Source organism: Doryrhamphus excisus, linkage group LG8 (assembly GCF_037039965.1).
Source record: "Doryrhamphus excisus strain RoL-2023G ecotype Guam linkage group LG8, RoL_Dexc_Guam_v1.1, whole genome shotgun sequence".
In the NCBI taxonomy this organism is placed as follows: Eukaryota; Metazoa; Chordata; class Actinopteri; order Syngnathiformes; family Syngnathidae; genus Doryrhamphus; species Doryrhamphus excisus.
This window is the reverse complement of record NC_136364.1, coordinates 11317441-11419024: the sequence shown is the minus strand read 5'-3', so window position 1 is coordinate 11419024 and position 101584 is coordinate 11317441. Positions and strand designations below refer to the sequence as shown.

Here is a 101584-nt window from a genome sequence, read left to right as displayed (position 1 = left end):
AGGATGCAAATAGTATTTTCTGATAAGCAGGGTTAAAAAAAATTGGCAGGTGCTTGTTTACCTTTGCTAGAGTGCAGTATTGCTGCTTTCCCGCAGTGACAAGTGGTGCTGGATAACAACAACATCAATGTTTTCCTCCCCCATAGGATGGCAGAAACTTGTTTTAATTTGAAGTCATTACCACAGGCTTTGCCACTTCAATCATCAAATCTTTGGCAGTGTTTACATAAACAGGAATACAGTACAACTATACAGCTGGATTACGGAGGGTTCACTTGGAGCTGAACACAATAGTGGTGTAATTCGGATAAATATATGCCTCTACATTACATTCTAAACTACACTCTAAACTATATATCATACAATTATAAATGACGTTATTTCTCCTCATCAAAATCAGAATCAGAATCAGAATTAATATTAATTAAAATATTTAATATTTAATTTAATAATATTTTGACTTAATTTTTGTAAAACCAATGCTGATGTTTTTGCATTTTTCAGTTTTTTTTGTTAAAGTATATTTTTAGAAATTGCCACTAAAAAAGTAACTTCTGTTTGACAATTAATGATGGTACTTAAACAATGCTTGTACAGTTAATAAAGCAACAAATTAATCTTCCTGATATTATTTATCATGAGAACATTGAAATGAAATGATGATAGGACTTTTTTTGTGTGACTTTTTTCTTTTATTTACAGTATATCCTGCTTGCGTAGACCAATGAAACTACATTAGCAATACAGTAGTGTCATTTTTACACTTCTCTATTGTACTGGGGAAAGTATCCACTAAGTGACACTGTTGCACTGTAACTGGCCTTTTGGCGACGACAAACTTAATTAGCACTGAATTCCTATTTAATGATAAATAATAATAATAATATTTTTTTAAACATAATACTATGTTATAATAGTGACAATATTTTCATAATATATTTAAAAATATGCATGATTAAAAGCTTGTCTATCTTACCATATGGTTGATGTGAAGTAGATGAATTGGTTTTAATGTAAAATGCTAAGCACCACCAAGCAACAAATGTATGCTAGTATATTAGCATGACTTAAATTCATTTTGACATATTTTACCAAGACGACACGAGATCTGCATGGAGGGGCATTACACATCATACTAATGAACCTTCACTGACAGTCACATGATTTATCAGATACGTAGTTCACCAGCTATTACCAAGAATGATAATTATATCTGACAGCCATATCTCTCCGAAACCAAGCATTCATCAGATTTTATCATCAAGAAAGATTCAAAGTGATCATGAATAAATGTTGGAGGTATGCATTTTTGGAAACGCTTACCTTGAGGGAGGCAAAGTGAGTTTCAGGTCAGGTTGGTTTGATAATCATCAAAAGAGGTATTTTTGTGATAGTTATGCTTAGATAGGAAGATTTATTGCTCTTACTCTTTGATAACGTCTCTTTTCTAAGATGGAGTGGAAGGGCCACAGGAAAAAGCTTGGAATATTACAAGAATAAAGTTTTAAATTGACTAGAAAAAAGGCCAAACTGTATGTTACAGGCACTGCCTGAGACAGCTATGAAAAGGGGGCGGCTAATCTCTCTGCTAATCTCTTTTTGTGCTCAACTGCTCTGTTTTGCTGCCACTTTATAAATAAAAGTTTGCCTGGCGCAAGAGGAAAGTTTCCTTCCCTCCTGAAGAGCTATGCTCTATTTTGTGTCTGACACATACTGCATGCCAGGTAATATCACAACTTTATACATTCTCAATTTTTTTTCGATTTTATTTTAGGACTTTTTTCTTGTGAATTTGTACAATGTGTTTTGTCATAAAGATACAATTTTATTCTTGTGACATTACAACTTTTTTCCCGCAAATTTATTACTTTATTCTCATAGTATGATAATTTTTTCCCGTAAATTTACAACGTAATGTCGTAAATTAATGACTTTTTATTATGAATTTATAACTTGTGACTTCTTGTGACTTTACGACTTCTTCTCGTAAATGTACTATTTTATTCTCATAATATTATGACTTTTTTAATGTAAATTTATTTCATCTAGTAAATGTGCGTATGACTTTATAACTTTTTTGTCACAAATATACAACTTTATTCCTAAAAGTATTATTATTTTTGGCCATAATATTCTGTCATTTCCAACTGTTTATACAGGAATACTTTGTATAGACAAATATAACAGAAATTGCAAAAAAATGTCATCATAATATTAAAAAATAATAGCTGCCTATTAGGTCATATTAATGAAAACATGGTTTAAAAATATAATAATATATATAATTATATATAATAATATATAAGTATATAATAATATTATAATATTATTTACTAATAAATAATATCCTAAAAAATAAATGTAAACAAATTATAATAATAATAGTAATTATATAATAATAATAACAATAATAATAGGATATAATAATAATAAATAATAATAGTCATAATATAAAAAATGTTCAATTGTTCAAATAAATGAAAATGACAAATACATGTGTCAACAATCCTGAATTGTATATGGCTTTGCATCCATACAGTATGTACTGCTCTCCTCGTACATATCCAGCACATTTGTACAGGATGAGCAATCAAAGCACTGAGAACAAACTAGAATTGGTCAATTTGCATCCTCCCGGCTACATTCTCCTTCCATCAGCGCCATGCACCATTGAACAAACTCTGATTTCCATTTCAAAGCGTTTTTTTTTTTAAGCGTCTGTATTGAGACCAACCACGTCCAAGAACAAATGGCAAGGCTTAATATGTGCACTCTGTTCAATGGCTTATACGGCCGCCGCACTCCAAGGGTGACCCAATTACCGCTAGTTCAAGTGCTCCATGAATATAGCTTCTCATTTGAACACACGTAGGGGTTAAAAACACAACAGTGTTTGTTTAGCTGACACACTTGTAAGCGGGAAGGATGATGGGGAAGGAGGTCAGAGGAGACGACAAGGACATTTTGAGTCAGAATGCCTGACGTTATCCTTTCAGGCGTTGCTGTTTTAGGGGCATGGCATCAGACAAGACAGGAGGGAGGATGGTGGATCTCGGAGGAGTGAAAGGACGCATTGTCTCATAAACAAAGCAGCGGTGTGCACAAAGTATGAATTGTCTTTTCACGCTGGCTGACGAGGCCGAGTACAGGGCCCGAAGGACGACTGTCGCTGATGGGTCCGTACAACTGGCTTCAAATACAAACACCTTCTGAATCAACTTCTTCCTTCATGTGATGGACAGGGAAGAATGCACATACTGAGTATTGCATTTATAATCTTTTTCACAAGGATTTGCATATTCTGTGCACACTTTAAGTAAGTCTGACGCCTCTTTAATGCCAATCCCCATGTGCGTGAAGGCGATTATGTTCTGCTCGACTGTGGCGGTTGCAGGTGCTAAGTGGAGTGGTTTATGAGGTGATATGCAGTATAGTTGATCTGAAAGTACATGGAAAAATGATGAAATACTGTACAGTAATCCTTTGCCACTTGGTGCTTGGAATTTTATTTCTTCAGTCTATCACGTTTTTTTCCAGAATATTTCAATTAAACCAACTAACAGATGATTCAGGATTAAATGAATACAAAAACATGTAGTTTTATGCTTGAAAAGGGGCCTATTAGTCACAAATATGCATTCATTCATTCATTCATTCATTTTCTACCGCTTTTCCTCACGAGGGCGTGCTGGAGCCTATCCCAGCTGTCTTCGGGCGAGAGGCTGGGTACACCCTGGACTGGTGGCCAGCCAATCACAGGGCACATACTATAGACAAACAACCATTCACACTCACATTCATACCTATGGACAATTTGGAGTTGCCAATTAACCTAGCATGTTTTTGGAATGTGGGAGGAAACCGGAGTACCCGGAGAAAAAATGCAAACTCCACACAGAGATGGCCAATGGTGGAATTGAACCCTGGTCTCCTTGCTGTGAGGTGCGCGCTAATGAATATGCATTTTTAAGCTATTTTTTGCAGAAATCAAACATTTTCAGGCATAAAAATGTCCAAATGCAAATATAGGACATTCACAAGATGCATTTAAAGATGATATGTAGTATTCTACACTTGTCACTAGGTGTCAGTAAGCTTCATATAAATGTTTTGGGGGTGGGGAGCATGACGGAAAACAGAACAGGTGTAAAAAAAACTCTCCCACTGCTAACAGGTGTCTATATTATGTCTTATTTTCTCTTATTATGTCTACCACATCAGGCAATACGAGTGTAGGGGTGACTGTAGGGGTGTTATTTAAAGTCTGGAGTTCTCTAATAATTCTGGTAAAACATTCATTCTTGTTTGGGATGTTTTGTTTTTTTCAGTTTGTATTTGTTTTTTTATGGCACAGCTTTTAGCCAAATGATAAAAGCTAAGTGAACAGCACCAAATGTGCGCTCAGTGCATCTTTTATATACTATTCAAGAAGTTATTACCCTAACTCCAACCATTACTCATTAGTTCCGCATTAGTTCTTCATTCGTTCCTCTGTAAGTACTCTAAATTGATATGCCTTACTTCATCAGTAACTACTCTCCTCATTAGTTCTTCATTAGTTCCTCAATATCTCATTCTGTACACTCTACATGCTTTCCAATGAGATTTCACAGTGGTGCCTTGGTTTTCGTCATTAATTTGTGACAAATGGTTTGACAGAAACCCATCCATCCATCCATCTTTCCATCCATATAAAATATAAAATAAATTTTATAGTGGAATAATTCTAATTTTAAATGCAGGGGAATAAGGAAAGGATGGATGTCATTGTTGATGCAGACTTCCTGTACATTCTAGCAAGATTGTGTTTCTCTGCTTCAGCAATTGCTGGCACTTTCCTTGGCTCCGTGGTGGGTTATTTAGCAGTTGCCTTTTTCGGGGTCTGCCTCTGATACAACACAGTTGTACCAGAAATTTTGTTGTTTTTTAAATTGTTTTTTAAGTTTTTTATTGCAATTGTTTTAGGTAAAATTGTAATTCATTGTAATTGTAATTACAGTATAAGCATTTATTGTATAAGTACAAAATGCAGATATTTTGTAATATTTTATCTTGCAAAATGTAATTTTTTTATTCAGCTTGCTTTGGCGATCTTTTGAGTCTCATAAAATTACAATTTCTTTCACTCAAAAGTTAGACTTTCTTTTGTAGACTTTCTTTTGCCTTTGTTGCTCAGCGACAATATTTTTTGATGAATGTATTTATCTCAATATTGCAACTTTTTCGGTGAAATTTCTCAATCATTTGTGGGCAGTTTTCTTCCGTAAGGGATTTAATCCACTCATAACAGTTTATTGTGTGGTGTAGACACACAGTGCATCACCCGGGGGTGTATGAAAGAACTGAGCTGAATGAAAGACGAAAAGGGAAAAGAAAGGTAATTTTCTTGTTTGGCGATTTCACTGGAAGCCATCTTGTTTAGACGAATCGTAAGAGGGGACGGTAAAGACCGTAAAAAAGCAACAAAACTGGTTGAGAGACCAAATCACGTGTCTGGATTTGGGTTAGGTTAGTATAAGAGGGGACAACCAGAGAAAACAGAGAAGCAAAAACAATAACATCACCCGCAAGTGTCTAAGAACAAAAAGAGAGAAAGAAGAATGCAGAACAACAACCTCATCTGTGGTGAATTCCTTGGTTTAAGAGGGGACCAACAAAGAGAAAGTAGTTAAAACATCACCAGTGCTTGCTTTAAAGAAGGGACTGACACAGAGAGGATGTTATTGTTGATGCAGACTTCCTGTACATCCTAGCAAGATTGTGTTTTTCCCCTTCAGCAAGTGCTGGCACTTTCATTGGCCCCGTGGTGGGTTATTTAGCAGTTGCACTCAAAAAAATGCAAAGACAATGAGTCAGCAACATGCTAAGCAAAATGCTTTGTTTGGGCACTCAACCATACAGCACGTAGCAAATTGACTAGTTTGTTACGTGCAGTGTTGGACAAAACCGAGGCAAGGTCAATGTAAATTTTATTATCTCAATAAAGAATTAGTTCTACAGCCAGCAGCATCAATAAATACAATAACAACAACATTACAAACTGATAATTTGCAGAACAGTGGAAGCTGAAACCAAAGAATTCCTATTGGTCCTACATTTACGAACACGATTGACGCATGAAGCGGAATGTTATCATCAACGACTGATTGAGCTGTTTTCGGAATCAGTCTCTGATACAACACAGTTGTACCAGCATGACCTGTTCCTGTTTTTGAGGTAGAGCAGCCTATACCAGCGAATAAACCAAAAAGTAAGCACTAATTCAATAAAACATTTTCATAAAACTACGAATGATGAGCTTTTTTATATACGTTATCCCACTGAGGCGATATGGTGACACCACAAAACAAAAATAAAGTTGACTGAACAGGGATTTTATAAGGTCCATAATCAACGAGACAGCGAGTCACTGAGAGGAAGTTCAGCATGAATTCCCTCGGGTGACAAAAATCAATTTCACAATTGTTTAAACAATCTCCAGCCGTAGTTCCAGTCTTCCGATTGCCCTCTGTTCTCTTCCAAATGAAACATGGATGAACCCCAGTGCCACATATCCCTTTTATGGGCTGCTATAATTCACTAGACCCGATGGGGCAATACACCCATAAAAAGCACCTACGTCTCTGCATAAATGAGCTACCTAGATTTTTTTTTCAGCACAAGGCAATTAAGGATTCAATTTAGACTTTAGTGGGCAAATTGGATTGAGTTTAATGGTTGGAATGAAGGGCATGGGACTTGATGAACACAGCACGTTGCAGAGTATTCCTTAAAACATGAAGAGCGGCTGTCATGTCATTGTGATTGGTGGCCAAATTCAATTCAGTCAATAAACAGAATTAATGGACATTTACGTGATATGAATTCCAACATCCTGTCAAGATTTTTCACTCTCTTGGCGACATGTCCGAATAGTCAGTTTCACATCAACGCCTCCACACTCTGTGATGATGGACATTTGAAGGGATTTAAAAGGTGTTAGCTGGATTTTTTTTTTTTTATCACCAAATTAACACCTATGACTCATACAGCTTGCTGCTTTTCTTTCGGGAACATTTTCACCAGCAACAACAAGAGAGGATTGACAGCTTTGTCACAAACACTGGCCAAATATGTACACTCAGTAACTTTACACTACCGCTCCAAAGTTTGGGATGACTTGGAAATGTTTTTGTCCAGTCTGAGATTTGGCTTTTTCTTGGCAGTCCTGCTATGAAGTCCAGCATCCTGAAGTCGCCGCTTCACTGTTGATACTGACACTGGTGTGTGATGGCTACTATTTAGTGCAGCTGTGAGGCATCTTTGTCTTAAACTACACACTCTCTTGCACAGTTGTGCAGCGTTTTTCTGTCCTTGTTAGACCCAGTTTGTGCTGTTCTCTGAAGGGAGTAGTTAACAGCATGGTAAGAGATTTTAGTTTTAGTTTAGATTTTTAGATGGCTTTTCTAATCATCTATTATCCTTATAAAATGATGAACTTGGATTAGCAGCCATACCAGGAGATTGATGCAGAGGACTGACAGTTGTTGATAGTGTTGATAGAAACCACTCCACTTATCACCTGCAACATTATTAGCAAGATTATTAGAGACCTCTAGACATGAAATAACACCCCTACAATCAACTTTACATTCATGTTACCCTATAAAGTGGACATAGTAAGACAAAATAAGACTCACACTCATGTGTGTTGCTGTAATTGTGTTTGGTGCTATGGAACCGAGTGGGAGGGGTAGACAGGAAGTGAGTTTTAGCTTGGCTTGTTTTGTTTGCACTAGTAGCTTGTGTTAAGGAGGATTGTGCCTGTGCTGAGATCAAAGCGACCAAGTCTGGTGCTTGTGTGTCTCACTGAACATTACAGTAATATTGCTGACACTTAGTGACGAGTGTAGAATACGACAAATCCTTTGAATGCATCTTCTGATTGCCTTATATTTATATATTGTCGTTCATTTAGTAATTTTTATGCTTGAAAATGCTCAGAGACAGTAGCATTAAAGCTACAGGCGCACAAAGCAGCGTATTCCCAGTAGGCCTTACGATCCTTATATTCTTTTTCTATGCCGCTTATCCTCATTAGGGTCGCAGGGGTATGCAGGGGTATGCTGGAGTCTATCCCAGCTGATTTTGGGAAAGAGGCGAGGTACACTCTGGACCGGTCGCCAGCCAATTGCAAGACTCTGGCTTATTAAAAGTGTAACAATTCCAGGTTTGGGACACTAATACACTATTGGGTGGCTGTTTGAAAAATAGTACTTTAAATGAATACCTATTATATTCCCAATATTGTTGCCAGTGTTGTTGTTGATGTTGTGGAAAATTGCACAATCGCCGGTGAAGATATCCTCTTGTGACCTTCAACAATTTTGAAATTTTTCCTTGTGTGACAAAAACGCTCCAGATAACACAAAATAGGCCCTCGGTTGCCTGTGCTGTCTCCAGACGTTTGATAGCGGGTACTAAGGGGTGGCACACAGCGACGCTGAGAGGTATCTCCCCGCCTCTCGCTGGCTGTTGTGATAGCGTTATTATCTTCCAGATTACAACGCTCCATTATCCGAGGACGGGGATTACAAGAGTGGCGAGCATCTTGTGAGGAATGCGCCGAGCCACTTCCTCACTGAGTGTTGTCGCTGAGTGGAGCCCTCTTCTCCACAACTCTCTTTTCATATCCCCTCTTAAAGTTAATTCTTCTTGTAGAACCTGCTCTCTGCAGGATAACTTTGCATGCGATTACAAGCACACGGGTCACCTATCCATACTTGAGCCACTCCAGTTGAAGTCATTGCAGAGAAACCTTCTAAGATGATTTGTGTGTGTTGGTAAAAAGTGTTTTGCGGACAGGCGGCCAATTGTAGCTTTCGGCAATCTGGGCCTGATTCAAGCACAACAAAGTCGTCATTTGGCCGGCATTGCGGCGATTGAAGACGCTTTGAACGGCTGCCTGCCTGCTTGTGCGTGATTCATCCTCGTGCTTTGTAGTGTGTTGCACAATGAGCAGTGGCCTGGATTGTGACGTGCGCCTCTCTCCAGCCCAGTATACAACATATGGCCTCATTCTTTAATCATATCAGCTTGATATTTTGTCACACTTTGCCTGTTAGGTCGCACACATGGTGTCGGTTAGTGTTGTTTTACGTGAATTGACAGGAATATACAGAATATAAAGACACCATAAGGAGAACATTAACATTAAGCGGCATAGACAACAGATGGATGGATATTATGACTTTTTGGGGTCTAATTTTACCTTATTTTTCTTGCAATATTATACAATTTTTTTGTACAATTTCTACTTTGTTATTGTTACTTTTTGTCTTTTAATATTATGATATTTTCCTGTAAAATCTCAATATGTTTTTTACAGTCAATATCACAACTTTTTCTTGTATAATTTTTTTTTTTACTGTCAATGTGATTTTTTTCCGACAAAATGTAAACACTTTTTCATTTGCTATTACCCCTTTTTTCACAGTTGTGTTTAGAATAATTGAAACTTTTTTTCTTGCAATATTGTGAAATTTTAAGTTTTTTATCGCAATTTTTTTTGGTAAAATGGTACTTAAATCTTTTTAGTACTTGCTGTATTACAGTATTAGCATTTATTGTATAAGTACAAAATGTAAAATGCAGATATTTTGTAATATTTTATCTTGCAAAATGTAATATTTTTTTCAGCTTGCTTTGGCAATCTTTTGAGTCTCATAAAATTACAATTTCTTTCACTCAATAGTTTGACTTTTTTTTGTAAAATGTCCAAGTTTGTTGCTCAGCAACAATAATTTCATATGAATGTAATTATCTCAATATTGCAACTTTTTCGGTGAAATTTCTCAAGCATTTATGGACAGTTTTCTTCTGTAAGGGATTTACTCCACTCATAACAGTTTATTGTCTGGTGTAGACACACAGTGCATCACCCGGGGGTGTATGAAAGAATTGAGCTGAATGAAAGACGAAAAGGGAAAAGAAAGTTAATTTTCTTGTTTGGCGATTTCACTGGAAACCAACTTGCTTAGACGGTAAAGCCTAAAAGCAACAAAACTGGTTGAGAGACCAAATCACGTGTTGGGATTTGGATTAGGTTAATATAAGAGGGGACAGCCAGAGAAGTCAGAGAAGCAGAAACAATAACATCACCCAAAAAGTCTATTCTAATATAAATGGCTGATATACAGCAGCAGGACACGAGCGAAGACGGTTGGGGTAGCGTGGGGACCTACAACAAACAATGCAACAACAAACTAGGGTGCACACCTGAACTAAGTGGGAGTGGAACACAAATAGCAACAGGTGCGAGTAAAAAGGAAAACGCAAAGCAGGCAGACAAAACAGGAAATGTTACCAAAATAAGAGCATAAAACAGGAACTAAGGCATAGAAGCGGAAACTAACTAAACTGTCACATAGGCTAACTTGCAGATTGTGACAGAAACTGGAAAACAAAAAGCAATATTGACAGATACCAAAACAATAACAATATCACCGACAGTAGGAGTGCTTGGTTTAAGAGGGAACGAACAGAGAGCGCAAAGAAAATGGAGAACATCACCTACAAAAGCTTGTTTTTTTAAGAGGGGACAAACAGAGAGAAATACAACACAAAAAACAACCGCACCTCCTCTATTGCTTGGTTTAAGAGGGGGCAGACAGACAAACATAATAACGACCAATGCAAAAACAGTAACACTTACAGTGCAAGGCCTTGGTTAAATAGGGGACGGACAGAGTGAAAACAGAGAACCAAAAACAATAACATCACCTGCAAGAGCTTGTTTTAAGAGGGGACAAAGAGTGGAAAAAATAACACAAAAACAAACATGTCTTCTGTTTTTGCTTGGTCTAAGAGGGGACAGATATGTATTAATATCACCCACAAGAGCTTGTTTCAAGAGGGGACAGAGAATGGAAAAATAACACAAAAACAACCACGTCTCTTGCTATTGCTTGGTTTAAGAGGGGACAGACATATAATAACATCACTTACAAGAGCTTGTTTCAAGAGGGGTCGAACAGAGAAGAAAAAAGTCATGAAGCAAAACCCAATTTCCTTGATTTAAGAGGGGACAGAAGGTAGACAACAAAAACAGTAACCATGTCTCCTGCACTGCAAGCTGTATTTTAAGAGGGAACAGCATCGTATCGTGCTAGTACTTGATTTAAGAGGGGACTGAAAGTACAAAAAAGGCAATACAAGTAGACACCACAGTAACCACATCTCCTACACTGCGAGCTGTGTTTTAGGAGGTAACAACATTGTATTGTGCCAGTACTTGATTTAAGAGAGGACAGAAAGTACAAAAAAGCCAATACAAGTAGACACTACAGTAACCACATCTCCTACACTGCGAGCTGTGTTTTAAGAGGGAACAACATTGTATCGTGCTTGTACCTGATTTAAGAGGGGACAGATACAAAGGAAAACAAAACAATGAATAATAACACAAAAAACAACAACGACAAAGCGCTTGGGTGTAAAAGGGGCTGGACAGAAAGAAAATATACAGCGCAGCAACAGCAGCGAGCGGTTTAAGAGGGGACAAAGGGATAGCAGGCAATCAGCAAAACAGCAGTTTAAATGAGAGAAGAAAACATCAGCGAGGTATGTAAAAAGCAGAGAGGGCAGACAGCGACATCATCACACACTGACACATCCTTGTGAACTTTTGCACGTGTCTCTGCAAGATAACACCAAGTCATCACGCTTGGGTAGAATCGCACCTCTGGCGTGCAGAGAACAATTACCAGTCTCAGCCTGCGCTCTCATCTTCTACACTCAACACGTCTGAAAATCATGTTTTTATTGTTATTCCTCAAAATATACTTTTCTGCTTCTGCCGCTCAGCTGGATTGTGTATTCTGTGAGACACACAGTTGGAACTGCGTGATGGGAGGGTGTCTTTGTGTAGAAACACTTCTTCATGCTCGCTGCTCTTATCTTTTATTCCACAGGAGATAAAACACTTTGTGTGAAGCAGCACAGAGGCAGATATGGTGGCAAGATCCATGTCTTGTGCTCCCAAATATTCAGCCAAGATCCATGACTTCAGTGAGATAAAAGCCTCAAAAGGAGTTCCTATCGACAATGAGCCCACCTTCATTGGAAAACTAAATCAACTTTGTGAAAAGCAGCTTTGACTTACGTATGCAGAAGATCTCCGGGAAAGTCCATCTCAGCTTTAAAGACCAGGTGTCCAAATACTTTGTCCATAAGGCTCATTTTTCATTTGCATTATTGCATCACTAGCTCAGCTTTACATGAAAACAGGTACACAATTCTGGGAATATAAAGTAAAAAAAACAAAATTATAAGTATTTTTTTCTCAAGAATAAAAGTATTACGCGATCAATGTCATAAATTTAATCAATTAATATTTTTCCCATAATATCACAACTTTCTACATGTAAAATTAAAATATTAATCTTATAATATTTTGACTGTTTCATAATACTAAAACACTATTCTGAGGAAAATTTTGTAAATGTCTGGAAAAGTTTATTCTCATTCAGTTGTCATTTTTTGCTAATAATATTCAACTTCATGCTTGTAAAACTGTGTTTTTATTGGACATAATATTATGACATTATTGTCATGAAGTTAAATGTTTTTCTTGGAATATTACCCATTTATAAAATAACATTTTATTTGTATTGTACGTCACAGTATTTTCTTTTAGTTACTATTGTAACTTATTATTCATTTATTCATTTTCTATGCCACTTAATCTTCACTAGGGTTGCAGGGAAATGCTGGAGCCTATCCCAGGTGACTCTGGGGTACACACTGGACTGGTCACCAGCCAATCACTGGGCACAAGATTATTAGTTTTGGAGTTTTTTCCCATTTTTTGCCATTACAACTTTTTTCATTACAGTATCACAACTTTTTCATGTTCCAACAATATTTTTTATAAAATCCATAGGTATGAATGTGAGTGTGAATGGTTGTTTGTCTATTTGTGCCCTGTGATTGGCTGGCGACCAGTCCAGGGTGTACCTCGCGTCTCGTCCGAAGACAGCTGGGATAGGTTCCAGCACCAACCATGACCCTCGTGAGGATAAGCGGTAGAAACTGAATGAATGAATGACTCTTTTTTTGTAATAAGACATATTAAATTTTTTTTTTTTTTTTTTTTAATATTTTGACTGTATTGTTTTTTTTTTTTTTTTTACATATTATGGCTTTTTAAATCAAACATTACTTTAGTGTATTGTATTCCCTATTAATATTACAACTATATTCTTATAAAATTTAAATTTTTTCAGACTTCATTTTTTAAAATATTTCAACTTTATTATTTCACTTTTTACATAGTATTATGACACTATTGTCATAAACTAGAACCCTTTCTTGGAATATTGGTAATTTAGATTTGCTACATTTTTCATTTTTAATATTTTGCTTGTAATATAATTTTTTTTTCATCACACTACTATAACTATCACATCTGTTATTTACAAAATAAAAAATTCTCTCAAACCAGTCCATGGTGTACCTCGCCTCTAGCTTGATGAACTATATGTGACATATTGAAACTTTTAATATCTGACTTTTTGCTTGTCTTATAACTGATGCAAATGTCTCCAGATGGAACTGCGAGCTACTTACGAAACAAGCTTTTGCTCCTGTTTGGAAGGCCATCACTCAAAAATGCATGGCTTAGCAACAAGCTGTGGAATGTTCAAAGTAATGCAGCGTAAATGATGCTCCCCTTAAGACGTATTCGCTGGGAAGAACTGTCTGAGGTGCAGAATGCTGCAAAGTAGTCCGCGTGTCTCTGCAGGGCAAACTCCCCCTCTTCAGAATGTGGACCTTTTCCAAGCAGAGTACATATTTATCATATATTTGCAATATATTTGATATATAGAGCCTGTCTTACTTGCACAGTCCTTCACCTGACCTTTACTGTACTGTTGGCATGCAGGTCTTTGCATAGAAAATAATGTTATCTGTGCTTTGTTGTTTGTTGCCCTGCCTTGAAGATTTTGCAGGCCAGACTGTACGTGAACAGCTTTGCTAAACACACATTCATCAAGTGCTTGGTACAAGAGTGCAAGAGGCAGGGTGCATAAATAGATCTCATTTCACTGACTGAACCCTGCTGTCTTTCTGATGTGGAAAATTTGCATTTTTATTTAGAGATATATTTTACAGCTGCCTACCTACTGCCGTTGTCTCGGGTTTCCATTGCAACCAAACACCTGCACAATGTTATGATGGTGTATCTGCGAGTGTGTACCTGTATCGCTAATTACAGCCAGTGATAAGTGGAGACAGGGGCGTCCCTAGATTGTGAGGACGGGGGGGCCTAGCCCCCTGGAGATGCACAGGATATGAATGAATGTAGTACACATTCAAAAGAATCCCCAAAATTCAAAAAACAAATAACGAACAAGAACCTGCTTTTGCCCTATTATATGAAATTAATATGATGTTTTTGGGGAAAAAATCAATTAAAAAACAATAAAAATATAAATATTATATAAATAATTTAATTTAATTTAATTTAATTTAATTTAATTTAATTTAATTTAATTTAATTTAATTTAATTTAATTTAATTTAATTTAATTTAATTTAATTTAATTTAATTTAATTTTAGGGGGCCAAAAGTGGAGAGATGTTTGAAATCTCATTTTAAATAATGTTAATGTTACAATGTTATAATGTAGAGTGCATGAAAAAGTGGCTATGAAAACACACGTCATGTGTATATGTATGTATATGTATAACATGCATGTCAGAGGTCAGCACTGACATTGTCAAACTTTCCAGCAGGCTGTGAAAGAAGAATCTGCATCCACTCTTCTAGATCTCTTACTCGCCGACTATTCTCCACTGTTGCAGTACCGTCCGTCCACTCTATCTGGCCCGTGGTGGCTTGTACTGGTCTCTCTTCACTTGACGGCCGATCGGGTCCGGTGTTTGAGGAGCGGGAAGGAAGCAGATGGGAAGACATGTAGTTCACTCAAGCTGCCCTCTCAGGGAAGGATGATGAAGGGAGAGCGGATGATGATGCAAGAGAAATCCTCTCAGTACACACACACCCTGTACCCATTATGCCATTGTAAGGTCATATCACCTCGTACTTTGGTACGTGCCAAAAAAAAAATTAATAAAAAATTTATAAAATAAAGTTTTTAAAAAAACCCTTAAACTATATTAGGAAAGCAGGAAGTGAACAAATGTAGCAGTTACTGACTGTGAAAGTACCAGATGGAGGGGTAGGATTTAATAAGCTTTGCTTCTTCCTACTCCTTTTGGACATGTGGAACCGTGAACTGATTATGTGATGCACTCAATTGTAATCTGATGCATGTTCAAATGAAATAAAACCATTACCATTACCATAAAATGATGTGACACATTTGTAGGTTAAATAAAAGGCAAATAAAGTAAAGAAGAAAAAGAAATGAAATTATATGTACTTTTACACTTTTTTGTTTCTTTACTTTATTTGCCTTTTATTTCACCTACAAATGTGTCACATACATATAGATACATATGTACATATAATGCCATTGTTTTTTGTTTCTTTTGAATTGAACAAGCTTTATTCTTGTCACTTATACAGAAGTACAAGCGAAATAGTGTAATCATCCGTCCATACATAAACAACATACTATGCAGTGAGACAAGGGGTGACAGGGCGAGATGATTCGGCGATGAACACTAGGAGAGGGGACGGGAGGGGGGAAAAAACAACAACAGTTGCTGCCATGAATTGGACTGGTGAGCATCGTGCTTTCATTGTGGAAACGTTTATCAAATCAAACGGATCTGCACTGAAACGAAAATCAACCGGCATAATGAAACAGAATAGCATTACATGTACTTTTCAAAAATAAAAACACTTTTTTGTTTCTTTACTTTATTTGCTTTTTATTTAACCTACAAATGTGTCAGATCATTTTAACTGACCGTGTATAATTGTGGTGAATATGATAACCAGTCAGTCAGTCAGGCTGATGTTCTTAGTTGTTTATTTCTCTTGAACCAACAACCATCTTTCTCTGAGACAAACTGGAATTCGAGGCGAATAATAATAAAGAAGCATTAAAGAGCCCCATGCATAAAAGTGTGACTGACATGAGGATGACAGTGAAAGGGGACCACTCGTGTGGAGTTTATTGTGCCTTGGAAGCCCTCAAGAGGGTCGTTAATGCTCATCAACAGATATTAAATATGGGGGGGTGGGGGGAAAAACCCCCCAAAAAGAAGCAGTACTGCTGGTATGCTCGCTTGTATTCCACACAATAACGAGCAATCAAGATCAGACTACAGTATTGCTAAATTCTTATGTATTACTGGTTGGTATGCTAGATAGTTTACAGTGAGTGTGTGCATGCACACTTATTGCACACTTGTACCTCAAATAAATACACAAATAAATAGAAAACCTTTTCTTTAATAAATAACAGTAGATCAAATTGCAGGATGTAAGCAGTCAATAAAACAAATATCATGTACTCCGATGCAGTATTTTCTCTGAACGAGTATTAGGGAAAAAAAGAATAACCTGAGATTTGAAGAATAAGGTCGCACATTTTTCGAGAATAAAGCCGTAAATTTACGAGACATACATAAGTCATAAATTTCATAGAAAAAAAAGTTGTACATTTATGACTTTGTAAAAATTTTATATAAATTTAAATTAAATAAATTTCATATAAATTTCCATGGAAAAAATGTTGCAATATCACAAGGATAAAGCCGTGCATTTACGCAAATAAAATCTTAATATTCTGTGTCATACATGTCCGACGGACAACAGAGCGTAGATCTTCAGGAAGGAAGTTCAAGTTTTTTACTTGATATATTTTTTTTTCTCGTAAATTATCCAATTTATTCTAAAAATCTCAGATTACATTAATTAAGACATGTCCAATAATTATCGGCACTTTATTGTCATAAATTAAAAAAAAAGAAGTCATAAACTTTTTTCTGATAAATTTACGATTTTATTCGTATCTTGCAATCTCAAGATTTTTATTTCGATTATGCCGCAGTACTCTATGGTAATTTTCAGCATTGAGACTAAGGTTTTGGAATCATCTCTGATTATGTTTGATTGATTCGGCAAATTCTTACTCTCACAGGACTGATGGTGCACAGCATCTGAATACTGATAAATCTATACCATTGTTATTATTATTGTGCTTTTTTTAGCCAGCTATTTAATATTACTAAGGAAATTACAGTTTTTGCATTGAAAATCCAAATAATTCAAATTGGAAATCAACAGTCTTGCATCAATTTTTTTGGGGGGGGGGGGTAATTTGTGTCTTCCTTCATTAAATAATTAATAATTGCAAGAGCTGTACCCCACATAACCAACCACTTCCCCATGAAAAACACATGTGCTAACCTAAAGCGAATACTTGTGAATGTTCTGAGCTCCTGTATTAAGCACAATCACGATGTAGCTCAAAAGTGTAATGTAGTTCTTTAGCAAGCAAACTAATTAAGATGGAATCAACAGTGCCTCTACTGGTTGCAGCTGAGTAGTGCACTCCATTTTGTCTGGATAACTGCAGTACAAGTACTACTAGTTTTACTGAGGTTCAATCAAGTGGTACTCGAGTTTGAGTGACCCAAACCGAGGTTGCACTGTACTACAGTAGCTAAATATTTGTCAGGTGGTATTTGTTGTACAGTGATTGAGACATGATCGATTCCCCTCAATGGGATGAATTCCTTTTCCCGGATAAATCAATCCGTGATGATTTTTTTGTCAAGTAGCGTGTGTGTTCGTACATGGCTGTGCATTGACGAGGGGAAACCTTTATGATGTCAGCTATTGATTTTTTCTTTTTTTTTTAGCTGAATGAAACGGACTGTGTGCTATTGTTATTTTCCTCATGGTCCAACATAAATACAGTATTCACAACAACATTTCCTGATTGCTCTATGGCTATATACACATGTCATCACAAAGAAATACTATCAATGTGTTTTTAAGTGCTAAGTAAGAGGTGCAAGGTTTTTTTTTTTGTTTGTTTGTTTTTATATACAGTTCCCCCAGCGGTATTTCACGTTGTGGTTTCAAAGTATGACTTATGGTAACCCAAGAGTAAATGTAATCAGTAGTATTGTCAACACCAAAAAAAAACAAAACAAAAGACATTGTTATCAAAAGGACATTCCTTCCCTTGTAGTGTTTATCAGAGTAAAATCACATTGCAGTCCGTGTAGTTGAATATTCTTCATTCATAACCTCCTTGTCGTTTTTGCTCTCTTTGCCCTCCCCCAAGTGAAGTTTTTTTTTTTTCCAGAACCTGACTGGTGTTCGAATTGTGCTGTCTCTCTGTCAGGTTGTCGCCCAAGTCGTCCTTGACGTCGTCTCGTTCGCCGAGCTCATAAATAAAATCCGCTTTTCGCCAAGCTGTGCTTTGATATGATACACTGGTCCATTTTTCCCAAAAGAAAAATGTCACATTTACGTGTCTGGCTGGGTTACATTGTTTTGCTACAAAGTCTGCAGCTGTTTTGTCCAAAGACGACCGTCTGCAAAAAGACAAACATAATGAGAAGGAATCTTAAACTTAAACTGGTTTAGTCTCACTTACCGTGATCTGAGGAAAAAAAAAACATTGTCAAATCTCCACATTGGGCTCTGTGAATCCCTTTTTCCCTTCGTTTACGAGGATGGGCTTTTCTGTTCTTGTGTGCCAAACGAGTATCTAGTGGTGGTAGTGGGGGATGAAAGAAGAAAACACCATTAGCAACTCCATGTATGCTTCAGATGCTCATTCATTTCTTTCTATCTTTGAACTCCCGCTCTGTTAAAAGCTACTTGAGGGAGAGTAAAGATGCCTCATCATCCCAGTGTGTTTCTTATTTTGGCTTTCAAAATGGAAATGCTGTTGTGTCCATCCATCTATCCATTTTCTACTCCTCACTGGAGTAGAGGTATGTGGTATGCTGGAGCCTATCCCACATATACACTAGCGCTCAAAAGTTTGGGATCACTTGCAAACTTCTTTGTTTTCCAAAGATAAACAAATTTTCATGTATTTCACAAACTATTTTTTCCATTACACAAACAGTTAAAATTAATTTTTCAAAGAAGGATCTCCATTTTTGCATAGAGGCCTACTATCAACAACTGTCAGTCCTCTGCATCAATCTCCTGGTATGGCTGCTAATCCAAGTTCATCATTGTATAAGGCTAATAGATGATTAGAAAAGCCATCTAAAAATCTAAACTAAAACTAAAATCTCTTACCATGCTGTTAACTACTCCCTTCAGAGAGCAGCACAAACTGGGTCTAACAAGGACAGAAAAACGCTGCACAACTGTGCAAGAGAGTGTGTAGTTTAAGACAAAGATGCCTCACAGCTGCACTAAATAGTAGCCATCAAACACCAGTGTCAGTATCAACAGTGAAGCGGTGACTTCAGGATGCTGGACTTCATAGCAGGATTGCCAAGAAAAAGCCATATCTCAGACTGGACAAAAACATTTCCAAGTCATTCCAAACTTTTGAGACAAACAACCATTCACACTCACATTCATACCTATGGACAATTTGGAGTCGCTAATTAACCTAGCATGTTTTTGGAATGTGGGAGGAAACCGGAGTACCCAGAGAAAACCCACGCCTACACGGGGAGAACATGCAAACTCCACACAACTTGGAATTGAACTTGAGTCTCCTAGCTGTGAGGCCTGCGCGCTAACCACTCTTCCGCAATGCAGTTTTAATGGCTTATTTTTTCTTATTATGTTGACTATATTGTGTAATGCAAGTGTAGAGGTAACTATAGGGGTGTTATCTCAGTCTAGAGGGCTCTAATAATGTTAAAAAGACTGTGTGGCCTGCTTGTTTACCATGCTGAGCAGTTTGCGCCAACATCGGTTGTGTTGCTGTTGTGTTGTTCAATATACTTGTTCATAAATAACCATGAACTTCTGGAATAACAGGCTCCGTCCAATTATTGCCTGCTTTCAAGAGATTTTTTTGCAAGAAGCACATTGAGTTGTTATTAAAATTTAGGCCAATCTTAAACTTTCTTATGGAAGTATGCTAAGGAAATTTAAAAAACATTGTGAAGATGCATTTTCACTTGTTCATATTTCCATCCTAATGATATATTTACAAGTTATAAAGATCCTTTTTGAAAAAGAAGTGGTGAAATGATTTATCATGGTGTCATTTTTTTTTCCTATTTGAAAAAAAGCCGGTGCTCAAACAGCAGTGACCTCCTTCCTGTCATCTCTCCCAATGAATTATGCATGGCGCCCACTCCCACTTTCCGCAGGAGTAAGCGAGGTTAATAGTCGTACTTGTAAAGGGAAGCCCGTGGACAACTTTGCCCAATTTTTGCCTCCCACCTCTACATCAAACCCACCCCCTTTCGTCTGTAATCAGCAGGTTGTCCTCGACCTCGCCATCCCACCAATCTCCAATTCTGCTCCCTCAGCTGTTCCCAGATTTGCCTGTCTTTCTTTTTTTACCCCTGTGGATGACCGGAGGGAGGTCGTGAACAAGCTGGACGACTTATCTGGTCTTTGTGCCAATGCGGAAGTCAAGGTTTACGGGAGTGCACATACAGTACGGTGTGCTCATGAGCCATAAGTAGGGATAGTGCATGATAGGCAACCTTCATGCATGCAATACATACCGTATTTTCTGGACTATAAGTCGCACTTTTTTCATAGGTTGGCTGTTCCTGCGACTTATACTCCAGAGCGACTTATAAATGGAAAAAATGTTTATGTTACATAAACACTGGACTCCTTTTCTGTTCATGTTTATTTTTTGTGTAGCTGAATAACTATTGTGTTAGCATATCTTACATCTATTCAGCCTGTTCTCTATTCTTTTATTGTTAGAACTTGCCTTCCAAGAGGACGTAATGTCTGTTTTGGTCAAGTAGTTTGGAAAATAAATTACCAGTGTGACTTATATATGTTTTTTTATGAAAAAAAAAACCTATGCATTTTTGGCATTGTGCGACTTATACTCCAGAGCGACTTATAGTCCAGAAAATATGGTAATGGACATGTTGCAGATAAAGGCAATCTGTACCAATATCAAAATTCTTTTGCAAAACATACTGATTTCAACCCAGAAATAGCGCCCCCCAAAGGTTATTGTACAAGGTTATTCAGAGAAATAAAATATGTTAGTTGAGTATTTAACGATAATTCAAAATAATTATGGTACGGCACGTATAAAACAAAAGAAGCATACCTTAGTGCAATTGGCCGCTTTGGGTTCCAGGTCATTGAGTGTGACAAGTTCCCGCAGCAGACTACTCTCCTGGTAGCCTCCCTTCACCCCGCGTAGCTTGAAGTACGCCTGAGGCTTGAAAAGGATAAGCCTCAGGTTGATGGCGAAGCCGGCCATGTCGATGGCAAAGGGCCGGTGGGGGTCGAACACCGTCTTCCAGCCGTACACCTTCCCGGCGGCATTGACCTTGGGCGACTCGTAGCGCAGGCCGCCCACAAAGGCCACGGGCCACACGGAAACTTTCTGCGTTGATCTCATCTGAGTGAGAGGAAGGGAATTAGTCATGTGGAAAAAAAAGCCGACATGACAGCAAGACACTTGCAGTGATGGAGGCTTTTTAGAGCTGCCGCTGTTATTGGTGGTGAAAGACAACGTCTATTGACCCGGCCGGCCGTCGTGCTGCAGATAGCTGACACATTGTTAGATGACGGCACGTCACACACACTCTTCAACCATAACACAATCAGCCTGCAGCTCTCGAGGGAAGACAATAAACATGAACGTTGTGGTTCGGGGGGGAGACACCCTGTTCCAGCACCGCTCTCTGATTGGCCGAGGGGATTCTTTGCGGTCCAGTACTGCCATCCTTTCAGTATTTTATCATTTCATCAATCACAGTGGCATATTATAGGAAAGCAATTGGTAGGCCACTAACCACAAACAGTCATTCATTCATTCATTTTCTGACGCTTATCCTCACGAGGGTCCCAGCTGTCTTCACCCTAGACTGGTGGCCAGCCAATCACAGGGCACATATAGACAAACAACCATTCACACTCACATTCATACCTATGGACAATTTGGAGTCGCCAATTAACCTAGCATGTTTTTGGAATGTGGGAGGAAACTGGAGTACCCAGCGAAAACCCGCGAGAACATGCAAATGCCTGCACGCTAAACACTCGTCTAAGTAATTTATTTTATTAATTACGTAAACATTTTTTGCGTAATTAACCTATGACAGCAGACAAAGGCACGATGCATCTCCAACTGACAAACACAACTCCGGTCTGCGCAACTTCAGAACGACACTTCCTCATTGTTGCGAGACAACCTCGAGGTGCATTCAGGTACATGCCGAACATCACAAGAACATCATAATCATGCATGCATATGTCATCTAAATATACAGCGAGCGAATATTCTTATCACTCACTAACTTCACTTTTACTGAGGGAGTACAATTTGTTGCATTCAAGTTTGCTTGGAAATCCCAGAAAATACAGCTAATCTAAAAACATCATTTAAATTCTGTGGTGTCATTGAACGCAACCACACATGAAAGTGCGATTTTGTGTGGTATCTATTAGCTTGATTTAAATGTTCCGTTCATTCGGAGCTGCTAATGCATACATTATTTAGTGCAACACATTATAATTCAAAGGCAGTAATATTACAATACCTAATTACATGCAAATGACAGTAACTAGAAGGCCTACCATAACATACTTATATTACATTTAACAAGTTCAGGTAAGTTTTTCCCTGAAGAAGTCATTAATTTTAGTATGTGCACTGAAATAACAACGCCGGCACCTCTCTTGTGTATAGTCTTTGTAAAATAAAGGTGCAAGGAGAGAAGACAGGAATAATCTGCATGCCTATGTACTAATTAAAGCAATATGTGCTTGTGAAATCCCCCCCTTGCCAAATAGGCTGTTTTTTTTTTCCATGTCAGCCTCAGCGTTAAGAGGGCTGTGTGATCTGCTGGGATGCTCTGTGGTCAAGCCCGCCAGATCAGAGAGCAGCGCAGTTGTTTTAGAAGAGCATGAAAGCACACTGGATGCTTGTGGGATTTCTTCGACTGGGAGCTTACACTGCCAGACACTTAGATACAAATTGTCAGGATGTTTTGTCTTAATGAGCTCTTAAATGGTCAGAGAGAGCGAGGGAATGGGTGTAACCATGTGATGGCGGGGAGCTACACTACCGCTCAAAAGTTTGGGATCACTTGCAAATTTCTTTGTTTTTCAAAGAAAAACATTTTTTTATCCATTTCACAAACAATTAAAATGAATCAGATGATTTTCAAATAATCTATTTTTCAATATCATATTATATATTAGATATTTCAATATCAATTTTTTAGGCCTACTATCCCCACAGTTCAGTGGAAGGAAATCTAGAAGGAAATGCAAAAAAAAGTGACATATTCGGTGACATATTGCAGTCAAGGGCTTTGTGGGACTTCAGGAGGTTTGCCACCAGCTGCTTATAATTATCTGCCTTGTGGTTTCCGAAAAACTCTGAAAACTCTGATGCTAAAGTAAATTTCTGCTATCGTTCATGAGATTTGTGTGCATATTTATGTGTGTATAAATATGTAAGTATATATATAGTAGATATTGTATGAGTGTATATGTGAGATACATTAATGTAACAGTATGCATGTCTGAAAAAAAATTAATAAGAGATTTCTGCAAATAAAAAAAAACATTTTGGGAAACTCTAAACATATTAAAATGAATGCATTGAAATGTGCAGACAGGCTTTCGGATACAACTGGTTGCTTGTAAACAAACTGTATGTTCTGATAAACTACATTTTTTGCCTATTTTGCATACATTTCCTAATTTGACCCAATACTGTATTTTGGAAACTATAACCAATCTGCACTTCGAGTTGACCTTTTCTTTATTAGTAACTTAAACCAAGAAAAAACTCCTGGAAGCATGTTGCTTGTAGACCAGTGCTATCACAATGTCTTTGACTGCGTCTTCTGAATGATTTAAATTTAGGTTTTAGTTTATTTAGCCGTTTTTATACTCCATAAAATGCTTAATTTAGACAAAAATATGTAACATTTGCTTAAGCATGCATTTTCTTTTACTAATAACAGACCACATTCAACCGTCATGATTTCTTAACTACACTACCGCTCAAAAGTTAGGGATCACTTGTAAATTTCTTTGTTTTCCAAAGAATTTTTTTTTTATCTATTTCACAAACAATGAAAATGAATCAGATGATTTTCAAAGAAGGATGTACATTTTTGCATAGAGGCCTACTATCAACAACTGTCAGTCCTCTGCATCAATCTCCTGGTATGGCTGCTAATCCAAGTTCATCATTTTATAAGGCTAATAGATGATTAGAAAAGCCATCTTAGCGGCGACTTCAGGATGCTGGACTTCATAGCAGGACTGCCAAGAAAAAGCCATATCTCAGACTGGACAAAAACATTTCCAAGTGATCCCAAACTTTGGAGCGGTAGTGTATAATTATATGGTATACAGCCGTATTGATGGAACAACATGCGGTACATGAGGCTTGACATATGCCATATTTTGTATATGTTGCATTGTTATATAGCACATAATCACGGTGCAGGCCGTTTCAAGAGATTTGTCACAGCCGTCCATGTGAAAATGAGCGCAACTCCTTCCTGTTCGGCGAATGTATGACCATTAAGGTACAGCTTTTTATAAATGCATTGCTGAGTGTCTACAAAGAAAAGGTGTTTAAGTCAGTGCAGCGCATCAACACAAAAGAAAGAAAAGAGCATAGAATTTACAATCCTCAGGGATGCAGAGACGATAAAACAAAGCTAAATTGTGATGCGGCTTTGTGTCTGCGTATGATAAGGCACCGAGTCCAAACAATCACAATGTGCCGCTGTTGTGAGGATTGCAGGAGCCTGATCTGAATGCATATGTGGCCATTATTGTCTTATTTTAGCCAATTCAAGGGAAATTATATTAAAAGTGGAAAAAACATAAAAAAAATGTGTCCGATTCAGAATTCACAGCTGCAGATTTTAGGTAAGAAATTATTTATATAGCCAGTGCTACGATTTTGCACTTTATCGGCAGTGCTTCAATGCACCATGACTGTGTACTGTAAGATGCAAACTAGCTTTGTCTAAGTCTCATCTACTACAATTACAATAGACAAGCAGTATGTATTATGTAAACACGGCTTGCCTGTAGATGAAGGTTTTGTATGTTTAAGGAAATGTATTTGAGTTAAAGCTTTAGAAAAAGTGTCTGATTCCTGCCTGTCTTCCTCTTTATTGTCCTCTCTTCCTCAGGGCTGTTACTCCGACACATAAATAGGCCTGTTGGAGGTGATGGAGCGCATCTGAAGGAGACGGAGCACTTTGGCTGATTTCCAGGGAAAGGTAATGGCAGGCACCGTCAATACTTGACACTCTGCAAGACCGATACCCCAAAGGACCTGCGGGACCACATCTTTTGGGGTAATTCAATGGATGTCAAGATGGATGACCGGCTGGTAGATGTGCTGATAAATGTCTCGCTTGTTAGCAGCAAAAATAATAACCGCTGGCCCGAGTGAGGGAATTAAACACGGCAGTGTTCTATGCTGCCATTGGTTTCCCATAAAGAACAAGAGTAACAATGGGCATTCAGCGACACAATACGCTCAATAAGGACTCTTTGGAGCTGCTGATTTTTGGGCTTCCTAATCAATGTGCCATTCTCTGGCCTTAGCCAAGTGGCTGCTGAGCTGGTGTGCTTGTACTTTAATAAGAGCACTGGAAAAAGACAGGTACAACCGATACTGGCTGACATTCGATCATACGACACACGCAGGCGCCCCCTATGGGTTGTGGTCAAAATAGTTTGGAATGCATGCTAGCATGCATGTACATGTAATACAGATATCCTCCAAGTTTTATCATGATTAGGCAAATGGTCAATGACTTATGGACAATTACAGTAGTTGCTAAGTCCAAATATGTTTTGCTTGACCAATCTTGCTCATATTTTACAGACATGTGTTTGTCAGTCCCCTAAAGGTGTGTCCCTACTCGGTCATGAACGAACGAGTCAAAAGTAGTTCTTTTTTTGTGAACAGAATGAACGAGGTCACCGCCCCTAAAATACCGTTCAGTTCATTCATTCATTCATTTTCTACCGCTTATCCTCACGATGGTCACGGGGGGTGCTGGAGCCCATCCCAGCTGTCTTGGGGCAAAAGGCGGAGTCAGTCCGTTCAGTTGAGAATGGTTTTTTTTTTGATTGGCTGGAGAGTAAGTTTACCGTTCCTTTTGCAGGGCGGGACTATCTGCGTCTTGCCTGTCTTATCCTATTGTATGGTCAATTTGCTGTTTATTCATGACCGACACAGCACTATTTTTATTATTATTTTAATGAATTTTAATGAATTTAAATTTTATTTAATTTTGGGTGGGGAGTGCAGCGGTCACAGCGTCGGAGGGGGGGCTAGCAACACCGGACTGGTGAGCTGAGACGCTCAGATCCGGGCGCTCGGATAATACTTCAGATTTCGAGGTGCATCCTCTCGTGTTGTTGCACCATTGAGTCGGAACGAATGTGAACATGAACATGAACGGACTGACTCGACACGGTTGACCGGGTCTATGCACAACCAAAGTTCACAAATGAACAAAATTAACAAAATTAACAAAATTAACAAAATTAACAAAATTAACAAAATTAACAAACTTAACAAACTTAACAAAATTAACAAAATTAACAAAATTAACTGATCTTTTTACTGAATGAACCGTAATGATCCACTACTCCAAAGAACAGTAGGTACAGTTTCTATCGAGCGCACTGAGCTGTGTAGGAAACTTTAAGTCAAAGTGACTTAGTGAGGTAAATACTAGTACCACCGTGTGATATATCAGAAAAGTACATCACCCTTTTGTTTGCAGACGTTAAGGACGAGAAGACTTTGGTTACACAAACACACGACAGACAACAATAAAATAGAAGATAATGCAGACCAGCGTATGGAGAGATCCGAACCAGACGTGCTAACCTCATGCTTGATGGCGGATGGCGAAACACCTCAAAGTTATCCGTGGGTGTTTTTGCTGTGTTAAACCGACTTATGGGGGTAAATAACAGCGGTGAATGTGTCATAAAATTACTAGCACAGGCAACACAGTAGGGGTGAATGTTTTGATTAATTTTCACCCTTTTGTGTTCAGCAGATGAGCAGTAGAAGAGTTTGCTTTGACAAATGCATGCCATAAAAAGAGAACAGCGCTAACCTCCTCAAACAGCTCCAGGCTGTAAGTGTTGTCATCATCCGCAAAGTAGACAATCCCAGCTTGACTGTTGTTGGCATTGAACGTCTCCCTCAGCCACCGGAGCGCCAGATTCCTCTGCATGGTCCCCCGGGGGATCCTCGGGTCCCGAGTGTCCCCTCGCAGCTTATAGTTCCGGGGTGTCTCGACATTGAGGTGGGTGTAGTTGAGTCCCGTTTCTCTGAGAAGTCTCGTCACCAGAGGCGTCCTCCTTTGGGAGTCCTCCACCAGGATCCAGTGCAGGTTGGGAATGTGAAGGAAGGTGTTCGCCAGCCGCGTCAGCTCGGCCTTCTGCACGGGTCGGCTGTACGTGGGAGTGATGATGTGGATGGTGGGCAGCACGTCCGACCAAGGCGGAGGCCGTGTGTAGACATACTCGGTCCTCACCACCTCCACGATGTCCTTATCTGAGGCACAGTATTCCTTGGAGTCTCCCGTTTGGCCTCCCGCCTCCCGCTTGCCCTCCACGCCATCATCTGGAGATGGGAAAAGACACGTTAGTGATGCTCTTTGTGGGCTGGCCTCAGGCGACTTAGACCCAATAGGGGTAAAGTATACCTGAGAGTCGGTGGTGGTGGACTGCAAGCCTCTCTGGAATGATAAAGATCTCTTTTACTAGGTGGTGACAGGCTGCAAAGAGTGAAAGCAGGCACTATGAGAGGATGCACACTCTGTGGTTATCCCAACAGTAACTTTATCTTAATGCTATCTTTCACCCGCTTGCTTAAAAAGGATGAATATTTCATCCATGTCACCACATCAGTGCGCATCACTGAAGGGTGTGGTCAGGCTGTGGGCGGCCGTGTGCTTGCCGACACCCCAGTGTGTCGCTCTTTCGAGCCTTGCTGGAATCGTCACGGTCTGTGATCCTGACAGCCTTTCCCATTTGGCAACAACACAGGACCCGAACGGAGGCGAGAGCGAGTTTGGCTTTTCTGGGCTTATTCCAGCAGGTTGAGACGCCTTTTTCATTGGAAATCATATTTCACAGCAGCTGGAGGTGGATTTTCCATTTTGCAGGAAGCTGCGCAATGTAGCATCTGACATGTTTACTAGAAATCTACATGGAATTTGTAAGATTTGTGCTAAAAAAGATGCTAGAATTAGTAGAAAACTGACACACTTTGCTCTCTGAATTTTGCGACTTCACTCTGATTTTCAAAAAAAATATCAATTAATAAACAGTGCTGTTTTGTGCTGCAACATGGCCCATTATTTGCAAAAAAATGCACATTTAAGTACCGTATTTTCTGGACTATAAGTCGCACAATGCCAAAAATGCATAGTTAGGTAGAAAAAAACATACATAGGTTGCATTTTTTGATAATTTTTTTTCCAAACTACTTGACCAAAACAGACATTACGTCCTCTTGGAAGGCAAGTTCTAACAATAAAAGAATAGAGAACAGGCTGAATAGATGTAAGATATGCTAACACAATGGTTATTCAACGACACAAAAAATAAACATGAACAGAAAAGGTGTCCAGTGTTTATGTAACATAACCAGTTTTTTTCATTTATAAGTCGCTCTTGAGTATAAGTCGCAGGAACAGCCAACCTATGAAAAAAGTGTGACTTATAGTCCGGAAAATACGGTAATATTTACATATTTTTTTGCCTAAATTAATAATAACAATTATAATAGTAATACATTTTCATTTGTATAGCGCTTTTCAGAGTCAAAGACACTTTACAGTAGAGAAAAAAGAATTAGAGTTGAGTAAAAACAGAGTAAACGATGCATTAAAATACAATACCCAAACATTCATTCAGAGCTAAAACAAGGCTAAAAGAGGGGCGGAGCGCAGCCGTCAGTTATAAAAAGTTAGACATTAAAAACTGATTTAAACAGGTGCAGCTGTGAGGCATCTTTGTCTTAAACTACACACTCTCTTGCACAGTTGTGCAGCATTTTTCTGTCCTTGCTAGACCCAGTTTGTGCTGCTCTCTGAAGGGAGTAGTTAACAGCATGGTAAGAGATTTTAGTTTTACTTTAGATTTTTAGATGGCTTTTCTAATCATCTATTAGCCTGATAAAATTATGAACTTGGTTGAGAATCACTTGTTGATAGTAGGACCACTCTCTTGCACAGTTATGCATCGTTTTTCTGTCCTTGTTAGACCCAGTCTGTGCTGCTTTCTGAAGGGAGTAGTTAACAGCATGGTAAGAAATTTTAGATTTAGATGGCTTTTCTAATCATCTATTAGCCTTATAAAATGATGAACTTGGATTAGCAGCCATACCAGGAGATTGATGCAGAGGACTGACAGTTGTTGATAGTAGGCCTCTATGCAAAAATGGAGATCCTTCTTTGAAAATCATATGATTCATTTTAATTGTTTGTGAAATGGGTAAAACTGTTTGTGAAATGCATGAAAATTAGTTGGAATTCTTGGCCCCATTCACTCCGTGCTTGCCCCGACCTTCCCACCTTCAAAAAACAACTCAAAACCCACCTGTTTAAATCCGTTTTTCTAACTTTTTATACCTGACGGCTGTGCCCCTGAATGTATGGATATTGTATTTTAATGCATTGTTTACTCTGTTTTTACTCAACTCTATTTTTATTTCTTTTTTCTCTACTGGAAAGTGTCTTTGAGTACTCTGAAAAGTGCTATACAAATAAAATGTTTTATTTTTATAATTATTACATGTGTTGCTGTATAACATATGAATGTCGCACTGCTTGGCAAAAAAATGACTTGCATCAACTGCATCATATCATCTGCATAAATACGAAACGTCAAGTTTGATGTGCGTCATTTTTCCACAGGATGAAGTACGACCACTTCCTGCACACGCTGGAGCGTTGTGGTCCTAGAAATAGGATTATAGAACCGTTAATGTTGTTAATGTCAATTCATTGTGGCACTGCTGTAAGAAATCTTTGTCAGAGTTCATCCTTGAAGCTGTTCACACTTGAGACATAAAGAGGATTTTTCTCGGCGGTGGCTAGATTAACACAATCTGCTGATGGCCAGATGCTCGGCACAGCCTGCCAGCGCCGACTCTGCCAAAAACCTGCAGCTCCTCTTTTATGAAAGCTCACAAAAAAAGGCAGCCTGCGAGCAGTCGGGGTTAAATAACAGTGAGGTTATTTATTTCTTCACACTTCCCCTCGCTGCCTCACACACGATATTAAAGGTGACATTATGTGACCGTATTCGTACGTTCTTTAGGCTTATTCTTATGTGTGTATGTGTGTTGGTGACATCATAAGCAGAGGACAAAGAGACGCATTGATTTGCTGTCCAGCTAATTTGGTTTGTTTACTCAGCAGCGTACTTGGCATTTTACACCGTTGCTTGTTTTTTTGGTCTCAGGGGAGGCGATTGGAAGGCTCGTGAGTGTAATGTCCTAATGACTCTCACAGCATGTTGCTGGGGCTCCATTAAGCTAATTGCTGGATGCATTTATTATATCAACCAGCTTAAATGAAGGCTGAAATTGATTAGTGGTGATTGGTTGTCAATGAGATTGATAAAACACGGAATAGATGGCTTTGTGCTTGGTTGGATGGGCGTGGCAATGGGGAGGGAGGTGGAAGGATGTGATGTTAATTAAGTCCTGTTCTAATAATTTTTAGGGCTGCACGGTGGACGAGTGCTTAGCGGGCAGACCTCACAGCGAGGAGTTAGATCCCACCCTTGGCCATCTCTGTGTGGAGTTTGCATGTTCTCCCCGTGCATGCGTGGGTTTCTCCGGGTACTCCGGTTTCTTCCCACATTCCAAAAACATGCTAGGTTAATTGGCGACTCCAAATTGTCCATAGGTATGAATGTGAGTGTGAATGGTTGTTTGTCTATATGTGCCCTGTGATTGGCTGGCCACCAGTCCAGGGTTGTACTATACTACTATAAATGAACATGTTTGCAGGTTGTAATAGGTAGAGCTTTTTATATACATACTTTGTATTAAATAATATGCTATAGATTTAGTTTATGTACTATTACTACCATGGTTTACAGTGCAGTAATAACGATTTAGTATTTATAATAAATAAATAAATTTTAAAAAGCTTTGAAATTATGGACATATTAATTTTTTTTACTTTACATTTTTCATCTTTTTGTCCATATTTGAATTTAAAAAAATAAAGAACATATAGAAATAATCAGATGACTAGTTTTCACAACCTATTGTTTACATTAAAAAAATGCAATTTGAAAGTTTTGAATTTTATTTTTAAAATGTTAAAAAAAACTTTGTGATTTGCATATTTCAAGTTCTAGTAATAGGATCACTCAGCTCACCATTTTTACAACCTATTAAATGATCCATTAAAAAAAATAATTCAAAGTAATATTAATCATAATATGATATTTTAAAGTTTTGACATTAAAAGTATTATTATTGTTATTATAGATTATATTTTTTACAACTTATTCTATAATTTCAAATATGCTATTTTAAAGCTTTTAATTTATAGATTTTTAGAAAAAATAAAATCTATAAAGTCAAATAAATAAAGTTTAGTAAATTCAAATATAGATTAGAAAACATTATTTTTTTTTACAACCTATTACATTAAAAATCTTTGTTTTTATTATTTTTTTCCTGTGTGCATATTAAAGTTTTTAATGATTAAAAAAAAAAAATCACAAAATCCCCCAAATAATTATGGAAACGCAATAGTAATCAAAATCACTTGGAAATTGTGTAGAAATATAATATGTGTAAATGAATCAAATTATCGCAGCAGGTTGACCATATTTGTATGAGTTGCCAAGTCATCAAATCTACTCCTAAATTCTTGCAAGATCCTATTAGATTTACTGTGTACACCTGAAGTGTTTCTGGCCTTATCGTGCACTCCAAACGGGCAAATCTACAGCGACTGGATAAGTGTTGTCGAGCCGAGATGAAACCATTGGCCACGGCAGGAGAGCACCCTACTAAATCGGCCAGCTCCGTGTCAGAACGTGAAGTGCAGCGTGAGGTTGGAGCACCCACTTCACCTTGGATGATATGGACTGCTGAGTGTGCTTTGCGGTACGTACCCTTGCGGATGGCGAGCAGCGGGGCGATAGCGCTTTGGTGCCAAACTGTGATGAGCAAAGTCCAAGGTAACACGATCAACACGATGGCGAGAATATCTCTTCTCTTCGGCATCTCCAGGATTGGTTATTTGGCTCGGCATTACCTGTAGGGGAAACAGGACAGGGTTGGAGCATACCATCCGTTATTTGCATGGAAAATAATAATAATAATAATAGTCTGGGTCAAAACATGTCTTTTTGCAATGGGACCAGTCTGCTCGGTTTGGGACATAGCGTATTTACACATGTAGCAATGCACAAAATGATAGTCCACAGCTTTATTAGCTCTGTTAAACACTGTGCTTATTTTATAGAGGATTGTTTTTCGTGTCTACTTGTGCATTTAATGCTTTTCCTTTGATTGCCTTTTACAAGAGAGGCTTTTGTCCGCTAATGCATTTCAAACAAACTACATAAAAATTTAAAGACAGACCTCTGCACTCGTTTTGCTTCCTCATCCTGAAAGTGTGGCAGAGAATAGTTACTTTTACAAGGAGAATGGAATGTGTTACTACCTCACATTAGCAGTTTTTTTATGTTTGTGTGGAACTTTTACTTCCAATAAGTAAGCGAGGCACCTTGTGCAGGTCACCTGCGTGAACAGAATAAACCAGGAAGCCATTCAAGATAGGTTGCAGTGCATCTACTCAGGTTTGCGCTAACTACAAGGCTGTAAAACCATTCTGACTTTTTTTCATAGGTTGGCTGTTCCTGCGACTTATACTCCAGGGCGACTTATAAATGAAAAAAATGTTTATGTGACATAAACACTGGACACCTTTTCTGTTCATGGTTATTTTTTGTTAGCTGAATAACTATTGTGTTAGCATATCTTACATCGATTCAGCCTGTTCTCTATTCTTTTATTGTTAGAACTTGCCTTCCAAGAAGACGTAATGTCTGTTTTGGTCAAGTAGTTTGGAAAATAAATTACCTGCAAAAAATGTGACTTATACTCCAGTGACTTATGTATGTTTTTTCTACCTAATTATGCATTTATGGCCTTGTGTGACTTATACTCTGGAGCGACTTATAATCCAGAAAATATGGTAGTTTTACGTGAGACTCACCTACACTACTACTCAAAAGTTTGGGATCACCTGCAAATTTCTTTGTTTTCTAAAGAAAAACACATTTTCATGCATTTCACAAACATTTTTTTCCCATTTTACAAACATTTTTATCCATTTCACAAACAATTAAAATTAATTTTCAAAGAACGATACATTTTTGCATAGAGGCCTACCATCAACAACTGTCAGTCCTCTGCTTCAAATAAATGATTAGAAAAGCCATCTAAAAATCTAAACTAAAACTAAAATCTCTTACCATGCTGTTAACTACTCCCTTCAGAGAGCAGCACAAACTGGGTCTAACAAGGACAGAAAAACGCTGCACAACTGTGCAAGAGAGTGTGTAGTTTAAGACAAAGATGCCTCACAGCTGCACTAAATAGTAGCCATCAAACACCAGTGTCAGTATCAACAGTGAAGCGGCGACTTCAGGATGCTGGACTTCATAGCAGGACTGCCAAGAAAAAGCCATATCTCTGACTGGACAAAAACATTTCCAAGTCATCCCAAACTTTGGAGTGGTAGTGTACGTGTGGACAGGGCTTGAGTGCCCGACTTTGGCAAAAGATACATCTTAATAATAACTTTTACTTTGATACAAATATTTTTCGCTTTTGTGACAACTGAACACGGCGGTTCTCATGGCTGGGGCTCATAAACGCTCCACAGTGAGTGGAAAAGCATAAAGGAGTGTAGTGTGCAGAAGGTTACACATTGAAGGGAAATTTTAACGAATGCACACACGTGCACACAGACGGTTCAGTTCCAAATAGTTGATGGTGTTATATTTATTTGCTTAGAAATAGAATATTATTTAGATGTACATAAAACAGCCAAGTTATGCTTGAAATGTATGTTTTCACATTAACATTTTGTTACAGAAACGTACCCATGTTCTACTGCTGATTACTAAAGAACAGAAAAAAGCTTTTTTTCCCTGATGAACGATGAGAGTCTAATCTTTCTATTGGTATGTTCCATGTTTATATAGCCCGAGAACCTAATAATCTATGAGCCTTGAAAGATCAGTCAAAATCCTCTAAAATGGTCTTTTGAAAAATGTCTGGTAGCGTATCAGTTAAAAAGTAATTTTTTTTATCATAAGCCTAATTATTATCAGCCCACGGCGTGCCTGCTCCCCACTAGTTTGTCCCGCAATACAACATTTGGACACCCTCTTCATCATAATGTGAGGACATGCTCTTTGTCCTTTCCTCCTTGTTGTGTCCTCTTCCTGAGCAACCTCTTTGGCAAAAGGCCAGCATATTTTTTTTTTCCATGTCGTTTCTCATCTCCAAGGCAGAGATAACCTTCATGTCCTCACTGAGCCATCAGGGACATTTTCTAACACTTGGCAAAGCTTCTCATGAGAAAATCGGACGGGACAGGAGGTTCTGACAAACTGCTGGTGGTGAGTGTGGCTTCTTATAAACAGGAAGATGGCTTCAGTGTTATTTGGATTCATATTGTCTTAACACTATACTGTTAGAAGGAAGTGATTTCTTGATTTTTCTCAAGCTGCTGCACCCTGAAGTCATCTGATAGCCCTCAACGCTTAAATTTTTTTTTTTTTTGCACGGGGTTAGAAGAAGAGGGTGAATTTGTTTTGTCCATAAATTACGAGTCAATGCTATGCAGAATTGTGACACTTACCCACAGTCAGAACTGGATCATGGTATCACTGGTGATGCACAGCTGGGATGTTGGGTGAGCTATGTAGCGGCGACGTTCTCCATCATTCCTTCTTTTCTGCCTTCATGCTGACAGGCCACTTCTTGTCCACATCTGTAGAATAAAAGATATTGTAAAAGACACCGGAATACAGGGAAAATGTTTCTGGAACAAAAGTAGTGACATTTTAATGAAGAAAAAGTAAGTCAGAAGTGTAGATTGACTTTAGGTTTCACGATACAGTATTGGGTCAAAATAGAAAATGTATACAAAGTGTTTGTAAAATGTAAAATGTAAAAAACTGTTTATGTTACATAAACAGTGGACATTCAGCTACATTTTTCATGTAGCTGAATAACCATTGTGTGTGTTTTTTATAGGTGACATAGTTGAACTTTATTTAAATTTAATTTAATTTAATTTAATTTAATTTAATTTAATTTAATTTAATTTAATTTAATTTAATTTAATTTAATTTAATTTAATTTAATTTAATTTAATTTAAAAACATACTTATCATAAAACAGATTAATAAATATAATTTTTTTAGAAAACACACACTATTTTGAAGCTAAATTATCCAGTATATGTTGGGAAATACATTTATTTCAGTAGCACGGCATCCTTGCAGAAAAAACAAAAAGGAATGTAATTTTTCATGCATGCTTTGAATGGGAAAAAGTAGCGCCATTTGTTGTTTGTTGTTGTTTGTCTGCTATATGGTATACCGTATTTTCCGGACTACAAGTCACACTTTTTTTCATAGGTTGGCTGTTCCTGCGACTTATCCTCCAGAGCGACTTACTAATGAAAAAACTGTTTATGTTACATAAACACTGGACACCTGGACAAACACTGGACATTTTTCGTGTAGCTGAATAAACATTGTGTTATCATATCTTACACATTTCTAGCATGTTTTCTATTCTTTTATTAATGTTAGAACTTGTCTTCCAAGATGACGTAATGTCTGTTTTGGTCAAGTAGTTAGTAAAATAAACTACCCACAAAAAATACGACTTATACTCCAATGCGACTTGTGTATGTTTTTTATACCTAAGTATGCATTTTTGGCCTTGTGGGACTTAATCGCATGTACGGCTGCTAATACAAGTTCACCATTTTATAAGGCTAATAGATGATTAGAAAAGCCATCTAAAAATCTAAACTAAAACTAAATGGTGCGGCTTTTGAGCTTTGTGGTTCGACCCCAGAATGCAGAGATGAGAACCCAAATGCAGGTAAAATATATTTATTAATGCTATGCAGCAGGATGGTGCAGTAGCATGGCAAACTCAAACACAAGACAATGAACCGACAAAGGAAGACGCACCGGCTGAACTAAATACAATGAACAAATTGCTAACAGGTGTTAGACTGACAGGTGTTAGATTGTGACAGACTGGACAAAAACATTTCCAAGTTATCCCAAACTTTGGAGCGGTTGTGTATGTATGTTTTTACTACCTAATTATGCATTTTTGGCCTTGTGCGACTTCTACTCCGGAGCGATTTATAGTGCAGAAAATACGGCATTTAACTGAAATGGCCGATCCTACCAACGAGTGATTTAAAATGAAAAGTCTTGAAACTTGCCAGGGGTACCCAAACTTTTTCATACCACTGTACCTGTCCATAGAAATTAAAAGCATTAAAAAGGATCAATAAGCTGAAGTAACAAGGGTGGTTTCCCATGTACGGACAATGAATGGAGAGCCTTAATAAAAGAGCGAGGCTTGGCGCCTCCAGTGCAGCTTGTCAAATAAGTGGAGCATCATGCAGTAACACGAGGATGTGACAGGAGAATAAAGATGTGATGAAAAAGAAGGTGCGTTAAAACAAGGAACAGATACAATTGCTGCCAGTCACATCATATTGCTCACAATAAACATTGTGAGAAAACACAAAGAACCTGCGAACATCTCACGCCGCTGACACATCAATGCAGCTCTTTTCATAAAAATACAACGGCAGCTGAAGTCGAAGCTGCTGTGCAGACAATAAACTGCACCTCGCTTTGTTCCTGAACCAAATATCTTTTTATCTGTCCATCTGGACATTCCACCCCTGCCCAATTCCTGCTCCCGTGATTAACATATTGTTCAAAACAAACAAGTTCATTCATTCAGATATTCCCAATGGATAAAATCCAAAAGTTTAGTCTACACCATCACTGATGATAATGGTGTTCTACCTCCTTATGGTGAGATGAAGCATAGGCACGCTCCATCTTACTATTTGCATGTTTAAAAATGAATAAAAACTACAAAAATGTTTTAAAAATGAACAATAAAATGAAAAAAAAACTAACATAAATGGACAAAAATGTAATATAACATATAAAAATGTAATCTATAATACAAAAAGAAATAAAAATATATGTATACATATATGTTAAATGTATAATAGCTCAATTTATTAATACAAAAAATCAAACAAGATATGACAATAACATATATATATATATATACATATATACATATATATAACAATGGCATACATAATGGTTGTATACAGCAGAATGGTATATACACAATATTTTTAATATATTCAATATAACTATCAATTATATATATTATTAAAATATGAATATATATGCCATTTGTAATAAAAATAACCAACATACAAATAAAAATATATTTCATATATCGAAAGTCACAACAACTCAATTTGTAATTGTTAAACCTCAATTAAAAAGTACAGTCAATAAAATCTTTATAAAATATAACATAATAACATTAAACATTAAAAATATAGTCAATCAAAAGAATTTTGTCCGGTCCTAGTCCTCCTCAAATGTGATTTTCTCATGGACAAAATTATGACATCAAGAAAATCTCTGCATATTCAAACTTCAATAGCACCGCCAAGAATAGATTCTCACTTGGAGTTCAATGAGAGGTTGCCCTCATGCTAGTTATGTGTTATGTACTCCATCAGTCCAATTCACACCTGCCTGCAGGCCCCTCAAAATATGATCATCTCTTCCACTGCTATTTTTAGCAGCGCGGTAAAAGCGTGTACTGTATGAAGACCGAGAGGCACACAAGATACGCTACTCCTTAAGCCAAAGTATTTCTTCCTCATAATTGTAAAAAAAAAAGGAAATAGGATTATGCAAAAATGAAATGTCTGAAATCTAACACTCGCTTTTTGCTGGACCACTTGGCCCAATTACTGCAACTTTTCAAGCTTGATTTAGGCTATCTATATTTTTTTCCACTCAAGAAATCTTGAATAAGCCATTAGCTGTGAGGATTGGCTGTGATTGATGGCCCGAGTCCATGCCCGGGATCAGGCTGCCTCAGCAATGATAAAAGATTTAAGAGCGCCAAAGCCTCAGGCAGCTTGTTCTCTACCGATAACCACGGGGGAGAGTGCAGTCTGCCCTCAACTTATTCTGACTAATTTATGGTGCTCTCGCTCAGTCAGGGCACACTTGAAGATGCTGGACTTGAGAGCTGGACACGGAACCCTCGGGTGGGCCGTCCAGAGTCAGGGAGACCGGCACCAGACAAATAAAGTTGTCGTTGCTCAGCTCTGATCACAAATGCCATCTTGGGGGAGGGATGTGGGATGCAAAAGCAGTGGTAAGTTATTTTACTTTGATGAACCAAAGACCCTTTAACCCTTAAGAGATCCTTGAAATTTGTCCTTGAAAATGAAATAAAATAAAATAAAATAAAATTAGAAAATCTATTACAGGTGTCATAGTTTAAATTGTAGTTTACTTTAGTTTACTTTAGTTTACTTTAGTTTACTTTAGTTTACTTTAGTTTACTTTAGTTTACTTTCGTAACATACTTATCATAAAATAAAATATCATAAAATACAGATTAAATTATCCAGTATATGTAAGCACATTTATTTCAGTAGCACGGCATCCTTGCAAGGAAAACAAAATGATGTGTCTTTTTTCATGCATGCTTTGAATGGGAAAAATAGCGCCATCAATTGGAAAAATATAAAATATTTTAAATAGAATTCCAGCAGTCCAATGTGAAATTTCAACATTAGGATTATGTTAGTTTGTGAAGAAAAATGACATTTTTTCATTGTTTTTCAATGGGATATTTTTGGTCACTAGGAACAAAGGTGCCATTTTTGTGTGCCATTCCAAAATAATGAGAAAATGCAAAAAGTGAATATACTATTTTGTTAAATAAATGGCTTTGCATCAATACTCCTTCACAGTGTCTCTCCTTGGCGGCTCGGTATAAATTAAAACATGTCTTAGGATCCTTTGTGAGCCACGGGCATAATAAACAACATCAATCATGAAGCAGAGGAAAAAACACGGGAGCGAATCGATACATAAAAACCTCAAGTGAGTCTGTGGAAATGATTCATGAACGCAAACAGTTCAACCATCCAATCAAGGAGCAGGATACTGTTTACATTATTAATCTCCGAAACACGCTGAGGATGGACTGTGATGTGTTTCACCGAGCACAGGCTTATAAGGCTTTGGTGCAAGGTCAAAGGTTGCCACATTCATTAGCTAATTGAAGGCTGCTTCCTGTGTTCGTCCCTCCTCTGTAACGTCCCCCAGTATCGCCACTGATTTCTTCTAATGAGGGGGTCGGGAGCATGGACCTCTGTGATAAGACACTCCCCACTGTCACAAGTCCTCCAATTATATGCCCTCGGGAAAAGAAAATAAATATAATTATGAATCTGATCATTGCCAATTAATCCTGATGGGGCTTTTGATGTCGACGCTGTTCAGGAAGTCAAAGTTTTTCTGTTGGTCACTTGGGGTTAAATAACAAGGGAAGCCGTCCTTAACTCAATCAGTCTCGGCCATGATAGACCATTTTGTGTTCAATGGCTACATAAAAATGGACTCCCGTCTTTCATCAGGAAAAACAAGTTTGTTTCGACCTTTTTCCGTTCTTTAGTCAGTCAGTAGAACATACTAGGCAAGTTTCAGCACAGTATCAGTTCTGTTGTCTCAACATTTCAAGCATAACTTTCATTCAATCATCTGTATTTTTGTATTTTCTGTATTTTTGTTTTTGCCTTTGATGTTATTTTAAAAAAAACATTTTCTCAAAAAACATGTCAAACAGTCCGGCAACTAATTCATTCATTTTCTATCGCTTATCCTCACGATGGTTGTGGGCAGTGCTGGGGCCTATCCCAGCTGTGCAGGGTACACCCTGGACTGGTGGCCAGCCAATCACAGGGCACATATAGACAAACAACCATTCACACTCACATTCATACCGATGGACAATTTGGAGTTGCCAATTAACCTAGCATGTTTTTGGAATGTGGGAGGAGTACCCGGAGAAAACCCACGCATGCACGGGGAGAACATGCAAACTCCACACAGAGATGGCCGAGGGTGGGATTGAACCCTGGTCTCCTAGCTGTGAGGTCTGCGCGCTAACCACTTGTCCGCCGTGCAGGCTCTTTCCTACATGTATTCCCTTAAAATTGTGACTTTTTTCTCATTAGAATTCCATTTTTTTCCCAGATGTTTCCTTTTTTTCCCTTTTTTTTTCTTGTTCACTGATATCTTTTGTCTATATGTGCCCTGTGATTGGCTGGCCACCAGTCCAGGGTGTACCCCTTCTCTCACCGGAAGACAGCTGGGATAGGCTCCAGCACCCCCGCGATCCTCATGAGGATAAGAAGTAGAAAGTCAATAAATGAATATTTAATATTCAGGAGGCACGGCGGTCGAGTGGTTAGCGCGCAGACCTCACAGCTAGGAGACCAGGGTTCAATTCCACCCTCGGCCATCTCTGAGTGGAGTTTGCATGTTCTCCCTGTGCATGCGTGGGTACTCCGGTTTCCTCCCACATTCCAAAAACATGCTAGGTTAATTGTCCATAGGTATGAATGTGAGTGTGAATGGTTGTTTGTCTATATGTGCCCTGTGATTGGCTGGCGACCAGTCCAGGGCGTACCCCACCTCTTGCCCAGCTGGGACAAGAGGGGCAGCTGGGATAGGCTCCAGCGCCCCCACGACCCTCATGAGGAAAAGCGGTAGAAAATGAATGAATGAATGAATGTATTTAATATTCTTTTGAAAAAGCAGGACAGTGTGGATTATTGTATGTTTATAACAGTAAAAAAAATAAATGTTGCTGTAAAAGTTGCATAATAAGGTTGCTTTCGTCAAACTAAGACCGTGGGACTACCTACACCCACCTTGATGAAAATGCAAATGGCTTCCAGGGTTAGCTATTGCTTAGTGACTCATTTGTACACGGCGCTCTGAGCGACGCGCCGTCATGTCCCAGACAGGAAGAGAACAGTGACTGGAGGCTTTAGCTTATGCATGGGCGCCCAGAATTTGGTGCTACACCCCTGGCTGCTAACAACGTGCTAACAAGGACAAAATAGACATCCTGTGTGAAACAATTGGGTGTCAAGGAAATGTAGCTGCTTATGCAAAGAGGCCGATATGTGACAGCATGTGTGTGTGTGTGTGTGTGTGTGTGTGTGTGTGGGCTTGAACAATTACTGCAGCTGCCAGTTAGTCCTTTTCTGGTGTTTACTTTATGACATAATTACTGCCGGTGTTACGTCATGTAAGTGTCATGTCCTGCTATGGCACGCTGTCATTAACTTGGAAGAGCTGTGACTCATTTGAATCCAGTGATAATTAGTGGATACATCGTTATTATTATTATTAGTAGTAGTAGCGGCCTCCTGTTAAAATGTTAAACTGTTTCATTCCTTAGCGCTGACATTTGGGGACGCCTGCTAAAATGTCAGCGTGGTAAGAGAACCGCCAAGTCAGCAAAGGTGCATCGCAACGAGACATCTTTGACATTTCAAAGTGAGCCTTTTGTCATTTGCGACTCGCTTCCTCATCATTTACGATTATTGCCAGTACGGTCGGACTGGCATCATGCCACAGCGTCCATAAGCAGCTCCGCAAAAAATGCCCCAAACACAGCATTCTTATTCCAACACGCTGCTATCAAACACAAGTCAGCGGTGTCGTGCTGTGGCACTTTGTCGCAGCTGTCATACAGCTTCAAGAGGCTTTTTTTTTTTTTTTTTACTTAAATTGGTCTCTTCGAAAAATAAAGAGCTCTCGCTGCACAAATACTCACGACAGGTGTCATTTCATTGCAAAGCGACCCTGGGAAAATATGCATTGGTTTTATGACAGGGAAGAAAAAGGTCTGTAAGCTTGCTTCTACTGTGTTTACTCAAGTACTGCCGGTACTCTTCAAAACTCTTTGACTCATTCCAATGTATACTGCCTGCCTGGCGTTGCGTAATGGACAATGTACAAGACAGTATGTCATTATCTCAGCTATCAACTACATCCAGCCATCCATTTTTCTTTATAGCGATTGTCCTTATTACGGGTTACGGGTGAGCTGGAGCCTAACCAATACTTCAGGTGAGTGTTTGCGAGCAAATCACAGAGCACATATACCATAGACACAAAACCATTCCCACTCACATTAACACCTACGATGTGGACCATTTAGAATCATTTATTTAGACTGAAAACCCACACAGACCAGAGTACACTACTGATCAAAAGTTTGGGATGACTTGGAAATGTTTTTGTCCAGTCTGAGATATGACTTTTTCTTGGCAGTCCTGCTATGAAGTCCAGCATCCTGAAGTCGCTTCACTGTTGATACTGACACTGGTGTTTGATGGCTACTATTTAGTGCAGCTGTGAGGCATCTTTGTCTTAAACTACACACTCTCTTGCACAGTTGTGCAGCGTTTTTCTGTCCTTGTTAGACCCAGTTTGTGCTGCTCTCTGAAGGGAGTAGTTAACAGCATGGTAAGAGATTTTAGTTTTAGTTTAGATTTTTAGATGGCTTTTCTAATCATCTATTAGCCTTATAAAATGATGAACTTGGATTAGCAGCCATACCAGGAGATTGATGCAGAGGACTGACAGTTGTTGATAATAGGCCTCTATGCAAAAATGGAGATCCTTCTTTGAAAATTAATTGTGTGTGAAATGGATAAAAATGTTTGTGAAATGGAATTTTTTTTTGTGAAAATGTGTTTTTCTTTGGATCCCAAACTTTTGACCAATAGTGTATATAGTACAAAAATATATATTTACCAGAATAAAGACATATGTAACATGGGCAGTGGTTCGCATGTAGGCCACTAAGAATCCACTGGGCCAGACCCAGTTTGTGCCAGTTGAAACCAATGCAATTTGCTGTGTCGCCTAGTATCACCAATAAGGTGCCTAGTGGCATGCAGTGGCTCAAACTGCCTCCCAACTGGCTTGTGTTGGCCCGTAACGGCGGCAAAAATTGAATTTGGCGGCAAGAAAATTTCAAAATGTTTAAAATCTTGCATCAAGCAATCGGCGGCAAGTGTCCACCAAGTGCAACCAAATGTCACAAACAATCCGCCTATTGGAATCCACTGGAATGCAATGGCGTGAGCAGAGTTGCGCCAATGATGCTAGGAGTCCACTGAGCCGGTGGTGCCAGTTGGTGCCAGTTCGCACCAAAGATTATGTGATTGGCACATAATGGCTCGCTGTGGCTTATAAAACTGTATACTCATTTTATCAGGCCAAAAAGTCACATTTCCAGAAACAACTGAAATTTAAGTCCTAATATTGAAAATAATTAATGTACAACAATAAAGTTATAATAATACGAGACAAATATGAAGAAAACGAGAGACAATACAAGATTGCAGTGGAAAGATTAGTAATGTATGACTGAAACGTTGTAATTTCATTACGTTATTATGTTCCTTACTTCCCAGTGGTCCCGAATGCATCACTATTCCCGCCGTGTTCCCTGAAGGGCTTATCAATTTCGCTACACTGATAATAAAATAACATCGATTTTATTCTGAAAAGAAAATGTCATAGATAGGTTGCCAGGCAACAAGCAAGACTAAAAATGAAAAAGATCCTTTGGTACTTAGTGAAGTTTCCAGCAAACGGGGACACCTTCCCATTTGTTGTGTTTGCGTTGGCGCCAACTTTGCAGCCAGCTCACATAGTCTCATTTTTCTCTATCATGTACTGTAGTGTGTTATTTCTGCTAGTCTTCTCTCTGTGGTGATGCACACACACACACACACACACACACATTACTGGTGGACTGTAAGTGTGATCAATAGCCCGTATAGGCTGAAGCAAACCTACTGTATCCATCACTGCACTGCGCCACAGGACCCCGGTACGAGTGTGGCGGATGGTCCACCCAATATCTACAATATAACAAGGCCCCTCGGGTCTGCCATGTAACATGTGGAAATGGCTGCAATTAGGCCATGCTGCTGCAAAGAGCACGGGGAGGGCGGGAGGTTTGAATGGTGACAAAGTAAGAGGGATGGTCCTGCAACATCCTCCTCCTGAAAAGAAAAGCCTTACTGATGAATTTTGACTGCAATCTTGGAAAATTATTTTAAAAAATGTAATGTATAAAATAATGATGTAATAATCTCTCACATATTACATATTAGGCCCTCATATATTTGGGCCACATTGGGAAAAAAAGAGATTTTGAGAATACAGTTGTAAAATTACAAGAATAAAATTGTACATTTACAAGAATAGTTCAACATTTAGGAAAAAAAGTCATACACAGTAATTGTAAATTTACAAAAAATAAACTCATTAATTTATGAGAAAAAGTCAGAATATTAAAAAAATAAAGTCAGAAATGTACAAGAAAAGTATTTGGAAATTGATGAAAGAAAAAGTAGTTCAATATTGAGAATAAAGTGGTAAATGTACAAGATTAAAGTTGTACATTTACACTACTGCTGAAAAGTTTGGGATCACTTATAAATATCTTGGTTTTCCAAAGAAAAACACATTTTCATGCATTTCACAAACAATTTTTTCCATTTCACAAACATTTTTAACCATTTCACAAACAATTAAAATGAATTTTCAAAGAAGGATGTACATTTTTGCATAGAGGCCTACTATCAACAACTGTCAGTCCTCTGCATCAATCTTAAATATGCTTAAATATGTCTATATCTCGATGGTTAAGTATATCTTCAAGTGTATTTTTTATACATGCATAACTGATTAATTATTCAAAATATATATATTGATATCACTAATATATTGATTAATTTGTGAATCATTGCCTTGCCAAAGTATCAGCATTGGTATTGGTGATCACCAATATACATACACTACCGCTCAAAAGTTTGCAAATTTCTTTGTTTTCCAAAGAAAAACAGATGTTTATGCATTTCACAAACAATTTTATCCATTTCACAAACAATTACAATGAATCAAATGATTTTCAAAGAAGGATCTCCATTTTTGCATAGAGGCCTACTATCAACAACTGTCAGTCCTCTGCATCAATCTCCTGGTATGGCTGCTAATCCAAGTTCATCATTTTATAAGGCTAATAGATGATTAGAAAAGCCATCTAAAAATCTAAACTAAAACTAAAATCTCTTACCATGCTGTTAACTACTCCCTTGAGAGAGCAGCACAAACTGGGTCTAACAAGGACAGAAAAACGCTGCACAACTGTGCAAGAGAGTGTGTAGTTTAAGACAAAGATGCCTCACAGCTGCACTAAATAGTAGCCATCAAACACCAGTGTCAGTATCAACAGTGAAGCGGCGACTTCAGGATGCTGGACTTCATAGCAGGACTGCCAAGAAAAAGCCATAATTGTGCGATGATTCAGATAAATACCCTTGAGTTAGCGAAATTTTAAGCCAATCTGCTCCATATGTCCGAAATAATAGTGTCAACAACACAATAAGTGTGCATGTTTCATGCTAGTGTTAGCATGTACGAAGAAAAATGTGAAAAAATTAGGACCCCCATCTGCCATCTGCGGTTTATAGATGACACGTCAAAATCTTTGACTTTGACAAATGTGTCTCTGAAGTTTCACTGGACCCTCTGGCCCTTTGACCTTTCATGCAGCGCAATGATTTCTAGATGGATGGACGACAACACACACACACACACATTTGGAAAGGTCACTGGCATTCATCTAGCAGTAATCTTACAGTAATGTTTACTCTATTATGAGCTTCACAGTTGTTTTTAATCCCTTTTACAGCGCATAATGATATTTTCATTTGTAAGCCTTAGATTGCTAGTTAATAATAATGTGCAATCAATTCCCCAAAACCATTTATTTGGGTCATGTTGGTTTTATTATTCAAATGCTCAACTTTGTATTATGTGCTTCCATCTTGTGTGCGGTGTGTGTTTATTATGGTAACTGTGCCGTGCAGTTTCTCAGTGGGTTTGGCTTACAAGAAAAAAAACAAAACAGAAAACAGGTTGTTGTGCACTGAATAATTCAGCGGGGGGCTGGGGAAACGTTTCTCACGATAACAATGCGATTGCAAACAGTTGCGTCAGGACACAATGCTTTTTACTTTGTCTCTGGACATAAGAATACAGAATCTAAGGCCACAAACTTGGAAGCTTGAAGCCAACATTAAGAACTCCTCAGAGCATATGGCGTCCCTCAGCCTTTAACTGCAGCGGCTGGCTGAAAAAGACTAATTATGCTACTGTGCAGCATAATTATTCAAATAAAACATAACAGAAAATATCCGAAATAACTCAAGAAAAAACAACACAGAGCAGAATGCATGTCGACAACTTGATTCAATAACATTGGTTTACAAGCAAAATGCTAAGTAGTATCATAACGCAAATGCTAAAGCTACAAAATAAAAGCAATGGAAGGAATACAATCCCTGTATGTTTTAATTAAAGTCCTCATCTTCTGTATGTTAATCGAACATGCCGGGTTCCCTCTCATCATTGTCGGAGTCAGTCTTGTTGTCAGGCGGCTGTTTAGCAATGATGCCCGAGTGTAACTCGCCTGTCGCGAGTGTATCGCACCAGTCAGAGGAGCACAGAAAAGAGAAATATGCAAATATGACATGATTATCGGGCAAAACTTTTTTGTTTTGCTTTTTTTTTGGGGGGGGGGTGTCAGCAGTTGGATTTCGCTAACCATTAGCGAAACAAACACTGCGAAACAAAAAAATGTGCATTGCTGGGACTGAATCTGCGCCTTCTGCTTTAAAAGGCAGCAGCTGTACCATTACATTACCAGGTGTTAATGGTGGCAGATCACTTGCACAAAATGCCCCCCCCCCCCATGGATCTTGGGGCCCAATGCACAGCTCTTCTGGCCAGTTGGTTTTGTTTCGGCCTGCAACTAATGATTATTTTCTTCATCAATTAATCGTATAAACTGTTAGGTCCAAAATGAACCGAATCAATATGAATCAAGCACAAACAGTGAGTGGTTCGGTCCGAAACATATCCGAAAATAGGTCTGCTTTCATGTACGACAGAGGGAATTTTTTTTTAAATCGCGTTTGAGATGCTGAAACAAGAGGATATTAAAAAAATAATTAACTGATTTGCAACGTATTTGTTGATTAATTTGAATAATCAATGAATCTTTATAGCTGTAGTTCTGTTGCTGCTGTATCGTGGTAATAAATGACCATGTGGTTATCGCTCGGTGATAATGATATTGGATACAGCTTTGTGCTGGCGCTCATTAGATGCCTAATGCCGTGGTGGTGAGTGTGCATCACATGCAATAATTGAACCCCTCGCGTGTAATTCCACGTGTAATACGAGCGATTCCACAGCTAATGCTGTGGAATTGAAATAACACAATAGCGCCTGTGGTTCATTCATGAAAAAAGAGCTTACAAGAGAAGAGCAAGTGTTTTTTTTATGCATTAAAAGCACAACCCTGCATCAGTGTCGATTGATGATCGTCCTACTTTGCAGGCGTAAGGAGAAATTACAATGGGCGCTTCTTTTTTTTGGGGGGGGGGGGGGGGGGTAGGCAGCAAATGTGCAGTCTTGCTTAATAATTTATGTAAAGACTTCTTGTAGAAAAACCTCAGTCCCGGGCATGTTTATTATCAGCCAGGCCGAGCGAGAGACGCTGGAACAGAAGGGGAAAATGCTCTTACTGTGAATAATAATGCCTGGCGGTGGGATGTAGAAAATCACAGCCTATTCTTAATATGATGTGCAGCCTAAGGTCAGGATATACGACATGCAATCTATTCTAAACATACAATGCCCCAATCTGCATAGCTCCCTATTTGGGAGATTAGAATGCTGCAATGGTGATAAAGACAAGCAGATAAACAGCATTGCCTGCATCTCTTTGTGTTTGCCTCCAATTGATGGTTATAGGTTTAACTGCTATTTAACTATGCTAACTAAAAAGTGGCCGAAGTAGCATAAGCATGCTTTTACTGCATGTAAATATGCAGGTAGTATCTACTATAACATAAAACAACAACTTATACAAATTGTATTGGTGATATACACTACCGCTCAAAAGTTTGAGATGACTTGGAAATGTTTTTGTCCAGTCTGAGATATGGCTTTTTCTTGGCAGTCCTGCTATGAAGTCCAGCATCCTGAAGCCGCATCGTTTTTCTGTCCTTGTTAGACCCAGTTTGTGCTGCTCTCTGAAGGGAGTAGTTAACAGCATGGTAAGAGATTTTAGTTTTAGTTTAGATTTTTAGATGGCTTTTCTAATCATCTATTAGCCTTATAAAATGATGAACTTGGATTAGCAGCCATACCAGGAGATTGATGCAGAGGACTGGCAGTTGTTGATAGTAGGCCTCTATGCAAAAATCCTTCTTTGAAAATTCATTTTAATTGTTTGTGAAATGGATAAAAAATTTTGTGAAATAGAAAAAATTGTTTGTGAAATGCATGAAAACTTGTTTTTTCTTTGGAAAACAAAGACATTTGCAAGTGATCCCAAACTTTTGAGGGGTAGTGTAAATGTACGACTTTAATCTTGTACATTTACCACTTTATTCTCAATATTTAACTACTTTTTTTTCATCAATTTCCGATTACTTTTCTTGTACATTTCTGACTTTATTCTTTTAATATTCTGACTTTTTCTCGTAAATTAATGAGTTTATTTTTGTAAATTTACAATGACCATGTATGAGTTTTTTGTGAAATGGGAAAAATTGTTTGGCCACTCTACCATCCAGGCCTGATTGGTGGATTGCTGCAGAGATGGTTGTCCTTCTGGAAGGCTCTCCTCTCTCCACAGAGGAACGCTGGAGCTCTGACAGAGTGACCATCGGGGCTTTGGTCACCTCCCTAACTAAGGCCCTTCTTCCCCGATCGCTCAGTTTAGAAGGCCGGCCAGCTCTAGGAAGAGTCCTGGTGGTTCCAAACGTCTTCCATTTACGAATAATGGAGGCCACTGTGCTCATTGGGACCTTCAAAGCAGCAGAAATTTTTCTGTATCCTTCCCCAGATTTGTGCCTCAAGACAATCCTGTCTCGCAGGTCTACAGACAGTTCTTTTGACTTCATGCTTGGTGTTTGTGCTCTGACATGCACAGTCAACTGTGGGACCTTATATAGACAGTTATTATATTTCCAAATCATGTCCAATCAACTGAATTTACTGCAGGTGGACTCCAATTAAGCTGTAGAAAGATCTCAAGGATGATCAGTGGAAAAAAGATGCACCTGAGCTCAATTTTGAGCTTCATGGCAAAGGCTGTGAATACTTATGTAAATGTGATTTTTTTGTTTTCTATTTTTAATAAATTCAAAAAAAGTAAAAAAAAAAACTTTTTCACATTGTCATAATGGAGTATTTTGTGTAGAATTTTGAGGTAAGAGATTAATTTAATTCAGTTTGGAATGAGGCTGTAACATGACAAAATGTAGAAAAAGTGAAGCGCTGTGAATACTTTCCGGATTACTTACGGACTGTATGTCCGTAATACCTTTATAGTATACAAGAAGTACCTAAAAGTAAGAGATGGCATGAACTGTGACACCGGAAGAAAGCCATTTCTGGAAAAGGCACAATGACAGTACTAAATGGAGGAGATAAGTCCATGAAATATAATAAACTATAGCAATTAAAAACATCCCTTTCACTCAAAATGTGGCCAGGGTATGAATCATTTGGGTACTGCTGTGTAGAGAAGGTGTTATTGAGAATGAATGGTTCAACTGAAGTCAGCTGGGATAGACTCCAGCTTCCATGCGACCCTGAACAAGATAAGCGCCGTAGAAAAGGAACGGATGTATTTATCTAGCAGTGTTTTTAGTCATGCTACCAGGCGCCACTTAATTGAGTGACAGCTTTACAGAGACCGCCAGAAGGAAGAGGCAAGTCTCATTTGCATGTGTGTGTGTGCGAGTGTGCATGTGTCTGTGTGTGTAAGTGTTCATGTTTCCCACGCCAGGCATGCAATGATGACTGTCTATAAATCTGTGATGAGAGGAAGCTTCTTTACTGATTAGCAAGCGCTAATTCAACTCCCGCCATATAAAAGTGAGGCGGGGAGGATAATGATGACATAACATATGCTCTTTGCTCTGGTAAGAGAGACGGTAAATAAAACGCATCATGGCCGTGTTCCACCGGCACGGAAGCTGCATACATCACACTGCTGGTATTAACCAATGTAATACAAAACGAGATTGTGTTGCTGTAAACGTGTTGCGGTGCTCAGGGAGCTGAGTGGGGAGCGGAGAGGAAGTGGAGGAAGAGGAAGTAGTTCAGAGTTGAGTTTTGAGTTTGTGTGGGTTACAGCCCGGGTTGGGGATTATTGTGCCTGTTGTAAAATAAATCGAATCTGCAATAAAATCCTGTTGTTTTGGCAAGCCAGTGTGGTGCTTGTTTGACTTAAATTTATGACTTTATTCTTCTACATTTAAGACTTTTTTCTTGTAATTACATTGTTTTCATAAATTCACCATTATTTTATTTTTTAATTTTTATTCTAATAATATTCTGACTTTTTCCCCATTAATTCATAACTTTAGTCTTGGAAATTTACAACTTTATTCTAGTACATTCACAATTTGTTGTTCTCATAAATCTATGACTTTATTCACATAAATGTACGACTTTAATCTTGTACATTTACTACGTTATTCTCATAAATGTTTTTTTCATTAATTTTCAATTACATTTCTTTTAATTTCTGATTTTATTCTTTTAATAATCTGACTGTTTCTCATGAATTCAAGTTTATTTTTGTAAATGTACAACTTTATTCTAGTGCATTCACAACTTGTAGTTCTCATGAATCTATGACTTTATTCACATAAATGTACGACTTTAATTTTGTGCATCTACCACGTTATTCTCATGAAATTAATTTTTTTTTTCTTGCAATTTTCCACAATTTTACTTGTACATTTCTGACTTTATTCTAAATATTATTCTGACTTTTATCTCATTAATTCATAACTGTATTCTTGTAAATGTACAACTTTATTCTAGTACATTCACAACTTGTTGTTCTCATAAATCTATGACTTTATTCACATAGACTACCGCTCAAAAGTTTGGGATCACTTGCAAATGTCTTTGTTTTCCAAAGAAAAACAAATTTTCATGCATTTCACGAACATTTCTTTCATTTTCACAAACATTTTTATCCATTTCACAAACAATTAAAATGAATCAGATGATTTTCAAAGAAGGATGTACATTTTTGCATAGAGGCCTACTATCAACAACTGTCAGTCCTCTGCATCAATCTCCTGGTATGGCTGCTAATCCAAGTTCATTTTATAAGGCTAATAGATGATTAGAAAAGTCATCTAAAAATCTAAACCAAAACTAAAATCTCTTACCATGCTGTTAACTACTCCCTTCAGAGAGCAGCACAAACTGGGTCTAACAAGGACAGAAAAATGCTGCACAACTGTACAAGAGAGTGTGTAGTTTAAGACAAAGATCCCTCACAGCTGCACTAAATAGTAGCCATCAAACACCAGTGTCAGTATCAACAGTGAAGCGGCGACTTCAGGATGCTGGACTTCATAGCAGGACTGCCAAGAAAAAGCCATATCTCAGACTGGACAAAAACATTTCCAAGTCCTCCCAAACTTTGGAGCAGTAGTGTATGTGTAAGTCTATATTACGTCTTATTTTCTGATATTATGTCTACTATATTGGGTAATGAGAGTGTAAAGGTGACTGTGTTTTGTGACCAGAGGGTTCCCATTATGTTAAAAACCGTATGAAGTAGGTCATAAACACTTTAATAAATAAGGAACCTTACTTCCGAACTTCCCAGAAATTCATTTATCACGGTCGGGTCTGGAACAAATGATTTCCTATAAACGAGGGATCACCATATATTTTTCTGAGTAGGCTCCAGTTTGTAGTAAGCGATCAGTGATTAATAGGTAGAACACTGTCAAATACATCATCTTCTGGCAAATCATTCAGAATGACTCATGTTCTTTGCCTTAAATTCATTAATATCAATCTTGAACGTCCTGGGAAGCTCAAACTAATCTGAATCAGTCTGCTATTTGTTATACAGTATGACTCAAGCTTCTTTGGAGAAAAGTAATCCCCAGCTGACCCCCCTCCACCACCCTCACCTCACCCCAATATCTCTTGAGCTCTCCATTTGCATAATATAATGCATGGAAAATGAATTTAAGGTACGGTGCCGAGCTCTGTTATCTCGCACCACTGCAGAGCATGGTGGCTTCTTATGTAAGTCCAACAGATCTGTGTGCAAACATGATTGCCCCCTTCCTGATTTCATATTTTTTTTGTTTGTCACATGTAAATATTTCAAATCATCAAACAAATGTATTTATTATATTTATTATTCATTCATTCATTTTCTACCGCTTTTTTTCTCACAAGGGTCGCGGGGGTGCTGGAGCCTATCCTAGCTGTCTTCGGGCGAGAGGTGGGGAACACCCTGGACTGATTGCATTCGCCAGCCAATCACAGGGCACATGTAGACAAACAACCATTCACACTCACATTCATACCTATGGACAATTTGGAGTGGCCAATTAACCTAGCATGTTTTTGGAATGTGGGAGGAAACCGGAGTACCCGGAGAAAACCCACGCATGCACGGGGAGAACATGCAAACTCCACACAGAGATGGCCGAGAGTGGATGTATTTATTATATCTATTATTATTATTATTCATAAAAAAATCCAAAGCTACATGGCCCTGCTCCCTAAACCTAATAACTGGTCGGGCCACCCTTAGCAGCAACACCTGCAATCAAGCATTTGTGATAACTTGCAATGAGTCTCCTACAGCACTATGTAAAAAATTTGGTACAATCATCTTTGCAGAATTGTTGTCATCCAGCATGACACCTTTTTAAGGTTGGAAAGGAACAAGGAGCAAAAAGAAAATAATGTTTAGCAACAATAGAAACGACACATATACAAATACACGGATGCATGAAATCACATTTTCATACAAAACAATAATCTGTGACAATCTGACAATCACTACATCCGCTCTGATATTACCATGTCTGAGTTATTATGCGGAGATATGAGAAAGCAACTACAAAAGCACACTTCATTTGCTCACTTAGCTAGAAAAAAGGACAGTTAGCAATATCCACAATGCCGTTATTAATAAACACAAACAACCCTCTATTCACTGAGTCACAACTGCCGCTACAATTACGCATAAAAAAAACCCCAAACACCCTTCAAGTAAACAATGTACTGTATAACAATTCTTCAGAAAGGAGAAATACAAAACACCTTTATATTATCTATATAGGGAATGAAAGTATGGAATGGACTGAACAAAGAAGTCAAACAATGTATGAATACAAGCCATTTCAAGAAACGCCAGCAGTTGATGTATAGTTGATGTAAGTACAAGGACGAATACAAGAAGAAGAAGTAGGCTGATATAACCATCACTGTAACCATCTGATGTCACCATCGACTCATCACAGCCATCACTGTTTGCTTCCCTGGCCCACAGTACTTGTAAAAATATCAGTAAAAAAAAAAAAAATCTGAAAAAAAATTGAATTCTAATAAAAAAGGGGGCGGCACGGCGGTCTAGTGGTTAGCGCGCAGACCTCACAGCTAGGAGACCAGGGTTCAATTCCACCCTCGGCCATCTCTGTGTGGAGTTTGCATGTTCTCCCTGTGCATGTGTGGGTTTTCTCCGGGTACTCCGGTTTCCTCCCACATTCCAAAAACATGCTAGGTTAATTGGAGACTCCAAATTGTCCATAGGTATGAATGTGAGTGTGAATGGTTGTTTGTCTATATGTGCCCTGTGATTGGCTGGCCACCAGTCCAGGGTGTACCCCGCCTCTCGCCCGAAGACAGCTGGGATAGGCTCATGAGGAAAAAGAGGTAGAAAATGAATGAATGAATGAATGAATGAAAAAAAGTCACAATTTTAAGGGAATAAATGTAGGAAAATTTTATTTTATTAGTGTAGAGTTGAAATGTTGTTATATTATGAAAAACAAAACAAAATAAAGTTGTAATGTTTGGAAAATTACATTGAGGAAAAATGTATCTACTCATTTGATTTGATTTACTATTCTATTTATTTCCTATGATTTCTTTACTTACTTCCTATGTATTTTCTAATTGGTCGACTAATATTAATAAAATAAAAATATACATTATATATGTATATAATTTCCTATAATCCATCCAATCCGTTTTCTATGCCGCTTATCCTGATGAGAGTCGCAGATATGCTGGAGCCTATCCCAGCTGTCTTCGGGCGTGAGGCAGCATATGCTCTGGACTGGTCGCCAGCCAATCACAGGGCACATATAGACAAACAACCATTCACACCATTTTTAGATGGCTTTTCTAATCATCTATTAGCCTTATAAAATGATGAACTTGGATTAGCAGCCATACCAGGAGATTGATGCAGAGGACTGACAGTTGTTGATAGTAGGAGTCTATGAAAAAAATTAGATCCTTTTTTGAAAATCATTTGATTCATTTTAATTGTTTGTGAAATGGATACAAATGTTTGTGAAATTGAAAAAAATTGTTTGTGAAATGCATAAAAATGTGTTTTCCTTTGGAAAACAAAGACATTTGCAAGTGATCCCAAACTTTTGAGCGGTAGTGTATACTGTAGCTTCATGTCATTAAATAAGCTATGTTTCTTCCTACTTTCGGCTCCAGCATACCCCTGTGACCCTAGTGAGGATAAGCGGCATAGAAAATGAATTTAATGGTTTCTTCTTACTCCTTTTCAGCCATGTCAAACCGTGCAAGTGTAACATGTGATAAACTGCTAAGTAAATTGCTTTCATTCATTCATTCATTTTCTTCCGCTTTTTCCTCACGAGGGTCGCGGGGGTGCTGGAGCCTATCCCAGCTGTCTTCGGGCGAGAGGCGGGGTACACCCTGGACTGGTGGCCAGCCAATCACAGGGCACATATAGACAAACAACCATTCACACTCACATTCATACCTATGGACAATTTGGAGTCGCCAATTAACCTAGCATGTTTTTGGAATGGGGAGGAAATCGCAGTACCCGGAGAAAACCCACGCATGCATGGCGAGAACATGCAAACTCCACACAGAGATGGCCGAGGCTGGAATTGAACCCTGGTGTCCTAGCTGTGAGGTCTGCGTGCTAACCGCGGCAATGGTTTGCATGTTGATAATAAATAATTATTATTTCCTTTCCATTCATTTAGATATACAGTGCAACCGGAAAGTATTCACAGCGCTTCACTTTTTCTACATTTTGTCATGTTACAGCCACTCCTTAGTAAAAGGAACATGGCAGCCCGTCTGGAATTTGCCAAAAAGCACCTGAATGACTCTCAGACCATGAGAAACAAAATTCTCTGGTCTGATGGCTTTCGTCTGGCCACTCTACCATACAGGCCTGATTGGTGGATTGCTGCAGAGATGGTTGTCCTTCTGGAAGGCTCTCCTCTCTCCACAGAGGAACGCTGGAGCTCTGACAGAGTGACCATCGGGGCCTTGGTCACCTCCCTGACTAAGGCCCTTCTTCCCCGATCGCTCAGTTTAGAAGGCCGGCCAGCTCTAGGAAGAGTCCTGGTGGTTCCAAACGTCTTCCATTTACGAATAATGGAGGCCACTGTGCTCATTGGGACCTTCAAAGCAGCAGATTTTATTCTGTATCCTTCCCCAGATTTGTGCCTCAAGACAATCCTGTCTCGCAGGTCTACAGACAGTTCTTTTGACTTCATGCTTGGTGTTTGTGCTCTGACATGCACAGTCAACTGTGGGACCTTATATAGACAGTTATTATATTTCCAAATCATGTCCAATCAACTGAATTTACTGCAGGTGGACTCCAATTAAGCTGTAGAAAGATCTCAAGGATGATCAGAGGAAAAAAGATGCACCTGAGCTCAATTTTGAGCTTCATGGCAAAGGCTGTGAATACTTATGTAAATGTGATTTTTTTGTTTTCTATTTTTAATAAATTCAAAACATGTCAAAAAAACCCTTTTTTCACATTGTCATAATGGAGTATTTTGTGTAGAATTTTGAGGTAAGAGATTAATTTAATTCAGTTTGGAATGAGGCTGTAACATGACAAAATGTAGAAAAAGTGAAGCGCTGTGAATACTTTCCGGATGCACTGTATATAGTATATACACAGTATATCAACTGGAAATATTACCATCCCAGAGAAAGTTCCCAGAAAGTTTCTTGAAATGTTCTAAAACTGATCCAACTCTCCCAAGCAATAAGAGTCAATGTAGGTGGGAAAAAAAAAACCAAAACACATCCATAAATAAATGTGACTCCAGTATGCAGTGCAAATCGATATGGCAGAAAAAGCATATTTTATACCTACAAGGATGGACAAAGCCGGCCAGCATACTACGCTGTGAACACAGAAATACTCACAAGCATCCACAGGCCTCTTCTCCTCTTCTTCGCTACGCTGTCTTTACTTTCCTCTTTGCCTCGCCGACGCCTCAGTTCTGTCACAACTGTGCCCGGCTCAAGCCCACCTTAATTGGTGCCGCCTGGAGAGCGAAGACGTGCTCGCTCGACGGTGGTCAAACGTCGTGAAAGCCCAGCCAAAAGGCGACATCAAAATCCCGAGGGAGAGGGAGTTTGTCGTGCTGGGGGGAGAAAGGACAGAGCGCAGTGGGTAAGAATGGGCCTCCTCTTCCTGACACAATGAGGAGCATTGAAGAACGGGAATGAAGCCACTGGGTCATTCTCGGTGGCTTGGAATTTGTGTCAGGAGGAATAATGGAGCAAATGAGAGGGGCGGGGGGGACATCTTTGCAGTTTCATAGTCACTTTATTTCCAATGTGATGAGCGAAATTTACCAACTACAAATACATTTCCGCTTGTACAATGCATTGGAAAAGGCAGAGATTGTTTTTAATCCCACCCCTTAACGGTGCCGCATCACTTCCTGTGTTTAACATTTTGATACCACAATGTACGGTTGTCGCTCGCTACATCGCGGTTTGAACACCACTCCCTCACTCTTTTGCATTTTTGAAAAGTGAATTAATAAATAATTATTGTTCATTCATTCATTTTCTACCGCTTATCCTCATGTTATTTATTAAATAATAAACTATACTATTATTAATAAAAATAAATGATTAAATTATTATATAAATTATTATTCATTCATTCATTTTCTACCGCTTATCCTCATGTTATTTACCTCACCCAACGGGGTGTCAGCGCACTTTGCAATTTTCGTGAGCAGTCCGGCGCACCCACAGCGCACCCACGCCTCCCCTCGGCGCAAGTATAAAAGAGGGAGTAGGAAAGGTTCAACACAGCCGAGTGTAATCTTAACCGATCAAATGAACGCCTCTCACTGCCTTTAAATGGGCCGGACTGGACTGCGAATCAGAGGCCACCATGCGCATCATTCACCACATACGCCACCTTGTGGGACACGTCATTTGTTCCTGACAAGTTACATTTAACATCATCATCTTGCTTGATTTTCACCAGCATTCCTGCTCTTCATCTACAAAATCTTTCATGGTATATAGAAATTAATGGTTGTTTTTATCCATCCGTTTTCTATACCGCTTATCCTGTATCGAAGTATGCTGGAGCCTATCCCAGTTAATTCGGGCTAGAGGCGGGGTACACCCTGGACTGGTCGTCATTGTTTTTTGTTGTTATTAATTATTAGTTTGTTAGTTAATTAGTTAATTAATTTCATGTCCCTTTTTTAAGGAGCACTTTAAACATCAGACAATAACTATGAATTTGAATTTTACAAATCAAATCAAATCAATTTTATTTGTAGAGCACTTTTCCTGCAAGGACATGCAACACAAAGTGCTTTACAGAATTAAAAACAATTAACACAATTAAAAAGAAAACAATTACAAAGAAAGCCCCTCCCACCCTCCATACTAGACACACACACACACACACAATCACACACAATCACACACAGTAGGGAGACATTTTACAGTTTTGTTGCTTTTTTTTTTTTTTTTTTTTACTGAATAAGACATCCGACTCGAAAGTCATGTTGCCAACTTGTATGTTAAAAGTTGAATACTTAAAAGCAACTGGCCGCCTGGATTCAAACGCTTGGTGGGCCGCATGTGGCCCCCGGGCTCTAGTTTGCCCACCCCTGGTCTAATGGGTCACTTTCTCTGTTTCCACAAAGTCTGCGCTGCGTGTTGGCTCATTTGTGATGAAATGGTTACTGAGGGGGAGTTAGAGAGAGGGGCGATCTGGGATATGAAAAAGCATCCAGCACAGCCACGGAGCTTGCTTGGGAGCATGCTACGTTTAAAGCAGCTCTTATGTCCCTGCAAAGATCCCGTAGCCTGTGCATTACAGAAGAATGTGGTGTAAACAAGAATAACAGAAGTGTAAAATGACTATAGGGGTGTTATGTGATGTCTACAGGGCTCTAACTAATTGTAAAAACTGTATTTAGAATGTAAAATAGGTTTCCTAGGCTCCATCTACAAAGATATTTCATTTATTAGTTCTTAGGAGTCACTCACTGAAGTGAATTGGGTACTCGATTCACTCAAGTCCCCTGTCATATGATTTTCAACTATGATTTTCAACTAATGCTAACTAAATGCATATATTACAAAAACAGTGGCAGCTTTTTAGCTATTAATTCTTACCTTGCTCATATGCTCGCACTCTAGGGAGTATCATTTTTTAAAATAACAGCTACACCCCGCCAACCCACCCCCACCTCACACCCTCAGCGCCACCGCTCTCCATTATTGATAAGACTTCCTGTGTCGGCCCTGCACTCGCCACCAGGCAGCCACTGCGGTTGCCGAGGGAAACGAGCTAAAGCCACACAAAGAGGAAAAAAAAATGCTAATACCGTAAATTAAAAAAGATAGCCTCAGAGTGTAAGCAGTCGCAGGTTTGCCCTAATCAAATCAATAACGATAACCATAGTAACCATGTGGGATGCCCTTTGTGGGTGCGCTTCATGATCCACATGTGGTCCAGAAATTCCAAACACTCTCGCGGTGTAAATTGCATCAGCAAAAAAGGCACTGCAGGAAATTGCTATATATAGCATTGTATCATATTGTATGTTATTATTACAATGTCAGAGACGCAATTAAAAAAAATAATCTTACTTTAACTTACTCTTAAAGTGACTGGCCTACAGAGAACACCAAGCATCCATTAGAGGTAAGGCATTCATGATAGGCGAGGTATTCATCTTCTACCGCTTTTTCCTCACGAGGGTCACAGGGGTGCTGGAGCCTATCCCAGCTGTCTTCGGGCAGGAGGCGGGGTACACCCTGGACTGGTCGCCAGCCAATCACAGGGCACATATAGACAAACAACCATTCACACTCACATTCATACCTATGGACAATTTGGAGTGGCCAATTAACCTAGCATGTTTTTGGAATGTGGGAGGAAACCGGAGTACCCGGGGAAAACCCACGTATGCACGGGGAGAACATGCAAACATTCCAAGGGTGGAATTGAACCCTGGTCTCCTAGCTGTGAGGTCTGCGCACTAACCACTCAACCGCCGTGCCGCCTACAAATACTTCATCTTATTTGCTTATAGTCATTAGAGTCACAGGGGGTATGCTAGAGCCTATCCCAGCTGACTAACAAGCAAAAGGCGGGACTGGCAACTAGCCACAAGGACTGGACCAGCAACAAGCATTTTAAAAGCTAAATAATAATAAACCTATTGTAAAAAAATTAAAACCACTCTGACAATCCATCAATACTGACCATTATTATCTCTGACAAAGCTCTTGCTGATTTGCTCATCGGATCATCAACAAGTTCAGAGCATGGGCGGACTAAAAGGAGGCTTCAGATCTCAAGCTGTGCCCAAGCTCATTCCGGGGTTAAAAGCTTGCAGATAAACCCCGGCACTTGACCAAAATGTGTCTTTTGTGCCAAGCGTCGCTATGGTAACCACAATGAATGGAAATGAGCCGCTGATAGGATGTGGTGTGATGTCATCGGAGCGAAAGGTCGCCGCTTGTTTTCCAGCTATAACGCTTTTAAATGAGGGCGCCTCGTAAAAAGTCATGACTGTTTTATGCATGCAGATACATTCATATTTGATTTATTTTTAAGAGCACCGCATCTGCCAACAGCACTTGATGGTGAAAATGTTAATAGGCTCCTTTATCGCTTTAATCTCATTATTCAGTGTACAGTCAGTCATAGTTAAACCATGGAGCCAGGAACTCAAACAATGTACAGAAATGAGTCAGTACAGACATGTGGTGTTTATAAACACCATGGAAGCAGAATGTTGAGTTAATGAATACCACGGTCTGATATTTATTTCTGAATTTATTCATTACTTGATGAATACCACAGTCTGATATCATTTATTCCTAAATATATTAATTACTTAATGAATACCACAGTGTCTGATATGATTTATTTTAGAATGTATGCATATATTATGATGTCTGATGTCATTTATTTTGGAAAACACACACACAAGCATACACATGTACATATGTACAGTCTGTCAACCTGGCATCGCATCGAGGGTGACACTCACTTTACATCCATGACATTCCTTGCTGGTTCCAACAGCAAAACATTAGCACATTGGCGGCACCCAGAATCAAACATAGCACACGTCATCAGACACCTACTTCACGCCGAATTATACGACAAGGTACATGTTTGTCGGTTGTAGAACATTTAGTTTGATATATTTTTGGCAGTTTTGCCAATTATTGTTGCAGACGATGAATTTATTTATTTTGTTAATTGGTTTTATTTTTTTTTAAAGGTAGAAGTGATATTAAATAATATTTAAAAAATTAATAATTAATAAATATTAATATTTTGTAATTATTCATTTCATTTTCTGCACATAAAACTATAATTATTATGTATTTGTGTAAACATTTGCATGATTTTCTATGAGAAAAATTGCTTTGGTTAGAGTCCGTTTTGGTTTGAGTCTGACCTTAATGATGTTAACCAAAGCACAGTATAAAATATTCAGCATTTATCTACTTGTTGTCATTTTTTGCCGTTTGTGCAGTATATCATGCAGTGTAGTAAACCACAAACTTTATTACTGTAACCCTAGGATTAAACCAGCTCTGTTTCTTCCTACCGCATTTTGGACACGTTGAAATGTGCAAGTGTAAACGTGTGATTCATATTTAAAATAGTCCAAACTATTACCATTATCACGTTGAAAGTCACAAAAAATCAGTTCTACAGCACAGCATCGTGTCATGTCCTGCTCCGTCACCTGGCGCCTGTGACACTCAAGCATTAAAAGAGCGTGGGAGAACAACTTTTAAGGCCGAGCGGCGGTGTGCGGTGGCTTTAATGTGGGCTGACCGCGCCGACGTGGGCGCTTGACAGTGACGGATGTAGGACAAAGCAGGAAGGCGGACGACTGGATGAAGAGCGAAGACAGGCAACTGTGGGCAGGATGATGTATTCATTGGTTGTGAAGGTGAAAATGTAGAAAGGGACCTTCCTTTTTCACACATGCGCCACACACCAATGAATCCATCATGTGGGAAGAATAAATGAGGGGCGGAAGGGGTGGGGGATGTTAACTGCGTTTCTTGTTTATGATGCGGGTGTCAACAGTGCTGATGGAACCACTGTGTGGACCAAAACAATATACAGCCCATATAAAAAGGTGCATGTGCCCGAGGGAAACCGGCAAAATAGGAAGCGTACTGTATATTATTCTGCCACTCTCTAGTGCCGAACTTAGTCTCTTTCATGTATGCACATGCTTACCTCCCCAAATGAATGATATAGTCATAAAATCATTAGTGAAACGTGCATATCCATGTATGTTATCTGTGTGATAGGAGCACTTTCACTATTTCCCGTTGCAAAATATGGGACCAAGAACATCAAAAATGTGCGAGATGCAGCCAGATGTCATCAAAAACGAGTTTCCAACCCCTAGGGGGTAAGCTGGTACTGACCCCATTGGTGGCTCCTAGCCAGGCCGCCTTGCAAACTGAGGGAAACATGCATATAAGCCAGAAACTCAAAATAGTCCGCAAAGTGAAAGCTCATTATATACTCGCCATAATATACTCATATTGTAAATGCAATTGCTCCTCCCGCCAGTTATTATGACTAAATGGGCACTAAAAATAATCAACACACCAGTGTACGCTCACCATATTCTTGTTCATGCACGAGCATGTGTGGCCGCAATGTATAAGAAGAGTCATGATGTGTCCTCCCACCAGTTATTAATGAAAACCACCATGTTGCATTGTACAAATATATAAAGTGAGTCAAATCAAAGCTCATGGGTGAAAAGGAAGAGTCGTGATTTCTCCTCCCACCAGTTATTAACAACCACCACCAACAACATGAATAAATGGAAAGACTCCAAATAATCCACCAGGTTAAACCTCATGGTACGCTCATTCATGCACAAATATCACACAATGTAAGTCGAGCAACAATTTGTCCTCCCACCAGTTATTCATAACAACCATCATTTTGCATCATGTGAATACATGGAAAAACTCTAAATAACCCACAAAGTCAAAACTCACAGTACACTTGTTACATGCATCAGCACATGTGCAAACAATGTAGAAGAACGGTCGTGATTTCTCCTCCCACCAGTTATTAACAAAAAAACGCCTCTGTGCGTTATATGAATAAAAGGGAAGGCTCAAAACAATCCACAAAAAACAAGTTGAGTCTCACGGTACACTCATCCGTGCACAAGCACGTGTTCACACAACCTATATCAAGTGACCAATTCTCATCCCACCAGTTATTAATGACAATCACCATGTTGTGGAGCAGAAATATATGAAATGACTAAAAATTAGCCACAAAATGAAAGCTCACTTGTTCATGCACGTGTGCACACAATGTATAAGACAATTGCTCCTCGCACCAGTTATTAATGAGAAGCACCACTTTGAGTAATTGCAACCGTGATCATGCTTCCCTGCTATTATTAATGATAACCACCACCTTGCAGAACAAAATTGCAGTACGACAGCATTGCATTTCCATGCGTGATGATGCAGTGGAGAGTCTGCCATTTAAGGTAGAATTGTCATGTTTGTCACGGAGAAAGGAGTCCTGCCGCTTTTGAGGATGACTCCATGATGGCTCCATGATGAATTCAAGATTGTCATTGGCTGAGTAAATGCTTTATTCTGGTGTAAGCATTCACTATTAATAATTCACATGCGGGTCTTCGTCCAGCATCCATCTTAGAAGAGTTCAATCGACATGGTTTGTCTTCATATGCCTTGCTCTCCATCCTCTTTGCACCTCCTGCCTATAAAAGGCGCCATAAGGCTGTGGCACCTTCACACCGAAAGATGTGGCCCATCAGCAAGTAATTGGAGGAGTGGTGGACGGCTAGGGGCAGCGGCGTGATCGATCCGCGTGAATGCGGACGGTGGATGGTAGATGGTAGGCGTCTTCCAAAACTCCCAAGTGAAGGCTGAACAGAACAGAGAGTCCTTTTGGGGTTTGTTTCGAGAACAAATCATCATGTACGCAGGTTATCTAAGCCCGAGAATGATAATTACCCATTTGGCTGATGATCACCTCAGATGGATTTATCCTTTCATTACGCTCACATTAAACAATAACGGAAATGTCACAAGGGTAATTATCACCAAGGTGATTGATTGGAAACATTTCAGTGCAATCATCTTCTGGTGTCCTTCCATACATTGCTGAAGTACACCACGTAATTGCTGACGCCATGTGCCGACACAATGAGATAGCATGAGACTAATGATAATGTGCACGCTTTTGACAATGTGCAGTCTGCTACCAATATGGAGCTCATCACAGCTCAGGTGGGAAACCAGTGGTGTTTAAAATGTGCCCCGGGATGGATTGCCATGGCAACATACACGGCTGTAAGAACATCTCGGTCCAGGTGAAAACCTCGGATGTGTTTATTTACACTGTGGTCTTTTCAGTGTAGCCAACTGAAAGACGCCCTGACCTGTGGCCAGCTGCGACACAAACAACTTTTAAACAATGAGCTATTGTCTTTAATTACCTCCATTGTTTGTGGTTCAACATAATGACTCAAAAGCCAAACTTGATCAAACCTGCTGAGACTTCGAAAGCAAAGGTCACGGCTCATATTTTGTGGTTCCCGACTTGACATCAAAGTTCAGTGTCAGTACGTCTCACATACCCTAGGACAGTTATATTCTTAATATAGCAACCTTTAGTCTCCCAGTCAAATGAACACTAGATAGAACACTGACTACAGTCATGGTGTCAACACAAAAACAACTGAACAATAAGCAGACATACACTACCGCTCCAAAGTTTGGGATGACTTGGAAATGTTTTTGTCCAGTCTGAGATATGGCTTTTTCTTGGCAGTCCTGCTATGAAGTCCAGCATCCTGAAGTCGCCGCTTCACTGTTGATACTGACACTGGTGTTTGATGGCTACTATTTAGTGCAGCTGTGAGGCATCTTTGTCTTAAACTACACACTCTCTTGCACAGTTGTGCAGCGTTTTTCTGTCCTTGTTTACAAATTTCCCCACTGAGGGACGAATAAAGGCATATCTTAAAGGCATATCTTAGACCCAGTTTGTGCTGCTCTCTGAAGGGAGTAGTTAACAGCATGGTAAGAGATTTTAATTTTAGTTTAGATTTTCTAATCATCTATTAGCCTTATAAAATGATGAACATGGATTAGCAGCCATACCAGGAGATTGATGCAGAGGACTGACAGTTGTTGATAGTAGGCCTCTATGCAAAAATGGACATCCTTCTTTGAAAATTAATTGTAATTGTTGTGAAATGGATAAAAATGTTTGTGAAATGGACATTTTTTTTGTGAAATGCATGAAAATGTGTTTTTCTTTGGATCCCAAACTTTTGACCAGTAGTGTATATAGTACAAAAATATATATTTACCAGAATAAAGACATATGTAACATGGGCAGTGGTTAGCATGTAGACCACTAAGAATCCACTGGGCCAGACCCAGTTTGTGCCAGTTGAAACCAATGCAATTTGCTTTGTCGCCCAGTATCACCAATAAGGTGCCTAGTGGCATGCAGTGGCTCAAACTGCCTCCCAACTGGCTCGTGTTGGCCGGTAACGGCGGCAAAAATTGAATTTGGCGGCAAGAAAATTTCAAAATGTTTAAATTCTTTGTCTTGCATCAAGCAATCGGTGCCAAGTGTCCACCAAGTGATAGTAGGCCTCTATGCAAAAATGACGACTTAGCAACAAGACTCTAAAGGTCTGTATGGGGCTCAGTCAGTCATCCGAGGCGTCCTACAATGGTTTTGGACAGGAGAGGACAGGAGAGGACAGGAGGGCCGAGAAATGCATCTACACAGGTTCCTTTTGGAGGGACGACCAAGATAACAACATCGGGGAGTATGCTATCACGATGGTCAATAATAGAGATATACCTTATATCTTATATATATATCTCTAAATAATTTGATATTTACACTGCAGCATCCGACAGGCATCATGGGGGTTGTTCTTGTACAGCGCTGCAGAAATTTGGCATTGGGATCAGTGTGCTCCACTAATGGTACTCTTGTGTGTGTGTGTCCGGGGTAGGGCGGTTAATATTACAGAGGGATTGCCTGTAAAGCCACAACCTTCCCTTGTCCTCTGTCATACGCCACCCCTGAGGGGGAACGGCAAGCAGCGTCCACAAGGAGGCCATTCAAGGCTCTTACCTTAACTCCTCAGAGATGAGATGCTCTTAAGTGACGCTCCCATCCAGCTGTGTGTAATTCTACTTCAAAACTGTTACATTAACGTTGAAAAACATTTTAACACATTTTAATCAGACTTAATTTGTGATTAGGAGCTGAAAATAATCTGTAAATTGTGTGAACTATCCAGTTTGGGTGACCTTGGCATGGCAGCTTGAATGGCCATGGGTCGATGTTGGAACGTAGCGAGTTTTGGCCCAGTTACAGTGAATCCGAATCACTAAGGCACTTATACGGAACAATTTATCAATACAGTATTTTACATTTGTGAGCAATCCGCAGTCAGGAAAGTAGCATGTTAATAGCATTCTTGCTACAATGCACTGCAAATTAATAATTATGTCTTTGTTATTACATTGTCAACCCTGTATCAATGACTGGTCCATTCACACAATGTAAACTACTGGTCCGTTCTCATGCTGGACCTGGACCTGTGCAGTTAAAGAATAATACTGTTTGTTTTTTCTTTAGTTTTTTTTTATCACTTATTTTGATGCTTATAAGCAAAGATTTTTTAAATATATTTTTTGCTCTTCTTAGGCTTTTTTGAATATCATTAACTACATTTAGCTTCAGTTAGCTTCACCATACACTTTTATCGTTCATCTTAAAGGAATGATCCTACTTACATTTGCGTGATAGTTAAGGTACTGAAAATGTCATTTAAAAGCTGCATGAAAAGGTAAAAAAATAATGGTATTAGCTTTTTCTTTGGCTTTTTATCACTTACTTTGATACTTATAACCAAAGAGGGGTCAAAATGTAATTTTTTTAAATATTTTTTTTTTTTGCTCTTTTTTGGCTTTTTTGAATATCATTTATCATTTGATCACTTATTTTGACACTTGGACCCAAAGAACGATGGGGAGTTTGGACTTTTTTGCACTTTTTTAAAGCTTAAGAACAAAATTGAATTTCATCTGTGACATGACTTAGCTTCACAACATGTCGTTATCATTCATCTATAAATATAATACTAAATAATTGTAGGCATTGTTCTACATACACTACTGCTCAAAAGTTTGGGATCACTTGCAAATGTTTGTTTTCCAAAAAAAAAACCCCAAATTTTCATACATTTCACAAACACTTTTTTATCCATTTCACAAACAATTAAAATAAATTTTCAAAGAAAGATCTCCATTTTCTAGGCCTACTATCAACAACTGTCAGTCCTCTGCATCAATCTCCTGGTATGGCTGCTAATCCAAGTTCATCATTTTATAAGGCTAATAGATGATTAGAAAAGCCATCTAAAAATCTAAACTAAAACTAAAATCTCTTACCATGCTGTTAACTACTCCCTTCAGAGAGCAGCACAAACTGGGTCTAAGAAGGACAGAAAAACACTGCACAACTGTGCAAGAGAGTGTGTAGTTTAAGACAAAGATGCCTTGTAATATATGATGTAATATATAAGTGACCCCTCACATTCTTTGATTTTTCAGTATTTGGGCACTTGATAGTACGAAATGATACAAAACAAGCAAAAACCAAAAATTTTACGAAAACAGACATTCTAGAATGCATCTGTTAATACATAAATACACGCCTTTGCAGTTGAGTAAACACAAATCCATACAAGGTATCTTCTTTCTCGGACTGCATTGCATGTGAAGCGTCGTTACCATGCGGCGCTGGCAACCTCTGATCACATGACTGATAAGCTCCAAGCTATCAGTGAAGGAGTGCAATCAAGCACACAATGAGAAAGTCCATCTAACACGCTCTAGCGAATGAATTGTGTGTGCGTTGCAATTACACCATGTTCCCAGAGGTCTCCTCCTTGACATCCTATAAGGAGATACACCTTCTGCTTCATATAGGCTGCAGACAGACACTGCATAATTAGAGGGGCTCGGGGGAATTGGAGGGCTCTGTTGCCCATAAAACTGGGGGGCTTAAGTAATCTTAGTGTGAATGGAGGCATTAAGAACAACATGGACGTCCTTGTTGGATCACTGTTACATCCCTCGACCCCCAGCTCGCGTTTAGACAAAGTCATCGTTAACGGTTCCCTGGCGGCGTTCTTGTGACACGCAGCTGTGCAAGCAGCGTGTCGGCTTGTGTATCTCCATCTTTTAATTCCGATAGCGTGTTTGCTCAGCTAGGACAACACGCAGGTGCAGCAGCTAGTATCTTCCGGAGCGAGACCGCATCCGTCACCCTGTACGCTCGACTTAAGCTCGGACACCTGCGACTTGAACTGCACGCTGGCAAATTCCTCCCCAGAGAAGGATGTGGACTGACGGCTGGAATCAGAAAGGAGACGGATGACAAAGGGGGGAGCAGGCCGGAAAGAACACAGGTTCATCCATCTTGTTCAGTCGTAGGGGTAGTAGCACCGTAACGCTTCATCTAGACTCAAAGACAACTTAAAACTAATGGATCAATTCATTAGGTTCATCTGCTCTTCTACTCTACTGTAGTTTATGTACAATGGTGGCGGTGAGATATATTATAATAGGATTTCCATTCAAACACCTTTTACAGAAATACTGTAATTGCTGTCTATAGTTTCACTCTATTTCATAAATATATGAATTAATAAATCATGCTGGTTCATGGTTGGAAACGGGCTATTATTTGTCATAAATATGCATACACTACCGCTCAAAAGTTTGGGATCACTTGCAAATTTCTTTGTTTTTCAAAGAAAAAAAAATTATGCTTTTCACAAACAATTTTTTCCATTTCACAAACAATTAAAATGAATCAGATGATTTTCAAAGAAGGATGTCCATTTTTGCATAGAGGCCTACTATCAACAACTGTCAGTCCTCTGCATCAATCTCCTGGTATGGCTGCTAATCCAAGTTCATCATTTTATAAGGCTAATAGATGATAGATAGAATAGAATAGATGAAAAACCATATAAAAATCTAAACTAAAACTAAAATATCTTACCATGCTGTTAACTACTCCCTTCAGAGAGCAGCACAAACTGGGTCTAACAAGGACAGAAAAACGCTGCACAACTGTGCAAGAGAGTGTGTAGTTTAAGACAAAGATGCCTCACAGCTGCACTAAATAGTAGCCATCAAACACCAGTGTCAGTATCAACAGTGAAGCGGCGACTTCAGGATGCTGGACTTCATAGCAGGACTGCCAAGAAAAAGCCATATCTCAGACTGGACAAAAACATTTCCAAGTCATCCCAAACTTTGGAGCGGTATTGTATTTAAGCACGTTATATATATTATATTAAGCATTTGCCAGGGCAAAAATGGCTAAATGAACTCAAATATGAGTAACTCTGAGGATGCATTCAAAGACGTGATATGTTGTATTCTACTTTGGTCGCTAGGTGTCACTAATGTTACTGTCATGTCAGTAAAACAAACACAAACACCAGGAAACACAAGCTTATATTGCAGGGTTGAATTATCGCAAAATACGGGCTACTGCTGGGTTGCAGGGCGGTCGAGTGATTAGCGCACAGACCTCACAGCTAGGAGACCTGAGTTCAATTCCACTCTCGGCCATCTCTGTGTGGAGTTTGCATGTTCTCCCCATGCATGCGTGAGTTTTCTCCAGGTACTCTGGTTTCTTCCGACTCCAAATTAGCCATAGGTTTGAATGTGAGTGTGAATGGTTGTTTGTCTATATTGGGACTGGGATCGGGGTGATTGGGAAATTCTTTTCATGTTATCTATCTATTTATCCTGTGACATTGTTGTTTAGACATTTTGGCGAATGACTAAATTTGTCACTAGACCACAATATTCTGTGTGCCTTGAAAAGTCAGTCAAAACCATCAAAAATGCCGGTCCCGAGATATCCCCCCCAAAAAAAGTAGATAAAGTTTGTGTTTCCACAAAGCAAAAACAAATGTTCATGTGCATTATCATTTATGGTAATGCTTTTATTCATTTCAAAGTTACATGAAAGTTACGGGTACATATGTAAGACATTTCCACTCCAACACAATCCATCATGTCCGATGCAGAGCTTATTTAATCCTAGCCCTTCTCCATGTCTCAGCAGTTACTGATAGCCAGTCTGCTTTCTGTATTCATGTGAAATAATTGAACGTCCCTCCATTTAAAGGGATTTCAGTAATCCCAAAAGTTATTCGACAAGTGCGAGTGAAAATAAGAGACAACAATTACTGAGAGGATGCATGGCAACACGAGTGAAAGTAAGAGAGCCTCGCAGGCAAATAAGCAGGATAATTGGGACTCACTCTGACATGAAGCTGACAACTGTGGTGTGCATAGCATGTGTATGTGTGTGTGTGTGTGTGTGTGTGTGCTTAAAAGGCTACAATTTCATTAGAGATCACTGTATTTTCCAATTTTCCTCCAAACGGAGATTACAGTGACTCTTCTAATTAAAAATGTGCAGGGATAATTGACAGCTTCAGTTGAGCAGAGGTAGGAACGCACGTGTCGGTAAGCTCGTGAGTGCTATTCCATCGGAGAGCTTTAAGCATCAAACACAAAGTGCAATTAAACATCTCTGCCTGGGTAAACAAAGCTAAAGTTGCATCAAAGGCAAGGAGATCCTCTGTGATTATTTACCACCCTGAGCAGCCAGGAAAAATCCATAACATGCGCAAACATCAAACCAAACATGATTTGAGAGAGACGTGCCGGCGAGCTACTGGCGATAAGAATTACCTTGGGAAGACTTCTATGGATTCCTACGCATTTGGGGCACGCTTGGTTTAAGCTGAAAATGAAAGTCACAGTCAAAGTCAGCTCATAATTAAGCTAACACTGTGTGTGTTTGGGTGAAAATGCACGTGTGTGTGTGTGTGTGCATGACTATGTCCTTGAGTGTGTTTCGCGTCGCTTGACTTGTTAATGGAGGAGGATCACCCCGCCTTTATGAGATGCATGTTAGACAGGACTAAAAAGACCCTTCGCAAATTAATTTAGTCTCAAAAACAGGAAGTCATTGTGCTTCTACTGTATGTTGTACCTTCAACCTGCCGCGTTGGAGCATCTTAAGGCATAAAAAGTCAGCGTTTGGATTTTAGCATCAATTTTACTTTTCAGTCTCCCTTTAAAGGAGCATTAGGATACAACTGGGAACCATATTTGGTTACTGAAAGTAACAAAAATTCAACAACAATTTTGAAATGTATTACTGTTTTTTTATGTATTTATTGTGTAATGTACATTATATTTCTTTTACATTAACTGTTTTATTTTTGTATTTATTTGTTCTCATCAAAATGTTATAGATATGTTAAAATAGCACTAGTACAACTAATAATAATGATAATAAATAATAATATGTCCTCAGAGTCAATCAGCTACAATAAAACAATAAAAATGCAACATATTGGAAATTATATTATTCTATATATAATAATATTAAATAATTATATTAATATAATATTTATTACATATATATTATGTAATATAATATATATATATAATTTATTGATATATATATATATAAGTATATAAAATATATATATATATATATATAAAGAGACAATTATGCTAGATTATGTACCTAATGGTTTAAAAAGTATATAAGTTTTAGGGTGTCACTTTGGATATAATAACAATTAGAAATACATGACATTATATGACAAAATTAAAAACCAATGTCTTAGTTTTAATACAATACAATTATACTGTATTATATTATACCATACTAGAATTAGCTTATATATTGCTAATTATATTAGAAAATTACCATATATCAAATGTCATTATACTGTATATTTCTGATAATTATTTTTGAAATGATGTTTCAAAAGTTTCTCACGTAAAACATGTTGCAACATTTTTATTAAGGTAAAATTTGGAATATTATTAAAAACTCCTATTTTTATTAGAATAATATAAATAAATAATAGAATGTGACTGCAAGGCGTCCAATATTTCGTGGGGTGTGGATTTTTTGGGAGGTTTTTTTTGGTGTGCATTACTGTTGCTCATGTTGCTGAACTGTAAATTTGCATCATGCTCATTTTTTGGTCATATGCTATGGTCTTGCTTTCATTTTTACAAGATCTTCTTGACTGCTTCATGTTGCCCAGGATACGGGGTCCTCGTTCAAGCCCACATAAAGATGCCTTCAATTAAAATGCTTTACTGACAACAGCACTTTATTATTTTTTTCAATGCTATTTGAGTCGAGCGATTCTTCAGCAAAAAGCATCATTTAGTCAGAAGACAGGAGCCAGACGCAACAAACAACAGAACGCACCCACGGAATGCTTCATTTCAATCTACATTTTGAATATACATATCTTTTAAATGTCACAAGCGATGGAATTGAAAGTGTGACGGACGATGAGAGAAGCCACAACGGCTGCTGGGACGCTAATGGTGACAAATAAACACACGGCTCTCTTCATCAATCACAGCCAAGGTGCCCTTAAATAAAATATGGAATACAAAGTGGAAAAAGATAAAGTGTTTCCCCTCATGCTGTTAGGAAGTCGACGTATGATGTACTGCGCTTCCCACTGCATCATACACCTACTGGCTCACCATCAGAACCAGAATGCAAATGGAACCACACCATTATGGAGGTGCTGGACAAGCCACAAAAACTAACGTGATGGTGAGAGATTATTCTTAGTCGATTCATCTGACAGTAACGTAAGGTGGGCAAATGTTTGGAATCACGGGCCACATTGGGTTAAAAAAAAATCTACATATCGATATATCTATATCATCAGACAAAACAACATACTTGCTCACGGTGCAACAAAACCACAACACATTTATACACAAAACTACTTAACACTAGGTGGGTCATAAACAACACCAAAGGGCTAAATAAAACATGTAACTTAAAACGTATTTCCAAATTTCTCAATGCGCGCAAGGCATGCTGGGTAGTCCAACGGCAACAACTATATGAACTATCAGCCAAACATTCAACATTGAAATCAGAGGACATTCGCATTGTTAAAATGAAGTTATATAATCACATACAAAAATAGTTGTCGATTAATTAGATAATTGATTAATCTTTGATTTGTGAATTGTTGCAGCTTTAGAAAATCATAGAAATCACAACAGGTGATGCATGGTGTAAAAAAAATGAGAACCACTGCACTATATCAACCATAAAGAATTATTACTGGATTTTCTGGACTGTTAGTCGCTCCAAAGTATAAGTCGCACAAGGCCAAAAATGCATAATTAGGTAGAAAAAAAAACATACATAAGTCGCACTGGAGTATAAGTCGCATTTTTTGCAGGTAATTTATTTTCCAAACTACTTGACCAAAACAGACATTACATCCTCTTTTGAAGGCATTTTTCCTCTTGGAAGGCAAGTTCTAACAATAAAAGAATAGGCTGAATAGATGTAAGATATGCTAACACAATGCTTATTCAGCTACACAAAAAATAAACATGAACAGAAAAGGTGTCCAGTGTTTATGTAACATAAACAGTTTTTTCATTTAAAGTCGCTCTGGAGTATAAGTCGCAGGAACAGCCAACCTATGAAAAAAAGTGCGATTTATAGTCCGGAAAATACAGAAATTATCAAGAAAAGGATAAATAATGTGCTTTTGTGGTACCTTAGCTCTTTTTTCCCACCTCATTTTTTATTTAAGCTTTTTTTCTCGCTGAATAGTTTCATTTTCATACGTGCAATATCGTGAATAAAAAAGATACATGAATGGTTCCTTGTCAAAAATGGCATGCAAAGGTGTGAAGTGAAGTGAGGTGAAATAACACTGACAAACTGTGAAACGTTTGTCAGGGTTCATGTGTTAGCGTGGCTTTTCCTCTGGATTTAATCCTTTCAGGATTTAATATAAACAGCTTTGAATCACATGTTTTGTTTTGCACTCCATGGCCACCGTAAGACTGGTGGAGGTCGGCTGTCTAACATCAACATGTTAGATGTCTGCAATATGAGATTCATTTTAGCCTTAAATTGCTTTTCATGGCATGGTCGCTAAAGCTGGGTAGGAAAACAAGCATTAAGCATGTTTTCCAAGGTGGAATCATTAGCGATAACATCAACATATAAAGAGATGACTTTGTAAAGAATCTGCATTATTCCTTGGTCGGCTGTTTTCTCCTCTTCCTGCATCTAAGGATATGGATTATCAGCAGTCAAATGCAACCGCTTCTTTTTTTCAGTCAGCTGCTTCCATTCAACATTCAACACGAAAAAAAAAAAAGTGATGACGCATCCGCTGGCATCTTTCTCACAGTGCACCTTTTAGTGCCAATTTGGGTCGTTATTTAACCCGCTTTCCAGCACAAAGAGCAATCTGTCATGCAATCCATTGCTGCAGACAAAAAGTTCTGAGGTGTTTTATGGACTCTTAAGTGTAATAAGTGTCCATTTTATACGAGGGAGCCGGAACTTCTTACGGCCACTTTTTACCCCTCAACGGGGACTTTGTTGGCTCATTTGTCAGCGAGGGCCACCAGGCCCCGAAGAGCTTGTCTGGTTCTGATGAATGGAGCACATGTTTGGCTTCCTCGTCAGCCATCCGTCAGCTTCTCAACACGTACGCCACGAGACTGAAGACGAAAGGGCGTCGCAATTTTTCTTTTCAAAGCATCAATATGTAAAAATTTGAGCTTTGAAGTCATTTTACGGAAACACTGGCTTGAAATAGGGAGAACAGGTTCTTTCTTGTTGCCAAGGCAACACAGATTAATCTATAACAGTGATGGACCAGCCAGGACATCCCTGGTGTGACGGATATATGCAGTACAAAGGTGAACCCATCCGTTCAGAAGCCTACTTGTTTGTTTGTTTGAACAATTGTTTATCCATGTAAACATGGTTTGATGAAAAACCATGTGACTGCAACCCTAATGTCAGGGGGAAATTAAACACACGTGGGTGAGGACTACACCCCAAATATCGCGTGTGCAAATACACACCCACGTCTATCAACTGGTCGACCGCCTGAGTGCTCCTACTTGGGCAGGCGAGGTTGAAGGCAGTGGCCACACACCCTGGTTCTGCTGAGCTCCACGGCACCAGCAATGCTTCTGACAAAGTGTGTGCGACAATGAGTGCTCCTCCTCGGGCTCTTTGAGTTCATACACGGTAATTCAGGACTCTCCAGTCAGTAGCTCGAGGACTTCCAGTAGCTCCTAAAACACTGAAATTAGCTCTCCATTTATTATCAACTCCTATACCCACTATATTAGAAAGTGGTGTTCGTTTCTTAGTTAGGAAGCACTTGGTACTTGTGACCAATCATAGCTGTGTACATATATTTATACTGTGTATTCGGTATATTTTGTATTTTTCAGTCTTTTTTAATAGATGTGTCTGCACCTACCTCACCAAAACAAATTTCTAGTATGTGCTTAATCATACCTGGCAATAAACCTTTTCTGATTCTGATTCTGATTCTGAGTGGTGAGCCGTGGGTGGAATAAATAAAAACAGACCATTTTGGGGGAAAGCACAAACCCAAAGAAATACAGCTGAAATAATAATAATGAGGTTATAATGAGGTTTGCGTATTTAGACATGAGCTTTGAAAGCAGTTTTGGAAGGCTCGCTTCTACTGACGTCACTACAACCCGGACTTCCTTATATGAGCTGCAGATTTCCGGAAGTTCTTGGGACCCGTGGGAGGAGTAAATGATACAAACCGTTTGGGCGGGAGGCAGGAAATCCAAGGAAACACTGCTGGAAGAAGCTGGTAGATCTAGAATGATTTTTTTGCGGGTTATTGCGTGTAGATGCTCTATAGGAGTACATAACTCAATACAAAGGTTAATAAAAATGAGCGTAATAGGTCCCCTTTAAAGTTGAGGTCAAGTGGAAGGGATGAAGGATAAAGGCAGGTTCACCATATACAATCTGGAAAAGGTTGTGAATGATGCCCAAGATCTGGCCACCACTTATGATGGCGGAGACTCAGTCGTACCACGCAGGTTCCACCATAATAAAGAACGTACATTAAAGTCAACATCGATGCTGAGGGAACATTTTGTTATTTGCTCTTCGTCATCATACCATCAGGGACTTTTTATCAAAAGAGTCATCTCTCCAATGTCTCTCCTTCATAGTATGTTTGGATTAAGTCACAGCAGGCTGAACAGTCGTTGTGCCATATTGCATAGATAGATACTTTTCTTCTAGGCCTTAAATTCATCCTTTATTTCCACTGGGACAATGTTTTCTTGTATTGTCAGCAGGAAACAAAAACAAATAACCTAAGAAAAGATTCAATACTGTAGCTAGTGCAATTACTGCAGCCAAACACTAAAAAAAACTTTGGATGAAGGCCAAAAAGACGTAAATCCTGCAGTCAGGAAGGCAGCTAAGTTGTATAAATCCTAAAAAACACTTCAATGTGACTTTGAACAATCGTGTGCACAAAAAGGAAATAAAAAAGTCATCACAGTTTGCAACAACGATGTGACAAGCTCGCCACAAATAGAAGCATGACAACGATTTCCAATGCAGACAAAATTTTACACAATATCTGTCAACTTTCCTATTTTCCCTAGAGTATAAGGCTTTTTTGCCAACCTCATATTTGAAGTTTTCTTGCAGAATATTAAAATTGTGCACTTGTTGTATAACCATGATTTTGACCATCGACTGTCTTACAACATCTACACACACAAAGTTTAAAAAAAATTTAAAAAAATGACATGTATTACCAGTTGGCCCTCAATTTTCTGATTTTGTTTTGTTTCCTAGTTTGCAAGTCAAATCAAATTTATTTATATAGCCCTTGATCACAAAAGAGCCTTAAGTCATTATGTTATTCAATAAGGAGTCATTCTCCTATATAATAACCCATTTTGGGGGTCACTAAACCCCCAAAACCGGAAAAATCACACCTAACAAATTTTGTTAATTGAATTTTGAATGCATGTTCAATTGGGAAGATCAGAGATTATCTTGATGCCAAATGTTGATCAGGTTGGTTTTACACCTCCTGCACAAAGGCTATACCCAGCCTTAAAACAATTGTCGTGGGGGGCAAAAAAAGTCAGTAAAAATACCCATTAAAACAACAGAAAACACTCACAGAAGGCTGAGGTTGGGGGTTCTGGCAGAAACCATCAACGGTCCAAATCCGCGAGGAAATGGTGAACTTACCCACAACAACTGGGACAAGTTCTCAAGAGGCAGAAGCATAGAAAGAGGGTGAGGGTGTTGCACAGGTGTGTTTATTTTTAATGTGGTATGATAATACTGAGCCTAAGGGTTGTAGTCACATTGGTTGATATTATACATAAACATACAAATATTTGACGCCAATTATTTGCATGGAGGCCGCTTAATTTGCAACAAGCTTTATTTATAAATGTTATTCTTCGATAATAAGTTGTATTTTTATTAGAGGTTTAACCTTAGACAAAGATTGATGTCGCATTGAGTGGGTTTGTCCACTGCTGCGATAGGGTCAACATCGCCGCCATATTGGATGGGTCACTACCGCTCAAAAGTTTGGGACCACTAGCAAATTTCTTTGTTTTTCCAAAGAAAAACAAATTTTCATGCATTTCCCAAACAATTTTTTCCATTTCACAAACATTTGTATCCATTTCACAAACAATTAAGATTAATTTTCAAAGAAGGATGTACATTTTTACATAGAGGTCTACTATCAACAACTGTCAGTCCTCTGCATCAATCTCCTGGTATGGCTGCTAATCCAAGTTCATCATTTTATAAGGCTAATAGATGATTAGAAAAGCCATCTAAAAATCGTAACTAAAACTAAAATCTCTTACCATGCTGTTAACTACTCCCTTCAGAGAGCAGCACAAACCGGGTCTAACAAGGACTGAAAAACGCTGCACAACTGTGCAAGAGAGTGTGTAGTTTAAGACAAAGATGCCTCACAGCTGCACTAAATAGTAGCCATCAAACACCAGTGTCAGTATCAACAGTGAAGCGGCGACTTCAGGATGCTGGACTTCATAGCAGGACTGCCAAGAAAAAGCCATATCTCAGACTGGACAAAAACATTTCCAAGTCATCCCAAACTTTGGAGCGGTAGTGTATGTCATTCCACATGTCCCCCATTTCCCACAACCGACCATGGGATTCCAGTTCATCTATGTGATATGACATTGGATTCACCTCTAACATAGAGCTAGAGGTCCATCTGCAGTTAAAGTTTGCTGCTGTAAAGAAGCTTCTGCATTGGGCCTGAACGCTTGTTTTACGTGCGGTTGACAGCGATGGCTTTACTTCATCGGGTTCGCAGACTACACGTGCTGTGGTGTCAGGCTCGCCTCTGACAAGCTGAGAAAACACCTGCCTGTTAACAAATGACTTCCAACCGGTGGCACGGTGGTACAGACGAGGTTATGCAGCAGCTGTGTCCCAGAACGGAGCGCAGCAGCTTCAGGCATGTGCAGATGGGCTCGAGATGTAAGGTGTCATGATAGCAGTGATCTATCCAGCCATCCATCTTCTATGCCACTTATCCTCGCTAGGTTTGCAGGGGGATGCTGGGGGATTGAAGATTTTGAGAAGCAAGTCACATAAAACTTTGGATTAGTGTGTTCCCTTTAGGGTTTAGGGGGGTTTGGTGAATCTCTACAAAGGGTGCAAAGAGAAGAAGGAATATATGCCTGAAGTAATCCAGTGGATAACTTTTTTTTAGACTATGAGACAAGGAAGAATGTTAAAGACACTCCTTTGCAAATCCTTCCTCATCATTTGCTTTTAAAGAGAAAACTGAATGGTTTTACTGTCTTAATATGACTTAGAATTCAAAGTGGTTAAAGGGGACCCATTAGGCTCATTTTTCGACCCTTTGTATTAAGTTGTGGTCTCTATAGAGCAGCTACACACAATAACCCGTCCTGAACACTTTTTAGATTTTGCAGAATCTGCACCTATTCCAGCCGTATTTCCTTTGATTTGTGCTTCCTGCCAAAAAGGTCTGTTTTAATTTATTCCAGCCACTGTGGCCACTCCACTGTGATTGGTTACACGCCCCAAGTGTTTTCTTACTATGAACCATATAAGGAAGTCCACATATAAGGAACAGTTTTACCACGCTTTTTGAAAATGACCGTTTTGAGCCATAGCAAACTTCCAAGCTCACTTACAAGTGTGAAAACCTTATTATCTGAAACTTGGGTATCACTTAACACGAGAAAACAACATTCTAACTATGTTTGTAGTGCAGAAAAGTGGGGGAAAAAATTAAAGGGGACCTATTATACTCATTTTTGGGCCTTTGTACTGAATTGTGGACTCCTATAGAGCAGCTACACACAATATGAATGAATCACAAATGATCATGATAAACGAGGGATTCAAACAGTTTTTTATGTTGTTTTTATGATGGAAGTTAGTATTATAAAAAAAACTTTGTATTTGAAAAAACGTCTTGTTACACTTGTGCTAAAGCTAAACTGTAACAAGTCTGCCAAAGGTTGAAATGTTACATGAGAAAGTTATTATACAGCTAATAAAGTGTTTTTTATTATGTATTTATTATGACTATAATTTCTATTTGTTTTTGAATATTTACGGTGGTTGCTTTTGTGTTCATTATACATTATCGCCAATCTTATTCCTGTCATAGCTGCTGAGAAAACTTTGTTTTTTGCACTTTGTCATCACACCATCAGATATTTTTTTCATAAAAAGACACATCTCTTTGCTTCACAGTATGTTTGGATTAAGTCACAGCAGGCTGAACAGCCGTCACACCACTTTGCATAGATACACTGATCCACTGAGCCAGCCTTTTCTTATCCTGTCTGCAGGAAACAAAAACAAATAGCCTGAGAAAAGATTCAGTCTATTAGCTAGTGTAATTACTGGCGTTAACAACAACAACCTATTTTTGGACAAATACAAAAAACAGTAAATCCTCAAGTCAGAACCAGTTGAACTTGTATAAATACTCAAAAAAGGGGAAAAAAGTCACATTTTGCAACAACTATTTGACAAGCATATAAAGAAGCCTTCCTGTTAGAGGGTCACTAAACCCCCAAAACATGGAAAAAGTCTGCACTTGATGGATGACAAAGTACAATTTAGTTATTTATTGAATTAAGTTTTGATAATCACGATGCACATTCCACCGTGTCGATTTTTCTGCTAGAAAATCGATAATTTAAATTTTTTTCCTCGGAAAAAATGAGACACATCTATGCAGTGTTGCTATCTGTCTAATTGTGTTGTTTTGATAAACATGATAAACAATAGTCTGTAACGTCCCCTTACTGCATGCAGTCCTATTACATTAACTGTATTAACCATAAAAAAATGAAGCGCTACATGGAAATTCATCATGAGCTACACACCCCGAAATCCATATCCATTATCTTGGCATGCATGGATTTCATTTGCACCGTGGCCGTGATCGGAGTCGTATTGATTTTTAGCCCCTCTCAAAGCACCCGCCCCCCTTGTTTGAATTGATGTAATAAAGCTCTTCTTCACCATTTTAATGTCAGAATGTAAAAAAAGTCATTATTTATCACCGGAGGACCAGCCCGTCAAATGAAAATGACAAAAAACTGTCAATATCTGTCTTGTTCTGAGGTTTTTTTTGTAACCCAACCTAACCTAACCTTAAAGAGGATATCATCACTAAGGATGTAATGACAAATAACTAATGGAGCTGCTGTGACTGTTGTGATGTTATCATGCAACCCTCATCATGCAACAGGACCATTGTTTTGGCGAGAGTCTGGGTACACCCCGGATTGGTCACCCAGTCAATCGCACAATATAATATAATAAAAAGTACAATATTTTTTTTATCTAAAATGAGATGATGGAACTCAAGGACTATAAAAGGATACACTGCAAAAAAGCATAAAAAGCATAAAAAGACTAGATTTTGGGGGTAGAAAAGTGAAATTAAGTGAATTTTACTTTGGAAGAAATCACAAATTAATTTTATATCTAGAAATAATTATATTAATAATTGATATTAATATTAATATTAATAAATTAATAATATATATTTTTGTATAATATATGTTAATATATACAAAAATGTATATATACTTTTTATATTTAACAATAATCAGGACTTTTAAAGGGGATCTCTTCTGTTTTTTTTCCACTTTTCTGACGTATAAATGTAGTAGTTCGAATGTTGGAGTTAGAGATCCTTTGTTGAAAATTAATTTTAATTGTTTGTGAAATGGATAAAAATGTTTGTGAAGTGGAAAAAAATGTTTGTGAAATGCATGAAAATATGTTTGAAATTTGCTTTGAGCGGTAATGTATTAGTCATTAGCTTTCTGTTTGATAAACTGAATGTTAAAACGTTGTTTAACAGTTTGAGAGTTATTTGCTCCATTTTAACATTTCTGAACTGAACTAAACTAAAGGTTACACTATAAACTGTCGAAACGTGTCGAAAATATGATTTTAAATCTATAGAAGTGGCAAATACTTTGCTTGATGCTAACAGGACATGCACATTTGAACAGCAACATCATGCTCGGTTTAAAAAAAAAGTGATCAAACTTGACTGATTGATCTGACTGAACTTGGCAGAGATCCAGGCTTCATTTTAAGACATGTAGTGAAGCCTAATTATTTTTGTTTGTTTAGTTTAGGTTTAGTTTAGTCGGTTTATCCTTCACTCGATGAAAAGCGAGTGTTTGAGAGCCTGTGGAGCAAACAAGTGAGGGCGAGCATAGATTTTTCTCACGGTTGGCGCTCATAAACAGGCTCTAGGGACACATATGGCTGTGAGAAGAGCACTTTTAACTTGAACTGCAATTTAGGCCATGATCTTCTCAGCGGGAAGTCAATGTTGGCCTACTTTCTGCAACAAACTAAAAGCAGATAGAGGGATGATAGACGGAGCTGCCAGAGGGAACCAGAAATTCTGCATATATGTTAATAAAGGCGACTTATTCACCGCCTAGTCTAGACCAAGATGGTTTATTTGAGCATGAGTCAACTCAGCTGTGTGTTATGAAAGATTATTTTAACAGTAAATTGTTGAGCAGCAAGAGTTTGACGTGAGTGGGTGCTGCCCTATTGCCAAAAGTGCAGCCTGAATTTATTTTTAAATATGGACGTGCGTCCATGCAGACGAGTCTACATGTGGCCCTCTGGCTTGATTCCTCCCCTGCTGAATCGATTCAGCCTGTGTTTATCTCATTAGCTCGTAGCGTGTAATCAATCACACAAGGGCATTTGTTTCGTGCAGCGTATCAAAGCGCAACTCGGCGCTCGCAACATCTCTACGCCGTCGAAACAGTTATCTTTGGCGGCGAGGCTGCATGCATGCGTGCATGATGCACGGCTGCACGCCAACCAGCCGAGCCTCTTGGCGTTCATTGAGATGATCCTGTTGCAACATCAGCGAGAGGACGACAGACACGTGTCTGAAGGAACTGCACTCAAACGTTCTACATCAATGAACTCTTGCTCGAACAGGAGTAAGTAACAAGATGATAGATGTTGCTAAGTAGGGAATCTTGCTGTCGAGCATCCCCTTCCCAAGTTAATATAAGGAAGTGAATGTTCTGTTTGATTACTATTGGATGTGCCTGATTGCTTTTAGACAACAGTGAGTCAAATCAGGACCACAGATGTGAAAGCAGGACACCGTTGGACTCAACATAGACACACACACACACACACACACACACAGCCTCAGGCAGAGTGGCAAATATTGTATTTGCCAAATTTACAGAGCTACTTCGATCTTTGTGCAGCACTTCACACGCAACACTGGATTGTACACGCACACACACACACACACGCGTACATGCATCACTAGACACAAATGATGATCACGCTTCCTAAAAATATCCACAGCGGTTTGCATGTATTGGTCTTCATTTAACAACATTCCACTTCTGTTTTATTGTATTTTATGCTAATACTGAGGGGCAGGAGACTTCTTTAGGTTAAACGTGCATTGCATCATCCTCCGAGGCATTTTGTGATGCGGTGACTCCAACCACAACAATATATATTAGTAGAATTCATAAAAAAACAACTGAGTAAATAAAATAATACAAATACAAAAATATTGAATTGTTACCAAGGACAAGCAGAATAGGAAACAGATGGATGGATGGATGGATGGACATAACATTTAGTCAACTGCACAAACCACTGCATGAGTTGCTGGCACCAGCATTCTGGATGCAATCACCTGATTATTAAAATACATTCATAAATTGAGCTGAGATATCATTTGCAAAACCTTGAAAGTATTTCATTCATTCATTTATTTTCTACCGCTTATCCTCACGAGGGTGGCGGGGGATGCTGGAGCCTATTCCAGCTGTTTTCGAGCGAGAGGCGGGGTACACCCTGGACTGGTGGCCAGCCAATCACAGGGCACATATAGACAAACAACCATTCACACTCACATTCATACCTATGGACAATTTGGTGTCGCCAATTAACCTAGCATGTTTTTGGAATGTGGGAGGAAACCGGAATACCTGGAGAAAACCCACGCATGCACAGGGAGAACATGCAAACTCCAGCATGTTCTCCTTCTAGCTGTCACATCCGGGCTTGCGAGTCTTGCAGTACGACCCCAGGATGCAGAGAGCAGGACCAAAAGTGTGGATAAAATGAATCTTTTATTGCAAATGGCAGCAGCAGGATACAAAACCCACCAAACGAACCAAACCAACGACAATTCACAATGAAGCCACAACAGAAAGAGCACGCACCTGAACTAAATAGGGATAATGAAACTAGAAGCAAGTGCGTGAAACGAGCAGGAGCAAGGAAAACGGAAGGGAACAACAAAGGAAGTGGTTACCAAAATAAGGGCACGGAAACTGGAACAGAGGCAAAGAAGGAAACTAAGAGAGCTGTCACGAGGGGGTGAAGCCCGCTAGCTGTGAGGTCTGCGTGCTAACCACACGACCACCTTGCAGCCGAAACTATTTCTATATTCAATTTAAATGTATTAATTAAGTTTATTTCCTCTCCCCATAGGGGCGTATAAAGCTATTGTGCACCGAATTGTTGAATCATTTTTGCTCATCTTCTGCTCTAATTAGCGTCTTATAGTTGCTAAATGATTACATTCTGAGCTTTTATATCTGAAGTCAGAACAAATCAATAGCTGTAGCCCCAAGGCCATCCAGCTGCAGCTCTAGTTCACCGAGTTCATCATGTTAATGTTAAGTGCTTATGAAGGGGAATTTACTTGGGCTGTCTTATATACGATTCTGATTCAGGTTCAAACTAATCTTCAGCCATGTTTTGGTGAAAATCATGAAGTCTCAATCCAAAAGTATCTTTGTGAGAATGACGTGGAGTCTTAATTGTCCATTATTCACCACAGACCACAAAGCCAGGAAAATGTCTGTGTGGTGTTAGCATTCCTCTGTGCCTCCTTTTTTGCCTTTGCTTATGTCCACAACGCCGCCTGTGAGCACTTCCGCCCGGCTGTTACTGTCATGACAAGGAAATCTCACCTGAGAGGTTTTCCACACGACACAGTGGAGGGGGTGCCATCTGATCTGGGGTGCTTTTACATTGAATACAACAATGGAGCTTCATGGTAATGGTAATGGTTTTATTTCATTTGAACATGCATCAGATTACAATTGAGTGCATCCCATAATCAGTTCACAGTTCCACATGTCCAAAAGGAGTAGGAAGAAGCAAAGTTTATTAAAAATCCTACCCCTCCATCTGGTACTTTTACAATCAGTAATTGTTATATTTGTTCACTTCCTGCTTTCCTAATATAATTTGTTTTTTAAATTATTTTTTAAAATATATTTTGTAAAAAATCTTTTGTTTTGTTTTTATTTATTTATTTATTTTTTGTTGTATTTTTATTAATTTTTTGTCACGTACCGAAGTACGAGGTGACACCCCTTCACTTTGTGGAGGGGCGTCAAATGGCAGCTGGCTATGTGGAGATGTTGCAGTGGGCCATCCCTCATGACTGAGGGTGCTAATCTGTATGGTAATGTCTTTTCAACAGGACAGGACAACGCTAACGTTGAAAATGCCAGGACTTCTTCCAGAGGAGTAACCTCACTCTTTTGGTCCATCCTGCGTGTTCCCCTGATTTAAATCCAATTGAGAACATTTGGGGATGGATGGCAAGGCAGGTTCCAGACAGTGGATGCCCTCAGAGAAGCCATCTTCACCAGCTGGAGCAATATTCCCACTAGCCTCGCGGAAACACTGGCATCAAGCAGTCCTCTTAAAAAAAAGCCCATTTCACTTTAATTGTTATGCTATTATTTGTTGTAGCGCTACCCCAGGATGCAAAAATGTCAGCTGGTGTAGTCCAAAAAATGTCCAAAACTGATCACACAAAGCATGGCACGGCTCACTAAGGCTGAAAACAAAATCTAATAATACAAAGGTCCAGAGCGTATTGCTCTCTGGTTCTACCATATCTAAATTATTGTGTGGAAATAGGGAGTAATAACTATAAAAGCAATCTTCACTCACTAAATGTACTGCAAAAAAGGTCAGTAAGGATAATTCATAATGCAGCCAACATACTAACTCATTTCTAAAATCACAAATACTTTACCTTGCTGATATAGTTAATCTTCAAACAGCTAAAATAATACATAAGGCTAAAAATAACAAATTACCTAAAAATGTCATCCAATACTTCTCTACAAGAAAGGATGAAGAGTCTTGAACCAGTCATGATGTGCTATATATATCACTATATTGACACTTACTATGGTACCCATTATGTCATTGTATGGTCATATCACCTCGTACTTTGGTACATGACAAAAAATTAAAATTAAAATTAAAATTAAAATTAAAATTAAAATTAAAATTAAAATTAAAATTAAAATTAAAATTAAAATTAAAATTAAAATTAAAATTAAAATTAAAATTAAAATTAATTATTTTTATTTTATTATTATTACTGACTGTAAAAGTACCAGATGGAGGGGTAGGATTTAATAAACTTTGCTTCTTCCTACTCCTTTTGGACATGTGGAACTGTGAACTGATTATGGGATGCACTCAATTGTAATCTGATGCACGTTCAAATGAAATAAAACCATTACCAATATTTGGGTCCATGTATACGTGGCTAGTGAAGGTTACAGTGTACAGTATATGTAAAAGGTGCACAATGGAGTAGGACAAACACAGCTCAGTAGCATTAAAGCTGCAGACACACAGTAGGGCGTATTGAAAAAAAAATGAAATCCCAGATTTTGGCCAAAATACTTGTAACCCAATTGTAGCTAATGGGACCTTCAAGCGTTTTTTTTTTCCCCAGCAAATGAAGACTTGATGGCACAGTTTTGCCTCTATGTGTTCCAATTAAAGCCTGACTCAAAATGAGACAAATGTGCTCTGCAGCCTGCGTCAACAAGGTCACCTTGTTCCTGACCGCTCAAATTAGTTTTGAAAATGTGTTGGATCTTGGAAAGACACGCACATCCACACAACAACAAAAACACGTCTGAGAGGGTTTGTCGGATAACATTTTCCACATGAATGGAAAAATCTGTGAAAAAGTGAGCAGGCTGGTTTTCTCTCCACATTCTAATGGTGCATTTGCAGAGCTTCTTTGGCATTCATGAAGAAGGGAGCATAGCTTGTGTGTCGTTTGTTTGTGTGTGTGACTCACAGATGCAACACTGGAGAGTGTGAGGTAATTGGCGCCTCTGCCACACATGAAATGTCATGCAAGCAATATCACAAAACAATCACAGGAGGACACAACTCATGCCCGTCACGGCGCTGACACCGATACTGTTTGCCAGCAGCTCGGCCGTGCGGAAACGCATCTTTTCAACACGGAATTTTGCCTTTCACTTCTGATGGTCATATGTCTTGAAGAGGACCCTTACCTTGTCCTGAATAATTTGACAATAGCGGGAACACTCTCGCTAGGAACATGCATTGACTCATCACATGTTTACACTTGCACAATTGAATGGGTCTCGTCGAAGAAGAGCTTATTTAATGTTTCAGTAGCCACTAATAGTTGGTTCACTTCCTGTGTACAGGGAGAGAAAAGACTAGAGACCGTGTAACAATACACAGAGAGCAAGTGCAGCATAGAAAAAATACGTAAATAAAATAAAATAAAATAAAATAAAATAAAATAAAATAAAATAAAATAAAATAAAATTAAATTAAATTAAATTAAATTAAATTAAATTAAATTAAATTAAATTAAATTAAATTAAATTAAATTAAATTAAATTAAATTAAATTAAATTAAATTAAATTAAATTAAATTAAATTAAATTTAATTGGGCGGCACGGAGGACGAGTGGTTAGAGCGCAGACCTCACAGCTAGGAGACCAGGGTTCAATTCCACCCTCAGCCATCTCTGTGTGGAGTTTGCATGTTCTCCCCGTGCATGCGTGGGTTTTCTCCGGGTACTCCGGTTTCCTCCCACATTCCAAAAACATGCTAGGTTAATTGGCGACTCCAAATTGTCCATAGGTATGAATGTGAGTGTGAATGGTTGTTTGTCTATATGTGCCCTGTGATTGGCTGGCCACCAGTCCAGGGTGTACCCCGCTTCTCAACCGAAGACAGCTGGATTTGGCTCCAGTATACCCCCGTATACCCCCTTGTGAGGATAAGCTGTATTTAAAATGGATGGATGAATGGTAAAAACTAGGGATGTCCGATAATCGGTACTGATAATTATCGGCTTGATACAAGCATAAAAATGTGGTATCGGTATGTCATTTTTTCCCAATCATGAAACCCGATATTTTAAAAAATGCATAAAAGTCCCACATGAGCCTGTCAAAGGGCCCTTACAGAATCAGAATTCAAATAACTTTGCATGGACTTGAATTCCAGCATGTTTGGTTCTGTGCTCCGAGTCTTTACCATCAGAATAAAAAGGCTAAATGAAAAATGAGAGTTTCTTAATTAGTAGAGAAGATTATTTGCACAATTAAATGCTTTACCCCATTAATTATTTACCATCCTTAATTATCCCAGCTGGCAATGGCACAGGTCAGGATGTTATGGCTATTAAGCAAGCTTCTTGGTACATATACTGTACATACAATATGCTCTGTAGATAATATATTGCTCCTTATAGAGGAATTTAAACACACCCTGTACGGTGTTTGACCTGATCTCCAAGTCATGACTGCAGCCTGGCCGAGAAGGTCAGATGTTTATCAGGGAAACAACCAAAACCCGCAAAGAAAAAAATATTCTCACCTAATCTTTTCTTCTCACCTCACATAAAAGTGTTATATTTTGTGATGACAGGTTTGGCTGGTCTACCTGTGCCTTGTTCCGCCGACACAACAACAACACATCCCACAAGGCCACACTTGGAAAGAGTAGCAAATGCTTTATAATACACAGTTTTTGATGCATGAATTTAAAATAAATTGTGTGTGTGTGTGTCTAATGTGTGTCAGTTGACGGCTTGGAATATGAAGCAAACAATCGTAAAATAAAAAAAAATATATATGTATATAAATCTAGCTATGATGAAAAAAGGAAAAGTGTAAGACATACCTAAAAAATAGGGAATCATAAGAAATAATTTTAGAATTATAATGGATGAATAAATACATTAGCAGAATGTAAAATAACATCAAAATGTGTAAAAAAAAGTGAAATTCTTAAAAAAAACATAAAAACAATGATAAAATAAATCATTTTTGAATTAGAATAATAATAATAATAAACAAAATGAAAAATAAAGATATCACAAAATGTAAAAAATATTATTTATTTAAAATAAAAACAATAATGAAAAGAAATTATTTTAGAATTACAATCAATGAAGAAAGGATGAAAATGAAAACACATAAAAAAATTCCCACATGTGCATGGGGAGAACATGCAAACTCCACACAGAGAGGGTGGAATCGAACTTGTGTCTCCTTGCTGGGAGGCCTGCGTGCCAACCACTCGTCCACTGTGCAGCCCCAAAAATTAATTGTTTATAAAAAAAATTCAATCATTAAATATATTACAATCGGTCAAATGAAATTGGTTGCAAATGCAATTATTTAAAATTATATTTTACAACACAGCATTCATATTTCAATTATTTATACAATTTGCTTCAAATTAATCCTTTTTTCTGTTTTTTCAGAAATATAAATATTAATAAATCCTGTTGTTTTGTGGTTGAACACAACCTATTATTTGTCTGAAAATATGCATATTTAAGCAAATTTGACATCATTATTTTTGCCTAAATTAAGCATTTTCAAGCACAAAAATGGACCAATGAAATAAAATACAAATCCATCCATCCTCTATACTGCTTATCCTCATTAGGGTCACGGGGGTGTGCTGGAGCCCACTTTGTACATTGTGCTGTATATATTCATCATGGAGGTTATGTCAATATTAATGTTAGCAAAGCTTGAGGGTGTCAGTGTTCCTTGTTTAACCCTTGTATTATGTTACGGGTCAATTTGACCCATTTCAGTTTTTGTGTTGACAAAAGTACTGGTTATCCTTTATTTTTTTTCATGAAATTTTGTGACTTTTCCTCATCTAGGGTCATGAACTGGTGTGTAAAATTTGGACACTCTGAGGTGTCGTGGTATGTCTGTGCTGAGTTTGTATACAAAGATGATGTTGCGGGTCATTTTGACCCAGACACTTTAATGTGGGTATATAGCTGTTCAGATCCAGAAAAAAACATCTCTTTGATGTACTTTGCCTTTGAAGAGCCATTCGGACCCAGAGACCCAGGTGTGTGTAGAGGAGGAACTTTCTCTCCCTTGTCCTTGTCACTGTTCTCTTGTCATCTCTTTGAGATGCACACCAAAAATGAGCTCCAGAAGGTTTACAGCGGAAGAAACTTCACAGATATTGAATAGTGATAGTGATGCAGAGGAAGATATTTCAGAGACAGAGGATCTTTCAGAGGCTGAGGACAATGTTATTGATGATCCAGATTATCAATTTTCCTGTGATGAGGAGGATTCAGAGGACGAGTCTGCTCCATCAGATGAAAACCAAGGAATGCAGCAATCATCATCCACAGAGGAGACATGGGCATCTAAAGATGGTAATGTAAAATGGTCAACATCACCACACCACAGCCAAGGCAGACTGTCATCTTCCAATATCATCAAAATGACTCCTGGTCCTACAAGATTTGCTGTCACACGAGTTGATGACATTCAATCAGCATTTCAGCTCTTCATATCCCCACCAATAGAGAGGATTATACTGGACATGACCAACTTGGAGGGGAGGCGTGTATGTCAAGAGAAATGGAAGCCACTGGATCAGACTGACTTGCATGCTTACATTGGAATTCTGGTATTAGCTGGAGTGTACAGGTCAAAGGGAGAAGCAACTGCAAGTCTATGGAATGAAGAAAATGGGAGGCCAATCTTTCGAGCAACAATGTCTCTGGAGACATTTCACATGATATCTCGTGTGATCCGATTTGACAACCGCGACACCAGAGCTGGTCGACGTGAAAGAGACAAATTAGCTGCAATCAGAGATGTATGGGATAAATGGGTTGAAATTCTACCTTTGTTGTACAATCCTGGTCCGCATGTTACTGTAGATGAGCGCCTTGTTTCATTCAGGGGGCGCTGTCCTTTCCGACAGTACATGCCCAACAAGCCTGCCAAGTATGGCATCAAAATTTGGGCAGCCTGTGATGCAAAATCTAGCTACGCATGGAATATGCAAGTATACACAGGAAAGCTACGTGGAGGAGCGTCTGAGAAGAATCAGGGGATGCGTGTGGTGCTGGAGATGAGTGAAGGCCTGCAAGGTCATAACATCACATGTGACAACTTCTTTACATCCTACCGCCTCGGAGATGAACTTCTAAAGAGAAAGCTGACTATGTTGGGAACGGTCAGAAGAAATAAGCCAGAACTTCCCAGTGAAATTCTGAAGATGAAGGGCAGACCTCGGCACTCCTCAATATTTGCTTTCACTGAGAAAGCAGCAGTTGTTTCATACTGCCCAAAGAGAAACAAGAATGTTCTTGTCATGAGCACAATGCATGCAGATGCATCTCTGAGCACAAGAGAAGACATGAAGCCACAAATGATCCTGGACTACAACTCCACCAAAGGAGGAGTTGACAATCTGGACAAAGTCACAGCAACATACAGTTGCCAGCGCAGGACTGCTCGTTGGCCCTTGGTGATTTTCTACAACATTGTGGACGTGTCTGCTTACAATGCCTATGTCCTGTGGACTGAAATCAACCAGCAGTGGAATGCCGGCAAATTGTATCGACGTCGACTTTTCCTGGAAGAACTCGGCAAAGCACTCGTCACTCCCAAGATCCAGAGGCGAGCCAGGCCACCTCAATCCCCAGCAGCTGCAGCTGTCATTGAAAAGGTCAAGCTCAGGTCATCTGACCAATCTGCAATGGATCCAGTGGATACAGGTGTAAAGAAACGGAAAAGATGCCAGGTCTGTCCCTCCCGAGAAGACAGTAAAACAAGTACCTCTTGTGTGAAATGCAAGAATTACATCTGCAGAAAGCATACAGTTACATTCTGTCCATCATGTGGAGAACACTGAAACTGTTAACATTGAAAATCTGAGAAAATTGGGCAAGTTAAATGGAAAAAAAGTGTTTGTGAAGAGGGAAATACGTTAACTAAATAGTTCTTAAACATAGTGTTTGTATTAAAAATGTTTTGTATGTCTCTTTTCTAAATGTTTATATAATCTAAAATAAAGTTGTGATTGGTTAACCTGATTTTTTGACTGTTTTGAGTGGATTTACACAGTATGGGTCAAAATGACCCGCAACATAATCAATGTAGTTTTTTTCCAACATAATACAAGGGTTAAAGAGTCCACACAGTGTTTATTACCACGAATGTCAGGTCAAATCTGGATGATGCGGACAGAATGGTGATGAGGCTTGACCTCTGCCATGCTGTGAAATGATAATGTCTCTTAACTGCTGACCTCTGCTGCCCACCGTTAGGTAGAAGGTATAGCGGCCATAAGGGTGCACACACCGTGACACCTCCACCGCACCACGCTGACTGCAGGCTAAGCTCCTTTGGCGTCTTATTCCATGTAATTGAATCAATCTGGGAGGAGGCGTTGAAAGGTGGTGGGGGCGGTGAGGGGGTGTCATCTTTGCTGTTGTCATTGCAAGCTGGAGGAGCTTTGCTTATTGTTGTTTTTTTTGTTTGTTTTTATTATTTTTTTTGGTTGTTGTTGTCATAGCCAGAGGACATAGTAGAATATGTGTCTTTGTGGGAGTGTGCTGTGGGGGTGGGGTTGTATATTATGAATACATCATGTGACTGCGCCTCCAGTCGCATCCCTGCACTGCACCGTCGCCTAATCTCTAGCAAGCCTGATGAATGTGAACGCAAGTGACGCCGCCACACCGCCAGCTGTCTCTAATACCTCCTGTTTCCCAGACAGCAGCACTAGCCTCAGGCTGCATGGCCAAGTGCAAATACACTTAATGAGATAATGCTGGAAAAATCATTAAGAATAAAAGGCGGGGGGTGGCAGACATGAATTGTTAGCATTAGCAATTGAACCAGTGAACAGGAATATAAAGAGTAGAGCAAATTGTGCGTCTTTAGACATAAAAATGCACTTCATAGTCACAGCCAGATGTACTTTGTTTACATTGTTAAAAAGGCCAGCATGGAAAGTGACGTGTGCATGGATTATTAATGCTATAGGCTCGTGTTTATACATATGTACGTACACTACCGCTCAAAAGTTTGGGATCACTTGCAAATGTCTTTGTTTTCCAAAGAAAAACAATTTTTCATGCATTTCACAAACAATTTTTTTAATTTTATAAACAATTAAAATTAATTTTCAAAGAAGGATCTCCATTTTTGCATAGAGGCCTACTATCAACAACTGTCAGTCCTCTGCATCAATCTCCTGGTATGGCTGCTAATCCAAGTTCATCATTTTATAAGGATAATAGATGATTAGAAAAGCCATCTAAAAATCTAAACTAAAACTAAAATCTCTTACCATGCTGTTAACTACTCCCTTCAGAGAGCAGCACAAACTGGGTCTAACAAGGACAGAAAAACTATGCACAACTGAGCGGTAGTGTATATATGTATATATTTTTTTCCCATTAATTCAAGAGCAACATCTGTTAATCGATGATTAATCAGCTTTCCAAATTTATCATTTGTTAAATTAACAAATTTTCTGGTTAAAAATATTTTGTCATTTTCAGATTAATCGACCAAGTAAGCAATCATTAGTTGCAGTCCAAATTAATTATTTCCAAAAGGTTTGATGAAAACCAAAAACCTATGAAAACTGAGGCAATTTTGGCATTTTTATTTTTGTTGATTAATCTGAAGCTTGTTGTTAGTGGGGGAAAAGTGCATTTTTTTGTGTCCAGTTATTCCTGCTTGAAATTTCTACTTTCTGCAGATGTACTACATTGTTCGTTTCGATAAAGAGATTGTTGATCGACCACCTCTTCTTCATTCTCTCAATTTTGGACAAAAGCTACAGTATTTTATATCAACACAAAAATATTACAATAAATAATATGCATAATCCGGAAGAGTTTGCATCTGTGAAAAGGGCAGATAACGCATTTCCCAGCATGCTTTGCTGTAGCTAAAATGATCACTTTTGACTGTCTTGTGCCTCTTTATGCCTCTATAGGTATTTAGGCCTATTTTGGTATTATTTTGTACAGACAGAGCAGTAGTGTATTGTATTGCAATGCATAATGCATAATGCATTGGCTCCAATGTAAGTCAAAAATATATACCCAATTATTCTTATCTGCAATATAGCAATACGAAAGCAATCAGCAATATATACGTATATAAAAAAACATTACATCTCACAGGTTGATGAAAATCCGGGACTGATAATTAACCGAGGAACTCACTAGAAAATGTAATTTTCTATCTTGAATTATGCATCAGAAAGCTGGAAACAGAACAACCGAGAAGCAAATCCAACTTCCATCTGACTTGTGTCAACCCACACTTGTGAGTGTAATAGGTATGAATGCCACTCGTCTTCCTCCTGTCTCCGTATCCTCTTTCTCCTCCTGTCCTGTCATGTCCTACCCGCTGATGGCGGCAGCCTTTTGCCAAAACAAGTGTTGATGAAATCATCTGCCGTGTGAAGGAAGCCGGCATCTTATTATTCAACGTTCTGGTCAAGCGGCTGTGATGCACCTCAGGTAAACCACTGCAGGCAGCCTTCTCCTTCTTCCTTCTCTGCATTACTATTAATAAGTTAGTCTGCTTGTCTTCATCCAACATGGCTGCATTGCTTTTAGAATACTGTTCTATCGTTATAACACCTCCCTCTATGCAGGCAGAGGCGGATCTAGTGTATATTTTGGGAGTTTTTGAGCTTCCACCGCTATCATTTTTAACTTCTCCGCTTCTGTGTATAGGTGAGCTGGCTTTCCACGCACCCACACAGGCTGCATGCCCTCCACAGCCTTGTCATTACCTTCCCAAACATTTGCACAAAAACTATAATCCCTCCTTCTTGCCAGACTCCATACATGCCATTACATTGTGCAATGATGTGTGAAATGCAAGCTGAGGAGTCTGTGTGTGTGTGTGTGTCCTACATGCATGACAACATACAACACGTGCACGACTGCAAGTGATTTACCTGCCTGTGTAATTTATGCTGCTGTGTTGTACAATGTACTGCTCATCATTGGTGGGGGGGGGGGGGGCTCATTCCAAAGATGACTAAAGAGAGTCATAATTGTACTTTGTGCAGTGCTACATCACCACCACATTTTAAAAGATAAAATAGTGCACTCACAAAGCATTCGTGTTGCTGATAACAATTGTGATGATTGGACACCACATGATTTTTAGATATCGATACATAATTAACTTCAACGTTTATTCACAAGGACTCTTTTGACCCAAAACGCTAGAAGCAAAAGAAGCAAAAGAGAAGGTGTTCAATTAACAAACGTGATGGTGATGGACACAAAAGGTCATGATTGTTATCAGATTTCCAAAGTCCAAAGTTCAAAAGTTTGGGATCACTTGCCAATGTTTTTGTCCAGTCTGAGATACAACACGCTAACCACTCGACCATCGTGCTTCTACCCCAACCTAATTTTCCAAAAATTACACCTTTATATTGCAGTGTTTGTTTATCATAATATTACAATAGTAGCATTTTTTTTTCTTAATACTCAAACAACCGATTAAGATATGTGTCATACAACATGACATATACCCTGTGGTGGAATGAACACATTTGTGTTATATACAGCATTTTTAAAAGTGGTTTTAACGATTGGGAAAAAAATCTCAATATGATATCAACCGATATCACATTTTTATGCTGATATTGGGCCAATTATTATTGGTGCAGATACGTAATTATTGGACATCCCTACTTCATTTCCATAATATTTTTGCTTGACTACTGTAATATTATCCATTTTGCTGCAAACAATTTTCAAAAAACTACAACTTTATTTGTTGTTTTGTTAATTTTTCATAATATGACCAAAATAAATATATCAACTTTATGCTACAATTTTTTCTCATAATATTGCATTACTCATTAGATTATATTTTTACCTTTTTAAAATTTTGAATTTATTCTTGTAAAATGTTATACACTACCGTTCTAAAGTTTGGGATGACTTGGAAATGTTTTTGTCCAGTCTGAGATATGGCTTTTTCTTGGCAGTCCTGCTATGAAGTCCAGCATCCTGAAGTCACCGCTTCACTGTTGATACTGACACTGGTGTTTGATGGCTACTATTTAGTGCAGCTGTGAGGCATCTTTGTCTTAAACTACACACTCTCTTGCACAGTTGTGTAGCGTTTTTCTGTCCTTCTTAGACCCAGAGATTTTAGTTTTAGTTTAGATTTTTAGATGGCTTTTCTAATCATCTATTAGCCGTATAAAATGATGAACTTGGATTAGCAGCCATACCAGGAGATTGATGCAGAGGACTGACGGTTGTTGATAGTAGGCCTCTATGCAAAAATGTAGATACTTCTTTGAAAATTAATTTTGTTTGTGAAATGGATGAAAATGTTTGTGAAATAGAAAAAATTGTTTGTGAAATGCATGAAAATTTGTTTTTCTTTCTGCAAAACAAAGACATTTGCAAGTGATCCCAAACTTTTGGACAGTAGTGTATGTGAAGCAGACCTCATCGATAATGCTAATTATTTGAGTCAAATTACCTACTGAGTTAAAGGAAGAAGACTATTGATTATTGATTTTTAAAACACAAGACAAGAGATCAAGTCATTATTCTTAATGATTTTTCCAATCGACAAACATTTTCAGCACACTTTTGCATTGGTTCTCACACACTGTCTTGGTTATTCTACCATATTGCACGCAACAGACTGTATCTGTATTTACCTCTTGGGTACTTTGAATTTTGTGGTTTTAATAAAGACGTTTGTTGATATGTTGGGGTATCTGGAACAGATTCATTGGATTGACATTATTTCTTGGATTTCAGTTTTCATACACTTGGGTTTTCGACTGACCTTTTGGAATGAAAACCAAGGTACTGTCTACCATTCATATATTTCCCAAGTGTCTTTGATATTTCTGCACCTCGTCAAAACAAGATATCAATTTGACACATACCGTAACATTTAAGAGTTTAGACACACATGCCTATGCTATTGAATGAGAAGGTGTGTCTTAAGTTTTGACTGATCCTGTATACAGTACATATTACCGTCTATATACTGCAGTCTGGTACTGTATGTATATTATTGTGTGGTCAAAGCGTGCACGGGGGTGGCAGTGGGTCAGCAATGAACACAGATGAAATGACAAGGTGTCCGCTTCCTTAAGTCAGATGCTATTTGCTGACATTGGCAGACTGAGCACACACTAAATATATTCACGGTCAAAGAGTGCAGTGCCATAGGAGCACACCAACACCCGTGTGACAAACTGCTGGGGGGCGGAAACACACACAGTACACACACAGTACACACACACACTCCTTCAGTGTATATAAGCTATTGAAGCAGAGGAACATCCACCACCATGATATTCTTTATGCACTCCATCACAAAGATGAGGGTCAGATTAAAACAGAGGGAGTACACAGATCAATCCACATATATAGATGGTATCATTACCAAGTGTAGTATCAGTAGCGAATAGATACGAGTGTGATGAGGTTGATATTTTTATGGTGAAAGGAATCAGACCCAATTGCAGTTTTTGTTTTTGCACTATTGACTTCATATGCTAAGGCATTTATTTATATGTAATAAAAGAGGATAACTGAAATATATTGTTGATATTGGTACCATGTCTTGTGTTGTACGGTATTTACTAGTAGTCGGAACTTCGCTTTTTGTTATTAATTACACTACCGCTCCAAAGTTTGAGATGATTTGGAAATATTTTTGGCCAGTCTGAGATATGGCTTTGAGGCATCTTTGTCTTAAACTACACACTCTCTTGCACAGTTGTGCAGCGTTTTTCTGTCCTTGTTAGACCCAGTTTGTGCTGCTCTCTGAAGGGAGTAGTTAACAGCATGGTAAGAGATTTTAGTTTTAGTTACGATTTTTAGATGGCTTTTCTAATCATCTATTAGCCTTATAAAATGATGAACTTGGATTAGCAGCCATACCAGGAGATTGATGCAGAGGACTGACAGTTGTTGATAGTAGGCCTCTATGCAAAAATGGAGATCCTTCTTTGAAAATCATCTGATTCATTTTAATTGTTTGTGAAATGGATAAAAATGTTTGCGAAATGGAAAAATTGTTTGTGAAATGCATGAAAATTTGTTTTTCTTTGGAAAAAAAGAAATTTGCAAGTGATCTCAAACTTTTGAGCGGTAGTGTAATTCCAACAGGGCTAAAACCAAAATGTACAACTTATTTTTGAGCGGGTGATTTTTCCCACAGGGAATAATGTAATTCCATTTAATCTGTCCCACACCCCCCCCACCCCAAAAAAAAAAATATTTACCCAAAATACATTTTGTAGGAAAAGTTATAGTTTTACATGCAGAAAACAATGCAAAAATAATTATAAATGGGTAATGGATGGAAGTTATCGTTGATGCGGATTTCGCGTATATCCTGGCGAGATAGTGTTTCTTACATTTTTTTACACTGGCAACTTTCTTTGGCCCATGGGGCACTATTTTGCGTTCGCACTCAATGTAAAACGGAGTCAGCAATGTATAGAGTGCTTTGTTACAAATTTTAATTTGTTACATCCGATATTATATAAAAACCAAAAAACCAAGAGTGTACAAAAACCGAGGAGAAAGTATTTGGCCAAAAAAAACTGTCGACATTGCCCACAGTTACCTTTGTTGTTAAAGATTTTTTTTTTGCTTGCTTGAAATCTTTGTCCTTCAAAATCAAAAAGTCAAAGGGATGTGAAATATTGCCCATCCCTACAAGCGCCGTGTGTAAGTGAGGGCCACTGGATGGCAATAGCTCACTGACATGAACAATCATTTAGAAATGGATAGACAAAAATTTGATTAAGTGAGCACTATTATCCGAACCAAGGCATAAATTAAATAAAGTGGCCAGTGAGTGAGGTCGACATACTCGTCTCTATGGCACACACAGAAAAAAAAACAACTCAAATCAGAGCTTGTGTGCTCTGATGTCATGCTGGGTGTCAGCTGCCTGCGACCGGACCAGTCAGAACTTCCAGGCGGTTAGGCTGATGCGTGCTGACACATGACTAAGGATTTCAAACTGGAGTTCAGAACCTTTGGCAGCCTTATTCACACCGAGCAAGGTTTTTCCTATGGCTGCTAACTGCAGAAATACACACAATTATGCAGGTAAAGCTAAAGCAAACATATGCAGACTGCACTCCAAATGCAGTCACTTGGAAATCGCATACATAAATGGGGTGACCACTCTATCTGTTTCTCACACAGCTCAATGCGCTCTAAAAAAAACAGCCACTGGAACATTACGGTATTCCACTGAATCATCACTAAAAATGTTGTACATTGTTAGGGGACTTATAAACCAAGATTGGTTAAAAAACATGGCCACCATCAGGAAAAAGCGTGGTAGAAGGACCACTAGTGAAACTAATCGTCCATACATCATTGACTATTTGTATAAGGATATCTATATTACATGTCTGCTAGCATGTATCCCAAATTACTATATTTTTACCAAATTCTATTTGTTCGCTCGTCACAATCTCACATTATTGTAGCTTCCTGCTCCGACCATAATCATGGACAACATATGGATGTAAAAATAAAGATGGAACCTCTAAAGCCAAATGTACAAATCAGAATTTCACCACATTTGGAAAAACATGCCTCTAAAATCACAAAAAAATATCACTACACCCAAAACCTTATGACACTTAGCATCAAAGGATGAAGTCTTTTTTTTTTTCTTTTGCATCACCACAAGAAGATTATGAGAACTATGGCGTTGTGTAGGTTATTTAAGGATATAAAGAAAATATACTGAAATCCCCCTCATATTGAGACAGGAATATACTGTACCATTTAATGTACACCATTGCCACCTCTGGCGAGCCAGCCAGTAGGAATACAATGAAATTGAGTTAGCCGGTTCAAGCTAATGCTAACCACATTTCCTTTCGGCTTTTTATTTCTTTTCAAATCAGACAGTATCAGTAACTGCTGAGACTCGCAGAAGGGGTAGAATTAAAAAAAAAAGATTTACTACTTTCTATTAGTGTAAACATGATGGACTTCAATATTAATAACACCATTAAGCATGTTAACTAAACTATTGTATAACCGTTACCACACTATGGTAAGCACTTCAGCTCAGATTGCAAGTGCTTGCTTTAAATTCAATCCACCCGAGCCACAATCATGGGAATATTCATGATTTTTTTTAGTGCTTAACTCATTTTTACACGTGTACAAACACTTATAATGATATAGGGCGACAGTGTGATGTTTCAAACAGATTATTGTCCACACACTTTGTTCGCCCATGGAGGATGCAGGCTGCTTTTATCTGACAGCGTATCCGCTCATATGTGGACATAGAGTTGACACAATTGGCTGTCCAATCTCGACGAGTGCATCTTATCGAAAAGAGTCAAGGTCTATCCTGGGCAGGTGTCAGAAAGGCAATTGTACAACCCACTCTAGCTTTTTTTTTTTCCTTTTTGTTTGCCTCTGCGGAGTTGTTATTTTCTGGGTGGAAGGTAGCACCCTGCTCCCTTGGGTCATGAGAGAAAGTGGGTTTGTCAAGGCTGGAGAAAACTCCCAGCAAATGTGTCCAGCCTTCTCTCATCACATCATGCGCTGTTTTTGAGGTCCTCATATTCAACTTCTTGTTTAGATATTTGACGAATTCATCAGCTTAGCGTTAAATAAACACACACCAAAAAAATATATATAAGCCGACCTCATGTCCTCAGCTGCTCAGTTAAGAGCAAATCTCCACAATTGCTATCTCAGCATGCTCATCCCGAGGATTATCGCTCCTTCTTTTTTCATCAAGACTCTTCTTCTATCGCAAGCACTTCCCAAAGCCCTCCCTGTAGCAGGCATGCATGCAACCCAGCCTCCCCCTTGCTCTCGCTCGTGCTCTCCCCCACTGTGTCGTGCACAAGCCAGGGACAAAGATGGCAATCTCCTTCCTCCTCGTCGCCTGATCAGCATGGGAATTGCTTCATCGCTGTCACGCTCCTCTGCATCCTTTCAAGTGCAAAATAAGAACATAAACAGAGTTGGGGTTTTTTCTCTCTTTACCTTTTCAGTGACTTCGGTGTGGGTGACTGCTATTCCTAGTGCAAGCAGGACTCCCATTCATTCCAGCATTCCCGCTTTTGTCCCTTCTGGATGTTGCGTCCCCCTCGCTCCCTTCCTTCTTCTTCTTCTTCTTGCTTGATGAAAGAGAGCAGGCATTCAAAGCATCCTTTCCTTTTATTCCCTCATCTTCCTTTGGATGTGTTTTTCTCCTCTTCTGTGTGGCTTTTAGTCACCCTTTTCTCCCTTTTTCTCCCTCCCTTCTGCTGTTTGTCCCCCCCCTCTCTGCTGTCTCTCTGCCGCCGGCTTGCTGGCTGGTCCTCTCAGAAGCCGACCGCTCTGTCGAGACGGATGAGGCGACTCTACACGTGCAGAGGCATACGTGAATGTGCTTATGCTTGGTGGGGGGACTAAAGTAGCCTCTTAGCTGAGACTGAGACCACCCCTCATCCTCCTCCTCCCTTCCAGAGATGGGCTTTCTAATGGCATGTACCATTAAACCTGAAAATAGGGTGGGTTACTGTTCTGAGGGGAGAGCGAGAGGAGCTGGAGAGGATGCGAAAACAAAAAGGGAAGGCATGGTTAAATCGTGTGCAACTCTGATTCCAACTTGGACCGTTTTGAGTCTACGGACTGGCTTGTTTCTGTCAAACCCCTGGAAAAATACGAGTGAGGGTGAGTTGATGTTACATTTGAACTCAATAATACGAAACTTGGTGCGCACCAAACAACTCGACGGAGACTGCTTGAGAGACAAATGTGAACGCCGATTAAAATCACAGCAATAAACATGCAGTCTCTTTCTCTCTTTTTGCAACAAACGTACATTTGTAGCAGCTTTTGGTCAAATTTAACCTGGAAGAATATAAACACAACCAAACACATTCAACCCAGCAGATGACATTTTGTTACCATGACTAAAATACAGTGGAAGCTTAGTTCAATGAAAACTGAAACGCATGAAAACAATGCTGCTTCAGACACCCGCAAAAATTAACAAAAAACACATTTTACAGAAAATATTTATAGTTTTACAGGACGAAAACATCAAAGCACAGTACAGACACTGTACATT

The 101584-nt window shown here is 38.7% G+C and overlaps 1 protein-coding gene across 4 annotated transcripts; it reads right to left on the bottom strand.

The window, feature by feature from the left end:
• Positions 1–15508: 15508 nt before the first annotated feature.
• Positions 15509–100961, bottom strand: b3gat1a (beta-1,3-glucuronyltransferase 1 (glucuronosyltransferase P) a). Of its 4 annotated transcripts, none has more exons than XM_058079419.2 (9): positions 100513–100961; positions 56680–56900; positions 35028–35159; positions 32263–32405; positions 27819–27890; positions 27225–27736; positions 21200–21496; positions 18569–18682; positions 15509–18506 (listed from the first exon to the last, which is right to left on the bottom strand). In XM_058079419.2, the coding sequence occupies exons 4-8, from the start codon at positions 32372–32374 to the stop codon at positions 18596–18598; spliced, it is 1080 nt and encodes a 359-aa protein (XP_057935402.1). In that variant the 5' UTR covers positions 32375–32405; positions 35028–35159; positions 56680–56900; positions 100513–100961; the 3' UTR covers positions 15509–18506; positions 18569–18595. The 4 variants fall into 4 exon arrangements, with proteins under 4 accessions (XP_057935402.1, XP_057935404.1, XP_057935403.1 ...); XM_058079421.2 differs by having other exon boundaries at positions 27819–27851; XM_058079420.2 differs by lacking the exon at positions 56680–56900.
• Between the last annotated feature and the right edge of the window lie 623 nt (positions 100962–101584).

What these genes read in the sequence shown, in the direction of transcription:
- b3gat1a (XM_058079419.2), bottom strand. Translation starts at nt 32,374, where the DNA reads ATGCCGAAGAGAAGAGATATTCTCGCCATCGTGTTGATCGTGTTACCT. An exon ending in CCACCACCACCGACTCTCAG is followed by an intron (nt 27,737 to 27,818) that starts GTATACTTTACC and finishes TCCCATCTCCAG; the next exon opens with ATGATGGCGTGGAGGGCAAG. An exon ending in GCCTGGAGCTGTTTGAGGAG is followed by an intron (nt 21,497 to 27,224) that starts GTTAGCGCTGTT and finishes CCTCTCACTCAG; the next exon opens with ATGAGATCAACGCAGAAAGT.